Source organism: Megalops cyprinoides, chromosome 10 (assembly GCF_013368585.1).
Source record: "Megalops cyprinoides isolate fMegCyp1 chromosome 10, fMegCyp1.pri, whole genome shotgun sequence".
Taxonomy (NCBI): Eukaryota; Metazoa; Chordata; class Actinopteri; order Elopiformes; family Megalopidae; genus Megalops; species Megalops cyprinoides.
In genome coordinates, this window is record NC_050592.1 from 11347472 (window position 1) to 11484527 (window position 137056).

At 42.9% G+C, this 137056-nt stretch overlaps 9 protein-coding genes across 20 annotated transcripts in view; 3 read left to right on the forward strand and 6 right to left on the reverse strand.

Annotated features, from left to right (window-relative positions):
* The window catches only part of them4 (thioesterase superfamily member 4), a 3536-nt gene extending 2588 nt beyond the window's left edge, over positions 1-948 (reverse strand). For both annotated transcript variants that reach the window (XM_036539435.1, XM_036539434.1), the window contains exon 1: positions 296-948. In XM_036539435.1, the coding sequence (XP_036395328.1) occupies positions 296-451 (156 nt within the window). In that variant the 5' untranslated portion in view covers positions 452-948. The remainder of the gene's footprint in view (positions 1-295) is intronic.
* Positions 949-4187: 3239 nt separating this feature from the next.
* si:dkey-87o1.2 (uncharacterized protein LOC796684 homolog) lies at positions 4188-6575 on the reverse strand. The gene is made up of 4 exons (XM_036539859.1): positions 6096-6575; positions 5138-5192; positions 4391-4508; positions 4188-4295 (listed from the first exon to the last, which is right to left on the reverse strand). Exons 1-4 carry the CDS (start codon positions 6393-6395, stop codon positions 4262-4264), a joined length of 507 nt encoding a protein of 168 aa, XP_036395752.1. The 5' UTR covers positions 6396-6575; the 3' UTR covers positions 4188-4261.
* A 1061-nt stretch (positions 6576-7636) lies between these two features.
* Positions 7637-13426, forward strand: zgc:174935 (uncharacterized protein LOC796019 homolog). Its single transcript, XM_036539638.1, has 5 exons — positions 7637-8268; positions 8802-8856; positions 9413-9527; positions 9905-10096; positions 12556-13426. Exons 1-4 carry the CDS (start codon positions 7972-7974, stop codon positions 10068-10070), a joined length of 633 nt encoding a protein of 210 aa, XP_036395531.1. The 5' UTR covers positions 7637-7971; the 3' UTR covers positions 10071-10096; positions 12556-13426.
* Positions 13427-20540: 7114 nt separating this feature from the next.
* Positions 20541-21860, forward strand: LOC118784442 (prostate-associated microseminoprotein-like). The gene is made up of 3 exons (XM_036538677.1): positions 20541-20655; positions 21165-21273; positions 21686-21860. The coding sequence occupies exons 1-3, from the start codon at positions 20541-20543 to the stop codon at positions 21858-21860; spliced, it is 399 nt and encodes a 132-aa protein (XP_036394570.1).
* Positions 21861-22847: 987 nt separating this feature from the next.
* On the forward strand, positions 22848-26311 carry pmvk (phosphomevalonate kinase). The gene is made up of 5 exons (XM_036539607.1): positions 22848-23269; positions 23412-23475; positions 23868-24020; positions 24201-24330; positions 25405-26311. Exons 1-5 carry the CDS (start codon positions 23172-23174, stop codon positions 25554-25556), a joined length of 597 nt encoding a protein of 198 aa, XP_036395500.1. The 5' UTR covers positions 22848-23171; the 3' UTR covers positions 25557-26311.
* Positions 26312-26972: 661 nt separating this feature from the next.
* Positions 26973-51034, reverse strand: LOC118784677 (tropomyosin alpha-3 chain-like). Of its 8 annotated transcripts, XM_036539042.1 has the most exons (10): positions 50833-51034; positions 48799-48924; positions 40786-40919; positions 39614-39731; positions 39456-39526; positions 36744-36819; positions 32794-32856; positions 32429-32498; positions 32194-32272; positions 30847-31296 (listed from the first exon to the last, which is right to left on the reverse strand). In XM_036539042.1, the coding sequence occupies exons 1-10, from the start codon at positions 50944-50946 to the stop codon at positions 31293-31295; spliced, it is 855 nt and encodes a 284-aa protein (XP_036394935.1). In that variant the 5' UTR covers positions 50947-51034; the 3' UTR covers positions 30847-31292. The 8 variants fall into 8 exon arrangements, with proteins under 8 accessions (XP_036394933.1, XP_036394936.1, XP_036394938.1 ...); XM_036539040.1 differs by lacking the exons at positions 30847-31296; positions 32194-32272 and adding an exon at positions 26973-27431; XM_036539043.1 differs by lacking the exons at positions 30847-31296; positions 32194-32272; positions 36744-36819 and adding exons at positions 26973-27431; positions 38145-38220.
* Positions 51035-53072: 2038 nt separating this feature from the next.
* LOC118784752 (annexin A2-like) lies at positions 53073-60001 on the reverse strand. The gene is made up of 13 exons (XM_036539154.1): positions 59814-60001; positions 58134-58192; positions 57811-57907; positions 57392-57480; positions 57039-57152; positions 56642-56732; positions 56401-56480; positions 55887-55946; positions 55290-55380; positions 54182-54277; positions 53971-54029; positions 53659-53769; positions 53073-53183 (listed from the first exon to the last, which is right to left on the reverse strand). The coding sequence occupies exons 2-13, from the start codon at positions 58176-58178 to the stop codon at positions 53121-53123; spliced, it is 996 nt and encodes a 331-aa protein (XP_036395047.1). The 5' UTR covers positions 58179-58192; positions 59814-60001; the 3' UTR covers positions 53073-53120.
* Positions 60002-61521: 1520 nt separating this feature from the next.
* Positions 61522-119118, reverse strand: LOC118784883 (rho guanine nucleotide exchange factor 2-like). 4 transcript variants are annotated; one of them, XM_036539347.1, is made up of 28 exons: positions 118841-119118; positions 113361-113452; positions 112957-113213; positions 111173-111356; positions 110150-110267; positions 109058-109097; positions 108609-108762; positions 84390-84552; positions 75451-75518; positions 74699-74762; positions 73874-74006; positions 72014-72123; positions 71599-71742; positions 70961-71211; positions 70724-70849; positions 69994-70111; positions 69418-69666; positions 68673-68749; positions 68390-68562; positions 67240-67307; positions 66328-66516; positions 66131-66229; positions 65931-65986; positions 65643-65684; positions 65192-65242; positions 64738-65085; positions 63048-63216; positions 61522-62144 (listed from the first exon to the last, which is right to left on the reverse strand). In XM_036539347.1, exons 2-28 carry the CDS (start codon positions 113394-113396, stop codon positions 62065-62067), a joined length of 3567 nt encoding a protein of 1188 aa, XP_036395240.1. In that variant the 5' UTR covers positions 113397-113452; positions 118841-119118; the 3' UTR covers positions 61522-62064. The 4 variants fall into 4 exon arrangements, with proteins under 4 accessions (XP_036395240.1, XP_036395237.1, XP_036395238.1 ...); XM_036539344.1 differs by lacking the exons at positions 111173-111356; positions 112957-113213; positions 113361-113452; positions 118841-119118 and having other exon boundaries at positions 74699-74756; positions 110150-110256; XM_036539345.1 differs by lacking the exons at positions 111173-111356; positions 112957-113213; positions 113361-113452; positions 118841-119118 and having other exon boundaries at positions 72014-72087; positions 110150-110256.
* A 1716-nt stretch (positions 119119-120834) lies between these two features.
* On the reverse strand, positions 120835-128636 carry LOC118784577 (death-associated protein kinase 2-like). Its single transcript, XM_036538882.1, has 11 exons — positions 128488-128636; positions 127762-127983; positions 126442-126580; positions 125299-125428; positions 124673-124721; positions 124251-124277; positions 123999-124151; positions 123607-123652; positions 123362-123451; positions 122523-122609; positions 120835-122328 (listed from the first exon to the last, which is right to left on the reverse strand). Exons 1-11 carry the CDS (start codon positions 128547-128549, stop codon positions 122248-122250), a joined length of 1086 nt encoding a protein of 361 aa, XP_036394775.1. The 5' UTR covers positions 128550-128636; the 3' UTR covers positions 120835-122247.
* Positions 128637-137056: the final 8420 nt, after the last annotated feature.

The window sequence follows — 137056 nt, forward strand, 5'->3', positions numbered from 1 at the left end:
CATTACATAATTGGAGCCTAGTCGAAAATTGAAAAAATAGACATCGCTAGTGACATCATCAGACTTCAATTAAAACAGGGAGAGAAACGTGGGGAATACTGTGATGCACATAACGATGCACAGGCATAGAGCAGCATAGGTGGACACGGACATGAGCAAAGTCAATGAGTCAACAGGAAGAGGGGAAAAATACCATAGAGCTAGCTGACAGATGAAATGTTTCCAGTCATTTCATCAGTTTCCACACAGGAAAAAAACTGCAATACGTCCGCATCTGCGCAGACAACTGCCTTACCGTAACTGCCCGAATATTCCGGAGGGGGGACCAAGCGTGTCCTGTAGCATTGATTGGAAGCAGATGCTTCATGATGTTTCTGTGAAGACCGACTGAGAATTTATGACTCACTAATTGACAAAGTCCCCTCGCCATTTGTAAACCGTGTCGCAGCATGATTACAAAGTAACGGTACTTCTCCACTCGATAAATGTTTCCAGTTGCCTAAAACTCCAACAAAACGAATAAACTATATTTTTAAAAAGTACTTAAGCTTTATAACTGGCTAGCCTGGTGCTTTAGTTCTTGGTAGAGTTAATCAGCGATCATACGTATCATACATCAATACTTTCAATAAGGGCGCTAGCCAGCCCATTAAAGTTAATATTCCCTAATGATTAAGAAAATGTGTAGCTAACCCAAGATTTGTTATTGGCTGGGAAGCTATTCCAGCTATCTTACCACGCGCCCTCTCTCTGAAAGTTAGCTTAATAACAAAATGTCTTTTAATGGATTCCCGCCTATCCGAGTACATTCAAACAATACAAATTGTCCATTCATATAGATTAAATACGAGATAACAGAAATATGTTGATATAAGACACAGCTAGCTAGCTATAACCCACACGACTGTGCGCTTCGCCGGTACAATCAATGACTTTCACAACGGACGGGCATGGTGTCGTCACCCATCATCAAGACGCCTATTTCCTGGAGGAGGGACGAAAACGTGTTGGTTTAGTCATGTGATAAGCATTCTTAGTAAGGTTATTGGTGCAAGCCGTTGTCAATCTTTACGCCACTTCACGAAAAATTATATACTGTACGACGCACACGAGACACCATGCGTAACCACTGTGTCGTAACTACGTTGCTACTGTATGCATACCGTTGGTGTACATTCCTGGCGTACGTGACTCGTACGCTGCGTGAATTCACTGATGTGTATTTCATCTGGATGGGACGTGGTGTAGCCCTCCACAGTATTATATCTGTACACAGAGTATAAAGATCAAAGGAAGTCCGCAGCAATTGTTCAGCTTCGATCTCATCAACGTTCTTTTTGTCACGTGTTAAGAGTAACGTGCATTTGTTGTATTGTTGTCATGTCAACGCAATCGCTGGTCAAGGCCAAAGGCAACATTCTTTCGGTCGAAAATTTCTTTAAAGTTTTTGTAGTTTTTTTTTTTAAACACAAGTATTGTTTAAACTCAGATACAAAAAAAGATTATGTTTACCTCTCGAAAATATTAAAAAAAAAGTTTGATTCTGTATGAACCATACGGATAATGTACCGTTGAACAAACCTGTACAAAGAGAGTGGAACAGTATGGAGGTAAGACGTCGGCGCTGATAAGACTTACACTCATTGTGTCAATACTTTTTGCCAGTTGTCCCTACCTGTAAACGCTGCTGAATGATCGTAAATACCTCCACCTGTCGTCATTTACCAGGGGACAAATAGTTTCGACATTTTGAAGTAGCAGTTTTAAACTAGCCAGGTTGGTTGGTCTAGATAACTGTCGTGTCTATGCTAATGAAACAGCTAAAACTACAAATGTATACAGTACAAGTACCATTAATCTAGTGTCTTAACCTCAAGTTTTTCCTTCCTGTTTTATAGACAGGTTCCCTCACTGCAGCAGAAGCGGACAGGTGTGGAACTTAATCTGTTTATTTGAGCCTGTAAATTATTTGCAACTAAAGTATTACCAACTCCCCTGGCCAAATGGTGTAAAGAATAACGACACATAATATAATTAAAATAGACCCCTTTTGAAAGGCCCACCCCTCTTCCATCTGCATGCCTTGGACCTCCTCTCTGCATTTACCTCTTACATCTCTCTTACATCAATTGGACAGAACTGGTTTGCCAAACTAGCCATCAGCCAATTAACTGTGCAGCTAAGATTTCAGTGTCCAACATGGTTGCATTCTTCTTGTCTGTCCATTGCAAGGACTGTAATGCAGATGGCTGAGCTTAGGAGATGGGCTCAGGGAGACTCATCGCTTTCGAACAGACACAGACAACTGACACTGGAGAGGGAGGCTGCTCTGGGGCGCACGGCACTGATCCTGGTAAATGGTTGGGTGTGTGAGCGATTGAGTATGGGAGTAAGTGACAGAAAGACTGGCAGGGCCTGGCAGAAAAGAAACTGAGACTGGGTAATAAGAAGCTATTTAACACGTGCTGCACAAGGAAGGTGTGGAAAAATGTCCGTGGATTCAGTTTGTCTGCAGTTGTATACTTTCAGTCAGCACTGGGTTACCCAATAATATGGTCTTCCATGCGGTGAGTTCAAAAAGCAAATGATCTAGTAGAGGCAGCTAGTCCATAGCTCAAGTCCACAGTCAGAGGTTGTTTTGCTTTGTCTACCCAGCAAACAGATACATAGTATATGATGCTTGCTGGGCATGTGTTGCCAGTGGGGCAGGCTGTGTTTGGTCTTTTGGGACCAGCTCTGGTCTTATTTTTCCGTCAGCACCTTGTGAAAGTTTGCTTGAGGTTTTATCCATTGAACTGTAGTAAGTTGATACAAGTTGCATTTTGTTGTACTTTGATTATGGAATCAGTTTTAGTGCATTGAATCAATGTGGTATGTCGTTTTGTAATTACCAGAATGCAAGCCTCAGAGTTTCAATATTACCCTATATGAAATTCCAGTTTCGTTACGGTGAGCCCTACATTGCTGAACAATCATACTCTCTCTCATACTCAGTTTAATTGACAATGTACATGTCTTTGTCCCTACAGGTGCGCAGAGCAGCTTTGCAAAACCTCCTGGAACAGGAGAGGCAGCAGTATACAGTGGAACTGAACCTGATTGGAAAGGCCTTTTATAAAGAAAGGATATAGACCACAAAGTGTTATTCCCCCTGAAGCAAAATTCCTGTTTTGTTCCTTGGATAAAAGAAGGTTTGGGGTGGGGCACAAAGCAGAAAAACTAGCCAGTGTGATCACCATATTGTAAAACTGATTAAAATGTGAATGTCATAAATCTCTCTAATAAAGAATGACAAACGATGACATTTGACTCTTTGGGAGTTTATTAATGAGAGTTAATGAAACTGTTCTGTTTTAGACTGACTAGGGAAAGAACCAGAAGGAGGAATATGTCGCAAAGTATTGTTGTGACAAGGTAACTGAAAATGAATATCTAGGTGCAGGGAACCCTCAATTGCTTCAATAAATATTTAGCTGTGTAAATGGATAGGATGTCAGCTGTGTACTGTAGGTCACCCTTAATAATGGTGTCTGCTGAGAAAAAAACTAGCACCATAAACCTAGTCAATAGCAAACCATGTCACAAAATAATATATTACCATTGGTATTGCTGACACACCCCTTATGAAAGTCAGCCAATAAAGTTGCAAGTTTTACTTTCTCGTATTTACGCCAACCTAATAAGCTCATCTTTAACTTATTTGTAATATAGTAGCACACAGAGGGCATAGTGTAGTGTTAAATTATGTGTATCAGCATGGATTGATGAGGAAATGAGATCGGGGAATGTCAGTGTTACAGAATGCAAACAGACTAGTTTGGCAGCAGTAGACGGTCTTCATCCTCCAAATGTCCGGGTAAACTGGTTCAACTGCAATGCTTACCTGCCAGTCTAAAAACAATGAATACACTGCCCTGACTATGACACTCATGCACATGCACTGTACAGTTTATTGCTATGCACACTGCTGGCAATGTTCAAAAGTCTTCACAAACACTGAAACTGCTCAGGAAGTGAAGTGCTTACTACAAACAATGCATTGTACAATTTAGTGCTATAAAAACTGTTTTTATTTTCAATGCAAAACATGAGAGTGTGTGTATGCATGTGTGCATTGTGGTGGTTGTGTGTGTATGTGTTTGTGTGTGTGTGTGTGTGTGTGTGTGTGTGTGTTTATGTATGGGGGTGGGGGGGGGGCTGGGGGCTGCGAAGTGTCCTAATTTGGTGGTGGTGGTGGTGGTGGGGGTCACTGCTGAAGGTCTTATTTTGGGGCCTCAAAAACTCCACACAGCTTCCTGTAAAAAAAGGTACACAGTATGAGGGGACACAGGGTCTCTGTGATGACACATGACACATGGCTTCATGGAATAGAAACGCTCCCTATACTTACTTTCCTTCCTCCAGATTCATGTCCACAAATTCACACAACTTCTTATCCCGATCTAGAATCTGCTGTTTCAGGCCTTTTATTTCCTCTTCTGCTTTCTTTTTCTCTGCTTCCTGCTCATCTGTAGAGAGAGGAGAGAGAACAATCAATAAATACCAATACCATAAACCATGAACACCTCACAGTATTCAGGACCAGACTGGTGGAGTTTAGTGAGTAGGGATTATGGTTTAAAATGCTGTTCATGCATGTTCACATTTTGGCACACACAAAACAGCATTCATAGATTCATTAAAACGTGTTGGTCTACATTCCTGTTTCATTTTAAGTAAGATGGGTTTGGCTTGTTTGATTAATGATTGTCAGTGCCAGATTATTGGCCGAGCCCTTCACAAATTCCTCAGACAGCCTCCATAATTGTTTGATTTGACTTTATCAACAGAAAATTGTGGACGTAAACTAAATAAACAAAATGAAATAAATGTTGGATGTCACAGTTAATGGTTTGTAAAGTACACACAAAATTGTAAGGGGTGCAGATGGGTTATGGGTTGCAACAGGAGCACAGACACTTAGATTAATTTAAGGACTTCATGAATAAAGGACACATTAAGTATACAGGTATACACAGGGGGCTGGTTAGGACCAAATGGACAGAGGAGTGGCAGGTTAGAAATGTTGGGGATGGGCAATTAAAGTACCATAATAAAAAACAATAGTGTATCCCTGCAACAAAATAAGTAGCCTTACCTTTCAGTTTTTTGAGAGATTCACTTACAGCAGTCCTTTTTTTCTCTGCCTCTGTCTTGGGTGTGAAAGGAAAAAGAAAAGAAGGAAATATGGGCAGGGAGACAGAAGAATTGGGTGAATAGGTGAGACAATTGGAGATACAGGGTAAAGGTCATGCAAAGGGGAGGGAGATTAAAGTCAGTGCAGTAAACAAGTGATTGTTAATTTAAATATGCAGCCAGGACTGCAATAAAACCAGTTTTTATTTGCACGGCATTAAAACATTAGCAATCTGTCAGCTATGTTTGGCAGTTAAACACATGTTTGGCAGTCAAACATCACTCCAATGTCATCTGTTTCATTATTGTATGATCATCACTGTTAGTATCTTGAAGTCACTTCATGTGAGCATATTAACAGAATGATGTAAATAACACATTAGAGTTGTCTTCATACCTGCAGTATACTGTATCATTGTGAGAAACTGGACATCATATTTCTACTACATTACCCTTACTACACAGGGTCCTAAAATTGCAATGAAAAGGAGCTATATTACCAGCCCTGTGTAGTCAAGGAGACAACAATAAAGCAGGTGCTAGGAAACAGGCACAGGTGTATCGTTTTTTAAAAAGTAACTTAGCTCGTTTACATTATTTGATTTTTGTCCATTATTTGTTAAACATTAACACACTATTCGGGCAGGGTGACCAAGATGCTACAAAGTCTAGCTTGCACCAATGTCTTGATATCACTCAGAGGGACACCTACTATGCATAGCCTTAGTTTATTCTTTAGTTTTTCTCAAAATGTGACATTCTCAGTCTCCTCACATTGATTAGCAGTTTCTACTGCTGTTAGATTGTCACCGTACTTCCTTAATAAGAATACACATTAAACACATAAACTGTTTAAAACTCTGTTCTAGTTCACGTTATTCTACATCAGCAGGATAACCTTGCAGAAAATTATTCTGTACCTTTTCAGCATTGCACTCCTCCACAGTCTTCTGAACCTTTCCGTTGGCAGCATTCATCTCCTGCTTCTTCTTTGTCAGGTCATCTTTCCTCAGGACAATAGGAGAGAGAAGGGCATTGATCTCCTGGATCTTCAGCTTTGCCTGGATGATCTCCTCCTCCCCTTTGCGCACCTGGTTTGAGGCAGTTTGCATCCGGGCCTTGATGTCTCGCATGGACATCTCTTGCTGGAAGGTCTGGTACATCAGGACCCCCATAATGCCGAGGCAGACGACGACCAGCGCGGTTGCCGCCCGCATCATTCTGCTGAGACAGGGGTCCACAGGGGAGCCGAGAGGAAAAAGGAATGGTGTGAGGACGTGTTTACGTGTACCTGTCTGCCTAACCACTTCTCTCAGTTTTGGATCATAACCTGTCTGTCCGTCCCTTCCTCTTCCCTCTGCTCAAACACCTCTGTCCCTCCCTATACACACTACTTCTGGTCGAGTGACTTTTAACCAGCTCTTCCTGTTTGATAGGACCAGAGGGCGGGTGAGACACGCAGTAAAAAAAGAAGAAAGAGAAAGAAAGTATGGGGCTGGAACACAAGGAACCAGGCTCTGTCATTGTTTTCTCCTCTTAGTTATTTCAGAAAAATTGCCCATATTGGATTGCATTTTGACCACACCTTTCTTATTACTGTTTGTTTTAGCGTTAAGCTGTGCTACACAGACTTTGTAAAACCACTTCAAACTGACATTTGAAGCAGCAGGTGACTGTCTCCGTAGTGCATACTGTCATGCGGGAAAAAGCGGTTAGACAAGATAAACCAGGGTACAAATAATTTCCCTACAGTTGCTCTCGCCTGCTTATCTATACCCCTCCCCCATCTTGCCACTATAAGCAACAAATGAACACCATTAGGAAAAATGCATTAAAGAATGGCCAACCTTGGATCCAAATCAGAATAAGTTTAATGTTCACAAGTTTTGTAATTTATGAAGTGACTATATTATGTTGAGCATATTCATTTGTGCATTTAATTTACTTCCTTCTTATGTTTAAAAACTGTGGGGTGACATCTATTTCTGACATTAATTTCATTTAACTTTGATGTCTACATTTCTAAGGGGGAACTTGCGATAGAATTTTAACCTCCATCCATTCGTATGTTTCAAATATTAATCCTCCACCCAAAAGGTAATTATTCACATGTACATGTATTTATGAACATGTACATGTATTTATAAACGATTTTACAAATGTAATCTTCCCAATAATTTTGGAACAAAACACCTGCTTATAACGTATATCGTTGTAATAGTTAGTCATCGGAGTTTAAAACGACTCCGAATTTCAGTTGCTTGTCCTATAGTGAGTACTCTCGTGTATATTAACAGCTGTTCCGTTTTTGTATCTGAGAGAATTAATTTTACGTACTTTACAGTATCTTCTGCGGGCTATTTTTCTTATTTAGACACCTAAGGGGGCGGAGACAGCAACAGGTTGGTTGAGAAAACACACCCCTCTTCGTTCTTTCAATATTTCCTCTGTCAATCTGAAGAAAAGAAGTGCTGAGATCTTGTCTACTGCTGAGTGGAGAACTGGCAGCTCGCGGGCGTGAGAGGCGTAGTAAGATTAAAGGAAGGAGAAAGCGATCGAACAACAAAATAGAAAATAATAACACTCAAAGAGCGATCCTTGTCTTTCGGAGAGTATACATTGGAGGCGAGCGAACGAGAAAGAGAGAAAGAAACTTGCTGACATCACGTGAGACAGGATCTACCAAATATATGTTATAACCACTTAAATATACTCTGTCTCTCGCCCTCGCTCTGTCTTTCTTTGATAGACCAGATGCGCATTCGCTTGCCTGCATACAAAACCGTCTAGATCATCATGAAGTTGCCTATCCTGGTTATGGTCGCTTCTTTGCTGACCAGTGCAGTGCTAGCCGTGTTCATTTTCATGAAGAAGAAAGAGATGATCCTCGTTTCCAAGAAGTCCTCCTTCCTGGACATAAAGGTCCGGGTGACTCAGGACGTGCTGGGAGAGTATCAAGCTGATGTGGACAAACTGCAGAAGCAGCTGGATGATAGCAGCAGTCTGGTAGCAGAGCTGAAAACGCAGCTGGGGGCCAATGAAGCAGAGGCTAAGAAGCTGAAGACTGCAGCCGAGGCCTGCCAGGGAGAGAAGGTGGGAAAGGGGGAGGGGGGGAGGGGGGTGCACAGATACAAAGGGGAGAGAGGGCAAAGGAAGGGATAGGACGGGTGTGGGATTAATGGGGAGACGATAAGGGCAAGAGAAAGCACGGAGAACAGAGGAACAATGTTGGAAAGGTGGAGGGAGGGAGGAGGCAGGGTGATAGCAGAAGGTGACAAAAAGTAAGGGCAGAATAAGAATTGCTAACACCACTGCGCACCACTTCAGATGCGCACCACTTCAGACACCCACTGTATGTGTTACAGGACTAACTCATTACATTACTAATACATGACAAAGAGGCAATACAGAGCTCAGTGTATCTGAACTCAAGAAGTTGGAGGAGAGGTGTATGGAAATAGGAGAGGTATAGGGAACAGGGAATATAAAAGGAGGTCCTGGGGAAATTATATGTAATTCTGTAGGTGCGTTTGTAAACGTGCATTTACAGGATGTTAAAAGGGATTTATGTTGCTCATCCATTTTCTTACTCTGTATTGCCCTCTTCCCTCTAATCAATTTTGTAGAAAAAGATGAATGATGAAATAACAAGCATTGATGGAGAGCAGAAAAATGTTAAGGGTAAGACGCTGTTCTTTTGCATTTCTTCAAATAAAATATGTAACATATGGGGAGGTTCAAAGTTCATGACCTTTTGTGGGAACATTGGTGATCTTTAACACCTGGCAGTTTAAAGTCACTGCAGATGTATAGTGTTCCCACAGTCAGAATAAATGTGATGTTTTGGGCTGTGTGTCTTCGTGATATCAGTGGAAACTATTTTGTTGATGGAAACAAAGAAACCTTCAGAAGCCATGGCCACTTTGAAAATGCTATATCTTCAAACACATTCTACCGTCAAAACTGTATTTTGGGGTTGGGGGAAGGTGTTTGGAACCCCAACATCAGAATATTTGCCTGTCCTGTTAAAACCTTCATTAAAATTCTCATTTCATCAGCATCAGTCTTCTCTACCCATGTCTCCAATGGCCAGGAGCAATCCCTTAGACAGACTCCAAGCCAACTAGAAGTACCGCAATAACCACATCAAACGCACATCACGCTTTGATCGTATGAAAATTCATATCTCCTGAAAATAATTTAGTGTTCAGAATTTAATATTTAAAACTTTGTGTAGCTCAGTTTGACAAGGAAAAGGAAGCCTGGACCAAGGAGACCGGTGACCTCAAGCAACAGATGGCACAGAAGAGCAAAGTGTGTGCCTTTGTGAAGAAAGATTCGCAAGAGGGCAAGTAAGTGGCCTCATTAGCTTGTGCACTGCAGTATGTAAAGTGGAGGGGGTCCACCTCCTTGGTTTCATCACATAGAGTTTATTAGAAGTTGTGAATATCCTTAGTTGTATTCATAAGTGTAACACAGACTAGGAGATATGAAGAAAACAAAAAAATAACCCTGAAATGTGAGGCAAGAAGGACGTTCAACTTGCTTTTACCAAAAGAGTGAATAAAACGTAGTGTGAAATAAAACCAGTTCAACATACAAGTGACCTTGTAATCATTCTGGAATGCTGTTTGCACATTTTAAAAACTGTTATAAAATGTTCTACATATTGTTTAAGGAAAATGTTGAAATGAGAAATTAGAAGAAAGTGGAATGCTGTTCCTTTTAGTAAACTGTGTGGGAATGAAATCCCGGAGGCCGAAAAGCCAGCGCCCGAAAAGCCTGCCCCCGAAAAGGCAGCCCCCGAAAAGGCAGAGGCGCCAAAGGCAGAGGCGCCAAAGGCAGAGGCCCCAAAGGCAGAGGCCCCAAAGGCAGAGGCAGGAAAACAGAAGTGAACACCCAGCTGCTTCAAAAAGCTCAGGTAGGACAAGGAATTATGTCACATGTGCTTCAGTACTTTTCCTGCTCTGGTGCTGCATGTTTTGGATGAAAGGATTTCACTGTGTGTGTGCGAGTGTGTGCGCGGTAGCACGCATATTCACGTGTTTCTTCAGCCTCGCATGTGTAAGCCCGGTCCTATGTGGCAGACAATGTATTCAATTGGACCTCTTTAAATGATGGACAGTGCCTTGCATTTGTTGAAGGAAAAAGGTAGAAAAAAGGAAGAGGAAAGAGAATACAGGAGAAACCCAACGCTGCCATGCATGGAAGAGAAAGAGAAGGAAGCAAGAAACAAAAGCTGCAGGAAATGACAGTGACTACAAGTACCTCTTTAACATCAAATTAAATTTAAAAAAAAAATGCCAAAAGAATTGTGGTAGAAGTGGAAAATCAGCTCGTGTTCTGGCACTGTCAAAGCTTCGTTTCTTTAATTACTGCAATTAATGGCTCTCAAGGTTGAGAGAAGAAAAGCTGTGCGCCTCCAACAAGACTGGTCTAGCAGCATTCTGACCCACTCAGTCACACACCCTCTCTTTCTCTCTTTCACTCACACACACACACACACACACACACACACAACAACGTGTTTGAAGTTACACTATATGGCCAAAAGTATGTGGACACCTGACCATCACACCTATACGAGCTTATTGGACATCCCATTCCAAACCCATTGGCATTAATATGGAGTTGCCCCCCCCCTTTTGCAGCTATAACAGCCTCCACTCTTCTGGGAAGGCTTTCCACCAGATTTTGGAGTTTGTCAGTGGGAATTTGTGCCCATTCAGCCAAAAGAGCATTTGTGAGGTCAGGCACTGATGTTGGATGAACGAGAAGGCCTGGCTCGCAATTGGCGTTCTAATTCATCCCAAAGGTGTTCAGTGGGGCTGAGATCAGGGCTTTGCAGGCCACTGGAGTTCCTCGACACCAAACTTGTCAAACTATGTCTTTATGGACGTTGCTTTGGGCACAGGGGCACAGTCATGCTGGAACAGGAAAGGGCCTTCCCCAAACTGTTGCCACAAAATTGGAAGCATACAATTGTCTAAAATGTCTTTCTATTCTAATTGTCTAATGTTACCCTTCACTGGAACTAGGGGGCCTAGCCCAAACCCTGAAAAACAGCCCCAGACCATTATCCCTCCTCCACCAAAGTTTACAGAAGGCACTGTGCATTCCGGTAGGTAGCGCTCTCCTGGCATCTGCCAAACCCAGATTTGTCAGCCCTCAGCGGCCTCGCTCTGTAAGTTTGCGTGGTCTACCGCCTCATGGCTGAGCTGTTGTTGCCCCTAGACGCTTCCACTTGACAGTAATAGCACTTACAGTTGACCATGGCAGATCTAGCAGGGCAGAAATTTCGCGAACTGACTTGTGGCAAAGATGGCATCCTATGACAGTGCCACGTTTAAAGTCACTGAGCTCTCCAGTATGACCCATTCTACTTCCAAGGTCTGTCTATGGAGATTGCATGGCTATGTGCTTGATTTTATGCACCTGTTAACAACTGGTACGGCTGAAACGTGAACTCAATAATTGGGAGGGGTGTCCACATACCTTTGGCCATATAGTGTATGTGCCCATTGTGCAAACATTTTATCTGTTGGTCAGTCAATAAGGAAGGTGAGAAAGTGTGCACAATATATCCCGTCACACAAAATAATGATTCGGTGATGAACTGTTGCATTAAAAATACCTGTAGTAAATAACAGTTTGGGCTTCCACCAATGAAAACACACCAGTGCCCCCTGCAGTCTGTTTTCACCAATGGTAGATTTAAGTACACTATAACCCAGATCTGGAGTGGCTGTTTCAATGCTGATGACTCAACAAGCTCTGTAGATTTCTACCTATCTCTTCCTCTTAAAGAAAAGCAAACACACTTTTTATCACTGCAACTTCTACTTTTAGGCTGTCTCATACTGTAGGTGTTGTCTGTCCATTTCACTTTCCTCTTACTTGTGTTCCCCATGTTCCGCTTTATCTGTGAGTCAAACCTTTTGAATAATATTGCAGTTGTCCTGTCTAACACAGCATTTTATATGAAAAAACTGTTTGTATTGACACAGTGAAGGGGCGCTCTTAATTCTTTTTTTTTTCCAGTTTTGAACAGTGTATGATCTGTTCAATATCATTTTCTGTTTGACCTGAACTGTCCAGCTTTGTGAAGATCAATTACTTTAAAAGTCTTTTAAGGTGAAAACTTTAAGGCCAGACTCTCGCTTATCCCTTTTCCTCCTCTGATTCACTGCTTTTCTTGGAACACATCTATTCTCCCCTCATCTCTCACTGTTTGCAGAGGGAGGAACCAGTCTGCTTTTTGTCAAATAGACTGAGTGTCTTATTACTGTATGTTCACAGTTGTACAGATGCTGCACTATGCGGTTGAATGTTTATCCACTGTGCCAAGCTAACACAGGTGTATTTCTTTGTCTTTCCAAGGCAGAGAAAGAGATGGAGCAGGGAGAAAGCAAGACAAACCAAAGATAAAATGGATGAAGACCTGCAGCTGGTTCTTTGTATCTGTTTTATTTGTTCCAGCTGTGTTTCTCTTCACCACCATCTCTTCACCCCCCACCACCACTTTATGTTGATGGCTGCCCCAAAACTTAAGTTTTTTTTTATGGATTAAAGGCATTGAAAAGTGAAAAGTAAAACTTACAATTACAGTTACTATAGCTGTTGGTGATCACTGAATATTAATATTTTCAAAATGTGAAATATTCCCTTTAAGGATATCATTTCTATCTCGTACCTTCTCCCTTGCTTGTGTGTGTATTTCTGCATTTTGTGTGTATTTTTTTTTTTTTGGGGTATGTATGGATTGAAATTGAGTCCTGTCACCCTGTACCCCTCTCCTGTCATTAACCTTGCCTGGGACTGTGTGTATCTCTGACCCCCCCTTAGGGTCTGTCCCTGTAATACATCTGTGTATGTCTGTTCATTCGCATTGACCATTTGGAAATGCTGCATCCCATCGCTCCCCATCTCATCATCACAGGGTCACCTTGTGATGGGCGTTCCGTTGCCCTAGCAGCCATCCCGGAAACCACATGTCCAATCAAAAGCCTCTGACAAGAGACAGGAGACCCAATGAGCAGCTTAAACACAGAACTTGATTAAATAAACTTGGTTTCATAGGCCAGTTGTGTGATTACATGTATTTACAATTAACAGCATGCAAATACTTTTCTACAACTGACTAACTCATACGCTCAGTAATAGAAAGGCCAAAGGTCTTAATTAAAGACACAGAAATGACAATGACGATGATAGACAGCAATCATACATCTGTGCAGAAAATCAGATTTTATATATATATATATATATATATATATATATATATGTATATATATACACACTTGAATGTAAATTTCCCCAAGACATAAAATAACCCGTAGTGCAATATTGTATCACAAGCTGATGAGGATGTTCTCTCTGAAAACTAAACAGTCAGTTTTTCGATATCTTTGTGTTTGCTATTGTGATTCCTTTTTAGAAGAAAATAGCTTCAAATGTGCATTTTATTCTTGGAGAGAGATCTCTCTCAAAATAATGTCTAGTTTGGACATAAAAGAAAAAAAAATGTTACAGTTTTTGTTCTATCACCCGAGTAGTGTGTGAACAGAAGTATTGACTATGTCCACTCTTAACTCTCTCTCCCTCTCTCTCTCTCTCTCTCTCTCGCCCACTCTCTTTCGGTTCCATTCTTTCTCCAGAGAACACTGTCCCGAGGCTTACAATTAGGGAGGCAATTAGAGCACTGCCATTCCGCCCAACTGATTCCAGAAGGTCATTGTTTCTGTTTGGGGTAGTGGTGGGTACAGCTGTGATGGTAACAGAGGTTCAGATAGACAGAAGAAAACAGGATAGTGAAAAACGGAACTTCTCCCATCATAACGAAATGCAGCGTTCAATACAATAGTGTCTTTCACTATTAATGATTGTGATTATACAATCATATAGTATTGAATGGGGAATCATATATAAGAAAAGCAATAAACAAATAAACGATGTTATCATTTTCATTATTATTAAGTGTAATTACTACTGGTCATGGATGGTGAACAGTGCTGGGAAACTGTTCATAATGAGCGCAAAGCATTGAAAATCATTTGTCTTTTGTGTTCTGTTCTGTGAAAGAGCTTTCACAGGAGTGAGTACATCTTTAATTATACTCTTTGATCTTATTTGAATTGAGTCCACTGAAAAAAAAAGGAACTGGCTGATATGTCAGCAGGTGAAAACAACGCTGTGTTTGTTTAGTGAGACAGGATGTAAATTTTCACGGATATTGCAGCTAAGTTCATTTTATGTTTTTGCATAATGCAGAGAAACATCAAACAGTATCAGGTTATATCACACAGCCAATGCATTCACCTACAAATTTATAATGAGCAAACTTGGTAAAGGGCTGCCAAAATATCTTACAGGCCAAATTCCATGCACATCATTGCAATGAAGTGCAGTGAGTTTTGCATGCAACACTGAAATTCCAATTACATTTTTCAATGGATTTAATTTAGCACACCGACAGGGAAGCTTCTGTGTGAAAGCACCTTGGGTGCTTGGATCTCTAAAAGGAAAGAAAAAATGACATTGTTTCCTTAACATAAAATGTGTTACTTAAACATATGTCTAAAAAATGCATGTTTTACAGGAGATATATTCTAATTTTGAATATATTTTCAAATATATATACAGAAATACATAGTTTACATATTGTATAAATAAACATTTTTTAAATAATATTTTATACTGAGTGTTAAACAAGTGAAAAGTTTCTTAACTAGCTGTTGTTTACATCCCAGTTTCCAGACTTCTGCGTTGTCAGACTTCAGTGGCAGAAAACTTGTAACCCTGACATATGGCTGATGATATTAAATTGTGACCTTCACGGTCTGCAACAGGGAAATGAGATCAGTTAAGAGCGAAACATTGGGGGAATGAGCAGAAGGTTTTATTGATGGTCATGGGAGTGTGTGTGTGTGTGTGTGTGTGGGGGGGGGTGTATGGGGCTGAACTATGGGCTTCAGTGTTTTGGAGCCTGACTTGAACAGGCACAATTAATGTGTAAGCCTTTATGTGAAATCAACAATGCAACTGATGCCAAAATGGAAATTTGGGCATGAAATGCAAAATGCCACTGGAATTAGTAACACAACTAATTCAGGAAGTTTGTGGTGGTAAAAATCCATAATAGCACATGCAGAAAAAAAACAGTACTATAACTCCAACCAGTAAGCTCCTCCTGTGCAAGTCAAAGAAAAAAAAAAACTTTACAGGCATTTACATATTTCATGCACATACTTTACTGGCATTTACCCATTTCCCACTAACCTGGAGACCCTGTATGCATATATACTGTATTGGAGTATTTGAAAGTTCCTGACAGTGTGAGTTCACAGATGAATGGAAATCAGCCTTATTGATCCCATAATGCACAGGGAAGAGCTGCAGGGCTCACTAATCAATACACCATTAATTAGACAGAGAAAAAGTCCATGTGCTGAGGCACGTCCCAGTACTGGCCAGGGTATATAAACACTGTCCCACAGAGGACTCCAACCGCATACTGACACACGAGCCACTATACTGACACACCGCTTCGGAGACACACTCATCCTATGCCTACACACTCACCACCAACATTACCGCACACAACAGCAGGACACCTCCATACTGGCTGACAGCTTCTGCACACCGCCACAATGACCATTACACTAGCATGCACATGAAGACAGACTACCGCACACTCACTGCAGCATTATTACAGACAGGGCCATCCTAACATATTCATTACTACCTTGACTTACAGATAGTTTAGCACTAGGTGATGCACAGGACACAAGAGGAACACTCACCACAATACTGACAGACAGTTCATCACATCATATACATGTTACATAAAAATGGATCTTCACAATGATACATGCTGTAGTGTGCTCCACAAAGAGCCTGGGGGATGAGGAGAAGTACTTTACTAGCAAAGTATTAAACTGCCTTCTATCATTCCATCGCATAGAAGACAGGTTGCTAAACTTATTTCATTACACACATCGCAACTCCATAATGGTGATGCTTAATTGCAGAGGACTACCTGGCTAGACATCGTGATTGTGAGTACAGATGCGCAATATCTTATTCTGTGTTTACGTGTGCGAATCTCTCAGTCTGTCTATGTTTGAATGTGAGGACTCTGAGTGAGTACCAGTGTTTTAACTGATGTGTCTGTGTTGGTCTGCACTACTACTGTGTCAGTATACCCACATGTTCTCCCTAATGCACCTGTCTGAGTGTGGTTTGACATCAGACTTGCTTTGTCACACCATTTCTGGCCCTCTTTTCCTAATGTCTACCATCTTACCCTCAGTACTCTGTGTGCTAGCTAGCGCAGCTCCAATCCAACAATTTATTTCAAGTTTCCCATCTTTAAATTTCTCTCCATCCTTTAAAGTTCTCTCCATTAATGTCAAACTATCTTTTGCTATCCTTCATGGAGATTTTTTTTTTTCATTTCTCTCACCTGTTTGTTTCATCCTCAGGAAAAGGATGTGTTTTGCTTCAATTGCAGGTACACACGACAGACCAATGGGGCTTCTTCTAGACCAAGAGCTGTGTGATATGTTTGATATTCGGTTGTTCTCCAGGTTAACACGTCAACTAAATATCAGACATATTCCTACAGACCTTGGGCATGTTCTGCACTGATGGCAAAGCAACACCGACAGCTTTGAGCTACAGGAGTCATACTCTGTTATGATTGTGACATAACTCTCCTGCTACGAGAATAACAGCTATCTGTCATAACACATGTGTTTGATGACGTTGCACTGAATGTCCCAAAATAGAAGATGGCATAAAGTACGATTTTCTACTTCTCTGTATGTTTAATACTTGCTGCTGAAATATCTTGTTATTATCTCTGTGCCAGAGTGGCGTAAGTGATAAGTAACAATAAAAATATGCTTAGTTCTATCAACTGACCTACCATGTGAAGCCAAAAGGATATGGCTTCGACAACTATTTCTATTTATAAAACTGCATATGAATTAGTATTGCCTTAGTCATGCTTGATTAATATCAGGATTATAATAAAATTTTAAAAGATCCATATAATTGCCCCCTTTTGTAAGTCATTGTTTCATGGTGCTTGCTGGGTGACTATGTTAAGCTGTAGGTTTGTGTGTTCATAGTATTCACAGGACTATTCAGTTTTAATGTGCTGCAGAAGATCAGGTTCTGAGAACAGTGCTGTGACTAAAAAAGTCACATTATTTAAAAGAGAAATGCTCATTACTGCAAACCAGCATATCTGGTTAAGTTTATAATGCACTGGTGAATACACTTCGCTGAAAATCTGTACAGATGGAAGTGGCAGAAGCTCTGGCTCCAACTCCAGGTTTTTCAGCCACTCTCACATAAGGTGCATGTGGATAAGTGTAACTTACTCCCCGCCACCCTCAATGAAAGCCAAAAAACAGGTGCTGCTGCCATCAATTTCTGCCAAGCAAAATAGTACTGAAGATGCTGAAATAAAGCTGGGCTGTAAGAGGCTGCACATTGTGATGCTTCACAACCATAACTACTATGCTGCATTTCACTTTAACATAGCATACCCTGCCTATCACCTTTCATTGAAGTGTCACGCAAACCAATAAAAACATGGTTAAGCACATGAAAGAGAATTTAAATGCCAACCTTATGGTACTTAACCATGTTAGAAACCTTCAACCCTGTTTGCAGTTTCAACACTTAAGAATTGCTATCCCCAGTTTATATGCAAACACGTGCATGAACCACATGTGAAGCTGAGGGCACGCCACATCACCCTGTAGCACTATGACTTAATAACTCCTGATTACAAATTCATTTGAGAGAGCACAACCGGAGGACCAATATCTGGAGGCTGTATTACACATTTTTCAAAGAAATACACGTAATAATCTATTTTTGCGTTGGAGCGGCCTGTGCTTTTACATGACTGCTACACAGTACATCCAGTGATATACTTTTTGCAACTTTCAGCACTTATAAAAATGGACGTTGCTTATGCCAAAAGGATGCTCACATACATGTTAATTTTCATTTAATGTCAGTTTATACATTTTTCATTAAATTAAATGTAATCATTATGAAGGTGCTATGTTGACTAAATGTATTAACAGGTTTTTAATGAAATTGTCTCCAGGATCTTGAATAGGCCATGACAAAAGAAGTTACTCAACCTTAAAAGTTGATTTTCTTTGGATGTATATATACAGAAATCCTAATACATTATTACTTACAACCCATCCATTTCAGAAGAACAAGCTTGACCAATGGATACGTAATGATGACTCATTAAATAAATTAGCAGTTTAAACTGCTTCGGTAGACATGTATTAATACACTTTGAACACACAGATTTCACAAATGCATAAACTACAACATTTTACAAAAAGCTTTTTGGAAGGTCTGAATGAAAGTTTGATGAATATTATCCATTTGAATAGGCAAAACTGAAGGGTGGTGGATTTGTGCAGAAAAGGTGCATTCAGTGTTAGAGCCTTGACCAAGGCAATCAAACTGGACCGAGATGCAAAGGTGTTTAAATATGTCAAAGCATCCTGGACCAGTGATGGTAATTTCTTCTGGACCAAACTGCTACAATGGAAATATCCTCCTACAGTTGGTATGTTGTGTTATTTACCAACACCAGAGGGCGCTACAATCAATGGCTCTGGCCTTGAGCAGTAAAAAAGCACCTGCACTCTATACAATACGGCCTTGCTTTGTGAGTGTGTTTGGCCAGTTTATGGTGTTGTGTTTCTTTGAGCATCTCCCCATGCTTTATCAGCATGTACAGGACAGCACGTACAAACAAGCTTCTGTAGTGAAGAAAACCCCTGAGATAATCAACACTGCTCACCAAGATAAAGTGCGTGTCTGTGTACACACAGAAACCTAATTTTACCATTCAGAGACTTTAAGAGAAAGAAAATCAATATACGATTTCCAAGGCATGCCAAATGACATAAAATGTCATATTCCCTGAAACTGTTATGTGACCTTTGCATCATTAACCAATACTGACCATGTAACAGACAGAGCAGTAATGAGACAAGGTCACAGCCCTCCTTCAGGACTGACTCACTGACACTGTTCAGATGCTTAATCAAAGGTGTTTATGTATATAGATATACAGTATATACAGATATATTCATTTTTCATATTTACTATTGGTGATTTAGATGAGTTTGTTGAACACCAACTGATTTAGTGATAGAGAATTATTGCATGGGGATTATACACAATCAAACTGATTCACAATCTGTGGTTTCATAATAGATTTGGAACCCCCCAAAAGACATTTCAAAGACTGAATCAGGCCATGGCAAGCTATCCTGTAAAATAAATAATGAACAGAGCAATTGGCTGACAATGTATGCAACAGTGCTGTGGTTAAAATCTTATCTACACTGGCACACTGTATGTACAGCAACAATCACTACAAAAAGACATGATGAGGGTAAATATTGCTCTATGTGGGAGACCAAGAGATACTAATTCAGTTAATTCCATTAATACAATTTAGAAAGATTGAAAGGAGTGAAAAAGACAGACATACAATTCTTCCCCGCCCTCCAAGACAGAACAAGAGAGACTGATAGAGAAAGAAAGAGAGAGAGAGAGAGAGAGAGCATGTGTGAGAGAGGAAGATGAAGGTATAAATATCTGTGGTTGTACACGATGTCATAGCGCAAGTCAAAAGCTCCGAGTGAAGAGGAGAGAAACAGGGCAAGAAGTGGACACTGACGGGAAAGAGAACACAGACAGAGGTATGGAAGTAGGAAAAGAAGGGGAAAAAATCATCATGAGAAAGACTGGAAATGTGTACTTCATTAACTACTGTCCCAGTGTAGTGGAGTACTGGAGTGACGCAGTGTACTGAGAGTGTAGAGCAAGAGCAGAGAGACTTCAAACACTAACCCTCTAAATCACTACAGTTTCATATTGTTTGATGTATCTTAACCAATGTATGCTGGAATTTCTAGAACCAAAGATTTAGCTTTTATTTTGTCCTTATAAGGATGTCAATATGTAAAAACCTGTTGGTACTTTAGTTTTTATGGCTAAAGCAGAAAAATCAGCTAAGGTAGAACACATGGTACAGTAGAGAACAGCTAAGGAAGAATACATTAAAAGCCACAATCTGTACAGATTTGTTGCCTCAGGAAAAAAAGTTACATAAATACAACCTACTGTGATAGTTTATACAGATATAAAGACAACGAAGAACCAAGGGAAATTACAAGCAAGACTACAGGCAGAAAACAGGACAGAGATATGCACGCACACACACACTCACGCACGCACACACACACACATCCACGCACACATACACAGAACCTTAGAGAAGACTTCTCGTGGTCTTACAGGAAGACATGCGGAGGATGCGAGGAGAGAGTCTTGTGCTTGTGGCGGCATTCTACATGCTGAGCGCAGTCCTGCCCTGTCTCTCAGTCTACAGCAGTGGGGAATGCTACTTCGATGGAAAAGGTAGGAGCTGACCCAGCTGTCATTGTTCAGCAGTCTTTACAGAGCAATGCAGCATCTTCACATGCTCAGATGCTGGATATTCATATTTAATAGTTTTATTAGGAGGATAGCCTGTTGTGAAATATACTGTACTTGATATTACATTTTCAAAAAAAAAAAAAAAAACATTTTGACATGTATAGTGACTGTTCTATTGTAATCAAACAAGCTAAATGAAGGGGAGAAATTATGTCCAGATAATTGTTAAGTACTAGGAATGAGCATTGATTAAAAAAAGAAATTATTATCATTAGCTCATATTACATCATATTATGCATTATGGGCAGAAGCGTATGTATCCATCAGATGCAGTTCCACTTAATCCAAGGTCATGAATGGAGGTGTGGACAGTGAATATGTGTGTGTGTGTGTGTGTAAGTGAGCCTGCGTTTTTCTGCTTTGATTGACCTGCTATATTGTGCCTCATATTTCTCTGTATGACTGCATGTTGTATGGATTTGGCTGTGTAGCAAGCTGTGCGCACCAGGGCCAGGTGTTCGAGGTGGGGGAGAGCTGGCTGACTCGGGACTGCTATCAGTGCATCTGCATGGAACCATTCGGTGTGGGCTGCTGCGAGCTGTGAGTCTGTCAGTCGCACACTAGCACTATCACGAGTTGCACGCTAACAACGTGCCACTCAGTCCCACACCTTGTAATGTCTTTCCCACCTCTTCTTTTCCCTCTGCGCTGCCTAACATGCTGCAATGTTCCACTTATGCAGGGGCCCCTCTCTGAGTTATACTTTCCTTCACTCTTGTTCTCCCCCTGTCACTCTCACTGTTTCTCTTATCAAATTTTACTTTCATTGCTCACTTTGAAAAGGCCTCTCTAAAGGCAGTAACAGGATGCCCTGACATGCACATCTGACCTGGTAGTATCAATCCTCTACCGCTCTGAAATTTCCCTGCATCTACACTAATAATCCACTAAACCATATACTCCTACCGGTATATTTGCATAACAGCTGCCCGTCTCTGACTTCCACCCCCAGTAACTCCCTGCCGGTAGATTATCCAGACTGGTGTGAAGTGGTGCGGAAGCCAGACTCCTGCAACGTCGTCGTGGTGATGCGGGCCAATCGAAAGCTTCCGTGTTTGTATGGAGGGCGGAGTCGACTACGACCAGGGGCAGGACAGACCCGGAAGTCTGACAACGACCTGTTCTGAACTCTCCCTCTGGCAAGAGTGTGAATATTCATGATGATACACAGAAAAACGTGTGTCATAAATAAAAATCATGCCAATATACAAATACAATTTAAAAAGCAAATCTTTCCTTCTCGTTTATCGTACAACACGAACAGTGATCCATGATTAGTTGAAAACCCAACAATGAAGTGGAATTCACTAAACCCAATTACACCGGAACTGCTGTACGTTAAACTGAGTTTAATTAACTTTGTGTAACTTTGTTGTAAGACAGTGTATTGATGTGTCTGCAGTATTGTGTATCTGTCCTGAACCTACACGTTCATTTTATGTCAACATCGTTTTGCTTAAGCAAAAAAAAAAAATGTATATTTTCATTGATTTGTAAAAATGAGAACTATTTTCAGCATCAGTCAATCGGTCAAATAAATACAATTCTGTCATGAAAATGTATATTGATGTTACATTAGTTCCATTCATAGCTTCTACACACGCGGGCCCCGAGTTCATTCACACCGCTTGGTGAGGAACCCTACATTACAAAATCGAGTCTGGTTTATCACAAAGGGGGGATTCTTTGCACATGTATTACAGCACTTAATTTTCTAGAGATTTATGAGCACACATAACCATTAAATAATTATACACATTACACACTTTATGTTCGATATCATAAATTATTTAACTTTTACCAGTATCACGTACCCTTATTTTTGGTAGTCTAACTGGACTCCCCCACATCCTTAGAAATCTTGGACGGGTTCATTTACACCTAAAGTAAAGGGATATTTGTTATATTTGAACCAGTGCATTGGGGGAGTAATTGTAATTTAGTTTGTTATGTAACACTAAATATGATATTTTCGTACCATTAAAGGTTTAAAGTATGAGTTTTATGCCATTTATTGTGGTGTTTTCGCTTATTATAATGTATACTTTGGAACCTTAGAAAAACTCCCCCCCTATATTCACATTCGGCTACTGAAGTCCATGGCATGACGATCTTCCGATGTCGCCGTATAACCTGGTAGATAGTGGTTAGGGAAACTGTCAACTTTAGTGTCATATTCTTCACCACGAATGTGCAAATTACATTATCCACAATTACAGAATTTGAGCGTGACACGTTATTAATTTAAATGTAAATACATTTGTTTCTTTTCTAGGCGCAGCAAGGCCAAAACATGCTCAATAGACGTATGTGGCAATACGTACTGTGCGTTTTACGGTAAATCCAGTATGCGTGGTGTGATTCGGCGTTGCAATGTTGCGATATTATGTTTCCTATCAGTTTAAAACTTGAATGAGGTTTAGCTGAAACGATAGCAGATGGCAGCGATGGTGACGGATACGCCAAAACTCATACTTTTATTCAGCGGGAAGCGGAAATCCGGGAAAGATTACATTACAGACCTGATTCACAAAAGGTGAGAGAGATGTACACGACTGAGAACTTCTATAGCTAGTCTAGCTGTGCTAGGTACCTCGGTAGCTATACAGCCACAGTACATAATGGAAAGTATTGGCTTGTTTTTAAGACGTACCATGTCCATTGCATCTATTCGTCAGGCTGGGTTCTGAAGTATGTTGCGTCCTGCGTCTGTCTGCCCCGCTCAAGGAGCAGTATGCACGGGTGAGTAAGCAGAGATTCTGTATATTCGCAATAAATCCAATGGGTTGTCAGTTCTGTGTAAGTAGTAGCAGTGCCTAAAGTTTTTCAAGATATGATCTACTTTGCTAGCTAAAATGTTTCGAGGAGCAAGCGACTACGGAAGCCGATAACACCGCATTTGGGACACGGGCATTTACCTAGGCAGACCCCATTAATTCTGCTAGACTGGTGTCATCACATCCTTTTACCTTCAGACTGATATAGCTCAGCTGTAGCATCCTTCCTCTCACGTTTAACCAGTCACGTGCCTCTTTACCACTTCCACTGGATCAAACAGATTCAAACCCTTCCCCAGTCCCATTACGAATCAAATGAGGCTGCTCGTTCTGTAGTGACTGTAGTTCTCATCTCAGGAACGGGGGCTGGATTATGAAGAGCTGCTGGGCTCGGGCCAGTATAAGGAACAGTACCGGGCAGACATGATTGCGTGGGGTGAGAGACGGAGGACGCAGGACCCTGGGTTCTTCTGCCGCCTGGTGACCAGCGGTGCTACACACCCGGTGTGGGTGAGTAAGCAAGGCCTTATTCCTTGTGGTTCCTAAATTCAGTTACTGTAGGTTGATCCATTTCAGTCACTCACTTCTCTCAGCTGTACTTCTCTTGTGCTGGAAGTCACTCTGGATAAGAGCATCTGCTAAATGAATGTGATGTAATGTAATGTACATCTGTCTGTCTGTGTGGGCCAGATTGTGAGTGACGCTCGACGTCTGTCAGACCTGCAGTGGTTTTGGAGGGAGTATCCAAGCCAGAGCCGCTGTGTTCGGGTTGAAGCATCAGAGGACACCAGGAGAGACAGAGGCTGGGAATTTACACCAGGTATGTGGCATACAGAATGTGTTGCACAGCGTGCACGCCCGCTCGCTCACACGCGTGTGCGCACACCAGTACACTGAGCATCTATGCCCTCCCATTTTCACTCTTCCTCTTTTATCTGTTTTTCACCTTTGCCTAACCCAGAGGTTCTTAACCTTTCTGAGTCACAGACCTCTCTGAGAATGTGATGAAAACTGTGGGACTCTCTCCTTGGAAAAATGCACATACACACATACACACAAATACTGTAATGTAATTTGTATGGAAAGCAGTAACTAATGCACAAAAATGGAATTAATAAGCTTAGGCCAGCTATCTGTATGAAATGTATCTGTGGCATGGTTTTCATTAAATCTGTGGGTTTGTGAAATCAGCTACTGGTCACATAATAACTTTGATTTCTTTATATTTCACTGTAAATACATTGTTTCCTCATGCTTATCTAACATCAAACATCCACAAGTATTAATGGAATGAAAAGTTACAATAAACACTTGAAAAGACTTAATTTATGTTAAAATTCATTGTGACCTGACGAAGAGGTATGCTTTCTTTAATAGCTATCACCTGGAAACTATTATACGCTAAAAAAGATTAATTTTTGTGCTGGGTACACGGACCCCCCTGAAGCCCATACAGGGATTTCTTGGGGGTCCATAGGCCAAAGGTTTAGAATCTCTGGTCTATGGATTTTTCTATTTCTTATCCCTGTCAGAGTTTACATGGATCAAAGGCGACACTACATTATGCAGAACAATGATACATTTTATTAGTTTTAAGGGATGCTCAGTCTGCCTGCAGACATACTGTGTATTTAATTTTTATTTTCATTGCACCATCCACACAGTAAAGTATCACAAAAGTACTTGCAGGCATAAAAATATGTTTTTCATTATGGTCAATGCTTGGAGCAGAATTCAGATCCTGGATGTATGAGGTTTGGAGTAGGGCAGGGAAAGCCAATGTATGATCTGTTGTTGGGAGAAGAAAGTGCCAAAACATCAACAGCAAGTCTTCTGTGGTGATGCATGGCTGAAAACAATAGATTTCACACTCGCCTTTCCTCCCTCTTTCTAGGAATAGATGATGCAGAGTCTGAGTGTGGGCTGGACCACGGAGTACATTTTGATTGGGTAATCCGTAACGACAGTGACGCATCACCATTGGAGGAGCAACTGCAAGGGCTTCTCTCCCTGGCACAGGATAAAGCAAGGGCAGGAGTGAGCTGAGAGTGTCTAATCTTCAAAGTGATCTATCAATTATATCAAGGTTAGAAAAAGCTGAAAATTTTACCGAAAGTTTACTCTAAATGTATAAAGATAATGGTCATCTATGCATGCATTACAACCGTGAGACATCTCAATATGAATTCAGACACTTGGTGGCAGTGGTGTAACTACAGCAAACTGTGGTGTGTTCAGTATTACAACACTGATGGATGTTGTAACAGCAGAGAACAAACTGATGTCATCATTTACCTTCCAAAAATGCATTTATCAAATCTAGACACACAATGTACAGTACTGTTCAGGTTGGTCTGGGAAACAGAAAAAAGGCAATTTCTTAATTTTTTGTATGAGGTGAGACTGGGCCACATGTTGTACAAGCTGAATGCCTAGTGAAAAATATTGTTGCACCAGTAGTCACAGCACTGTGTCAGCAATGTTTGGAGGACAATACTATGAAGTTGCACCTACCTTGTAGATGCCAAGCACTGTAAAGGGATGTAATGCATTACCAGTAAGGATACTCCACTGGATACGCCTGCATCATGCAAATTTGTCCAAGGCTACACATCTGTAGTGATTCACTGAATTACATTACTGTTCTCAATGGCCCAGTGTGTTTGTTCAGGGCTGATTACTACTGCATTATGGCACTGACTCACAGGGCCATAATGTAAACACTGACTGAATTGTGCATTTCTCTGTAGCACCTTTAACATACTGGAACTACCTGTCACAAAGACCTCCATTGCATCAATGCAATTGACTTTTAGACAATTTGTTTTCAGTGAAGACAGAAGTAATGGTGGTTGTGAACAGACAAATAAAGTGAGCTCAGTTTGGAATGTCAATGAGAATCTTGGTCCTTTTATTTAAAAATCATTTGTCCATAATTTTTCATCATCATGATTATTACAATGAAACTTTGACCGTAACAAAATGTTTACATCTTTAGCTCTGGTGAGTTTCCAGTTTAAAAGTTTTTTTTTTTTAATATTAACTTTATTTTTGTTTTGCATTTTATTTCACTTGTAAATTACTGTTACACTACACTGTTAGACGCGTGTACACAATACCCTTATTCTGTACCCATCTCCCGTCTCTCAGCTGGCCTCTCCTCATTTTGGCAGTGGAATTCTTTTTAACCATTAACCACCCCTCCCTCCACTTTTCCTGCTCTCATGCGACCAGATCCTAAAAACATTAGTTGGTACAGGGAAGACGAGGGCCGAGAAGGGCTATGACAATTTCCCAGTTTAGTCCCAATATCTGTAGACACATTGATCATTAGGCTATGCTTCAAACCCCCCCGCCCCCCACCGGCAACCCCCACTGACACTTTGCTGAAAATAAAGTGTGGAAAATGTTGGAAATAAAACCGTTCTAGGTTAGTACAGTATTTTGTGATAGTGGGTCCTTTTCTCAATATTGGTCAAATAATAATAAAAAAAAAAAATAAACTTCATGCAATTGAACTGAAGATCTCCCTTATAACAAAAAGAGGTGGTCCCCCCTGCATCCCTATAACAACGTAACATACACAACTAAGGTAACACGGTTATGGTCCCCAACTCTTGGCACAGTAATGTACACAGCTGTAATAGAAATAGTGCTAAATTAAAAGGGGGAGGGGGGGGGGCACAGAGTAAGGGCTCACAGGTGAGGTGAAGGGATAGGAAAGAGAAGCATTTGGGATGGTGGGTAGTGGGGGTAGACACGGGGGGACAGGGGCAGGGGGTAAGGGGGTGTAAAGGGGTAGTGAGAAGGCAAGGGAGGGGGGGCAGACCCCAGGGGCTCAGAAGCTGTTGAGGTCCTGCAGAGTCTGGTCCAGGGTGGCGTGGATCTTGATATTCTCCTCCTTGGCGGTAGCCAGCCTCTCTGGAAGAACAAGGCAAACACTAGTGAGATATGGAGGTGAAGATAAGCAGTGGCAGAGGTCTGATACACCAATTTGCTCAAATGTAGAACCCATGCATCTCTTGGTCCATGGGACGCATCTCTGGAGCACTGAGACATGCCAACCCACAGTGTCCCTTTGTGATGCCCGAAGGGAGCACATCCACAAAATCACCAACCACCTATGATCAAAACACCCTGATGCAGCACCTCAAACGTTCACAAAAGACAACTGTTGGATGACTGCAAATATGGCATGGTCAAATACAACATACATACTAGAGCAACCATTTATAAAATGTTACCGAATGTCAGTAATTTAAAGCCAGACAACCCAAAGTACAAAGTACATCTTTAAGACCTGCTATGCAAAGAGTGTCATTGGTTTTAGGTCAATTGTTCTGAACAAATCCTTGCCGTCATGATTTGTGACTGGTGTGACTGTAATTGACAAAATACAAAAAGAAAAAAAAAGGGCATATGTATTTAGCCTATAGAAAAAAATGGAATCATTCATACATTACAACTGTTAACTTGGTGCCTGTCATAAAATGGCAGTTTTATGCAGTTTTGTGTGCTTTAGTGGAAAATCTGTGCATTTTATAAATCAAACCATTTTAAGGCCAAACAGAAAACTGAAGGCCCGAGAAGGCAGCACAAATTAAGGGATGGGGTGGGTACTCTGATCACCCCTTGAGGACCAATTCTTGGACCTTGAGGACCTCATTTATTGATTTAATCAATCTAAAATTTAATTCTAAATGTGTGAATGCACATCAAGCTCCAATTTTCTGTGTTCAAAAGTTCACTTACCAATTGTGTACAACTGATACCAAAGGGTTTCATAGCAACATTGACATATCACAAAGTGTCCTACCATTGTGTATGTGATCACGCATTCAGCATAAACAGCAGCACTGCAAATTGTGCAAAAAATGCTGCTAGCCAAAACATTACCAATGCCATTAGGCCACTGACAGAACTCAATTCCTGAAAGATAAGTTTTAATTATAATGACTACACCTTACAATTAATCACATTGTGATTTGGTCACACTGACCATCACACACTGACACACTGCACTGACTTACGGCATGATTTAAGTCATGTAGCTACTATGTTAAACATTTGGTGTGCATTTCCTCAGATACTGTGATGAGAAATTAACGGAGCGTGACTGTAGAGTCAGGCACTGCGCTTGGCACTCTACTTAGATATATCTATTGTGTTCACCAAATGCGCGCTGTCAAATTTGGCAAAATTTGATGTGTGGCGTGTAATGTCCATATCTGACAATAAGGTACTGTCCAGCAAGCAGCTGTTCCTTCCTCACTAGATCTTAACTGGGTTGGTGATGGAGTACATGTGAGAATTGGTGTGTCTGCACAATTTTTCCCTTGATAAATCACATTATCAAGGCTATGCACTGACCTGTGGTTTTAAGACAGACATGGTAAGTGTATGCTCGTCTGAACCTCTCAACTGCACACCCTATAGCAACACCCTACATGCCACAAATTGCTGTCAATCTGTAGTGGAACTTGCTAGATTCATTATGGTGGACATAAAGAGTTAAAATCCCACTGCACTGGCCAAACTGTAAAAGTGCAAAGTTTTTAACCAACAGCAAATCCATACTGATACTGCAACTATCTGAAAATGTTAAAGTTTTTTTTTTGTTTAACATTTATTCATTTAGCAGACGCTTTTATCCAAAGCGACTTACACATAGGTTACAGTTCTTTACAATGTTATCCATTTATACAGCTGGATATTTTACTGAGGCAATTGTGGGTTAAGTACCTTGCCCAAGGGTACAGCAGCAGTGTCCTAGCGGGGATCAAACCGGCAACCTTTCGGTTACAAGTCCTGCTCCTTAACCACTATGCTACACTGCCACCCAACTTTTAACTTGGCATGCAAAAAACTGCTAGCCATCCAGCTAAAAAGAGAAAAATGTAGTACTTTTTGTGACTGCATACACTACAGGTCAGTAAGTACAGACCCAGTGGCAGAGCATTAAGCTAGAAATCTCTAAAATGACTAACTAGTTAACCTAAAATGGCTTTGAGATGCAATATTTATGTCTTTGTTTGCTGTCTGTTCTTATCAAATTGATTATATATCTGAACCTTAAAAGTCAGTGTCATGTTGTAAATGCATTATTAGTTGGATACATTTCTGTGTTCAGAGGTCTTACCTGCAGTAAAAATCTATCTGATGCTGTTCTAAAATTGTGATGCTATCCTAAAATTAACATTTGATGCTATGAACTCTGCAAATCTATGCTGGTTACTGCAGGGAACAGAATCCACTTCCTGTTTCCAGAAAAACGCATGCATCACTGAAAACGCATCGCCACACTTAACACAAAATTCTGTCCCTTCGTTGCCTGTAATGCTTATGTAATACTTATGAACATTCATTCTAAGTGAATGCAGCACATACAGCTCTACCTGCATCTGGTGTGTAGAAATTTAACCTGCAATCATCAAATCAAAACTGCTTTCATGCATGATAGCAAGGAGGGGTGTGAATTCAGAGGGCTGGGTCTCACAGAGACCACTGGCTTTGGAAAATTACACATCCTTGTTGGGCTAAACTTGTGAATTGATTTTTTTTTTTTGGTACAAGGGCAAAGTTAGATTAAAGCAAGTAGGGGTGTGAAATATGGATTGTACAGCTATTGGATGCATGGTTCCTACAAAGCCAATGTTCTTATTTCAGAAGCTCTTCAGCATTCACAGGTCTTCAATGACACCTCACATAGACATCAGTCAGTAGGTCAGCAGGGAAAAAAAAGAGTGCATCTGACTCACTAGGTAAGTTTCATAGCTGAGTCTCATTTTGTGCAAATCTAAACATTATGAATGAGAGTTGCTGGGGTCCCTTAAATGTAGATGAGTGGTGAGGTTTAGTTTTAGTGCACAAGAATAAATGGTGACCATGTCTTTATTATCTACGGTGTTCCAATGCATCTGCTAGGAGTGCACTCGTTCTGAACATGCAAAGATACCGTTTTTACCATGCTTTTGCACACATTTTACATGTCATTTGTGCTCATTTTAATGCAGGTGGAAGTCATTTATATTTCCTGTGTTTACTGAGTATAAACTGATGTTTTCCTGGATTACCTGAGGTAAACAAGACCCAATGCTATGAACCACATCTTATCCTTCCTGAGGATTATCAGCAGAAGCACAAGTGCCTACTTGTTATTCACGAGGACTTAGTCAGTGCAACAGCCTTCCAAGTGTGTACGGATTGCATGTGCTTGTACATCACAGCCCTTGGATGAGACAGCTGAAATGATCCATGATCCAAATGTGATTATGTGAAAAGTGGCAACAAAAGCAACCAGACAGACAGTGCACACAGTGAAAGCAAAATCTTTTTTTTTTTCTTCCCTTCTTTAGACTGTACAGGAGGAGAGTCACAGATACAGTATGTAGACAGTGCAGATACAGACCAGTGCAATAGAGAACACAAAGACTACAGTGACCCAGAAGCACAGCCGACCGGCTACTTCTGGGCCAGAGAGTCGGGGAATGACATGGATAGCAGGAAGGTGCAACAGCGAAAAGGAACAGATGGAGCATAAGAGGAATGAACAGGCCCTACTAGGTAGGAAGGTCAAAGAGGGAGACAAAGGAGAAAGCCTGGATACTAAGGACGAGGAATCACAGTATTAAGGAATGAACTGGAGTGGGAAAAAAGGAGGGAGAGAGACAGAGAGAGAACATGACTCGAGATGGAAGTTCACGTGGACCCAGAATTGAATTTGCAAGCCCACACCCACAGCCGCCGCACACAAAGGCTTGACAATACTTAGGTGTTCCACTGTTATCTGAAACAAAGAAGGCAGGGCGACAGCCTTTAAACATGGTCGTTCAACTCAACACCTAATAACAGCTGTTATTATTGGGAGTGAGAGGAACAAATCCACTGCAGATCTCAGTCCATGCACTAATGGCTACATCAAAAAACATAACCACTAAGTCATGCAGGAGCTGGAGTCAGGAAGTTATATTTATGGGGATGTTTATACCTCTCACTTTTTCAGTAACTTTTTTTGTGGCTTCATTTCCTATTACATCAACAGAGTATAAATGAACTGTGCGCCTTTTCTACAGTATGTCCACACCCCAGTGCATCTACTTCATACCAAAAAGCCGTGCGGATATGAATGCCTGTTGCTACGTCCACACTGTTCCTCTTTCCGAGCACCAACAGACCCCAGCGCCCATCCACATCTGAGTGGATCGGTATTTATCTCTATTATGCTGTTACCATGGTTACAAGAAGTGGCGGTTACTTTGGAGAAGTTAGTGTGGTGATGAAGAGGAAGCTCAAGGCCGCCAGAAAAGCTCCGTCTTCCGTTCCAGTTTGCTCATCAGTATCCTGTTCTGGTGTGTGTACATATCAATGGAGACTGCCTTGCACGTAATCCAGTGCTTGTCTGGTAAGAGTAAAAGCAACACCAGACTGCAGACTGTCTATTCTGTGATCCTTCTTACAAGCACAAAAAATAAGTGGCGTAGGCATGTGCACACAACAACTGTGTGTTAAACAGATGTGCTGTGCGTATACATAACCCATGAACACTAATCACCACTACAAAATCTACAAAGTCATAGCTGGGGCAAACTGTTGTGCGCAAGTTAGAGCACTCATGTCACAAAGTCCACTCCTTTCCATCCACACATCACACACAAGCAACACATCTAATCAAAAGTCACTTTACATGGAGGTCATGTCATTGAGGGCATGGTCCAGCTCCTCACTAATGGCCTTGTACTTCAGTTTCTGGGAGTACAGCTCATCTGGGGGCGTCCAGGAGGGAGCACAGAAGCACAGAGAGGTGAGACGACGGTGACGGACACGGACTGATGTCGAGAAGACATGGCACCAAACCAGACAACAGAGCCAAAGAGACAAACCCCAGACAAAGTAGAACACAAGGGTGAAGACGGCCCTACCTTCCAGGTCGTCGATGGTCTTCTCCAGCTTAGCCACTGACCTCTCCGCAAACTCGGCGCGGGTCTCGGCCTGAAAGACAGTTACACATCACCACAAGTGATCTACTGAAGGTTCACAAACCAAGAAGCCTTGCGTCAAAAAAAAAAAAAAATCACACTCCTTAGACCCTAATACAGCAGGCAGTCTAAGGACACCGATACCATACCTGGCCTAAACGAAAGCTCAAGGCAAAGTTCATCTATTACTGTAGACACAGTAGTAACTACTTTTCCTCCAGTTACTTCACTACTTTTGGTTTTAGTCCAAATTACTGACTTGAGTCACATGCGTCCTCAGTTTGAAATTATATGGAATAAAAGTTTACCTCTTTCAGCTTGTCAGTCAGAATCTTTATCTCCTCCTCATATTTGTCCTCTTTCTGGGAGTACTGTGAAAGAAAAGAGGGAGGCAATCAGAGAACCCTTTATTTGAACTGAGATCAGAGGCAGTGGAGCCAAGCCAAAACTACAACATTCAAGAGAGAGACAGAAAAAGAGAGCATAAAATCAAGGGAGGACTGAAAGGTAGTTGAGAAAAAGAACATAGAAAAGTGGCTTCTCTTCATGACCCAACCTATATCAATACCAGCTGAAGAGTCAGGGCCACTGCCTCAGTCTAATACAGCAATTCTGCTACACACTACACTGCAGTCACTACCATTTCTGTTATCCACCAGCCCCTGGCACACAAGACATTGCCTGGTTGAAAAAGAGGATTAAAAAGTGTTTGTGATGTGATGACAATGAGGAACAGAAAACCAGTTCTTTCAGAGGGACCTAAACTGTCTAAAACCATTCCCCCATACAATACAAAGACGACAAGGTAGCTCAACATTTCAGAGGAGCATTCCAGTATGAACATTTATGGTTTCTACTAGACCACATTTGGAAAGCCATTAAGACCCCTCTGCCATTCTAATAAGCCTGTACACATAAATACAGTCACATCTGCACTTTACAAATGGTTACTCTCACTCTTCTCATGCTATTTGACTTCATTCAGACTAGCAGGAAGGTCATTACATTGCAAAATGGTCTCCAGAAGCTTAACAATGAGATAACTGACTACACGTGTCAGAGGAGTGTTAAGGCTTTCTTTTAGTGACTACCCACTGCCTCACTACAGCGTACGAAGCTGAGAGGAGGAGAAAGAAAGAAAGACAAAGAAAGAAAAGGGAATAATTGTCAATCCATAGTGTGGTTACCCAAGCAAAACTTGAGACCAGGAATTGTAAGTAAAATTAAAAGTAAATTTCTACAATGGCTGGTTCTTATTACTAAAGTACATATTCTGACACTTGGGGCTGCAAGCGTCCGAAGAGCACTCTGAATGTTGCTCAGGGCAGCACATTTGCATAGTGGAAAAAGGCAACGGGCATGACTGAAACAGCCCTTTCTCCCCATGACTGAGTGGTGGTGTTGTTGAATGCGGTGTCGTCACCCGTGGGTGTGGGCCAGCATTCTTGCAGCTGCACAGGCAGGGTGTGGCTGCGCTGCCCCGAGCCTGCTGTGCAGTGGACTGGAAGACTGTTCCTCGCACGAGCTCGGTCACCCCATTCCTGTCTCCTGTGACGCGCTCTGGTATGAACGAGGCCCGGGTCTAGGCTCACTGCGGGGCTGATGAACAGGTTTGACAGGAGTTTTTCCTATATGTTCCCTTGTTCACACAGCTGTGAAATTGGTAACGGCTTTAAGTTTTCAAAAGCGCTGGTATGTCATTAGTTTTCTCAAAATTATGTGTGATGCTGATCAACATATTTCTTGTAGCGGAGTGTCCCAGCTCAACCGGTTTTCACAGCTGTGGGTAGAGCTGAGCCAAAGCTTCTCCATGGTCAAATACTATCATACCCCTTCTCTACCGTACCAAGTTCCATGTGGTTTACCATCATCTTTTCTCCTGAAGGGAATAAAAAATGCTGGCATCTTTTACAGTCAAAAAGACTGGGAGAGGAGACTGAAAACACTGCCAATACTCTGAAGTAAAGCCTACAATTAGTGAAAGACTGTGTCCACATCAATATGTTTGCCCTTAACAAACATGTATTCCTTTCCTCAAAAGCAATAAAGGTGTGCAATAGGTGTAGCCAGTCTATCAATAGATATAATAGGTGTACAGAAAGAACAGGCTGCTACACTCACTATTTACACAGGTCCAACAAGAATTAAGACAGAACAGTTAACATTTTTCATGTTCATCAGCAGAGAAAGTTTAGGGACTCTAAACCTATGTTATTATTCCTCTACTAGAGTGTTTAGGCAATACCTCACAAATTCTCTCAAATTTAAATTAGTGTGAAATATTTGTCTGGGTAATACAACTGAAACTCAGCACAGCCTTATCAATCAAACCCAGCCAAATTCCAACATGGCCTACTTCTACAAATCAGGTCATTCTGAAAAGTGGTATCAAAGTATTGAAGGGGTCTGAATTAATGTTTGTTTCCAGTGAGTTTATGGTTGACTAGCTGTCTGGTAACTCACGCAGGCTGTCTGTCAAACAGATCTCAACTTATGCACAAAAGGAATGTGCCAGAACAGATACAAACTGGTTCTGGTACAGGTTTTAAAGGAGCATCCTCTCTATGGCACAGCCCCCAACCACTTAAAAAGCAGAGGGACCAAACAGGGCCTAGACAACTGTGTCTAGCAAATACTGCAGCATTTAAGCAACTGAATACATTGGTGTTACATACTTTCATTCCACATGCCCTTAATTTACAATGTGACTGAAACAATGCCTTGTTAATAAAAATACTGATATGATATTTCATTTAACATTACAAGGTGTTCTCAAATATCTCAGAAATAAAGACTGCTGAATAAGAGGAAATAGAGTGAATGTCATTAATGACTAATACAATTTCTTGAGCACCGAAGGAGCTGTTTCTGAAAGGGTAAACAGAGTTTAGAAAAGAACAGTTTATACACTTTTACTTTTACACTTTTTAAAACCATTTACACATGCCCGTGAACACAATTTCTTAGCCATTATGATCACGCGGCCATTTAGTCACCTAGTGGAAACTTGACAGGCTACCAATTAGCATTTCAGGTCAATTAAGACTGACATATCTGACATTCCTAATGGCTCACCTCACTGCAAACAAGAACAAAACCATCACACTGGAACAAAAGGACTGATTTTTTTATGACTGCTTCTTTTCATTGTTGAGTAGTGAACTAAGACAAATGTGACATCCACTAATTCCAAAATGGCCTTCAATCTCTCACTAAGTACTATTCTGTCTGACTAACTTTTTGCACTGTGTTGTACATCACAGGGCTTTCTCCATCAACCGCAGCTACTCTTCTGCCTGAATACTGGTAGCTTCTCCACAAAACAATTGCTGAGCCACACCAAGGCACTGTTAAACAGAACCTCCCCATCCCCAAAGGTTCATTGGTACCCAAAGTATCCCTCTAATCTCCAACTGCCTCAAGGATGCCAACTTATCAAGAATGTTCAGAACTTTTCTATGAGATTATCGGCAAAACAGATCCCATCCTCTCTTGTTCAGCTCTAGTCACCCTATTACATGGACTAGTGTGGCTCCCGTGAACCCCATCCGAGAACAACTCTGCTTGACGTTACAGACCCTTCAGCTAGATTTCAACCATCACGAGAAAATTCAGGACTGATCTCGGCAACAGGCACTGAAAAAATTCTAAACAGGGACGTGAATACAATATTTCAACAAGAGAACCTTGGATGAGAAAAAAAATAAGTCACAACGAATCAAGACCAAAGAAATGCATGCATTGAGCACAATAAGAGTTCTAACTATGTAAAAAAAAAAAAATCAACACATCAGTGAGAAAGTTAAACAGGAGTGTGCTGGAGAGACACAGATTCCTATCCTTAGCACTAAAATAAACTGAGGGTCAAGTATCACAGACATCCTCAGAATCTATTCAAATGCAATCCGAGGCTTCCACCTTCAGATATATAAAGGCTTGTAACCAAACTAAAACAAACACTAAACCTCTGTAGGTACAGTGGTAAATTTAGTGATATTAACATTTTATGTGAACAGGACTGACAATACCAATCTTAAACTTTAACCACTTACACTTAAGCACATGCCTGAAAAGCTGATGGGATCAATAGGCATGGCTCTGTGCTCACCAGCTTTACTGACACTGTTAAGGCATATGGTCGGTTCAGGACGAAGGCTGTAGCTCTCCAGGACTTAAATTTGTCAGGGTCTGTTGTATTGCACACACACACACACATGCACACACACACACACACACACACAGCCTTTCTCCCTCCTACCTTCTCAGCTTGGGCCTCCAGGGATTTTAAGTTATTGGTGACATTTTTCAGTTCCTCCTCCAATTCGGCACATTTGCTGCAGTTTAAATTTTGTGTTTGGTTTTGTTTTTGCATGGAAACAGAGGGGGGGAGGGGAAGGGAAGAGGGGGGGTGATGATGGCACAGAGATGGCAGAAAGGGTTGAATGATTGAGAGGGGGAAAGGGTGAGAGGTCAGAGCAGAAGGTATGATTGAAAGGGGAAGAGAGATCAGAGGGCGAAAGAGAGACAAGGGGAGAGCAAAATTGAATGGGGACCAAGAGGGGGAGGGGCGGGGGGGGGATCAGAGACAAAAGAGACGGGAGAGATTTACAACGAGAAAAAACAGGAGAGAAAGGCATGAACTTAACCCCTGTTGACCGTTAAAGAATACGAACATTATATGGAACTGAGACTCATAATGGTTACCAGCAGTCTCCGCAAAACAACATTAAGTAAATGCAACATTGCTGTAATTTGCATTGCATTTGATTCAACATATTTTGTAGTTTTGCTACATGAACATGAGCCAAAACAAGAGATTTGAGGAATCTATGGTTCCAAAACAGGTGGCAGACGGGGGTAGGAGTCTGTGTAAATATGCAGAATGGGGAGAATGGGGGGGGGGGGGACCTGAAATGAGGGCAAAAAAAGTCCATTAAGGAAAGAATGAGAATGGGACACCGGTCAGAAGTGGAGACTGAATAAAAATATGGTTGAGGATCCTGCTTGCAAACATAAGCTATGCAGTCAGTATGATGTGTGCATTTCTGAGAGCACCCAGAAATGCAGGTTAACTCATGCAGGAGGTAGAGAGAGAGAGTTCCAAAGTGAGGTAGAGGAAAAGTGGAGGAAGGAGAAAGTGAGAGAGCGAGGGAAGCGGCAGCAGATCTCTATGAAAGCGAGGCAGCCAAGTCTATGGAGGGGCTCTGGGTTTTCAGACTGGAATCCAAGGACCCACAAAGGGGGGGGACTTCAAATCGGGGCTTCTGATATCCTTCTTCCTGCTGTCTACACATTTCTCAACTGTCGCACTCACACTCACAAACATAAGCGCTGTCTGTGACAGCAGGGGAAGCAGTTTGCCGTGTCACTTGTGCGGGTTGTCCATCTTCAGGTCTACATGGCTCTATCCATCTCAGACATAGAGGAGTACTGTTCTTGGTGTCAGCCCACCCCCCCGTCCCCTGTCTTCCTGTACTCCATATACATCATTTGTCTGATTGTCACCTTGTCCTGTATAGTACTCTCCTAGCTCATCTCTGACCCTCACTGCTGCTTCTACAGCAGGGGGGGATGGAACCAACAATCAGCATCGGAGAGGCCAAGTCCTGACACGCACCCAAAAGCATAACCCGTGAGAAAGGGACAGGGGGGGCGGTACCTTGTCCTCTGAGGCCTGCAGACTCTTCAGGGATTGGTCCAAACCCCTCAGCTGTTCCTCCAACATCCGGGCTTTGCTGTTAGTTGGGATGGGGGTGACGGGGCACATGACACAGAAGCGCATGCATAAAGGGATGGGGAGAGGGGTATGTATGATATTTAGGTGAATCCCATAAACATGCAGAGACATGGAGCAGACAGAGGGGGAGGACAGAGTTTGTAAAGTTATGATATGGCATACCCACTTTTATGCTGTCTTGACTTGATTGGGAACAAGGCTATGGCTTAATTACAGTTAAACGTTTATCTTCCATTTTGACGAACTGATGTTTCAGAGTGACTTAAGTACCTGTCATAAAGGTGGATGCCGGTTTATCTTCAAAGTAAGCAGGTAACAACATATCAGAATGACAGTGCTGACAAAGAGTACAATTACCTGCACCCCAGAGTAAGGGGTCTATATGAAACTCCATTCATTACGTGGTCCCTTTAAACACTGTACAATTAAGCAATTTCAGCATTTTCAGAAGAGATTTTCATATCAAGCCATCACAGCAGTCAATACGGGAGATTCTACCATAGAAGTGGGCTTGCGCAAGTTTCTACATGTCAGGAATGCAAAAGTTACATGCAAACAGGCAAAGCAGCCACCATGCGCTCAGTCTCCGCCTTGGTCTGACCACACAGCGCGGTGTGGTCCCCTCAGCAGGCGGGAAGGTCCACTCTAGCCCCTCAAATGCAGTGCGGTGCACTGGTAAGCATACAGAACCTCATCTCCATGATGTTGTGCAGTTGTGGTGTCTGTCCACTCTAATAATGAACACGGAGGTGCATGCTTCTGCATCACTGCATCACAGTGAATAAACGCCTAGAGTGTCAGTGGCTGTTTTCTCTGCAGCTGGAATGCGACCATACTAAGGTGTGTGTGTGTGTGTGTGTGTGTGTGTGTGTGTGTGTGTCTCAATTACTGACTTCCCAATCTTTCAGCATCAAGAGACTGTAGCAATGAGAGCAGTCTGAGGTGTGTGAAGCGGAGCCGCTGCTTCAAAGACTACAGAGCGAGACAGCCTGGCTCCATCTCTTGTGCTTTCATGTCTGCAGCTGAGCACGTGCAGCAGGCACAAAGTACAGCCAGCCGAGCTGTGAAATATTTTCGTTGGGTTTGGCCGTGTTCTCATTGTCAGTATAGGTGTATGTGCCTATTGTCATTAAGAATGAGAACGGCTCACGAATGTATGTTCAGCCTCTCTACAGCATATGTTTCAAGTGTATACAAGACGGTGGTGAATGCGTGGGTAAGAACACGACTCACGCCTCTGCCAGCTCCGCTCTCTCCTCCGTGCGCTCCAGGTCTCCCTCGATGATCACCAGTTTACGAGCCACCTGAACACGCACAGGAGACGCACGGCTTTGTTACTCCACCCAACGGGAGGCGGCGAGATCTGTCCCAGCATACCGTGCGGAGCTCACCTCCTCGTACTTGCGGTCGGCCTCCTCCGCGATGTGCTTGGCCTCCTTAAGCTGGATCTCCTGCATCTCCATCTTCTCCTCATCCTTCAGGGCCCTGTTCTCAATCACCTTCATGCCTCTGTGGGAGACAGTGAGAGGGAGGAAAGGGGCTCAATCAGGAGGCCTATTAACTGTCTGCCACTACCAGCATTCCTCATAATGTTCAAGTCCCAAGTATGTGAAAAGAGAACGCACCCAGGTTTCAGTGTGCAACTCAGCATCTGCAGCAGCCAAAGCCTGGCAGTGTGAAGCTGTAGCAATAAGATCACCAATGATTCTGGGCCACGCTCTGGGTGCTAGATCTGATTTGATGGGAAATCTAGGAACACGACTAATCATTTTTTCAGACATTTACTACGATCTTGGCCTAGTTTTGCATTCAGATTCCATTACGTCTAGTTCTCTAGAAAGCACAGGGATTCACAAGGACGCAGTGCTTTCTCAACAGAGTTCTGTTTCTCAAAGAAACTGAATTTGTCATGGGTCCATTTCTAACTTTTTCCACCTACAAACTGCCTATCACTCATAAGCCCTAAGGTTTTGCAGAGCCCCCTGAAATGTTTCTCAACACATGTTGCGAACAATAACCGCTGTCCTTATCCGAACTGCTCATTTCCCTTGTTTTATACATCCAAGAGTCAAGAGCCCATCAAACAACACTGGACCTATGTCAAACAGGAAACGGAGCCAACAGAAAACCTGCAATGATGAGCTATTGCAAATCAGGATGTGGGCCCAAGGGCGACCTCCATGAAAAGCTTTCCCAGCCAAAGTATGACTGGTGACGTCACAGAAGTTTCAGTTTACCGGAGCAATACTCAGAGAGAGGTGCACATCAAGGCTACGTTGTCTCCTTTAAGACGCCTCAAGGTTTATCACAATGTTCCTGTTATTGTGGAACGACTTCAACCCAGCTCTGACTCACAGAACCAGATCCAGATGTGGCCCACATCTGTCTCCTGAGAGCCTCCAGGGCGGCTCAGCCTTGTGCTTTCTGTTGCTGCCTGCACAGAAAGAGGCAGCACTTCTCACCGGACTTCATGACTTCACTAACGGAAGAGGGGGGGCTCCTCCACCCCTTGTGATTCACGCGCTCATAGGGGAGTTAACCACCAGCCCATAATCACACAGACCTCTCGCTCTCGTCTGCCGCCTTCTCGGCCTCTTCCAGCTTCTGCAGCGCGGTGGACAGCCGCTCCTGGGCCCGGTCCAGCTCCTCCTCCACCAGCTGGATGCGCCTGTTCAGGGAGGCCACCTCAGCCTCGGCCTGCGCAAGAGAGAAGGGGGACGTGAGATCACCGCACACACACACCGACTCCACCGAGAAACGGTGCATGGGAGAGAGGGGGGTGGACTTTCCAACACCCGTCGCCTTTCATACACATCACACTTAGCGCCGCGCAGGCCGCTGCCCACGGCGTTCACACTTGAGTGATGTGCTGGTATATTAGGGGGGCACGCCAATGGTCGCGTAGACCCAGACTGGCACTAACTGAAGACAATTGATGTGGCTGTTCCTGACCCTGAATCAGTAAATGCAGCTCTCCGCTGCACTCAGAGAGTGGAAGCAGTAAATGGACTGAGCGCGTGAGAGAGTGGAGTGTATGAATGTTTTAGTACGCTGGATGGAGCCGTCTCATTTTATTCACTCTACATGCCTTAGGAGGAGAGAGAAAATGTGTCAGAGGAGGACAGAGTCTGCAGTCAGAAAGAGTGGGAGACAGTGGACCAAAAAAAAAAAAAAAACACTGCAATCAAAGGAGACGAGACAGAACTAAAGGTGCAGATACAGACATGAGGTGACGCTACAATCTAATAACAGCAGGGCAACTAGCACGGCCCTGTAAACACTAATCTGCTACTAAACCAAACCATCCGGGCAATCGCTCAGCGCACACTTCAGGATGCAGGATTGATTCTCGTTGCCATGGTGCTGGTGTGCGAGAAAGTGTCTCTGTGCATGTGTGGCGGTCGGTATGAACGGTCCTCTCGCCAACGCAGTTCTACAACATTCATTTGTAAGCTATCGCCATAGAGATATGCAAATCTGTGCACCCCCAGCATCTCTTACACGCTCACAACAGATCCAGAACTCATCACATGTCTCTGATGGGTTACATATGTAGCTCTCAAACGCCGTCACAGCAGATGAGGGAATTTGGACAACAGTATCTGGCAAGTATGTGTCCTACGTTTGTTCATAGTGTCAATTCAAAGTCTAGTGTAAAGTGAAATTTGGAGCAAAAGATGGGAACTATCCTAAGTTCAGCCATTTTCAAACAGGAAAATGTACAGATGCCTCACCCAGGAGACCCAAGGCTTTACGATTTAAGCCCCACCCACCCCCCCCAAAAGGCCACATAAAGTATCCGGTCACATCAGTGATTTTATCTAAATGAGTCACTGAATAACTGCTGAAACCGTAAACTCAGACTCGACAAAACAGCACAACCTTTGCTCCTCATTCCTCTTTCCCCCTGTGCAAAGGAGTTGGGGGACTCATGGGGCGGACAGTGGAAAGGAGAACACTTGCGATATGCACCACACCGTTCTCTTCCTCATTTTTAAAACTAAGACAGCAGAACATGTCCTCCGCTGTCGTTTCCTCACTGGTCGCAGATAAAGGCTGAAAATAGGCCGCACAATCAGTTGGCAGGCACACTTCCTGTGCCACTAGAGCATGAGTCTGCAGGAGTCACAGCACTATCGCACAGCTCCTCAATGGCTGGGGTCCCGCTCTCAAAAGGCGCGTGTGTTCACACTACTCCGCTCGTTGTCACTCATTTCACAACCAAGCATGGTGCAAGGCAAAGCTCAGAAATTAATTTAATGAGCAGAAACACCCCTTAAGCCCTACCCGGGTTTATGCCCTTTGGTGCATTCCATATAACAGTTACCCATAGGATATTTAGAGGTATCGCAAAGATACTTTGGCTTGAGACTTGCCATTTCCCAACTTCACAATCATTCATTTTCCGTAGTTTCAAGTGTCACGTGTGCTCTTTGTAGCCTCTAAAAAAAACCCCCAAACCCTTCCCCCTGGTAGTGCATCTTCTCCTCTGGCCTCTTTGCAAAGATGAGCTTGGCACTAAATGCTCAAACTTGACAAAAAAGCTGCGTAATTCGTGCAACTGTCCACATTACTAATGTTCTGTTTGGTTTGTAAATATGCTGTGCAGAGTTTTATAACTATGTGCCTCCATTCCACTGCCGGCTTAAGCATATATATCATCAAGTAGTGAGCACGTGTATGTGAATATCAGCAAAGGCCATCTGCATTTCTATCACATGCATTTGCACTATTAACACATCAACACCAAACACTCATGAGTACAGTACTGGGCCAGCTTTAGGAGAACATAGCGATGTCAAACCGAAAACAAAGTCCAATGAACTAGCGGGTGACATTATGCATTCTATGCAAGTTATTGACCTGAGAGAAGGAATTTGTTGAATTGTTGTCGACAAACCCGTGGGGCAAAATTCTGGTATTCCAAAAATGAACTGCACGCCTGCATAGAGAGAGTTGTCATTTTCAAAGGCTCTTGACCTGATACGCTATTGTATCACATATTTAATGTGTGTAAAATATCGCAAATTAGACACCTAGCTATGTTAACCTTAGTATATCATCGACACAGTGTAGGTGTAGTCAGTTAGTAAAGAATCCAACTACTCAGCTGCAGGATATTTTGGCATAAAAGTGCCATTGGTTCAGTTTAAGGTGTAAGAATGTAATCACTGTAACTGAACAAAATTCGGATGGCCAGGTCATTTTCTAAGTATCTGACATTATAGCCATGTCAAGGTGTTGCAACTAGCAAGCTAACATAAGCCACGGATGAGTACTTGGCAAACTTGACTGAAATCAAAGCTAGTTAGCTATCTGAGTGAAATCACCTTAGGCATTTGTAACATTCATGAAACCTAGTGTCGGACTAAACGAAGGAATTAAGTTGAGCGTAATATAGCTGACAATCATTAACCATTTTCAAGTTATTACAGATCCAAGTCCGCCCGCCCCGCTTTGAGTCAAGCTGTTAGCTAGCAAGCTAACTGTTAACTACCATCTGGACGCACTCCAAGGAATCAAAATTAAGCTAGTCTACTTGGTTGTGTCGATGAACTTGCTATTCCCAACAGAAAAGTAAATTAAACTGGATCTCAGCCCTGCCTGATCACTAGGTTGTCTAGCGACAGACCAAACCAACCCAGGACCGTCGAAAAATGTAGCTATTTAATATTAGCTGCATTAGCTAAAGCAGCAGCCAGGATAGACTAACAGGTCAGATAAATCATCGACGTTCTTCGTACACTGATTCATAAGGCCAAATTCAGCCAAGGTGTGCGTAAAAGACAATGCATTTTTTTGTTAATTTACCTGCTCCCTGCACCGTTTCTCTTCTTCGACCTGCCTCTGCAAGATCTCGGCTCTCTCCTCCGCTTCGTCTGCCTGTTGCTGGAGAACTTTAATCTTTCGCTTCACCGCTTCGATGCTGTTCACTCCGGCCATTTTCTATGATTTTGTAGTTGGGTGTACTTGAAGAAAGAAAGCAGCCGCCAAAACTGTATGTTATTGTGCGTAAACCGTTGTTTGATTGTGATATATGTAGGAATGTAACTGCTTCACAATAGCGGAGTTTTAGCTAGCTTGTTCACCGAGACGCTTTACCAGCAAGACAGCAACGCCCCGCCAACGAGTCAAAACTGGAATATCCGAGACTCCGGTTCTACAAAGCACCGGCGTAGGAAACGAACTAACGTTGAGTAAGTTTCGCTTTGACTGATAGCAGGAATGTGGTTATAGGTCTTCTTTTGCCTTTCTTGATGTTATCCCTCAAGCGACTCAATTAGGAGGTGAGAACTCAACTTTTTGTTGCTCTAAATATCTTTAATATCTATGGTATCGCGATATCTAGCCAGCTAACCCGTTAACTACCGAAGTTGAGGCTGGACGCAACACTGCAGCTACGTAGAAGCAAAATAAATTTTCCTCTGAGGAAAAAATATCGAATGGTGTTTTAATGTAGTAACGTGTTATTCCGATGTAGCCAGCAGCTTGAAAAAATAATGCAAGCGACTTTGTGAAGACGGCAGCTCTTCCTCTCCCCTCTCAGTTGCCTGTCTCTTGTCTTCCTCCTTGTAATTTCCGGTTTACTACGCCCTTTTTCTCGAAGGGGAAGTGACGTACTTCCTCCCGCCGTATGTTCGAGCCGGGGCGGTTTTTGGTATTAGTAACCGGACGGCCTCAACCACCGACTGACAGGATGAATGGTGATTTCTGAAAATGCTAAATATTTTAAATAAAAGCACCGTTCTGAAATTATGACAGAAAGAAACTGACCTGGAGCAGAGACATGACTTGACACCCTCTAAAGTTTAATATATATTCCAACATAGGTAGACTTATTTACTGCAGGGACTGCTTTTGAGAATTTTTTTTGTTGGTCAAGTTATTTTGCAAACTTCCATTCTCGGAGTGGGTTAGTTTATTTGAGTTACTGTATATATTTCTTACTAGGTACAACTTATCAGTTAGTTATTTGCAGACACATTTAGCTAACATAGTTACATTTTGACACAGCCATTTATATTAGGACATCCTGAAAAGTTTAAGGGAAGTTTATGTACGCCTCTCTGCTTCAGCACAAGTCTACGTTCTCTTGGTCTCTACAAGTGCATTATCATTGCCTAATCACATGGGTCTGCTCTTTTGGACAGCTGCCTTCGCCACACCATCTGTGCTCTGGGCATGAAAGCAAGCTGATGGAAGAGAAAATACTGCAATTTTCATGTGGACTGCATTTGGGCATGTTTGTCCTTGCATGACTATGGCCATCACCACATTAGACATTTTGACTTTGCTTAAACTCCCATAGGATAGGGAACACGATGACTTCTCTCTTACACAATAGTGCAGAATTCTGTCCCACTCAAATGAACAATCCTGAAGGAGCACACATACAAAATATTGTAGTGCAACATACAACATTGGCTATGGAAGTCGACATCATATATTCCCCTTTTCTCAGCCTTTTTCCCCCTAAAAGCATTTTCACAAGGTTGGCTCACATATAACAGAAACTGTAATATGCCCCTAATCACTAAATTAAACTGCCATCCAACCCCAGTCTCATAGTTGCTGTTGGATCAATCTCACCTTCTGCATAGATTTCCTAGAAATGGCAAAGGGACTTTTTGCAGTCCAATAATTTTCATATGTAATGTCAGTATATGACCAGTAGATGTCCTTGTGGTTAAAAGATTTCATTTTGCACTCAGAGCAAATTCATTTTCTTTTGAAAATTAATGGTGGTAAAAAGTGCTAATTGATAACTCTTATTAAGAGTAATGTCACACATCAGAAGTTGCATCATTAACTGAGTACATGTCATTCATAACTTCATAACTGCAAGCAACTTGAACTTGTTGCCTAAATATATGTATTATGCTGTATTTACACTTGCTCTGATTCACCCAAGGTTTGTTGTGTTTACATTAATGTTTACATCTAGTATGGCATCTGTCCATCACTTTCAGATATGATTTTCGATGAATTTTGGTTAGCCCAAAAATAATTTAAAAACCTTAATACACTGATTATAATAATAATAAACAACTGGATGACTAGTACAATATCATAGTTAAACCAGATCTGTTGTGATACAATCGGTGATTAAAATCTATGCACCAATGTGTTCACCTGGGTAAACCATGGTCTAATTTTACACACAATATTTGAGGTGGAGAAACATGGATTAATTTAGCCAGTTAAACTAGGGAATAATCAGTGGACCAGATGGAGAAAGCCACACTAGGACTTTGGGCAGGGCCCAGGGAACATCTCTGCCCTTTGCAATTACTACCATGTTGTCTGTCAATATGTTGCTTTAATGTCTCATTCGGAAGCCATCTTTTCCACCACTGCAGTAGCATTGCTATTTTGCTTGGTCACCAAGGCCTGATTGCTCAGTCACCTAGCCCCAGTTGGCCCGCTATATACACATTCAGCTAAGACATGGACTGGATTATGAGTGTAGTGTTGTTTAAGACTGTCATACGTTTCACATTGCTCAGTGAAAATGTGAGGCTATCAGAAAGGCCACCACAGAATGATGCCAGTAATAATAATAGCAATATCATCACTGCTAACATCACTAATCCCCTACTTTCGTATATGAGGAGCCAGTTGGCCTACCTGAGCCTGAATCAACTTAACCCTGGACTTTGGCAGAAAAGAGGGGCTTAGCTGGAAGCCTCTTGTGGCAGACACCATACATTGTTCTAGGAGTCTGAAAACACTTTACAGACATGGAGACTGTCGGCTGCAGTGTGAATCACCCTTTTTTAATTATCACCATGTAGGTGTCTTGGCTCTGCACTCTGTGGGCTTATGTAAGAGCAGAGGGGGGTATTAATAAAATTCTGATTTTGAAAAAGAGCTTTCCACCTGTGAAATACAAAATAGGGGCTAATAATTGGCAAGCTATACCTCCATTGTTCATACTATCAATTCAAGGAGGATGCCTCTCTGGCAACTCTTTTACAAGGAATTGGATGTGTACCACACCTGCCGTCCAGATGTGATGAGAAGGGAAATATTTATTTAAGCTACTTATAGTGGCCCTACTGCGTCCAGAGGATTTAAGGGAACTGGTGCTGTCCCAGTCATCTCTGGAATTTAATACTGGACTTGCCTCTCACATATTGAAACCCAGAGAAATGGAAGGGTATGCATTAAGTTCCTTTTTTACCCTCATCATAAAAATGATGAGGTTTGGGTTGCACAATATTTGACAAAATTTTCTGCTTCTTTGTTATATCTGTAATCTGACATTTAAGAGTGGAGGGGAGTGTTTACAGCGGCTAGCTCTACACGCAATGTTCTCTGTGTGAATGTATGCATGCTGCCCATCCCTCACCCCACCTCAGCCCCCCCCCCCCCCCCCCCCCCCCTCCAATCCTTAGTTAGCTTGTTATTAACCCTTCTGGTATGGCATGGCCAGCCCCTGCATGACTTCTCCATAACAAGGCAAACTGTTATTGCAACAGGTGTGCCTGCTATATACAGAGTGCACAGTCCAGACAAAACCATGTGATCACAGTCATGAAGGACTTGAGTTGAGAGGTGGCATAAGGGTCAAGATTCAATTTCCATCATAAATTTCTGCTCATTTCCTGTTCTCTGGTATGTGCACTCTCAAGAGGTGTTGCTAAACATTTTGAAATCAGTTATAAAAAGGAAAAAGCAGGATCTGATTTAATCATTAGAGGATCAAGTATACTAAAAGCATATCACACCAATATACTTGATCTGAATAATGCATTAACTCATTAAACAACATATGAACTGAATGGCCGGCTCATTTTCTGAATGTGTGTTAACGGTCTACAAAGAAAATTTAACATCCTTTGACTCACCGACGGACTGAAACCCTGATATAGAAGACATGCTGACTAGGATCTCAGAAAGGTTGGGAGTAAAGCGCACACTCTGGTTGGCTCCTCCTGTTGGTCTGAGATTTGGAAAATTAAGGTTTGTCCAAACAATGGACTTTGGGGGAAAGGGGATCTAGCCTGACAAGATGACATCATTGTCAGATGAGAAGGATCAGGGAGTAACAGCTGTGAGGGAGAAAGAACAAAGGGAATGAAGGGAACAAGAGGTGGAGCTATACCCTTGAGTGTATACACATACTTGTCTGCCTGCATGTGTGCATGTCTGGCTGGGTACACATATGTGTGAGTGTGTCTCTGTGCTGTTGCGTGCGCGTGCATGTGTGCATGTCAAAATCATGCCACGACAGCTGCAGCTGCATCAGGAATTGCAGCTACAGCTGAATTGTATGTGGTTTTGGATTTGTGTGCTGCAGCAACATGTCAGACTTGGTTAGTGTCTAGGGAGTGTTCATTTTTTTCTATACTGCTTCTGAAGTTGTAAAAGCACGACTGTCTGAGGTGTGGCTTGATGCAATGTTTTCAGCTGCCTTGTGGTGTTTTGAAAGTGTGTGTACCGTTGCACAGTTCTGAGGTGTGTTGCACTGTGCTGCAGCTATGTGCTGTTGTGACCAAGGTTCAGTGGTTGGATGCAGGGTCGCCGCATGTTCACATGTTGGGTGTTCCTGAGCAGTCGCGGTGGCACTCACGTCTGCGGCCTTCTTCTCCGCCAGCTCAAGCTTCTCCTGGGCGTCCTTCAGGGCCTCGGAGTACTTGTCCAGCTCGTCCTCAGTTCCTTTCAGCTTCTTCTGCATCGCTAAAAGTTCATCTTCATGCTGAGAGAGAGAAGCAGAGCGTCAGGGAGAAGAACAGGGCCATTGTCAAAGGGACCAGAAGGTGTGGGTTAGGGTTAGGGAGAGAGACACTGGGAACGAGGAAATAAATACAGGCTATGAGAGAGGGAGAAGAGGTAGAAAAACAGAGACAACTATAGATGCAGAGAACCTCCAGATGAGGGACAAAGCCACACACAGAGCGACAGTCCCAACTGGAGGATTTATTAAGTATTCCAGATTCTATAATCATATTTTATGTCTTAACATTGCGTTATTGTCATTTAGCAGACACTCTTATTCAGAGCGACTAACACAGGCTACAATTTTTCGATGTTATCCATTCATACTGCCAAATGTTTACGGAGGCAATTCTGGATTATGTATCTTGCCCAAGGGACAGCAACAGTGCCTCAGTGGGGTATTGCACCAACAACTTTTCGATTATGAGCCCTGCTCCTTACCGCTATGCTACACTGCCACCCTTCATAACTAAATGAGGCCTACAAAGCATGAACAACAGAGATAGCAAGGTTAAGCAATGGCGTTGAGTGTGGGGTGTGATTCAGATGATCATCAGAGATGATGATATTATCTGTACCCAAGAGAAGAGAAGCATCAAGAGGCATAGCATGTTTCCATGTCACAACCATGTGGGTATTAATACTCCCTCCAATGTCTCACCTTACACTCCTGCTATGTAAAATCATTCCTGCCTCCCTGTTGCTGTTTTTAGCCCTGTTAGAACACTACCTGTGAACAGCTGTCTCTGTGGAGAACTGAGCGCTCACTCCCACAATAGTTTTATGTAGGGTAGGCTTGACAGAAGTTTCAGCACAATTTCTGGGCAAAATACAGTTTTCAAACTGATGCCCAGCTAATGCTTTTAGTTTGATATACAACACAAAGAATACATTCAGCGCTGGTATATCAAACCAGACATATTCCGTGAGTTTTACAGTCTTCTGAAGCCACCACAATTGCCTTTCAAGTAATAATAATATGAAGTTCTTCACAATACATTTCCTAATTCTTTTAAAAGCTGGCAACACACCCATAGTACCTTTTTGAAAGTGGTTCCATTCTGTACTGTTTAACCTTTTTGAAAGGGGTTCCATTCTGTACTGTTTAATGCTTGAAATTGCCAGTTGCAAAGATACATGTTTATGTTCCTACATGTCAGTATGTTTTGTATATGTTTTTTGCAGTACTGAAATGAAGTCTGAAAGATGTATATTTTCCAGCTAAGCTAAATTCCCTAAACTGTACTGCTCTTGAACTGAAAGGTGCTCCCTGCTCCTTTGTTTCAGGACACACACTTCTTTAATATTTAAGCTTTCCCACCCTTCAAGTGAAAGTATTAAGCAGTCATTTATTAGCTTGAGTAAATAACATTTATGAAAATTGACTTCATCAGTGTTCAGCTCAGTGTCAAACATTCACTTAAGTACTAAGCTAATGTTGCTTTTTTTATCCTGAACCAGATTTTTATTATCATTTTATGGATGTAATTAATATTCAGGTTGACATTTGTCCTATCTGAAGATTCAATAAATGTCTAAATTGCCACAGTGGTGGAATTAGACAAAAAACATTACTTACTTTACTTACTTGAAGTTACTTTACTTTCTTCATTCCAAGAACAATGAGCTGAAAACATCACCACCCACATTTCTAATAAATCACAATGAAAATTATTGTACAACATTACACTTGTCCACAAAAGTGGCCTTTATCATAGTAAAAGAATTTTTCTAAGGCTACCCATCTCTGTTTTGTCCTTATCTCACACGTTGCCCCATATTTCACATAACTCAAATATTTGCATTATATATCTGAGTAATCGCCCTTCAGCTGACCTTACTGTCACAGTTTACCCTGTCTTAGTGGGTGGTCTCTGCACTGGCCCACCTGCTTGCTTCTCTCCTCGGCAGCCTTCTTGTCTGTTTCTGCCTGTTCGGCCTGGTCCAAAGCATTCTCCTTGTCCAACTTCAGCATCAGCATCTTCTTCTTAACGGCCTCCATCTTGACAACTTTTCACTGGGCCTGAGAGGAAAGAAAAGGACCCCAAACACAACAGGACAGAGAAAAAGAGTTGGAAAGGAAAGAGAGAACCCTGATAGGGTCCTATAGAAGGAGGGAGAGAGAGAGAGCACAAATGCCACACAAGCACTGAATAGGGTTTTCCTTTTTATATTTGAGGTGTGTGATTAGCTAGCCACTCCCATCTCTTTGTGCCTGCCCTTCTCCATATTTGTGTCAGCTGTTCTCATATGCCCTGCTCTCTCACTCCTTTGGTGTCCGTTAATCACTTTTGCCACTCTGTCATTGTCCCTGGCCTTCTTCCTCTATGTCCCACTCCGCTTCTTCCATTCTTCTTGCTATTTCTGTAAACTACTGTACACTCACATACTCCAGACTTTGTTTCCAGCTGAAAGCCTCAGGAATCAACAAACAATAATACTAAACCCAGCCATTGATGTCCTGTTTTAAAAGTCTGAGAGAGCAAGTCTGTCTTATCAATGACTGACCATTTGGTGACCTTAGAGTAAACCACACCATGTTAACCCAAGAACTGTTTTGTTCTGGGCCGCTGCATTTGCTGTGGTGGTTATGAAAACCATACTTGGATAGACAGAGGAAAACTACAAATAGCTGGTAAATCAGGGGAGAAATGTTAAAAGTAAAGTAACAAACAACCTCATCAATCATTCGTACACTCAGCTACTCTGAGCAATGGGAAGGGGAGGAACTTTAAGGAGGGAGGAGGAAAGAAGACATTAAGAGCAAAGAGAGAGAGACAGATGGATGATTAGAAACTGACAGAGGCATCTGATTGTGGAAGAGAACAATCATGGAGAAGGAATGTCCCTGACTAAATTAAATTATAACAGGTGAGGTGACATCTTTCAACAGAGTTCAAAGGGAGAATATAGGAGCTGGCGATACCATTCTAATCTAATATCCAGCCAGAAAATCATCACAAAGTCAGTAATAATTGAGATATAATAAAGTGTTTACTGATGCATAGCTATAAAGGCCTGTCAAATCTATGAGGTATACATCAAGAAGTCTAATATTCAAAATTAGTATGAAATTAAAGTTGAAATGAATCAGTGACCCAAATTCAGCAAAATAATTGCTTTATTGAGTTGAGTCTGGCTAGTACTCAAACAGTGTAATATGAGGATGAAATAATATTATATAAGATAAAACATTTAAATTCAACACAATAAATCATAATACAAATAACAATATAAATCATATGAATCACACCTTGATCTTTGTTGAGCAATTTGAGAGAAAAACTTCACACTGTCCCCTATTGACAAAAACACAGCCACTGCATCTATCGCCACCAAAATTCACACAATGACCAGGGAGAGTGGATTGATCTGGATGCATGGGTATCTTTATATAACTAAACCCCTGCAACCCATAGCATGAGAATCATTCTATTCCCACTGCCTGACAGGGTAATTCTATTCCCTCTCTCTCCAGCAGAGGGGAAGATGGATGAGTGGGGAAACATGTCAGCTATGTGCGGCTCTTGGGATATTAATACTCGTCTCTTGGCTGACATTGTCCTGGTCTTTGTGGCAGCAGAGGAAAGAGAGCCAAGGCATGGAGGATCCTATACACCTGCCTGGCCAGAATCTCTCAGGCTCTGAGCAAGGCAGAAGGGAGCAATGCTTAAACATACACTTGCAGTTGAAAGTTTTGCAAACACATTTTCAGATACATTTTGTGTGGAAGCTTTAAATCATTCAAAAGAGTATGTTCAATAAGTCTGACCCTAGAAGACATTTCTTTCAACGGCAGAATCAACAATATTAGTTATAGCGCATATAGCTCTCTAACAAGGCCTGGAGAGGCACAAACTATTTTGGAAGTAAGTGCTAGCTTTGCCATTAAGATAAACCACGAAACCATGGAAACAGCTTATCTCTGCTTTGCAACCTTGTACAGCAGCTGAATTATGGTGCTTACTAAACATGTCTGCTTATCTCAACATTATAATCCCATTTGGGCATCAGAGGGTCAATGTTAATGCTTTCCTGTGAGTGTCTGTGATTTTGGAATACATGGACGTGTGAATAAAACTACAGGCATGCTTCCATATGCATGTACATAGATAAATAACATAGTCTATATTTGGTATATTTGGAATTGTTTATTCTCTTTCTCTTCCCCTTTTTCTATAAGTCTTCAGCCCGACACATGGCCAGCAGTGCCATTTGAAGATCTCCCTTGAATTCCTTCTGCAAACAAAAGGAGATGAGAGAGAGAGAGAGAGAGAGAGAGAGAGAGGAGAAAGAGTGTTACACAAATACCTCAGAATGAAACTCACTGAAGAGCTGGACGCAAAGAATACATTCAAAAAATGTAAAAACTGGCTGACTGCTATGCCTGAAATCCATACAATTTTTTGATGATTCAAGTGACATAGAGCCAGCTAGAGCTGATCAGGAGTGAACAGGAATCAGCCCATACTGGACAGTGAAATACACTCTGAATTGACTGAATACTGAACCAAACAAAAAAAGAGACTTGTGACAGTGGCTTCTGAATACCCTCAGGAAAGAAAGAATTTTTCCTAGCAGACTGAGCTTGTAATTTAATATTCCTCTTATGTTCTATGACAGACAGAGAGGGAGGAGAGGGCAGAGGAGAGTCTGGGTGAGGCTGAGGCAGACAGTGAATGAGCAGCAGAGTGCTGACGTTAGTAAGCCTGACCTCTATGGTTGAGTAGAGCGAGGCCTGGGCCAGCCTTCGATACTCCACTCTCACACTGAGAAGATCCTCTTCACTGCGGGAGATGAGGATGCCACGCAACACACTGCCTTTCTACAAAACACACACACACACACACAGAACGGGGAAAAATTATTTACCACAGACACCCACAGAAAGACAAAAACAATTGCGAGACTATGAAGTGTGCATTAAAAAGGCAGATGCAAAGATACAGCAAGACAAGAGGCACCACGACAGACAAGGCATAATGACATGTGTCAGACATGCTTGCAGATACACAAAGCTGCTCACCCTCATGGATGCCTGCAGCCGCTGAGCCAGGTACAAAGGGGTGTTCTGGATGGAACGGACTACGGAGACATAAACAGCTGAGGAATAAGCCTGCTCATACATCACACGCACAAAAACACACACGCGCGCACACACAGCCCCATGCACACACAAGAACATGTATACACACACACAAACACACACACACACACACCCCAAACAACCGTCTCACCCAGTACTCGTAGCCCCAGTTTCAGGTCCCCAGAAAAGTGGCTTTGTAGTGCTTTGTCCACCGTCTCCCCCCTCACACTCTCCCACTTGGACAAGACTGAACAAAAAAGAATGCAGAAAGAGAAAATGCAAGACAGAATGAGAGAGGGAGAGGATAACGTTACTCTGGGCAGCATTACCCTCAAGCATACTACCAACCACATGGTACCTGGGTCTGACTTTCAGAGCCTCTGGGAAGTTTGATTTGGGAATGAATACATTTCAGCCTCTTGTTGAAGGCACCCAGGGCTTAAACAAGAGGCTGTACATTTTAAACATTTAAAATCTGGGAAAACATTTTTTAAATGTCTTTCCACCAATTACAATGGCTGCCAAGTGTGGAGTCCTATCACAAACCCAGATTACACAAAATGGCTCAAAACACCCCACTGTACCCCTCCACATAACATTCTGCAAAAACTTTTTAACCACTTAACAACATACAGAAAAGGCACTGAAATTTTGCACTCATTTGAAACACAATGGTCACAACTCACAGCCCTGCAATAGTGAGAGCTGACTCAAGAAATGAATCCCCTCAGCCAGTTGGTCATGACGCTCGCTGCACAAACCCGCACTAACAGCAACATTAAAATACAAAGACGTAGAGGAAACCATATTAAAACAACAAAACCAAGTCTACATCACCTATTGGGATACAGACTCAAAAGCACAACAAAGTTGTGAGAGCTATTAGACACTAAAATGAGAGTATACCATGGCAGATTACCTGACCATGGTGATTAACAGATAACAGAAAAATAGGTTGACAAGGCTCAGATTCAGTTAGTGCAGTCTGGCCATTGAGAATGAAGAGTGAAATCCATGTGTGTAAATATGTATGTAAATGTTTTACATTTACATACATATTTAATCATATCATATTTAATTAGATCATATTTAGATCATATTTAATTACGATCTGTTAATGCTTGGAAAATGTATACAGTGGTATTTCATGCAAATGAAATATTCTGATCTTGAACTTGAAAGAGAGAAAGGAGGCAATGTTATTGTCTCTATAAACTCCTTGCTCGGGACGGCAGGGGTGACAGAGAGACACGCTGTACCTCTGTTGAGATGGTCCGAATCCCGTGTGGTGAGTATCCTGATCCAGGGAGCCGAGTCGGCCTTCTTACCGCTGAGGGCTTCAGTCAGGCTCTGCACACAGCACCAGGAAGCATTAACGCTTCATTCAATACAGTAAACACTGGCTCCTTTTTTTCATTAGAGCCAGACAAGCCCTACATCAAGAAGGATAACATGATGTTTCCTAATTCGTCAGCTCATGGGAGTCAGAGAATTACTATAGGCTGTTGGTGACTGTGGGCGGGACAGGTGCATGGCGTCATGGGAGTAATTACCTACCCTTCTTTTTACAATCTTAGGAGCTAGACAGAGCATGAGTAATGATTCCAGCTGATTAACAGACAGCACCCTTTAAAAATCCATTGAGTAATCCAGTGTTCATCGGATTTATTTTCATCTCTTCTATGTCCCCTTGATAATCAATTAACAACAAACTGGGAAGAGATGTTTTAATATGAACAAAAAACACTTTCAAAAGTGTAGTTCATAAATATCATCAATAATTGTAGTGTAGTGCAAAAGCGTAGCTGCACACTCCATGTATGGGTCTTCATGAGCATTACTGTGAAGAGACTCACCTTGACATCTCGATCAATGAGTTGGTAATCAATCACTCCTTGCATGTTCTCCTGTTCCTTCTGTTGGCATGAAAGACCAGAATATTTCTCTGTGCTATCACAGTAAATACTTCTTGCAAAGAATCAAACTCTTAAAAAACACTTCAAAAGAGTGGAAGACTACTAGAGAAAGTGAAAGGCTAGATCTAAAATGTAAACCAGGATATAACCACGATCCTGATTTATCACTGAGTTACAGTACACATGAGTATTTCAATGTTAATTAAATGAGACAGCTCAGCTATATTGCACTTGCTTATTATCCATTTGTATTCTTCACTGTAACCGCCAATGTTTTTTGCAGTCAGTCACCCCGGATAAGGGCAGCGGCCAAGTAAACAGTGAATGATAAAGAGCGCAAAGCAAAGCGAGAATAACTGACAGTGATGAAGGGACACGGGCCAGTTATTGTGACAGGAGAGCTAGACTGGTGTGGGCTGAGCTCTTCTTGTCTCAGACAGGTTGCCTGCAGTACCTTGAGGATGGCTAGGAGTAGCTTGGTGAAGTCCTTGCTGGTCTCGCTGATCAAGTCGTTCTCCAGATATCGTCCAAACTCTGCAAAGCCAGAAAGCACACAGAATCCTCTTTGTGCGTTTGTGTGTGTGTGCGTGTGTGGTTATGTATGTGTGTAGATGTGTAAATATGCATATTTACAGTACAGAGCGACAACAGACCAGTAGTAAGATCAGCATGTATTAACTGCAGATCACCCTCACCCTGTTTGTAGGTAATAGTGATGTCCCTGAGCTGCTGTGCTGAACTGGTACACAGGACCTCTAACAAAGTCTCCTCATCTGTGCCCAGACCCTGTGCATACACAGGTAAAAGGTTCATGACGTAGAGGCACACTGACGGACACACATACAGACACACTGACAAACACATACGCAGGTTACACAAGTGATAAACAACAGTCAAATCTCCAACCTCCTGCCTGTCTGCAGTACTGCGTCTCAAGCTTCCACCTCACTTTCCATCCAAGTCTGTCCATCCACTTTTCTATCCACTTTCTGGCCAGTCTCTATGTCTTTCTAGCCATCTGCATTTGTCTGTCTGTTTGCGTCCACATCTCTTGTCCATCTGTACATTGGGCTGTGTCCTCCCTCTTCTTACCTCCATGGCTTGTCGGAGGCGGTGGGCGTCAAATTGTGCGGGGGTCATCATGAGACCCAGAAGGAGGTCCTGAAGCCCCCCTGACAGCACTTTCTTCAGGGCTGGACTCAGGTCCTGGGGCAAGGGGACAACAGACATTTAACTCCCTCTGTGGGAGAGTGTTTTAGGATTATTTGATTAACTATTTTTCAACTTTAATAGGCACAGTGGATATTCATGTAGTTAAAGCACAGCATATCACAACATGCTACATAGAATACTACACCTTCAGTGTTGTATGGGACCATATGTAGTGCAAAAGAATGAGATACTGAATGGCAATTTGTGTATGAGTAATTTGTATGCAGTGGTACCTTCTGTGTGAGCGTGTTGTAAGTCTGTGAGATGACCTGTCTCTGTGCATTGGTGCGGTTGGTCAGGATCCTCACCAGAGTATTCACATCTGTAAAAACATTCCCATCCGCTGCATTACAACACAACTGCGAACCGCAAGGTAGCACACATAGCGACACACATAGCAACATAGTCTCACCTCCAAAACAACAGACGGCAAAAACACAAAAAACAAGGACAGACATATTTTTAAACAGTAACGAGGGAAACGTATACATTTAACGGAGACACCGGGATCAAAATGAACTGCAGCTTTGGAGATAACCAACACAGAACTGTGGCATGACAAGATACGGCTGTGCTGCAACAAGGCCTGTTATTGAAATACACAGTGCACAGTGCAGTTCACAGGGACGGGAGGTTGAAACTAACACAGTACCTTTCTTCTCCAGTGCAGTTTGGATTTCTCGGGTGTCCTTCTCAGGTTTAAAGTTTGGGAAGGGGCGCACAGTGCCCAGGGTACCCCACCACATCTCCTACGAAAAAGAAACAAGGGGACTTTCTACAAGAATTACTATCAATTACCCCGACCATTATAGGCGGGGCTCTCATGTTATACATTATGTCCAGGAAAGGAAAAGAATGGAAAGGTTGAAATAAAAGACACATGTTATACATTCAGTAATACAGACAGGCAGGAAGGCAGGCAGGCAGACATACAGACTGAGAAAATCACAAATAAAGAAACATTTCCAAACTTACAGTCTCTATGACTGGCATTTCAACTGTCCTTAAAAGAATCTCCATGTCACTGATGGATCCTAGAGATGGTTAGGGAAAAAATGCTCTTTGGAATGGGACAAGAATATCAACAGTGTTACATTACAGTAACACGAGAACAGTAATCCTACTGTCAAGAATGCATCACACAAAGACCTAAAGTTTGCCACAATATAGTTTTTTTTTCCTGTTACTCATGTCCTGAGAAAAGAGAACAACAATTAGTCTACAAGCACTTACTGTCCAGACACAGTAGTTAAAATCCTGGTGTAAAGCACTTAGTGTCAAATTACAGCTCTGTTTATCCAAATAAGCTTCTAACATCCAAAACACCTGTTCATAGTGTCCATAGTGTAGTAATTATCAGAACAAGTGAGACTGAAACATACATACCTGGTATACTAATGTGTATATTGTGTCATGTCAACCAGGCCAATATGGATGAAACTTGGATGAATAAGGGCATAGGTTTAACAATGCACAACACATGCTGGAAGATATTGCTGGAAATTCTCAAAAGCAATGCCCAACATATGGCCAACAACATATATCTAAACACTAACAAGCTAACTCTATGCCAGACCTACTCTACTCAAACAAATACTCACCTTTCCTAGACAGGTAAATTTAGCTAATTTCACTAATCTTACCATTTTGGTGGGTGTCTAGGAGAGCCTATTTATCTCTATCTATCATCTCTATTTATCAGTGTTGCTGAATTACTATAATAAACCTACCTCACTAAAACTATAGAACACAGAAAAATTTTTTGGAGATGAAGACATCAACGTAAATGAAACATATAAACACAGTCTAGCTACATAAAACACCTGCTGGAATGCTACTCCATGTTATGAATGCTACCAGATGGTGAGGGGGCCAGTCCAAAAGCAGTGCTCCATAAAGTGGGTGTGTCTCATTCCTGGAATTCCAGGTGAACAACACTGACCCCCTAACACTACCACTCCCCTGAGGCACAATCAGGGGTGAACACTTGAGCTCTCTACTTGCAGGAAGGAAGTGTTACCCCTCTACTATCTGCAGTTATGTGGGTGTGGCTGTGATTCATGGGCTATAAAGGCTCGGTATTATCAAGGCAGAAGTTGCCTAGAAGTGCTGAGCTAGGACAAGATGCCCTTAACCATCCTTCCGACCTTAACCGTTTTAACCAAAACAGCAAAACTGTTCCTAGATCAGCACTTACGAGAAACTTCTGCCTGAAGCCTCCAGAACACGCCTGATTTTAAAATAACTGTACAGGAGGCTGCTCACATTCTGAGCCATTAAATAACGTATTCGGTGAATTTGGCAAGATTTGCCATATCTCACAAACAATTTTAAATCTTCAACGAATAAGGTATTTTCGAAGTAGCATATGGTTTAACCACATTCTTTACTAGGCAGTAACCACTGACAGCAAACAGTTGAACAAACTCCAACAATTACAAAATGCTGCATTTTCAACAAATGATATGCATTAATATTTATTTTTGTCGGTCAGCCAACTCTAAGAAACTTTTAAAACAATGTCTCTGCTGTGACAATGTACACCGATTTTTATTGCACAAAACACGCTCTCTTGAAACAGTTTTTCACTAATGTGGACATCTTATTGTCAGCCTGAACAACTATGCTTAAACAAATAAATAAACCAAAGCTTACCCGTTTTCACTGCTCCGGTGAGGCAACCCGGTATATCATCTGTGAACTAATGATTCCGCACACCACCTTACTGATGTCTAATTGCGCATTCACGCAGCTGAACTGCGACGCTCTGAATGGATCACGTGAGTAGCGGACTGACGCTCTGAGCACACAGTCGCTCCATAAATCTCCCCATGCGGGTGTGTCCTCTCCTCTGTAAAAATACTTTAGACTTCACTGATGAACAAGACCGCGTCCCCTGTCCCTACCACCCCCACACGACATTACATTTTAAGTACAAAGGGCAAACTGACGGGGAGGTGCACCAAAAGTCCGAGTGGATTTGAGCAATCTGTACCAGGTCATGGGCATTTGCCAAATTAACAAGTTGCAAGCTGCAATTGTTTTTTATTCTGCATGTTGTGCTGATTAAAGAATTGTTTTTTAACACCACCCTGCCTCATGTTTCAAGAAACCATTGAGCAACAAAATTTTCCACTCAGTCACTCTCTTTTAAAAAGCATAAAAATAATACTTACTTCAATGTAATATTATTATTATTATGTAGATGTTATGTCTAATCATACACATGAGATATGTTCATAGTATTGTATGATGAACATCACTGCTAAAAACAGACGGAAGTCCCACAGAAGAAAAAGTGAGAGTGAGTGTGTCTGGTGTGTAACATACTAAACTTAAGACATGTTCATTGCAGTGTTGAGAAATAATGAACCCAACCCTACCACCAGACAGAAAAAAAGACAACTGAAGACAGTATTGGTCATTTCTGCCAGATTTATGAACAGAACACAAACCAATCAAATAAGACAGAATGTCAGATAAAAACAAAAAATTAAAATAAAATTACAACATAGGTTTAAAAACTCAAAATTTTCTTTTTTTCAGCACAGAACAGATATCTATACACAAGAAATACATACTTTATATATATATAATATATAATATGATATAGAAAAAACACTACTGTAATTTCTTTTGTAATTAAAACAAGGAAAGACTATTAATCCAGTTTATCTACTTCATTTCTTTTTTCCATTATAGCTGTTCAGAATTGAGGGAAGTTACTTCAAACACACTTTGACTTCAAGTTCCAGTTGATTGCTTTAATAATTAGATAAGACCAAAACCTTTCAAGCCTTCAGTTATTTAACAAACCTCTGGAATGAATTGGTAAAACAATAAAAAAAACCTGCCCTTCCCCAAACGTAAAACTTAATCTGGGAGCTGACCAGACATGCCTGGACAATAAAGGGCAACCTGCTGCTAGTGTAGTGACATATTCAATATTATTCAATGTTATAGCTGTAAAAATCAATACTTAAATGTGAAAAGTGGAGATGGGACCCCCCCCCAATTAAATAACAGTTGCTGTTATGATTCACTTTCATCACAGCTCTAATGAAAGTTTAAAAATATATAATGACAATCAGCTTTGGTAATGTTTTTAACTAATGTCCCACACAATTCTGAACAGTTCATTAAAAGCCCCCCCCAAATAGAAACCTATTCCTAACAATCCGTCCCTCCTGAAAATACAAGTAAAAAAATTTTGGTTTTCCAAAAATACAGGAGAATTCAAGTGTTTGTGTTGAAAAGGGGGCGGTGGGTGAAAGCACATCATTACCCGCACAGCATTCTAAACATATTTATTTACAGTACATAGCGTCATGCTAACCCCACCCCCCCACCCTCCACGTGTTGCCCAACTTCCTCCTCCTCATGTGAACGCTGAGTTTCAGTCACTAAGATATCCAGGCCACAGACAACGCAAAAGTACTGAGGATACTGGATGAAATGAACAGCTAAAACAGGTTAGGTTGTTACTAATCATATTATGGTTTCCATCATATGAACAGGTCCCTGAATCTACCTTGGAATCTCATCACTGCTGCGGCTACTGTCCTAATTCCTTCTCCTCAAACACTCCCTTTTTGGCATTTCTTCCTTGTTTTAAGGAAGAAAAGGGATGGAGAGAAAAGAGGCAGGAGCCGGAGGGAAGAGTCACAGAACAGAAAACAGATTCCAAGGAGGATTCTAGAAGAGAGACATAATATGAAATAAAATAACAGTGAACCATGAATCTCGAACTGTAGCACAACATCTCATTGCAAGTTTATACCTTAAGATAATATGATATTTGCTCTATAGGTGGACTTATATGTACAGAATGAAAGGTGAGTTCAGGTCTGCGGTTCCTGTTGAGATGGGGTCCAGTTCTAGGTCCCGGGACCAGGTAGAGCTGTCGTTAGCTGTGCGTCTCAGAATCCGCCTCAGACTCCCGCGCTTCTGCTCCGCACTCACTCTCCTCCGGGATGTCCTGTAGGTCTACAGAGTTACACGTCATTAATCAAACTCATCTGTACTTCCCACACCAGCTTGGCGTTTTGGTTAAATATACACAGCAATGTAATGTCAATAAAGCTTAGCCTGAATTTGATTTAGAGGACTGTGAATCTAAAGCACATTTTGAAAACGCTGACAGACAAGGAGAGAGGGAGAAGAAAATAGATGGGAGTCAAACATTGGCACTACAGAGCTATCCACCCACACTGCAAACAGGGAAAGGGAGCCAGAGAGATAGGATATTACATTCTGACACACCTACACAAGCCACAGCGAGAGAGCTGGAGAGGCAGAAGGGGTGAAAGGGCACAGGGAGAAAAATGAGTGTTTGCGTGTGTGTGTGTGTGTGTGTGTGTGTGTGCGCCTCGTTATAAAATCAATTCACGTTACATAAAAATGTGTGTGGGCATGTAGTACAATCTACAAGTGTGGACAAAAGGTTAGAATCCCTCTTCTGAAATATGGTAAATTGGTTTTCTGTGGATGTAGGGGCTGCCCCAGAGGAGGAATTTTCCCCTTCAGAGGTTTGTTTGAAATTTTGAGGGGAGTATGATTTTTATTTTTTTATCAGTGACATCACTACACTTATTGTTCACTACCTACAGCAAATACAGCAGGGGGAAGTTACAATGCTTTGAGGTAGGCTGAAGACTGGTCTTTGGGATGACATAATATCATCTTTCAGACTTTCAAATTGTGTGTCAAAACTGTATGCCTGACCATGTATGCTTTGCCAGTTTCTCAATGCCAATGTATGCCACAAAGGAAAAGAGGCACATACTGTGCCTTGCATGCCGAACACGACAGAATGTGTCTCTGTTTGGATAATAATAAAATACTGACTGCAAATTTGTGTTCGGTCCAGCGCTTACATAACATACTAACCTCTGGGGCTGTCAGAGCGGGGTGAAATTCTCAAGTCTTCCTCGTCATCTGAGTTCTCCTCCAAGTCGCTGCCTTCCTGTAGGCCATCCAACTGGTCAACTAATTCTTGAGTGGCCAATGGCGCAACAGGGTCAGGATCTCCCTCACTTCCATTGCCTTCGTGAGGAGCCTGAGGGAGGGAAAGGTGAGAACTCAGGCTTCATGCTGCTATATTTAAAGGATTCTACACAAACCGACAGCAAATAACAGCCTCTTGTACACCAGCTTATAAGGAGTAAGCACTCCAATTTCCAGACTGATGACTCTGAATATACTTTGGAATGCCAAAAAGATGACTGTATCAGATCTATTTTAATATCTAAAAATCACCATACCATACGAGAGGGACATTTAGGATGGTTAACTAATAGAGGTATAGAACATATAAAACAGTAACCATGATTGCAGATGGTCTTCATCTCAGCAGCTATACTTAGACAATTAGACCACTGTGTATAATTAGACTGCTGTAACAGACAGATAGCTAGGTAGGTGAACAGATTGCTTGAAATTCTGCGAACTGAGCACATCTATTCACGCCTTTAAACTTCAGTCGGTCAATAGACCTGCTCAAAGCACAGCATAAAAAGCAACTGATGGCAGCTGTGTCAGTTTTACAGCAGCTACAGCTAGAGAATGCCAGCTCCTTCCCATCATGCAACAGCACCGTGTGTCTTTCACTCAGTTCTCCATCAGCACCACACAGACACGCACACCTGCAGAGTAGCTGTCCAAACTGGCACCTCCACCACTGCGGATGCAGCTAGTTTTTCAACAGCTCTATAAATTCTCACATGGCTGGTGAAGCCTTATTAACTCATCGATATGACTGAATTAATAAAAGATGCTGCTATCGTGTAAATAGTCTACACACGTCCCCTTGCTTTCACTGTTACTCGTGATCACGCAATGGAAAGACCTTTCTTTGCAGCACTGATTATTTAAGGGAGATGTATTCCATGGTGTGCCAATGGAAACATCCCGATCCTACATTCCCCATCCTACAACATCACAACAAGCCCTCCTACTGTTGCTTCTCCAACTTTTGGCCACTCTGAGTCTCATATTGGAAAGTAAAAAATAATGAATGCATGACCCAATGTCTTTATGAAAAACCTGATTCACTGCGCTACGCATAAATTATACTTAGACACCTGACACTGAGGATTAGACCTCCTGAACTCTATGCTCTGATCGGCATTATTGCCTTCTCTGGACTACATATTCATGGCCCTGAAGACAAGAACAGAATCCCTGCATCCTACCGCATCACTCTATAATGGACTGACTGTCACTTAATGACTCATATTATTGACTCATATACACGTAACATATCTTTTTTTACATATAATTTATCTCAGTTGGTTTTTGCAAGGAGACAGAGGCTGTTTTGTGTTGGGTTTTTTTTCTTTTTCTTCCCTCCAGAAATAGTGCTTTGTAAAGCACTCTGTGACAATCTGATTATAAAGGGTGCTATACAGAATAAAAGTTGATTGATTCATTGTCTTTAGCCCCCTGCCGGGCCAGGGTATACCTAGGGGCAATAAAAACAAAGCAGCCTCACTGCCTCACTGAGGTACAGCTGAATCTGGACCAATATAAACAAAGGGTTGGTAACTTTGCAACAAAAGTATCCAAGTTTGAACCATACCTGATCGGAACCTGTCATTCCCGCGGCATCCACTGGGGCGGCGCCACTGTTGGCGATCATGTCCTTCACCTGCTTCTCCAGCTGGAGGCGGGCCTTCTCGCTGTCCTTCAGCTTGCCCTCGGAGGCCCTCAGTCTCACCAGCTCCTCCTGCAGGAGGCTGTGCTGCCGCTGCAGCAGGGCCAGCTCCCCCAAGGCCGCCCCCGTGCTGGCGTCCAGGCCCGCGTCGCGTGACATGGAGCGGCACAGCTTGGCAGGGGTGGAGGACAGCGGGACGGGCGTCGTGGGTGTTGAGAGCGAGCCCTCCCGGACGCAGCGCTCGACGATGGAGTCCTGCGTGATCACGGCAGCCTGGGAGGAAGTGAGGGGGAGGCGCGTCAGGGTAAACACACGCTGAGGGCAGCGCTGAACAAATGCGGGATGAATGTGAAAATATCAGCATGGAGATGGTGCTAACCTGTAGTGCATGGAGCTGGGTACTGAGATTCACCAGCCTCTGACACACCTCCTGAAACACACACACATACAGACACGCACAGATTTATTATACATACATATGGTATATATACCAGAATTGCCACTACAAATGCCAATGCCACAACAAATTACAAATAATAAGCACACTAATATCCTAATTAGCTCAAAGGCCAATTACACTAAATGTACTGCTTTCCTAGATCATCTCTAGGGTTGACTCTAGTACCCCTAATGAAAACTCTGAAATGTCCCTGTCCCACCACTGCTTGAAGTAATTGCTTGACATGGATTCCAGTATAGCTTACATCAAAAGTTCTTGCAATGTTCCAAACATGCATATTGGCCAAGAATTAGGGGTTCTGGCGAAACCATCTCAACCTATCTCGATGTTTGAATGGGAACACTCAGGCTAATGTGTAAATTGAACGTACCTCATTCAGAGGCTTGTCTTGTAGTTGGTTACCATTCCTGTCCTGTAGGGTGGTGAAGGAAAACACAATTTAATAGCATTACAACAGCACTGCAGCTGTGATTTATAAAATATCAACAAATGTAACACCACAGTATATAGTTTTGCTTCTACTGCCCCTTTTCCTTGGTAATTAATTGTTTTCTGGCACTCCTGCACACCTCACTGTGTAACCAAATCTCTAAGATGAAAAACAGTACAATGGCCATGTCTTTGGCCCAAGCCCTTCCTGTGTCCACCTCTCCCTCACCTTCGATGTTGGGCTGTTCTGGTCGTGAGTTCCATTGACTGATATCTCCTCTCCATCTGTGCAAGAGGGAAAAAGAGAGGGACAAATAAGAAGCTTAGATTCAGGTACCTTTAGAGTGACATAGACTTGGGAGCAGAGACACGTTCGTTAACACTTAGGGACACTGTTCATGATGGAAAGAGACACAGGCAGACACTTACTGCTCACTGGCGCCTCCGTGTGGTTCTGATCGCTGTTGGAACTACATGACAGAGGCACTTCAATGTTGGAGCCAAGCAGCAGCTCGCTCAGCCTGTCCACTGAAAGGGAAAAGAGACAACGACAATCTCACATCACAGCGTAAGGCAGTAAGTCAGTGTCCAAGTCGCGCTGTGTCCCATCTCCGTCTCTCTCGTACCCTCAGCAATGGCATCATTGAGCAGCCTCTCCGCCTGGGGCGCGTGGGGGGTTTCGGCACGGAAGAGATTTCGTGTGTTGTGGTGCAAGGTGACCTCCTGGCCTGACGTCACCTCTGCCAGATCTGAGAACAGGGTGACCCTCTCCTGAAGGAGCTCCAGCACCTCCCGGTCCTTCTGCTGGATATCAGCTGAGACACAAAATATATATATATACATATATTTAATACAAGCTTTCACAGGGTGAAATGAACCAATGGCAGTTAGGTGATTGACAGGTGGTGATTTTATCAAGCAGATCTACCATTATCTTGCTATGCAAAATAAGATGTTCAAATATATTTGTCTGATGTGATAATCATTTGTTTGCCTACGGTCATCATCAACAGGAAGGGTGTTCTGTTCTTTACACAATTCATCCCTTGATAAGACAGCTGGCACAAGACATCATTAGAAACGGACTGATGCATGCACAACCATGTAGTGTACACCAATATGTATTAACATACTCAAGGTAATAGTGTTTGTGTGTGTGTGTGTGTGTGTGTGCGCGCGCGCGTGTGTGTGGGGAGATGAGGGGAAGAAGAATGGCAGCCCTACTACTGCCTGTAACTTCGGCTAAGAGAGAGACAAACTGAAAAGACAGATAGCTCAGACCGCATTGAGCTCTGCAGAACACCCCGTTCTGCTGAATACTTGTGATGCACCGAGTGGGAGGGAGAAGTTAACACACGGCCACATGGCAACAGTACACTGACACAGTTGGGGGCTGGTGAGAGAGAGACACTGTACAGGGATGGCAGCGAGAGAGGAGGCCCTTTTACACGGCAGAGAAAGAGAGAGGAGAGGAGAGAGGAGGAAGAGAGGGATGGAAAAGGAGAGATGCAGCGCGTGTGTGTGTGTCCTGTGCTGACCTCTGAGCCGGCGCAGCAGAGCCTTGTCTTCGGTCTCGATCAGCGGGAAGTCCTCTCTGGACGGACAGCTGGAGGGAGAGAGGAGAGCATGTGGGGTCACTCAGAGCACAGCCAGGCTCATAGATCCGGGCGTGCCTTAATTCTCACAGTAAGATCGGCCTCATCCATTGCTGGGAGCTGCACGTAGTACCCGTTCATCCATATGTGCCCTGTATTAGCCGTGTCTGAATCCTATGTGAGTGAACAGGCTGAGCAGGAGACAGTACTCAAGTGCTCAAATGCATGTCAACAGAAGATCAGGTTCCTGCCACAAGTGATTTCTGCTGACATTTCCCAGGGGAATCCACTCAATGCAGTGCATGACAAATTAGCCCCGCTACAGCTGACTGGAGGCATGCCAGTACACTAGAGATGTTCCAGCATGTTAAGAAAATGGTTACAGTTGAGTCTGTACCACCTGCTGTGCTTCACTGAATACATTGTAGTGAACAAAACTGAACCAATTCTTGATGAGATCAAAAAATAATATAAAATGGTTAGTAATTTTCCTTTGGTTTATTTGTTACCAACTAAACCTCGAGTGGATTTGTTCAGCCTTATTGTCTGAAAATGAAACGTGGGCAGTGCTGCACCTTTTTATGTACATTTCAAGAGCTTTAATAACATTTCAAATTTTATTACTGGCAAACAGCAGAAATTGATTCCCATGCTAAAAATTGCTTGGGACTTTCATATCTTGCTCACTGCTTGATCTAATTTGAAGTAGTGCACATATGTCTAGATGGTAAAGGCAGGTTGTGTCTCATATCTAAAGTTGCCAAGTTCGCAGAAGTGAGAAACCTCAGGTACGCACTTTCCCACAAATGGACACAGTATTTATTGAAGGACTGATGCGAATGTGTTTAGGCTAGCAAACCATCAGCGGTTGCATCCAGTGCCCCACCCAGACAGATGCACTTACAGTGATCAAGTGTATTAATTATTCAGTTACAGGTACAAACATTCAATGCCAATTCTTTGTGTGTGCTTGTGTGCCTGTGTGCGAGTGTATGTCCTTTCATGCACATGAGCATTTTGGTTCATGTCTGTGTGAATATATGCATGTGGCGCATACATGTGTGAGTGTTTGTGTGTGATGTCATTTCCTCACCAGCTGACAGTCTGCTGAATGAGTCTCATCCAGGTGTTCCTGTCATCCTTGGAGGCGGCGTGGATCTCGTACATCTCTGGGGGGGTGGAGTCACTGATGAGGAACATTCCGCGCTCTTGATTGGCTATGTCTCTGACTATGAGGTTCTTCAGGGAGAGAACAGCAGGCTTGTCCTGGAGAAGGGGCAGGGAAGGCTTGTTTATCTTATAGTGCTTAACTGGGTGTGAATATTGGATCATTAAAAGAGAGATAAGACACGAGAAGATTGAAGGCTGAAACTGACCAGGCAGGGGAAAATGAACTTCTGATCTTTTTCCTGCATGAACACCAGGATGTCTGTCATCAGCAGGACCTGTACATCTGTAAATAAACACGCGATCATATGAAGACACACTCTTACCACTGACTGCTCAGACCTGCTGCTAGTAAAAAGCAATGACTCTTAACCCAAAGGCCACTGTCCACACCATTTCACAGTAACATCTCCTGCGGGCACAGACAGACAGACACATACACACATACAGACAGACAGACGCACACACTCACTGTCTCTTTCTCACACACACACACACACACACACATATACACACAGTCTCACACACGCACATATACACACAGTCTCACACACATACACACACACACACACACACACACACACACACAGTCTCACACACACACGCACACACACACACAGTCTCACACACACACACACACACACACAGTCTCACTCTCTCACACACACACACACACACACACACACACACACACAGTCTCACACACACACACACACACACACACACACGCACACATACACACAGTCTCACTCTCACACACACACACACACACACACACACACAGTCTCACTCTCACACACACACACACACACACACACACACACACACACAGTCTCACTCACACACACACACACACACAGTCTCACTCTCACACACACACACACACACACACACACACACACACACACACACACACACACACACAGTCTCACTCTCACACACACACACACACACCTTTGAGTCTGGACGCAGTGGTCTTCCACAGCAGCGTTCCCTCGTGGATGAGCTGGCGCCTCAGCAGCTCCCCGCCGCGGAACACCCCTCCGCCCCGCACCTCCGTCTCCGCCCGCGGGTCCAGCCGGGCCTGGATCTCCTGCAGCCTCTGGGTGCGCTCCAGCTCCAGGACCTGCTGGTCCACCGAGCTGAGCAGCTCCCGGATCAGCACCAGCGCCTGGCTGACAGAAGAGGCCTCCTCCTCATTGCCTGTAAACGCGGAAAATGGGTCAGAGCCTCAGGTTAGAGCACTGTACCGTACGGTACTAGGTCCAAATGTGAAACTGTCATTACTAATCGCAACAGTCAAACAGAATTTAAAAGCTTTTATTGCTGATTTCCTGAATGTTCCTCTACTCTGCTCCGCTGCTGTGATATTGACGGGTATTGATGCAGCAGGAGTGGGAGTCCATAACTCTGAGACATTACTATCCTTCAACTGTCTTTAAGGGGAAAGGAAGGCAGAGTGCTGTGCTGTCACTGAAGAATAACTGAACAGCGCTCCACTCCAGCTGCTGTGCTGCTGTTTGGCCTCACCCTTGGTATTGTCCAGGATGCGCTGGATGAGGACGGGGTACTTGGTGATGCGCTGAGTGACCAACAGGATGCATTCCTGGATGCCATGGCGACGGAGCAGGGGGCCCCGGCTTACTCGCTGATAAGGAAGGGAGGGGAGAGGGATTTTCAATTACATATTACCCACACGACAGTCATCTGTGCGCGATGCAGCATTTGACCTCACACGGAAAGACATACGAGACAACAGAGACATTTTGGCTGTATGCAAACCTGTCCAAATAACCCCTTTGTTTGTTTTTGATCATTCTATATAACCTTTTCCCCCCTGTCTGAGCGAGCGGAATCTCTCGTATCCAGCCAGCTCTTCCTGGTACAGCTACATAAACACACTCCTGCTTGTACATTCCTCTGTCTCTCCTCCTCTATCCATCTCTCTGTCGCCCCCCCCCCCCCCCCCCCCCACACATCTCCCTTTCGCTCTCTTCCTCCCCCTCTCTGTTCAGTACACCCACCTTTCACTTACATGCAAAACAGAAGGCCTTACCCACAGAAACTTACAAAGCATGTATTTTAAGTGTCACAGATGTATAATGGCTGCTGTAATACGGTATAAGCATGTGGTCCACACGTGCAATGGTACATTTCTACACCAGATTCCAGCTTTGCACCCTCCAGGTCAGGGGTCCAGTTCCCACCCTTTCCCCCGCTTCAGACCCTCCAGTCCCCCACACCTCTCCCCCTCTCTCACCCGAATGAAGTACTGGAAGCGCTTGTCTCGGGCCAGCAGCTCCTTGTACAGTTTGACAGCCTTCAGGTGCCGACTGCAGAACTCGGCGTAGGCCTTCCTCATCTCGTCCGCGTTGTGGCCTGAGAACTGACACGAAAACGCACAGCACATTTAGACTGTTATAGACAGGAAACTGCTGAGCGGTGCATTAAGCCTGTGCCTCTGTGCCTCTGCGCCTCTCTGTCCCCCAGGTGTTACCTGCTCCTGCAGCACGTCGCCCAGCTGGTGGATGGTGAAGTTGTTGCTGCTGCCGGGCGCCAGGCTGTGGTTCTTCCTCAGCAGCAGCTGGGCCAGGAAGCGCGAGTGCAGCGCTAGCAGCCGGTCCAGGCAGGGGAAGACGGCGTGCACCACGCCCGGCTCCAGCCGCACCTCCTCCAGCATGCCCTGCCGGAACACCCCGTCCATGATCCGCAGCGTCCGCACGTGGTGCAGCTCTGTCTGGATCAGCTCTGAACGGTGCAGAGATAATGAAACCACATTATCAGTACAGGCAGTTGTGCTGTATACAGAGAGTGGGGTCATCCACAATGATCTGCACACAGACAGGGATAGATATATGGATAGGGGTGGCAGTGTAGCATAGTAGTTAAGGAGCAGGACTCATAACCAAAAGGTTGCCGCTTCAATTCCCCCCTGAGGAACTGCTGCTGTATCCTTGGGCAAGGTACTTAGCCTACAATTGCCTCAGTAAATATCCAGCTGTATAAATGGATAACATTGTAAATAACTGTAACTCATGTAAGTCACTCTGGATAAGAGCATCTGCTAAATGCCTAAAATGTAATGTAAAAAATAGAATAATAAGTGTACTGAGAAAATGGCCAGCCAGTCCTCACCGTAGATGACATCCTGCCTCTTGATGATGTCTTTACGGTGAGTCTGCAGGTAGGAGGAGTCCACCGCCAGGCTCCAGGAGTCCGCCTCAAAATCCCGGCCCTCCCGCTCCAGCTCCTCCAGTACGGAAGCGTAGTACACCTCCCCTGTGGATTTCAGCCGGAGAGGTGGGAGAAAAGGGGAGGAGAACGGGAGAGAGGCAGAGAGGGATAGGAGAGGGAGAGAGGTGGAGGGCAGGGAGGGAAGAGTAGAGAGGATAGAGAGAATTCGGATCAGCACAGATCCAGCTTCTTCTTGTCTCTTTCCCCATCACTCAAACACCCTGCACCTCTTTTCTCAGCCCCTTCCCTTCCATTGCTCCCCTATCTCACAACCCCCCTTTGCACCTCCTCCCCCTGCTCCTGTGCCTCTCCTCACCTTCATCGTTGAGGGACTCCATGGACATGGCCCGGTTGCGGAAGTTGAGAGAGTCTGTGGACTGGGACAGGATCCTGCGCAGCCCCAGGGGAGAGTCATCATTCAGGTTCCTACACACACACACACAGGCAAGCACAGAGAGGAACACACACACACACACACACACACACACACACACACACACACACACAGGCAAGCAGAGAGGGAAACACAAACACACACACACACACACACACACAGGCAAGCACAGAGAGGAACACACACACACACACACACACACACACACACACAGACATACAGGCAAGCAGAGAGGGAAACACAAACACACACACACACACAGGCAAGCACAGAGAGGAACACACATGCACAAATATACAGGAAAGCATACAGAGGTGCACACATTTGCACACAGATAGATGGCAAAGAAATAGGAGGGAGACAGGCACAGATATACGGAGGGAGACAGGCACAGATATACGGAGGGAGACAGGCACAGATATATGGAGGGAGACAGGCACAGATATATGGAGGCAGATATATGGAGGGAGACAGGCACAGATATACGGAGGGAGACAGGCACAGATATACGGAGGGAGACAGGCACAGATATATGGAGGGAGACAGGCACAGATATATGGAGGGAGACAGGCACAGATATGTGGAGGGAGACAGGCACAGATATATGGAGGGAGACAGGCACAGATATATGGAGGCAGATATATGGAGGGAGACAGGCACAGATATGTGGAGGGAGACAGGCACAGATATATGGAGGGAGACAGGCACAGATATATGGAGGCAGATATATGGAGGGAGACAGGCACAGATATATGGAGGGAGACAGGCACAGATATACGGAGGGAGACAGGCACAGATATATGGAGGGAGACAGGCACAGATATATGGAGGGAGACAGGCACAGATATGTGTAGGGAGACAGGCACAGATATATGGAGGGAGACAGGCACAGATATATGGAGGGAGACCAACAAACAGAGGGCCCCGTAGGAACAGATGGGGACCAACAGACACCATGACACAGACAGAAAGAGGAGACAAGGACAGAGAGAAAAAAAGAGACAAGCAGAGACAGGCAGAAGAAGCAGATACATGGAGTGATACAGACACAAGAACACACAAAAATAAAAACAAGACCAAGAGATGGACATGGAAACAGACATACAGACAAATACATACACGTGGCAAAGGACACAAAGCCACACACAGGCGGCAGAGCAGTATCGAAACACGAGAGGAGACAGGAAAACACATACAGACCCATGCACAGTTGAGCAGATTCACAGGAGACACGCACGGTAATGATAACAGAGGACATGGTGACAGAGGGAGAGGTGGAGGGGGGTGGGGACACAAAGAGACAAAAACACACAATGGTACAATTAAATACACTACATCAAAACCAACATGCTACAGTACAATGTAGAACAATATGGACTAATGCACTGACACAGACAGTAACACACAGCCAATGTAATGTAGTTTTACTACATAAGCAGGTATACACAGTGCTGAGTTGTGGATGACTGAATTATGCTGTATACATCACAAAATGTCAACACATTATTCTAAATATGGTTGGCATGGATGCAGTGAGAAGTCTTATGTTCACATAGAAATTCTACACTGTGTGTCCATAAATCCACATGGGGACCTCGTCCTGTTCCTCTGTGGGAGGGATTATTCCACAGAAATCAAAATGTTTTTGTCAACTTTAACCCTGGTTTCCCTTTAGAGATTCACTTGAAATACTATTGCCTCAAACTATCCACCCAAATTCTCTTTGTTCATTGGTCCCCAAAGAATCGTCTTCGGACCGACGAGCCCCTGCAGCCAGCTTACCCTGCTATGTTATTGGTGGAGACACTCTTGGAAAGAGAGAGTCCGGAGCGGCCGCGGCGGGAGCCCAGCAGAGTCTTGTGCAGGCTGTCAGAGGGGTAGATGGCCGAGTTGGGCCTCTCTTTCAGCATGGGGCCTGGAGGACAGAGAAGGAGACCGACGGAGGTTAGAAACTGGGAGGTGAGAGAAGACGAGAGGTAGACTATAAGGGCATGGCAACAAAGTGGGACAGAGAGTGATACATAGCTACATATTGTGCTGCACTGTTGCACTTAATTACACTTAATATTGTACATGACTGCAACGCTGCCACTTTGAAACGCTGCTTTGGTTTGTCCTGCCAATAAAGCGGCATTGAATAAATATACATAATAAATTTCACATTTGTATCACTGACAGAAAGTGAGCAGCCGGAGGAACTGGAATTGTTGATGACTGTCAGCGGAAACCCACAGTTACACAGTGAAGCATGTTATGATTAACCACATGATAATCACTCTGCGCTGTACTGCAGCTATGACCGGTACAGCCTGTTCCCCCGGCAACAGCAACAGCCTTTTCAGTGCAACAACCAACCAGGAAGTTGCGAACAGTCCAAGTAGTGCCCTGCAGTCCTGAGGTCTGACCAACAGGTGGCAGCACCACTCCATAGAGCACTGACGTACACGGTCATTGATACAGAATTTTAATGACAATGGAGGAAGAAGGAAAGAACAGCATAGAGGAGGAGAGTGAGGAAAGGATGGAATGTTACTGAAGTCAGGTTAAACAAGTGTGGTGGGGAAAAACAACAGAAGAAGAACCGCAACAACAACAACAAAAACTCACTTTTTGTGCGGAGAGCGACATTTTGCAGGGCTGAGCTATTCCTCACCAGAGCCAGCTTCTGTTGCTGAAAACCAGACTTGAGTTACATCTCAGCCATTGCACCATTTAAAATCAGTGACAGTACGTTTGAATTTGTACAAACTGATTTGAGAGGCTGACTAACATGAATATTTTTTCTTTCGATCCTTGCAGTGGTTAGGAAAATGAACACTTAATACTAATGTTACAGGGTGAGGCACTGCTGTTGTACCCCTGATCAAGGTACTTATCTGGTTCCTGTAAATACAAATGCATCTATACAAATGCAAATGCAAATGCAAATGCATCTATGGCAGTTGCCCTGGACACCACCATCTGCAAAGCAAATGAAGAATGTAATCTGACAGTGATTGATTTTAGCAGCTGACCTCCATTATCGGCAACACTGTCTTCATTCTTGAATGCATATTTTCCAAATATTTACTGATAACTATTCATTTATGTGATGAGTTGACATTACATTTGCTTAGCAAACACTCTTATCCAGGATGACTGACATAGCTTACAGTTTTTTTACATGTTATCAATTTATAAAGGTGGATATTAACTGAGGCAATTCTGATTCAGTACCTTGTGCGAGGCTACAACAGCAGTGGCCCACCTGGCAATTGAACAAGCAGCCACACTGCTGCATTTTAAAGCAGACTTTACTAAAACAGTTACACCATGCGCTGAAGCAGCACCCACACCCACTCCCTCGCTCACGGCCTTACCCTCTGTTTCATTTTGGCGCAGTTTGGCAGAGTGTCTCGGCAGCGGTTGTGGATGGTGACATTGCAGGCTGTAACACAACATACAGAAGCGATCAACATGCTATACACTCCTCCAACAGCAGACTCCAGTAACACCATGACACTCTCTCCATCACCGCACTTCATCCACACAACAAAGGAACCTTTCATGTGCCCAGCAATGCAAGCACTAGAATTCCACGCAACTTTACACTCATGTCCAAGTATTTCCAATATTAATTTATTTTATTAAAGCAATTACATAGGTTACAATAACACACAATGTTTTAAGCATGTATTTTTCGGAGAACGTCATGACAGTATGTGCACTGATTATGAACATATTACTGTCGATTTAGAGCTGTATCACCGCTTTGCCGAAACACAGTGAACGCAGTGAGTCTGCAGACACGGGCCGAGTCTGCAGTTCAGAGAAGTTGACAACTGTCTGGAATCTCATGTGACTCATGACTGAGTCACGGCTGCAGCAGCGGCCCCGTTGAGGGACTGCGGCCCTGCCGCTTCTACGGCAGGACCCTCCTCCGCTCGTTCTGCAGCGGAGCTGGGCATCAGTTACACCCCCCATACTTTCCCTCTGCACTTTTTCACCCTATTTATCCAGTTCCCCTTAACCCACTTTGCGACCATTGTTAAAAAAGGCTTCAGCTTCCTGTGTTGTGCAGACAGGAAGTCCTCTTTAAAAATGGCCGGGAGACACGAGGGAGGGCTTCTGGCAAGGGAACGACGCCTAAAAGGGTCGAGGAAAGTGAGGGGTCCATAAGGGGCTTTTAAGCTCAGAGGGAATCTCCCTTTTGTTATCATTAAAACAGCATCGAAGTGCATCTGTAGGCTTTCCAGTCTTGGTCTGCATTCACATGCCATGCGACCATCTCTCTGACTTTCTGTCTTTACACAGGCATGCAGGCACATACACACACACTCTAACACATGCACACACACACACACACACACACACACACACACACACACACACACACACACAGACACAGACACACACACTCTAACACGCGTGCACACACACACACACACACACACACACACTCTAACACACACACAGACACACGCACTCTAACACACGCACACACACATACAGACACACACACTCTAACGCACACACACACACACACATACACACACTACACACATAAGTGAGACATGAAGAAGCATATTCTCTCCATTTCATTGTAAATCCTGCACATCATTTTCATTGTACGCATTTACACGTTTGAGCAAAATCAAGAACCGTTGACAGAAATGCGGGGCTGCAATGTATGCAGTGTGAGCGGAGTGAAGGTCAGAGATGAAATGTTCAATGTAAAGCACCTTTGCGTCTGTCTGTTTCTGCTGGCTGGAAATTCCATTTTAGCAGCAAAGGGGCTTGAAAAAAAAAAGAAAAGATGAGAACTACAGCAAAGAGGCAAGAGATCAGGAGATGGTGAGCTCATTTCCTCACAAAATGATGCAGAGATAAGACACAGGGGTGGGGGTGGGGTGTATTGTTATGTTTGTCTAGACCTAGGTCAATGGGGGAGTGAAAACAGACAAAGTAAATATATAGCTGGAAAAGCCCAAAATAAAACCCAAGCACATCAACCATGAGTCTGTTTTTTAACAGTATAACAGTGCAACATTTTGTGTAGCATGGCCAGTTTGTCTTCAGGGCTCAATGGGCAGTAGGTCATAGTGACCAGGCCTTGTATTAAACGGTAAAATTGTACTGTGTATACGATAAACTAATCCCCCTACATCTGTGATCTGTTTGTACATCAAAGTGTGCACATTGATATCTCTATCTGTTGAATCTCAGTCAATCTATGTTTTGTGTGTGTGTGTGTGTGTGTGTGTGTGTGTGTGAGTGTGTGTGTCTGTGTGAGTGTGTGTGAGCAAATGTGTGCGTGTGTGTGAGACTGTTGCTGAGCTGGACAGGGCTGGCCTTGTTCTCTTAAACTGTGGCCCCAGGCCAGTACTTGTGAGCTCATACGCACACACAACCAGACACAGACGTTCATTTATACACAATGAAACACACACGCGCTCTTGCACCCGTACACACACACACACACACACACACACACACACACACACACGCACTCTTCCAAAATCTAATTTATGACACATCCACTCCGAGGACTCTCCAAATCCAGAAACTACACATCAATGACCCCAGCCACCCAATACTCACACACAGAGACCTCTGTGACACAGGCACTTTCCCTCAGTAACCAACAGCATTAAAAGGCACCTTGCTATAAATACGCACACACACACAGGGCGTAGAGGAGAAATATACAGTACATTTGATCCCATCCGTAAACACTCACAGACATACTTCTGTTAAAAGCTAAAGCCTTGAGAACACACAGACGCTCCCATTCACTTTGCTCACACTTTCTCCTGTTCCCAAATAATTAAAATCACAGACACACAGCACCCCATTCATCTCCCAGACTATGTCCTAGACACACTTACCCGCTCAGTCAGTCCCTCTCACACTAAATAAACAGGCCTGGTACTGCTTCACTGAACCAACAGGCCTGTGTTTATGCTAAAACAATCACTGCCTTTTTTAGGACTGAAATATGTTTGGAAATAAGTCAGCAGATAACTCTTAAACCGCTTCCCCTCCCTGTTCAAACTGTAACAGCCCAAAGCCCACTTCCCGGGATCGAATAATGCCCTCGGAAAACTGAATTTTGCCAGTCTGTGTAATAGATCGCACAGCTCAAAACTGCAATGCTACAGCCATTTACCTCTATACTGCACCACAGAGTACAGCTCTCTATCACATTTCTCTACACTTCACTGTACTGTACAAACTACATGGTTATGCCCTCGCTTGCTCAAGAGTATGTCTCCTCTACACATAACAATACATCCATATAGCCACGCACATCTGATTTAACACCAGTGGAAATGTAGGGAAAAAATGATTCTGAGAATAAATAAATCCTACAGGCTTCAAGTTAGGTGCCCACAGTCATCTAGTCATTGTTACTCAGAAATGATCCATATCCACCCCACTCCCATATATGTCGATACAATGTGAGTACAGAACACCAGCCCCTTACTATCTTACACTGGCATTCTGTCTTCAGATCTTTATCACTGCACTTGATTGACAGTCAAACAACTTACTCTTCTAAGTATGAACAAACTGCTTTTCTAGAGAAGAGAGGAATAGCCTGCTCCGGTGTACATTACTGCAACTTTATTCAACACAAGTCTGTACTGTACTTTGATATAGTAGACCCTCCTGGCATAATCTCCCTGTCTGTTGTAATCTCAGGATCTCAGATTAGGTCCCCAGGAGGCAAACAATAGGACTGGGCCAAGGCCCGTAATCCAGACAGTAATCAGGGTGCGCGGATAATCCCACACATACTGACACAGCGCTGCCTGATCACCTCCCTTTAATTCTCCCACACTCTTTGCTCCGCACCTCTGCTCAGAACAGCTCCACAATGGCACACATCCTCTCTGGTCAGATTAGACCTGCAGTGATGGAATTTCACCCCTGCTGTAACGTGCCTGGCAACCGATGTGTTCACACCTGACCCATAAGCGCACGCCCATTATTTTGCTTTCCCCTGGATCAAACCACTGCTGAATCAGACAGCTCCGAGGAACAAGAAAAAAAGATAACAGTCGGAAATGCATCTTTTGTACTATCGGTGCTTCCTGGGGTGTCATTTTCATAGTGCCAGTCATTTTGACTCATATTCATAGTTAAATTCTTGGCACAGTCCTGAAACATTACAGCTGTATTGCTCATCAAAACAGTAATTGTGACAAAAGAGTAATTCCAGTGCACCCACGGACCTTAATTAAGAACCTTACAAACCCTTACAATTCTCCCTTGACTCCCTTGTCAAGACTCCTATGTCATGACAACTACAACACAACCCGGCTTTGGTGCCTTATCCACAGAGGCCAGCCTGAATCATACAGAACTCTTCATGTCGTATCAAACCTGACCTCTCTCTGACATGCTAATACTCCTTTATGCTGTATCGATCATTATGCAGATTTTAAAAACCTTCGACCATTAAACCTTGAGAGGGTTTAAAGGGTTAAACCAGGTTAAACCTGGCCAATCTATGATTTGAATTTAAGAGCTGCAAATGGCAGGTATTTGAGAGCAAGAGTATGGGGGAAGGGGGGTGGGGGTGACAGACTGCCAGTTAATCGCTCACACTCCCATCTCAATCCCCACATACACTAATTCGGGATTATAACTGGGCCATCCCGGAGGGGAGGTTGGGTGGGGTGGGGGTACACAGGGGGGACGGCAATTGTGTGTCAGGAAGGGGGGAGACACAGATATGCAAACAAAGAGTGAGTTCAGTACAGACTGGACAACTTAATCCTGTCACCAATCTGCATACCGTTCACAGACACAAACAGGAACACTTCCAGGGTCTCAACGCTGGGAAGACTTTTCCATCAGTGTACTTTATATGGACACCGATGGACCTGGGCAAGAGCCAACACAAATACATGACATGACAAAAAAAGACTGGGACTCCACACACCACAAGGCATGTGTACTCTTTCTACCACTGTCCAGAGACCATTTTCTTTGTTGGACCATCTTTATTGACGAGGAGAGGAAATAATCGGGTGGTCATGAGAAACCTTAACTACACAGAACAAAAGAAACTAACAATGAAAGCAGACATGCTAAAGTGAAACTAGACACTCACAACTTGGCGGAGGAGTTGCTGGAAGAGCAATCACGCAATCTCCGAACAATGATGTCATCACCATGCACAAACTGCATGTTCAGATATTCAAAAGACAGGAGGATACATATTCAAAAAAATGTCTTCTACATTTTTGTTTGGGTCTACATGTGATCAGCTCTCTACCAATAACAGAGATGAAAAGATCTGATTAGTAGTAACGTCAACATTCCTTGCTGACTTAAGTCTATACCAGGGTTCAGAATGCTCAACCAGTTAACACTTTATATATAAAAACACATTAAATTTTACTTTTGACTGCAGTTTTCCTTTAAGCAGGCACCACATGCACAAGAAGCTATTGACATTCCAGGTGTAAAGACACATCCTTCTCTGTTTTGTACAAGCCAGACACATATGGAACAGTTCAGTGCATACACCACACCATATGACAAGGAACCCTACTGAACAGAAAAGTTCAGCCACAATGCAGTCAATACACACAGATACACAAAATACAGCCTAGTCCAGACACCCTCTGGGTTCCAATAATCACTACCCCTCCATCAATAAATGAAGGGCACCCACTCCTCTCTCCTCTCTCGCCCATTTCTCTTCACCCCTCCAGCACATTTCAACCCCTCTGCCCCCTCCCACAGTATCTACAATGGTAATGTATTCATGCCTCCTGTGGTAGAACACACTCCTGCTCTCACTTCCTTCCAAAATTTAATTATACCCCCGATCCTGAATCAATAACCCCCAACCTCCCCCTTGGGATGCAGCTGTGGTTTTAACTGCCCCCACTGCAATTTCTGCACCACCTCTCCCCTTTCCAAATTCCCAAACAAACACAAAGACACCCTCCCCCACTCCCTTTGGCTACAGACATGTGCAATTACTCCCCAACCCAAAAGGCTACCCCCTCCTGCTCCCTCTGTCCCCCCACTGTCTGCCTCTTTGAAATTCTACATCAAAACCCCTCCATGTCAAGGTGATAAGGTTAAATCAGACTCGATGGAAAAATGACAGCCGCCAATAACACGCATTCTGTGTGCTACAATACAGTTCATCGTGTACAAAATAAAAATAAAAATGCTCTTACAGAAACTGTTGACATGACACTTTATGCCAAATCAAGATAAGGGATGACAGTTAAGCAAATCTATAATGCTGCTGATATTCTCAGATAAGCTTCATTTCTTTCCTATCCTCCATTTATCCTCTTCTCTGTCCTTTCCGCCCCTTTCCTTTCTGTGTCCTGTCTGACCTTTGAGATGTTTCGTATCTCTCCTTTTGTCTCATTTTTGTGCTTGTCTGATCACATCCTCGGCTCTGGCCAGCGTGCCCCTGCTGGAGGTTCACCCGGGGAAACTGCGTGTCGCGTGTGGGATAGCACGGCATGCTCCCTGCTGGGCCGGGTCTCACAGATGCAGTCTGGGAGCAGACAGGAGCGGGGCCGGATGTGATGGCGAAGGGGGACACAGCCAAGCTGGAGCTGGGTTCTGATGACAAACTGATGAAAGATCAGAGCAGGTCGGGCGGGGCTGTGGATTGCCAAACATCCTTTGTGTGACATCATAATAAGCTCCTTCGCAAACCTCAAACAGCCCTCACACACCCAGCTCTCTGTGATTAGGAAGGCTCGCTACCTTCTGACTTATTTACTCATTTTTTTTTTTGCTTAGCAGACATCCAAAACATCCACACTGCTTATACTTAACTCGTAACTAATTTCAACGGATACATTATTTCATTAACTTGAATGGAGACACCTCTGTCCTCTTGTGCTTGAGGTTGCTCTGGATAAGAGCATGTGCTAAATGAATGTAATGAAATGTAATTTACAGATCAGGAGATGAAGTAGGGAAGTTTAAGAGCTTTGCTCAAGCAAACAATTCCAAGGCCAAAGTTGAACATAAACCCAATTACTCTCTGACCATGAGTCTAGACATCCCACCACATAGTCTGTCAAGTGCCCCTACTTTGTTTTCTGTCTGCAATGCATTCTGTGTCCCAGTTTGTCCTCTTTTCCCTGATCTTCACGCTCGTCCATCTTCACATTTGCTCCAAGTGAATAGGTTGTCTATGCGTTTCCATTTCCATACTTATCCACCACATTTCTCTCAGAATTTCTCTCTTTTTAACTGGCCTCCTCCTCCCATCTCTTTCTACCCCCTTCTTTATTTGTTTGCCCCTCGCCCTGTCTGTCTCCTCCCCCCCAGCTGTTCCCCCTCCCTGGTGAAGAGGGAGCCAGGCCGTCTGATCTGCGCAGCGCTCCCCACACACTGACACCATTGTCTGGGGTGGTGCAGGGGGGCGGGTGGGGGTGGTGCTGGAAGTCAGCAGCTGATTGATTTTCAAAAAAAAAAAAAAAGGGCGGGGGGTGCGAGGAAGCAGCGAGTGGACGAGGGAGGAATCGGTCCTGTTTGCTCCCTTGTTCCCTCTTTCTTTCTTTCTTTCTCTCTGTTTCCCTTCTATTCTTCTTTTGATGTCTTTTTATTCTTTCCCCCAATATTCTTCTGATCCAATGCCCCCCCCCAGCCCCCCCTTGCCAATTCCCTCCGCCTCGCCAGTGCACCGATCAAGCACTTCCACTCCACAGCAAAGCTGCTTTACGGGTGGGGTTTGATGATGACAAATCACACTGGCTTATGTGGTAAGCACCCATATGTGCAGAAAATATTATTCTTCCAGTGCGGGATGCCTGTGTGCATCCCTACAGAGCTGTATGGTGCATCTCCCTGGACTGGAGAACTATCAATGTACAGCGTGTCTGTGTCACAGCACTCTTCTGCCATTCATTCCTCCTTAATCATGTTTAATTAGTACTATGATGCTGCACAGTGTTTAATATTACATTACAGAGTAATACTGCGTTTCTGCGGGAGCACAGTACACGAACTGAAGTTAAGTAACGTGCCACAGAGCGCTACAACCACTTGACCTTAGTGTTCAGCAATCAAAGCAATGTTTCATTGCTTTGATTGCTTCCGTTTATTTAGCTCTTGTAGCTTTCTTTAGCTTCCACATCACATGGCATTTGACTGTGGGATCCTTTTGCTCTTTTTATATTTTAACAGAGAGATAAAGAATGCCAAAAACCATACACGGTCACACACAGTCATACTTCCTGTTCTCACATTGGATGTTGTGATAAAAAAGGCAGGACCCACAGTCAAATCAACTGTCAAAATAGGAACCAACACTGTAGCATCCCCCAGGGCCACCCGGGAAACTGCAAAACTGGGGAAATCCACGGCACCGACAGCGTTTGTGCACAACCAATTTAGCAGTGATGGGAAAGCAAGGCTTTGTGAACCCCATAATAAGCGGAGTCACCATGTGCTCTCAATCACTCGCTCATACCAATCAATCTGAAGACCGCTGACTTCACTGGATCAAATTAGTGACTGACTGATCGCACATCATGGCTTCACCAGCTTTGGGATTCAGGAACCGTCATTCTCCCGTCACAACAACTTAAGGAAAACAACATGCTTCACCGAGCGTTGACAGCACCAAATCTTTGAATGTCTTGAACATTAACATAAAGATTCAATAACACTACAGTATACAGTATATACACCTCTTGGCTTATGTTTGCCACATATATGTACCTGTGAAATCAAATAATTAAATAAATTACATTAATTTACCTGTGCAAGACACCATAACCATCACCATCACAACTTCATACTCATCATTTATCAAAATCAAAGCTTTAACCATATAAATCAGGGAATGTATTAAGACAATATATAACCATACAGTCACCCCCTGGGAAGCAGAATGCCTATGACATTAGTTATCCGAACATTCACTGTGGCAGATTTACGAGCATCACGGGCACAATAATGTTAATGAAGGTTATCTGGGATTCACTGGGGCAGCTGGGAGCCTCCTTCACAATAAGGCTTGCATTGCAGAAGAGCATCAGTAAATTTTTTAGTTTTACAGTAGACTAACACTGTGTACTGTGTATGGTTACTTGCTAAGGCAGCTCAGGGACCCCTCGACAATCATGCCTTTGTGAAAGTTGGGTATCAGTCTATGTCAGAGTTGTACAGCATGTTAAGACAGTACAGTGAATGGCACACAGTTACTCACTACAACAGATCGGGGCCTCCTTCAGGGTGATGCTTGCAGGACAGCTGAGTATCAGTCTATTTCAGAGCTGTACATTAAAACTACACAGTGTAGAGCAGTGTTACTCACTGGGGCAACTGAGGGCCTCCTTGGCAGTGATGCTCTTGTTGCAGGCGGAGCAGAGTGTCGTCCCAGACACGGTGAGGGAGGTGAAGAGGTGACCGTTGCTGTACCTCGCCTCCCTCTCTCTCGCCTCCTTCTCCCTCTCCTTCATCCGCTCCTTCTCTTTATTCTGCACGGAGGGAAAAGAACACAGAATATCATAGATTAATACGAAAATTCCACAGTAACTTGTGTTAACTGTTCTGTTTAATTGGATGGATGTCTTAGTAGTAGATACCTGACAATAATGGGTTCTCTTTCGTTGCCTTAATTTATTGAAGTGGTAATCATCCAATAATTTATCGAAAACTGTTATGCAACACAAACCGTAACGGGCAGGAAGCACTCCACTTGTGCTTGAAAGAGTATGATAGTGATGTCTGCTACTGCCATACTGACAACAGCAGAATGTGTTCATGTTCTTGCATGCTAACAATACCATGAAGCATACAAACTTCCCCCTTACAAATAGTAGGAAACAGAAAAATAAAACAATAAATAAATAAAACTCAGCTGTGTAATGGGTCAGCTTTGTGTATGTGAAGTAACAATGCCCACACTGTAATCAAAACATATCAATGTTCTCCCAAAAAGACCAACACTGTATCGTAGTAGTATCGCTGTTACTACTAAAAAACTGTCTCGGAAAAAAATAACAATCTTTGAGGGGTGTTCTGGATTACAACATCTGCAGATTTAAGAAATCATATATCTAATGTGAGGTAAAACCCAAACTTGACCTCTTCCCAAAGTATGAACTCAACCTAACAACAACGAACACAGTGGTTTGAGGTATATTGAGGGATATTGTTACATACTTCCTGCTAATTTTAGCAATCCTAAAACCCTTACAAAATAAAAAGTTTAAAAATGTGGGCTTGCACTTGCATGAATTGAAATTGTAGTGCACTGTAGTTATACTGAATCGAGGTGCACATCTCAAACATATACATCAAGCTATATAAAAGTTGTATGTAAAAGTCAAATATATATATAAAAAAAACCCTAAGAAATGACTATTTACTCATGCATACGCTTTGATGGACGGGTTTGTATGGAACAGATTACTTGCATTTCCACACCTACAAGGTTTCGTGACAATTTTTTAAAATGTGTTGCAGCTGATTTGTGCAACACACTCAAACTGAAGAAAGAACATTATTCACTTGGGGGGGATTTCGAAACGGGTTACTGAAACGAGGCTGTTAAAACATGAAGTCAGTGGATTTCTCCAGTGATTCTGTATGGCATAATAGGTCCTTGAATTTTAACGAGTGACACTTCAGCTATTGTACTGAGCACTGCAGCGTAACCACAGATCTGCTCCAACAGTACGCTTTGGCAGTGTATTAGCTTGTAGCAGGGATTTGAGCTGTGGCAAGAGCCGCGCTGGAGTGTCTCTACAGTTTTCTCAGCGTTTCAGCGTTGTCTTTGTCGAGCCCAGCTGTGACTGGTAAAAGGCCTTCTCTTATCCGACACATTTCAATTAGACATGGTGACAGACGAAGGATCCATGCAGTTAGATCCTTGCTGTGTTAAGTGAGCTGATGAAACAAAAGCAATCCAGTCACATGACTATTTTTATTCTTTGTTTAACTGTATCATGTGGCTTCTGACATATTAACAGGCCTTGCCATAGGGATGGTGAATTCCATCCTGGAGAATAAAGTTTTCAACTCATGTGATGTTAGGACTACATTTGCCCATTGACATGTCCCGGCCCCGGCTTCTCTCATGATAAAACATATTCATACATAATTTTTTACAATGATAAAACTGGTATGCTGTCAACCGGCCACATTTTTTAACAATGACAAATTAACCATTGTAGCTTTCTGCCAACATGGTCGGCCTGAAAAAGATACGTACCATTTTATCGCTGTGGCCATTTCATATCACTAAGCAGTACTACAGTGAATTTTCTTAGATTTCTTCATTGTTTACCCCTTTACAACTTTTCTTACTTTCACACATCTGTCAGTTTTGTGTATTCTGCCCCCTTAGCTCACCATGCTCAAAAAAACCCCACAGCTGTTCTTTGGAATCCAAGAAAAGCTTTTGTTTCGACTGATGTAGACCCATCTAACAAATAAAGTCTAAGTAAACATTTTTCTCATGTTTTTTTTATGCTTGCTGAGGAGGGTCAAAACCCAACACCGTTGAAAGCTACCCTATCCAACATGATTGGAAGTATGGTGGGAGGAACAAACTGGGTTTTCTTGCAAGGCCCCTTTTAAAAGTAAAGCAAAACCGTTACACCCCATCACTACGCACTGTGTTAATGAGGCGCGTCAAAAATGAAGAAAAAGGCATGACACATGCCAGAGGACATTTGAACCGGCCAACCATTCACTTTCACTGGGTTCCAGCCACCCGGTCTGAGAGGACTGTGTGACTTCACACTGTAACCTGCGGGTTCAGGAAGAACTCGTCACCAAGAGCACAGGGACCTAGAAGGCCCACATTGTCCCTAACCACACCTGGGCCAGTGATGGTGTCACTGTTGGTGGAGTCGGTTGGAAAACAGAGTAATCCATGCTGTCCAGCAATAGCGGAGGAGTTATTTGCTCTGGCAAAGCTATACCAGCTATACTCTTGCATGCATAGCGACAGCATGGAAGCAGGCTCATTAGGATAGATTTTATGAAACTGGCTCTCTCGCTTTCTGGCACAAAGACAAATGAAAACCCTCCGTTGCTCAGTCTCCCTCCTTCCCTCTCTGTCTGTCTCTCTCTCTCTCCCTCTCTCTCGCTTACTCATATGGCACCTCTACCTCAATCTTCCTCCCCCATTACTCTGAGGGTGAAAGAGCAAAGAAGGTTAAATATATGTGAAGCATGAGATGAATGCATGAATACATCTTTTACAACAAGGACCAAAAGTAAGCAGAAATTAGCAGGCAGAAAAAAGAGGTGACATTGTACATAACAGATCTGTAAACTGCTATAAGCGGGTGTCTCTGGGTTTTGATTCACTCTTGTGCAACATTAATCTTTTTGAAGGGGAGAGAAAAATTTGTAGTTAATGAGCAGGTCTTCAAAGTGTTCAGCACTTTTGTTCTCAGCTGCCTTTCAGCTACTGTGGTTGCCAGCTAGTAATGCAAAAAATCTGTCATCAGCTTGTTTATTGAACTGCTGAGCCCCCCTTAAAGCTATCTGAGCTTGCATCTGCAGCCAGTTAAACACATAATCATGTGCTAACTGCACTGAAGAAGGCATTCATAATCTCTCTCTCCCTCTTCACTTGGTCACAGAGACAAAGCTTCCTGAACAGACCTTATCAATCGACCCAAAGATGCCTGGTCACATATGCAACACACAAGAATATGCGTCAAGTTACATTGAAACTTAGACCCACCAAATTATCACAAAGTATAAAACATAAAGATAAGAGTAGAGGCAGGTCAGGTACTGTGGTACTGAGTTTTGGTCTGATTCCAAGCGGAGTTACAAGTTTCACTGATAGGTGAATAATTAAGTTATAAAACCAAACCTTACTCAAATTTATGGTCAGCGATCAGGGTAATGGCTAATGTTTGACACAAGGCAGTGAGTTACCAGAAGGATCTGGGATTTCAGCTGCATTAAGGAGCAGCAAGCCAGAGACTGGCTGAGGCAGCAGCCAGCACTGCCAGCAGGCCTGAGTCTCAGTGTTAAAATGGCTGTCTATGTTTGGTATCTTAGGCTGCAGTGTTCAGGAAGTTTCAGTTCCTCTTCAGAGGTCAACCTCAGCTGTTGTAGAGAATGAAGCAGAATATATTTTCAGACATTAAGTAGGCCATGGTTCTTTGCTTTGGTCCTCTGAATACTAAGATTGTAATATTCAGATCTATGGACTGCCCTTTCATACAACACCAACACTATCTGTACCCATAAGGTAACACATGCACTATATACAGGTGATATATATGCACACACCATGTGCTTGTCATTTAAAAATGCATTCTTAGAAAAAGGTTACACCTTATAAACAAATGTCTTTCCACAAGGACATATGAAAACCTCAAAGAACAGTCTACCCTGACCTCTACCATGTCATTCATATGGATTACTAAAAAGTATAGTCTGCCTAAGGTGAAAAAATGATTATAGGCCTAATTCACTTCAAGTAAGATGTTTCCAGGGTTGAGAAGGAACAGAGTTAATTTCTTTTCTGTGTTTGTCTAAGCGGGGGTTAATTTATTTTAATGGATTTTTTCCGCAGGGCCAATATTTTTGCCAGTGGCACTGCATCCTGCACAGGAAGTAAACTGAGCTGACTTCCTCTTTCAGGACTATAAGGGTGGAGCTTGAAGTTGTCATGGGAATGGGAAGGGCATTGCAACACTACAGATACTAACAGAGGAAGACAGCTACCAGCATTGCACAATACATAGCACAGAATCAAGCCATATTGCTTTTGAGTTGCCAGTGAATGAGAGCCCTGGATATTATAAGTATCACATTCAATGTCTGCAACCCTGCGATTAGCTCTAGTATCTAGCTACTTAGATCAGCCATTCAGAACGGACAGTGAATGCAGGAAGAAGCAAAATATTTCTCTTCCTTTTATATGATCTGTGCTTACCAGAATTTGTGGGTGTGTATGTGAATGTACATTCTGCTTGTCTTATAGTGCTAAACACAAGCACAGAATAGATGGGACGATAAGGATTCTAGTTAACTGAAGCCAGCAGAAGGTGTGTCCACATAACACATATAACTCTACTGCTTCTGTGAGAGAGGAAGCTGTGCATTCCACCTGAATCAGCTTGGTTCAGTGAACCGGAATCTTCTTATCTGGGCTCAATTCGTGTTTAAAGAACCCAGAAACAGCCTTGATAACAAGTAGTGTAGATTACCACCAATATTACAGTGATGAACCAGTGAATAGTTGGATCATTAGCTCACAAAATGCACATACAAACACAAACACATACACAGGAAATGAGCTGACAGACTTGAAACCATTCATCTTCAGGCATTCAGTTTGACTATTGCTGAGCTTGAAAACAGATCAGATGTAGGACATTTTATGATTATAAACATGCATTCATTTGCCTTTTACCTGACTCATTTTGGCACAATTCTCCATGGTACCTGTCTGACATTAAACTTTTACAGAAGCTCAGAAATTCAGGGTTTCAGGCAAAAATAATTCTCATGGCGATGGTGTTTATCACTCGGTGGTGACTGTTTTCGCTATACCTCATCTAAACTACAACACATAAGTGCTGAGTGATGATCATTACTGAAATAATAATTTTCCATAATTACTATCCCCCCACTGCACTGCACATTCACGTGGCTGTAACTGTCCAAGGACCACATTAAACAGCTCCAACTACGAGACTTTGCTCAGAAGGTGAAGGGGAACGGCAGGCGTGTATATTTTCACTCCTACTCCATAGAAATACATGAAAAATGTTTTTAACAATTTGTAGACTGGACTTGCGATTCTCTCTAGCTGTTTCGGCTGGCAAAATGGGTTTAAGCCAGTGCTACAGAGGGTATACAGTCACACGCTACAAAGGCCCTCACCCTCCTAGGCCCCACGCACACTCTCAGTCTGCCACATCAGCCAATCTCGGTAAACCCAGCCCCCTTCGTTAGGAGGGTTAGCCTTAATTGCTGGCACTCAGTTCTCTCGTGGGAGGCCCTGCCACAGAGGAATCTAATTATAGGCAGCTGGGTCTTTAAGTGTGTCTGTGTGCTGCTGTCATACTGCTCCGCTCCCCTGAGCGTGTGTGCAGAGGAGAGGGTGCGCGGTCATGCTCAACCACGCGGTCACCTGACAGAGCACCCGCCTCCAATCCGTCTGAATTTACTAAATCACTGACCTGCGGACACCGTTTTCTGAAGGATCGTTAAAGACGTGTCAGTCAAACTCAAGGAGAGAGACGTTTAAATACTTTGTGCCCATTGTTAATTGCCATCTTCCATGCAAAAGTCTAGACTAATTATCCTTCAGCGTCCTTCTGGAATCTAAAACAGACGACTAAGGGAACAAGAGGAACATGAAAAGTTCAAGATGATTCAGCAAATTGTGACAGGATCTAATCACTGAACAAACCCTCTCATATGTGGTCTATATTGAACATACCACAGAAAAACATGGAAAAAAACACACAGTCACATGTGTAATATCTGCTGCAGTTCAACTGAAGCACACACTGTAGACAGATAGCTCCTCGAGGACTTTATGTCCACATACAGAGGGCAATTCAACACTGAGGTGGCCTCTGCTTGAAGCACTCAGGGGGAGTTTTAGCATGATGGCTTCTGCTGCACCTTGACCCAGACTACAGAGCCATCCCACCGAGGGCTCCATAACAGGGCTTCTTACAGAAGACCCAGAGGCTGAGCTGACTGCAACTACACCGAGAGGGAAAGAGTAGGAGGGAGGGAGAGGGCAGTACAAAATGTGAAAACTACAGGGAGGCAATGGACACGACACCAACACTAAAATAACACAGATCAATCCACAGTTATCTATCCTGCTTGAAGAGGAACATGCATCCCACAATATGGGACAAAGCACTGTTCACACCACTCAAACACTTTATATAACTGTTTTAACTTTTTGCAAGTCTTTTTTTTTTGCTGATTATTCTAATGAATTATTTTGTTCATTTTTATTTTCTTTTGGTTTTTTTATCACTCTATTATTATTGCTATTCCTAATTGTATGACTATTATTGTATCTTTTTGTGCTGTTGTATTACAATCAATCCTTTTGCTTGCCATGCACATGCTTTGGTAAAAGAAATGTATGATTTTCATTCCAATCAAGAAAACTCAAAATGTACAGAGAGATAGAGACAGAGAGAGAGAGAGGGGGATGGAGTAGAGGTGGGGGGAGAGGAGGCAGACAGATGGAGAAACGGATACAGCAGAAAGAGGCCCCAAAGAGACCAACATGGTCAAAAAACAAAAGAGAGTGAGAGCACAGCGGACAAAGGGCTGGAGACTGGCAGGTAACTTGATTTCAGTGCGTGCTGATGGCCTAACAAAGAGAGCCTCAGACAAAGACAAGGAAAGAGTAGGATTCAGGAAGAAAGCATAGACAGAGATGTAACCAGAGAAGGTGGGCATCCACACTGGTTTCGATCACTGTGGTAACAGAATGTGAGAAACAATAACTGCACAAATGCTAATCTTACATAAGAGCTCAATTACACGCAGCATTTATTCTATGGCCCATTTCCCTCTGAATTGAGTGTAATGAACATGAATTAACCCACAATTACAGGAAACGGGAGGTTGCCACTCAGATCAACATAAACGTGTGTATTTGTTCTCATATGAAGCGCGTCTTTTTTAGTTCTGCGTGAATGTGTGTGATTCAGGGGTGGGGTATAACAAGTGCCAACAACTTGTCATTACGCAACTGCCAGCGCGTGGATGTGGAGACTGTCAGAGACAGATGGCGCCCAATGCAGTTTAGCACCCTTTGACCTCTGTGCATCAGAGGCCTACCACACAAAGGGCTTCCCCTGTGTTTGTTAACGAGGAGGAATTCATTACAGCCAGAGGAAGAAAACCCTACCGACAGCCCACCCCAGAGACTGCAATAGCAGCTAATTAATAAAATCAGTCGGCTGTTACAGAAAAAAATAATCACGGAGGAAATGGACACTAGACACAACTCTGCTGGTAAAACCTGGGCGTTTCTGTATTTCTGGGCCATGTATATGGCTGTCGTCTGAGTCAGCCTTTCAGTTACTTCAGATACCCTGCTACTCATCACTCCCATCCATTTCTCTCCCTCTTGCTCCATCCCTCCCTCTCTTTCATTCTGCCAGGTTGTCATAGTTTTCAAGCTTGGTGTTTATCTCTCTCTTAGATTTAGTTTTCTTTAGCCTGGCCGTGCCCAAGAGAAGCAGGAACACAGATGCATTCAAAGCAGTTCACCGAATAATCGCTAGAATAACAACCCATGAGCAGACCAGGGGAGGAGGGATAGGAACAATGGAGAACGGGTCTGAGAATTCACAGACGGTGTCTGCTTTAGGTATGCCTTGGTGTGGTCACTTCCTGTGACTGGGTCCTTAGTCTACGCTGTAGTCAGACTGATCTTTGCACCACCTCCACCAGAGTTTATAGACACTCTTTAAACACACAGGGCACAAAGCAGTGAGATAGGGAAGGTCTGAACACCACCACAGTGAACAAAAATTACCCACTGTAACAACTGAATGCTCCACAGGATACCATTTATATAGTTGTATAACCCTCCAAATATCCACAGAACTATGGAATACAGAAAATTATAATGGGGTTGCATTGGTACAGCAGTTATAACGCTAGGCTTGGGGCCTCAGTATTGTACAATTATTGACGTGCGTGTGAACATGGTGCTTTACCTCAGTAGCTCCACATATACAAATAGGTGACAGATGGTATAAGGTGTAGCAGTATACGTCACCCGGGATAAGAGCATCTGTTACGCAAATAAACAACATGATGCAATCAATAGTCATCTGGCCTAATCCTTCGGGATTACGTTGTGAATTGACCAATCCTACAGACCAATACAGCATATCCCAGAGGGCTGAGAAGTTATGCCTGTATTATCTACCTGTAACACGTAAGCGTAGTCTCGTTTATACATCAACCGGCAATACAGTTTACACACAACTTCTGTATGGTATCGATGTTCACTTTTAGCTCCATTTCATTTGTGCGTGCTGGTTGAGTACCTCACCTATGATCTTAAACAAACCTTATAAATAAACCATTATAATGCATCAACAAGAGGCTGCTGCTGTCTTCCATGGTCAGAATGGTAAGTTTCACTTTTATAAAATAAAGTCATTCCAAGGTAGGACTGATCCAGACATGATGATTTTTTACTACTTAGGTATCTTTACTTGATTCTTGTAGCCTTCATATTTCTTCCAAATCTAATTGTGAAGGACAGCCTCTCCATGTCCCCCAAAACTGAAATGTTTGTTATTCATGTTGCTCTGGCTGTGTCCTCAGGCTTGTCTGGTTTGTTGTGTTTCTAAAATAAATTATTTGATTTTTGTTAAATGTTACTTATGTTTTTATGTGAGAAACATTTTCCTCTACACAAAAACAAACCATATTTTTTCATAGTTTATATTTTTTTCAGTGTTGCATTTTAGCAAACAATTCTTCTCAATATTGAACATTTATTGCAACATAACATCATATTTTATATGACTTAGACATTATGACATTGTGCTTTCTATTCTATTCTGTCTGTTTCTGCAGCTGGTTTGGTATATCTGGGTTGATTTCTTAATCACCTTTACACATTCACACAGTTCAATGGACCGCAAAAAGCATACAGCTACTATACCAACCTTATTTCAGATACACAATCATGTAATGTGAGGCTACAAGCAGTGACAAAGTAAGTTTTAGACTTAGCCAGCACTACCTGCAAACTGTTTGGATTTTCACACACTTTTTCTGTCCAGCACTTTCAATCAATCTCCTCGCTCTCTCTGATCTCTCCCTTTCCCTTTCACTGCCTGTATACTCAGCTGCTTATGTTTGTCACACAAACGACTGATAACACCTGACAAAGGACAGCCATAAAATTCTACTTTTACACATACTGCAGACTGCCATAGAGAATGTGTGTGTGTGTGTGGTTTGGTGGTGGTGATATATTTTGTGACTATGTTTTTCTGAGTTTGAGTCTGTTTGAGTCTTGTTCCCTGTATTCAATCCATGCGTTTTTTCTTGAGAGCCTGCGCTTTAATCTATTTTACAAGAGACTGGGTGTGCTGTTTCTGTCCGCAGCCCCTATGTAACCAGACTCCGTCTCTCTCCACCCCTCTTTCTCTCCCTTTCACTCATTTTGTTTTCCCTGCTCTCAGGTTGCAGGCCTGAAAAGAAACACAGAGCAGGAGCAGGAGAGAGAAAGAGAGCGGGGAGACAGGTGTTTCAATCGAGCGGTTACAGGAAACTGTAACCAGACAAAGACCATTAATATCTCTCTCTAGCTCTATCTCTCTTACTCAATCAACATTTAAACATTTACACAGAGGTGGCCTGGGGGGGAAGGGGGAAGTTCCCTTTTTTAATGGCACTCTCTATGTGACACCTCATTGTGTAAAATAACCCCTCTCCAAAAGAGAGCACAAGGAGACAGCTGAAATCACACTTGTTTTGGGTATGTAGTGTATTTGGTAACTCAAGTCTCTCTTTTGAAGTCCATAAGAACCAGGTGGTTCCCACCAGGCAGTGGATCCCGCTGGATGTACAAAGTGATGTCTAAAGTGATTGGTCGGTGCTGAAGAAAATCTGCAGCGGTACACCGGATCACCGTCTTTCTGAAGACTATTAACAGGCTTTCACCTCAGGAGGAGACAACTGAAATAACACATCCTACACAACAGTTGTTGTGACGTGTTCCGCGATACCTGCTGAAGTCAGTGCTAAGCCTCAAATGCCACCGATCGATCATGCACCGCATTTAGAACGAAATTACATTTAACGGAAGCCTCATATTTGCTACGTTTCCAGTTTTAGTCATTTGCTCTGCGCAAGCCTGGTGCCACACACAAGGGTACTGTATAATCAATGTCAAAATGACATTTAACTTGTCAAGAATGCACTAGTCGTGACTCTTGGCTTCCGTCTACTCGAGCGTTACCTAACAATGCACAAAAATGCTGAAATATAAGATGTGATGGTGAATTTAGGAAATGACCTTCTCCCCCTTTGACAATAGCTAAGTATAATTATATGATTTTAGGGTAATGTGGACTGATTTCATTTAGCGACATAGGAGAATGATTTTCATTAGATTTACATTTTTATTCGTTTTTTTTCTCTGTGCCTTTTCTGCTTTCTTTCCCCCAATTTGGGGAACTGTGCTGTACTACTGAAAGCTTACCTCTTCGCACATACTTTATGCCCACAAAAGAGTACTGAAGTGAGACAAACGCATTTCTCCAACACACCTTCAGACAGCCAGTGGCTGTTTTTCAAACTACAAGTCCCACGGTGCACTACATCAAAGGAAATGCAGATCGGACATCAGATGCATCTCCTCTGATGTCACTGAGTGACTCACCAGAGGATGCAACAGCAGCGAGGCTAGTCAGGCCTTGTCAGACCCTGGCAGATGAAACCCGTTCTGCCCTGACAGAACGAAGCCAATTGTGGTCTGCTGCTACAGACTCCTGGTCATGGGTGGCGAATGACACATCTCAGCTGTAGGAGTCTTCCTCCATGGAACAAGTGTCTTAAATTGCTGAGCCACTCTTACACAGGGCTACAACACAGCTTTCATTTAGCGTATTATCCGCTGGATATTTACTGTAGCAATTCACATTAAGCACTGCAGAATGGTCAAGCTGTACGCCTCCTACTAGTATCAGAGTGAAAGAGCAGCACCCGCACAACACGGCAGCAGGGTGCGGCTGAGGCTTAGAGCAGAGTAGGAGATGAGTATCAGAACTCCGAGGAAAACACGGAAGCTGCTGCTTATGAGGAATTGTGCGTGGACTTGTTCGGAATTTACGGGTGAAGTTTTACAGCGCAATCTCTGTTCTGTGTGGATACAACAGCCTGAGTCATGTGACAGAGAACAGACACGCTACATGGGCTATCCGTAATTGTTTCAGACAGGTGACAACACTCCCCAGCTCACAATGAACATGCCACAGAGCCAGACTGACAAAATGCAAATACAAACATGCAATCACGCCTGCACACACAAACGCATGCACACTCACACACACACACGCGTACACATACGCACAAGGAGTTCATTCCACCGCACAAAGAAACTCACTGACTCATTACCTATTGCGCATCCAGACGCACTGACTCACAGACGCAAACACTGAACCACCTACACATACTTCAATCAGTCAGTAGGAACGACTCTGCTTAAAGATTTCAAGGCAAAATTTTATTTCTATTCATTTCATTACCAGTAATTGAAATGACTACGTAGACCAACTATAATGCTATAATTCTGGTAGACCAGAATTCACCACTTCGCTTGGCTCTAGAGACTCCAGCTGGATAGCATTTGAGCTACCTATGGGACTCAATTACTATTACCTTGTTAATATCTCTACTGGTAAAACTTAATTTAAATCACAGTGGGTAACAAGACAGTCGATTAATTATGTAAAACTAAAACCTGACACCCCCCCCCCCCCATCTCACAGAGGCAGACAGGGTTTGACTTGGGGGTACAAAAAATGATTAACCACGGGCTACAGAAGTGGACCAACAGCAAAAGATTTTCCCCTATGTAACAATGGAAGGACTGTTAGTGCCGGCTGCTGTTTACCTCTCCCCCCAGTCTCATGAACTCCTCCCCCCAACCCACGACACAATCCCATTCTGTCTGCTACTGCACCTAGCTGCCCCAGGCAGGGTTCATTGTGCTTAACGCCCTTGGGATGTGTTAACTGGGTTCACTGTCAGAATACACAAATCGGGGGAGTACAACTGTCCCTCTTTGTGGCATCGTGACAACGGCTCTGCTGAGGAGGTACGGAGAGGACAACGCAGCATCTGCTAAATGACATTATTGTCATTTAGCAGATGCTGTCATTCAGAGCGACTAGCATAGGTTACACAGTGTTTACATGTTATCCATTTATACAGCTGGATATTTACTGAGGCAATTCTGGGTAAGGTACCTTGCCTGTACAGCAGCAGTGCCCCAGCAGGGAATCAAACCAGCAACCTTTCGGTTGTCAGCCCTGCTCATTACCGCTACGCTACATTGCCGATACAAGTACAGACATACACCAGCTGTGTTCAACCAGCGTTTGTGAAGAGGTGCAGCTTTAACTGTGAGGCATCTGAAATGTTGCTAGGGGAAACCTTGTGACTGGACACAGAAAGAGAGGGATAGAGACAGTGAATGCAGAGAGAAAAGAAGGAAATATTTGTCTTCCTTCTACGCCCTTTGCTTACCAGCCTGCGTGTGCATATGTGGAACCAAGTACTCCAGCACTGCTGGAGTATGGGTGAGGGCATGTGCTGGTATGTGTGGACCTTGTGTCTTACTGTCAATGTGTTTGCATGTATGTATTAATGCATGTGTTGTAAACGCCAGCCTTAACGCTCTTCCACCAGCCATGTCTAATGGAAACCGTGAAGCTCTCTCTGTATGAGTGGTATGAACCTTTCCCTGCAAGTAGCCAAGTCAGAGTGTGCATTTGTGCTTATGTGTGTGTCTGTGCGGGAGTTTGTGAGTGTGTGCACGCACAGGTTTGCATGCATGTGTGTCTGCGAATGCGTGTATACCCTCAGGAGGGCCGGCCGGAGAGCTCCATTACCTTCGGCAAAGCTGACAGAAATCCCACTGTTACAGCACACTGAACTCTCTGCCCAAATTGAGTCACAGCCACTACCCACCAGCACTTCCTGTACTCCAAACCCTCTCTCTCTCTCTCTCTCTCTCTCTCACTGACACACATGCTGGTCACACACCCACACGCACACTCCCACACAGCCCAACACCAGAACCCGGTAAATACACTTCCATTGTCCTCCATCTCTCAGCCGCACTTCAATGTGGCTCTGCACTCGCGCAGATCCACTTAATTTTCTTCCATAAAACCAGCTTTCTGCTCTTCTCTTCAGAGCCCTGCTCTGTCCTGACCTCCTTTTCTTTCGAAGGTAAGATGTTTCGTGTTTTCACCTAAAGAGGTCACACTTCCCTCTCGTCACCTCTCTCTCACCCTGACTCCATGCTGGCCTGGATGTCACAGGACAGGTGGAGGCGGAACAGTCCGCCTCTTTGTGAGGGGATGCCATCTCCAAAGTAACTGCTGCAAAAAGCAAACCATAAATACGCATACAGTTGTGTTTCTATGGAAACGACAGCAAACACAGAGCACATATAATCAGATACTGATATGACACACACCAGCGCACTGTATGCCGTAGGTGTGAAACACAGAAATAGCATGATTGAGAGACAGGAAGGCAAGCTGTAGGTTGTTCTCATCAATGGGACATATACAGTAAGACGTAAAAGTGGGGAGGCAGACAAGGTTCAGAGAGACAGAGAGGGCAGGCAGCAAAAGAAAGGGAATGCGAGGATGTGCTGGTGACACTGCAAAAACAAGGAGGGATGAGAAGTAAAAACAGGAAACAGAAAGAAGAAGCCACTGTTTCTCAACACATGGGCAGACAATCATACGATCACACACACACACACACACACACACAAAGCTATTGTTATCCAGTCATATATACTAAGTATGAGGCTGATCAATGCTGTGGATAGTCAGGTCCTTAAAACCCCCTCTGGTGTACATACACAGGATGTTACAATGACAACTCGATGTTGCAAACAAAATAATTTTGTAACAATTCTATTACATACTAAAACGCAGTCGAAGAGAATGTCTTTTCCAGGAAGCTTTTGCACTCAGGCCCAGTGTAAAGATGGAAAAAGAGTAAAGGGCAAAGGCATCAATACAATAAATTCCTCTCCAATAAATCTTCACAAGGTCATACAAACAGATCGCTATCTGAAAAGAAGGTTGCCCTTGAAACACTTGAGAACCTACAAAAATCAGAATTTTAGGATATTAAGTTTCATCTTCTACATGTGAATGATTAGGTATCTCACACAAACAATGCAGATATTTGTATTTTCATTTTTTTATCCACTAGGCAATAATTGAACGGAATACATATGAAAATGATTATCATGGATCCCATAATGTCAAAATGTGCGTACATAAATGAACACGGTCTATCATTTTAGCAAGCCCTTTAAACAACCTCCATAGGGGCTGTAGAGACACACAGATGGAAGATTGTTATACCTGGCACACAGAAACACAGACAAATCATATTCAGCAGGCTATAACAAAAGGACAAAGGGCATGGTGCTGTGATACTCTGCGTACAAGCATCCAGAAACGTTCAAGACAGTTCATTACTGCAACGAAGCTCGATAAGTCACATGGTCTGAAGAGCTTGGAACACTTGACCACATGCTTCCAGCGCGTTACTTTGTACTGCTGTTGCTGACATATTGTAACGTATGTATAAACAACGGAAGTGCAAAAGAAACTGATATTCCACGAAAAGAGAAGCGGTCTCTACTCGGCTAAATATAATTAAGAGTGGACTGGTCCGACATCGCACCCCGGTACTCGTCCCTCGTTTATTCTATCACACACACACACACACATGCGCGCACCCCTCTCCCCCTCATCCCCCCACTCTTTCCTCCAAACCCCGGACAACGTGCTCGGGATCCGTAAGCGCTACTGTGCCACACAATGACTTCCACCTCTGCACGAACCACAGCCAGCTTCAGAACACGCTGTACCGACATGGTATGGCTCATAAATACAGGTTACATACATTCCCGACTCATCCTACCGCAAAGCACAAAACAACTAGAGAACGGCAGCATATACCATCTGTTCAGGAACTATCCAGATCAACCGGTACACATGGCACTGTAAAGCCCCTCTTTGCTCTCTAAAATGATACACCCGCGATGTGTAAAGGGGACTTCCCACTACAGTTCGAAATTCTAAACACATAGTTAGACTACTTTTAATGTTTCAGCAAATAGATCAAGGCAAACAACGTAACATCAATTAAATACAACATTAATGCGTTTGCGAAGGCTGCATAATATAAGACACAATGATATACAGTACTGCTGTAACTATACACTTCAAACGATTTAATTTTACTGATTTACCGGTCACTCACCCGCATATTTATTTCCTTCATTCTCTCTTGTCGCGTTTTTGGCAAAGGATCCGTAACACGGGACATAACGCGGTTTGGATCAATATTATATCACCAATCCTTTAAGCGAATAAAATTAGCTCGCTATTACGATCAATATATAGCTATTAAAAGGCGATATATATATAGTGTGCTGTTTTCAGTCTTCTTTCCGATATGTGCTATTCCAGTCTGTTGATTCCGCTGATGAATATGTTCGAGGAATTAAACACCGAATAATAACCCGTTAACTTTTTTGAACATGTCTTTATGAGTCTCCGTTCTCTGATGCTCTGGTGCGGGTGCTTCACTTTTTTCACACAGGAAACTCAGAGAAGGTATGTCTCACAGAAACGCTACTTGGTATAAAGCCACGCCTTTAGGGGAGGGTCACACGTTGCTTTCCATACTTTTGGCCAATAGTGTCAGAGCCCTCATTGCATGAACCGGCCCACCCAAATCACTAAGCTGGTTTAGGACCTATCAAAAGTCCGTCTCCTGTATTTTTTTTCATTACCCGCCTCCTGCTTTATACACTTAGAACGAGGTGTGGAGCTGCGGGGTGTTTCTCCTGGCGAGGTTATACGGTCAGGCCACGCCTTGTTTCTTTCATTTTAAGCACTCTAGTTGCGGTGAAGATCGCGGCTTGCTGTTCCCAGTGCAAGACCATTGGACAGGGCTGGACTTCACAGACGGAGAGTTCAGGTGGCGCCACTCTATCTACGTGGCAACACCCATGTGCTTTCCCTATGTCTCAAATACACAACAGTGGGGAATGTATGGGATTTTGGATCATACTCGCAGACTTCTACATTACATCTAACAGTGATGTAAATGCTCACAGCAATGGACAGCAAAATGCCAGAGTACAGGCAATGCTGCCAATCTGTGAGGCCAGTTAAGTGGACTGCCCGGGTGCTCCATTGCTTTTAAACAAGAAAACTAAGACAGGAGACAAAAGTGGTGTGAGAGAATCATGTCCAAAGGCACCGCGAAAGAATAAAGCTAGAACTGAGAAAAGCAGGGGAGGCGATGTAGGTAAGAGAGGGCAGAAACCAGTAAGAGCAGCCTGGTCTATATTTAGAGAGAGAGAGGGAGGGAACGCCCTGCACCACAACCACACACCACACCGACAGCCAAAACACTCGTCTCCCGTGCTGTTTTCTTCCCATTTGTGCACACACACCCTCCATAGGTTCCCCCACAGAACTCTCTCTCCACGCGCCCATGTGCACCCGCCAGAACAGGCAAACCCGCTGTCTCCAGCTCTTCCCTAGTCCTATCACATTTTCCCACCTGGCTTTCCAGCATATTACCAATAGTAATCGCTGAGCCTGGCCCTTTTTTAACCATGTTTAAAAAGTCTCTTAAAAATGTCTTTGTATATCTTTTTCTGTCTCTCTGTATGTTTTCTTTGCACTTACTTATTCCATCCTGTGATCACTTCCACTCTCTACTCTTATCTTCCACTTCACTTTGCTTCTCTGTTTATATCTATTGAAAGCCGATGCTCTCTGGTTTAGATCGCTTGTGTGCTGCTGGCAACGGTTCGTTTGATTTGTTACTCTCTCTCACAGGCAAAATGATACACCTGATACAAAGTCCTTTAAATTATCTAGACTGATAGTACAAAGTTTCTAACCCAAATAAAGAAGGCTTCAGAATGTTACAGTTATTTGAATATATTTATTACAGCTGGTAAATCTCTTACAATATGGCTTCTCTTATTCAAGTCTATCACACAATAGTACAAACACACACATGATCTGGATGTTTTTTTTTGCCATGTCTGTATCATGGTGCTGTTTGAAATGTGAAGTAGTCTATAATTCTTTTGAGATACCTCTACATACTTCACTTAACTTTATTCTAACACTTTACAACCTAGCGCTCACGCTAATGATCAACAGCAAATTTATCAAGCGTACATTGATACCAAAAATCTCTTTTCTCTCTCTTTCCCCTTTCCCTTCTTTCAAAAACTCCTTCTGCATCTCTCTTCACCCCCCCCCCCCCCCCCCCCACACACCCCCCGCTTCACCTCAGATAAATATAACCACCCATTAGAATAATAATGAAGACAAATTGTTCCGGGGGCGGAATTCCGCCCAGTAATTTAGCGTCTCTTCAGTCCCCCTCTCATCAGCGCACTCTTCCCCGCTCAGTTGCAGAGCTAATCTCTGTCACCATCCTCACATCAGCTAGCCTGCGCAGCCCACTGTCTTCCAAGTCGGAGCAACCTGCCCCGCTCTCCAGCCCTTTGGTGAGTCAGTTTCCAACCAGCCCCTGTAGGTCCGTGTGAGTCTCGCACTGTCTCACACGCCCACAGTTCTCTAGAGTCAGCATGACACTGATATTGTACAACGGGGGTGAACGTCGCCTGTCTCCTGGGGGGGCATGCCAGGTTCTGGGTTTCTCCCCCCCCTCTGGGGCTGCAAGTGGGCTTGAGACGCTCCAAGTAAAAACTCCAAAGTTTATACACAAAGCTGAAATGACGTGGCATTTGACCCACAGGTTCTTGGTAAGACCTTATATTAGACATTAAACTCATTCCTAAAGCACAACCCAACTGCTGCTCTATAGAGCCAATAACCAGGCCCATGGAATACCCTGCTGAATTTGGCTCATGAGGTTTGGTGATAACCTACTATACTGCCATGAGAAAAACACACAGTGGCTGTCAGTTATGGTTCTATTGGCATTTAGCAGACTCTCTTATCCAGAGCAACTTACAGATATGTTTGTTGGCCTTCTTTACAGCTGAGCCTCACTCAACTTGATTGCAGCTCCATCCATAACTGCTCAGACAGCTAAATAACTGTAAACTATTCCACCACTGAAAGATGTTTGGGTAAAGGCCTGGACACACACCGCCCATATTAAACCCATGTTTAAACCAGGAACAGAAGTGACAAACACCCAACAACTCATTTCAAGGCCTGTAAACCCACAAGACACAAGAAGGAAGTGCAAACATGACGTTTCTCACTCACCTTAAGTGACCAATGACATGAGACCTAATTAAGACTGATTATGGTCAATTCAAAATCATTAAAATGATGAAAATTACAGCACTTCCTGTTGTCTGTTGACATGAGTGATAGCAACCCGTTGCACAGCTGGCTTCAAAGGCCTTGGCAGATCTTTATATCAACCTTGGAGTTACACTTTAATAACCTACCTATTATTGGGACTCACACCCTAATCAAAGTTGTTTGTTGATGTTAATGAACCATTTTCTATTCGGCAGTGACATGGTTCTCATCATCATCACCATGATTTATAGTATGACAGACTACAGTGTACACACATTAACGTTCAGTCAGTATATTTCAGTCCACAGATACTGCAGTCCAGTCGTTTAACTCTACCGTCTTTCATAACACAGTTGCTATGGGTTACAGCTTAGCCGCAGTGCAGTGTCAATTCAGAGGTGTTCACCACATCTGAGGGTGGAGGTGTGTGGGATCTCGCTTTGCTCCAGTGAAATATAATGGCCAGGTGCTGGAGACTGCACAGACCTGCCACTGAGTACAGTCACTGACAGGCACTGTCACACACCCCCTCTATTTATAAAGAGCCATTGTGGGGAGGACAGCAGAGCAACACACAGAGATGGGAGTGAGAAGGGGGAGAGAGAGGGAGCGAGAGAAGTGCGTGGAGTGAGACAAATGAAGAGGACCAAGGAGAGAGATGTTGAGTTTGGGAAGAGGACAAAACTTAAAATAGCGGAAGAGAGAAATCACAGTTGTAGCAAAAGGAAGGAATGCTTTTTGGTGGGAGAGGAGCAGAGATATGGAAGAAGGGTGAGAGAAGGGAAATCCAAGTGTTTGGAGAGAAAAGGGGTTCAAAAGGAGACCAAGGGAAAAAGTGAAAGATTGAGTAGAGTCGTGGAGTCAGCAGGAAGTAAAGAGATATGGCAAGACTTTAATCAAGCTCGGTAAATTTGCTCAGTCAATATTGCACGACTGTCTACACACACCCCCTGGTAGACTTTATTACTCTTAATATCCGTTGCTCTGCGTGCCGCTTATTCTGAACGATATACAATTTGGTCAAACTCTCCGCCACTTCTTCATGGAAAATTTGAACAGGGGAGAAGGAAGGGGTGGGAAAAGAGGAGAGGGGAGGACAGAGAAGGAGGAGAGAGAGGCTGTTCCTGCTGATGCAATTCCACCACGCGACACAGAAACTCCCAGGCAGGGAAAGGAAAGAACGCAGAGGGACGGAGTGAGGAGGGGGAGGGGGGCCGGACACAAAACTTACACTAACACACTTACTGTGGACCAACGTTACAGACTGCATGGATCTAAGAAAGTGGATCTAAGAAAGCATGAGCACTCTCACAAACCACAGGATACAGGCACACTTTACAGATCAACGACACAAAAACCATCCACTCAATTCAATTTTTATAAAACACTGTAAGATATGTAGAACATTCACATCATATTTTTTTGACACACTCCAACATTCTTACTTAAATGTCAGTTTAAAGTTAACAGGTAAGTGTAAAACAGGTTCACGTTAAAAACACATATATAGTCTCAATGTAATGCATCTGTCTGCACTCATTAAACACAGCAAAATACACTTCACATACACACACAATTGCATGTAAGCACGTGCAAACACACAATCACACACACACACACACACACATACACACACACACACACACACACACACACACACAAACACACACACTTGCTCAACACTTGCACACATGCTGACCAGATGTTTCTATAATGAAAAAGTTCTGAACAAACTGTATTCAGTGTCGGTGAAGTGACTATATATTACTGTTACACAACCTACAGACTCTCACATATTGATGTAACTTACACACACAACTTGAACACATATTTAAACACTAACAATTAAAACACATGGTCACACACACACACACACACACACACACACACACAACATCCAGACTGCTGACTTCCTGCCAGATTCTCAGAAATTCTCAGAAAGTACCCAGTTGTTGTGTTTGCCAAGGACAGGGAAATGAGCTCAGTGTCTCTGTTGGCTCTACCTGGACTGCAACTATCTGGGTCTGAGTCTCAGACTACAAGCATGCATTACTACACAGTGGCTGTCTGTGTGGAATACTGTGGGGAAAACTGACCATAGGATTTAGTGAGACCTCTTCTTGTAAGTTAAACTGGTCTGCAGACAATGGAATGTGATCTCAGGAATGCTTATTTACATGCCTATAGGAAATTCTAGCTACAGGCAACCATTTTGTCTACATATTGACACAACAGTCACCACTGCTCTTGTGATAGGAGAGTCTCTTTGTTCTTGAACTGTTGATGGACCATCATCACTGGTCCTGTGAAGTATACAGGCACACACTCTCAAACCTTTCTTGGTGTTTGCTTTGCCTTGCAGTATTTGCTCTTCCTTATACTTGCACACCATGACCATCATTTACAGTCTTCAGTGAACCACACTTGAGTGGAACCTGTCTGAACCTGGAAATGGTTCAGTTGTATTGTCTCTATTATGCCAGTATATCTACACAGCACAAAATGTGTGAGGCTCAGCCAGTCCCATTACAGCACATGGGCACATGGAGAGGCAGAAGCACAGTGCAGTTGTGACCTTTACAATGCAGTACAGAAATACGCCAAAGGTGGCTGGCCTCGCACTAGAAGTATGTACAGAGAAAGACACCAGAAATAGCTAGCAATCTCTCCACCACAGACAACCAGCATAACACATCACTTCACATACTTCCTCACAGCCAAAGTACCTAAGGTGTCCTTGCTGTTCTCTCAGGGGATCAGCTGATGTGAGTTAAAACATCACTCATTAGTACATGTTACAGCGTTAGTATTTACATGCAAGAGTTTTACTCTGTGATGATCTGACAAATAACGCGCTATTCACAAACCAAGGGTTATTTGTTGTCCCCAGTTCAGTAATGAGTGAAAATATTATCATCAGATTTTGAACTTCTTGTATAGTTATACAGCAGTGTCATTTTGAGGGCTTTTTAAACGGCGTTTTCATTGGGCTTCTGCAGGCTTATCTGAACCTTGACCCATTACAACAACCTCTCATAAACTAATTAAAAAACAAGGAAACAGCAGCTAAAATGATTACACTACAACTGGAATACTGTGCAGCTTTTTTTTTTTTTTTTGTAAGCCACTGATATGTGACGAAGGCAGGGCTGTAACTTCCTTATCATGGCGAAAAAAAACTGTTTTTCTTTTTGTAATTTTCCACACAGTAAAACAAAAATCAAAGACCTTTCTTTGCTGCACTGTTTATTTTTTTAAGGCGTGTCTGAACAGAAACATCCTGATTTGTCATTCCCAGTCACATTAAACTTGCTTGGCCATGCTCGGTATCATATTAGACAATGAGGAGAGAGACACTGGTCTCTGTGCTTTCCTAGATGTATCTGTAATGTATGTTAATAAGACACAGAGGGTATAACTGAATGTGGACTGGAGAAATCAGCATGTAAGTTGCTCAGAGAGCAGAGCGATACGTTTCTGTTCCCGTGAGATCATTTATTGACTAATAACTAACATCTGAGCAAATATACTGATTACTCAAAATCTAATTCTATATGTCTATCCAACCGCGGTAACCACATCACGGCCTAGAGGGTTGCCGTGAGCTGGAGCTGAACCTAGCAGTCACTGGGTGTAAGGCAGGACCAGACCCTAGGTGGAATGCCGGTCCACCTTGGTGTACACCTGCAGCACTCTGGCTAGAGGATTGGGAGAAACACCTAAGTGTCAGCTGTGTTCAGGCCTCAGTCCTCAGTGTGATACTGCCTTTGTGTCTATGCTACAGTTAATGCCTCCAGTGGTATTAAGAGACAGTATGTACAAAAGCTCAACTATGTAGCTCAGCCTTGATGGGGACGTCTTCTGGGCAACAAAACATGTGGTAACACGCATACAAGGGCAATTTAATTAACCTAGCAAACCTGCCTCTGGACTCTGGGAAGACACCGCAGTGCTTTGTGGGTACAGGAGGAATGCTCCATCTCCATAAACACACAGTCAGAATCAAACCCAGGACCAGCTGCTTCATCCCTACTTCATACATGTTGCAAGGCACATTTTTATAAAAGCGAAATATGTCTTGGGTGTATGTATTTAGCGTCCGGCCTGGCTCCTGTTGTGTGCAGTATCTGCGGATACGCCATGAGTTGTCATCCATTAGACAGTGATGCAACACTGCTCTGGAGACTCCACAGGAAGGCTAACAGGGAGAGATTACTGAATTCCTGACTGGGAATCCATGTGCTAAACTGTCATACTGGCACTGTCGTTTTCCTGTGAACTTCAAGGATTTTCACAAGAAAATACAGAAAGATACGTCGCCCTCTGCTGGTATTTTTTAATAGTTGCACAAACTCAGAATGACTGGCACTTGAAACTTCAGCCTCCCGGATGAAAAATTCAGTCCTCTGCAACATCACGCAGCTTAGAATCAAAGCTTAGCATAAAATAAAAGAAGAGCACAGTCTTCTAAAAGTGACACCTAAAGAAATCAATCCATTTTTGTGCATTTGGCACACCTACTGAGTAATGGCGTCAAGATCATTTTTGCAATGAGTTATTGAGGTTGGCTAAGTTGTTTATTTGTACATTTTTAAAATACATTTTTGTCATTTCACAGATGCTCTTCTTGAGAGAGACATAAAAAGTACAAGGACAAAGTGCAATCCGCATGTCAGGTCCATTAATAAAAATGAAGTAAGATTTCATGCTACTTTCATACACCAAAGGCTATTATTGTTGTCATTTATGTCCCCCTTTATTCTGATGACGGTTATGGCACATGTCCAATAAGCTTCCCTTCAGGGCAATACCAGACTATATAAATGTAAAAGAGCTTTTTTCAATACATACAGAATTTTGTTTTCTTTAAACACAAGTTGCATTAAACTGCAATAAATGGCAAGGACAGATGAGTCACCAAAAGCAACCAATGTGATAAATGTTCCATGTATAAATAGTGGAAGTGTTCATTCAAGTACTCATCATCCACTATCAACAAACTGGCCAAACCAAGCTTTAGAATGTCTCTTACTGTTCTATTTTGTTCATTTTCTCTTCTTGCTCATATCCAGTGGGAAGGCCCATCAACACTGTGCCAGTGGACGCAATATATCCTTCCTGAATGAAACTAAAATGCTAATTTGTCTTGGCAAATGGACAGACTGCCATTGTAGTTAGGAGTCAGTTAGGCCTGATCCACAAGACCCTTAATAGAGCTAGTTAAACCAAGAAGCTCACTCTCACCTCAGGCATGCAACGTCACGATCCTCCACCACGATACAAAGTCCAGTGAGTCTCCTAACCATTGTCCTAACTAACTCTACAGTGCTGTGCAGCAAAAATGATGTTCTCCCCTCAACTCAACAGCAAATCAAACAACATCCTCTCTGTGCTGTGCTTCTAGCCACAGCCTAGCCCTCTTTCTCTTTCGTTCTCCCTCTCTCACCCACCCTTACCTTGCGGTTTCCAGCCATCTTGCGCAGGAAAGTGAGTGTACGCCCGAGCGGGCTGCCCGTCTTCTCCTCCCTCCCCTCTCTGTGGCCCTGCTTTCGCTCCGTCCTCTCCTCTCTCCCCCAGACCGCCGAGCCCAGATCGCTGCCTGCATCCACACTGAGCGAGAGAGGCAGACAGATACCCGCTTTACACTGCGTCTGATTCCATTACATACACGAGATACAAAACTCGGTTTAGTGTGGTGAGTCAACAAAAGCCCCGCAGAACATGCCCAGCATTTCACTTTTCCAAAAGGAAACAGAGTTCCCAAAGTGATCAAGTCAACATTAAAGCATGAAACTTGTGAACGCAGAACAATGGGTGAGATTGAGGGCGCTGATAATGTGATGGAGTCTCTCTGGTTGTGGCTGAGTGGAGAGGAAATGGAAACAGGAGAGAAAATTTCACTCACCTTTGTGTGGAGCCTCCAACCAAAGAGTACAGAGAGGTTTCTGAAAGAGAGAGGCTGGTTAATAAGTACATTAACAATAAAAATGCCTTCTGATGTTGCTACAACATAGCACCAATATTTCATGGTGAATAGAACAATCAGAACATGCAAACAATGGCATTTCTAAAAGCCAGTAAACAAATCAATTTAATAGCAAATAGGTCACCTAGTCACCGGACTCTTCACAGTTCAATGGCGGCAATCCAATCTTTAATAATAAAATTGCTAACAGGCAGACAGGTGGGTAGGCTTCTCAGTAAAAAAAAACAGATAGACAGATTTCCTAATGGAAATATGAACAAGGTAAGAAAGACAGTGTAGACACACACAGCCAGAAAGTGAAACAAAGAGCCAGGTTTATCCAGCAGAGTGAAATCAGTTTGTTTTCTGTCAAATCTGCAGCATGAAAGCTGTAATAGAAGCGTGCAAAGAAGAAGCAGAGAGGGAGACGTGGACGAGAGAAACAGCACGCAGCTCCTTCTTTTGTGCGCTAACGACGGACCCAGCTACAGCAGAACAAACACAGGAAGACCGCTTCCGCATTACTGCACACACCAAGAAGCAGTCACATCCACACACACTTGCACACACACAGGCACACTCACAGCAAGACACACACACACACACACACACACACACACACACTTGGGCACACTAGTGCGGGCATACACACACACACAAATGTATGTGTTTGTGACTCACAAACACACAGACGTCTGCATAGTGACACATACATGCATGTAACAGATAAACACAAGCTCACAGTTAAATATTCACACACTTATAGAACAGGAAGTGTGTAAAAAAAGAATGGCACACCCATTAACACAAACACCATGCTCTTGGTGAGAAACATATACGACCTAGATGCACACAGCCTTTGACACTAACAATCACTGACTCACTCTTGGCTGTCCTCTGCAGCCCAGCTGAGAGAGAACCAAAGACAGACACGAAAAGAGGAAACGCGGCAGCCCAGACAGTGACAGCGAGACGAGGTCAGAGCGAGAGGCGGTGCTCTGGTGACCCCGCGACCTCGCTTTGGGCGCTCACCGTGGCAGTGTGAGTGGGGCCGAGGGCGAGGGGCGACCCTCAGGGACTGCGCCTCAGTCGCCGGGTCGAACAGGGAGGGGGCCGAGGCGCTACAGCCATGCATCTGGCTGGACTGCTCCTGAAACGCAGCACACAGGCACTCAGACACACAGTGATGCGCAGCAACGGTTACACTGATACAGTGGTACACAGTAACACCCCGCAGAAAAGGCAGAACACAGTCATAACCATAACTGCCATGTAGTGAAGTCGGACTATACAGTATGGCTCTACTGATGCCCAGTATAGCACAGTGTACAAGCACAGCGATAAATACAGCACAGTGAAGCGCAATGAGTATATGAAACTGCTGAACTCTAACACCATAACAGAAACTGTTTACTGCAGTGATGGGAAATTCCCACTCTGCAGGGCTAGAGGGCTGTAGGTTTTGGTCTTATTTTTCAGTTTGAAATGCTTTTATGCCTGGCACACGATCAGGTGATTTCCCACTCAATCAATAACTAGAGAATAAGGAGAAGAACATGATGATTCTGTGGTATTCCATGACCACATCAGGATCTACACTCTACATGTATCTACAGTCCACCCACGCACAATTACTGTGGACCAGAACCAAATATATTAAACTTGAATCCATTCCGATACAATGTTGTTCATAATGCCACACAGTTTGTAAGCTAATGACAGTCACTGTACACCTCTGACACTCTGATTAAATTAGATTGCAGGCTGTTCTTCTTGATGTCATAGGATGCTCTTGACAAATCAATGAAACCAATCACTTTTCCCAAGTGTCCCATGTGTTTTTAAATAGGAACAAGGTTACATCTCACAAACTCCCAGTAATGACACTGTTTTGTATTGTAGTTTTCATTTCAACCTAAATGTCTCTTTTGCAAACTAGACTGGAGGAAAGCATGGCCATCTGCTTCGCACATTTCATCGTAAAAGTGTCTGTACGTCTGAACCCTGAATGACGGCCAGCAGATCCGGCCACACCTGTCTGGGCCAAAAGCTTACCTCCAGTAGTGAGAAGTGCTGTGGGTCAGAGTCCGTCTCCTCCTCTGTGAGTGACAGCAGGGACCCAAACTCGGGGCCGTAGTGAGTGATCGGAGCTCGCCGTGGGTCTCGCCCTCTCATTTCGCCCAGGGGCCCGCCCAGCATTTTCTCCATCTCCTCGGGGTCGAGGTCCTCCAGACTCACACTGAGAGACAGAAAGAGGGAGGATGGAGAGAGGGAGAGACAGAGAAGGTAGAGAAAGGGAAAAGGGGGCAGATAGGACAGGAGAGAGGAAAAGGGGGTACAGAGAGGGAGAAAATGGGGATAAATGAATGATAAATGAAAGAAAAGAAGGATGTGAGTGGGTGGAGAGGTAGATGGAGAGCAAAAGCAGAAAAGAAGAAGTGTGAATGATAAAAGGACTAAAACAACAAGATTGTCTTGGTAAATAATCAGTCTCTTCACCACATTGTAACTAACCATAACCATTTGCATACAAACACACATGGACGTTATTCCTGCTAAAACACACAGCTCCGCAGAAGGACTGCCAATGCTAATACAGTGGTCATGCTACAATTGCCACTGTAGGACAAACCTGAACAACACTGTCACAGCCATCACAACTGCCGATATCACTGCCAAAGCTGTCACCACAACTGATATTGCTATACAAGCGATGCCTACCACTATTCCTACTACTATTGCAACTCCTATAACAGCAACAGCTATCGCAACTCTCGCAAGTACTTTCCCCATCACAACTTCAAACAGCTTCTGAAGCTACTCCTTTGCATCTTGGTGCTACAACTACAATCATCGTGACCGTTAGCGCAATTGCTATGGCACCTACGGATGAGAACCGCAACAACAAAGTAACTACAACTGTCATGACAATCAACTGCAACTCGAGCTGCCACCCTCCTAAGTGCTACCCCTGCTACTGCCTCCTTGGATCTGCTCCTATTTCCTGCGGGGTGACTTCTTGGACCAGTGCTGCCGATACAATACCAGCACAGTGCTGTGCTGGACAATGCCACTCAATGTGGCGGAAAACAATGGAGCCGTGGGGCTGCCCTGTGTTCTTCTGGACACAATAGAGACACTGAGCAGTCTTCTTCCTCATAGCCTTTTACACACTGAGACACTTTCATACTGTTTCTCAGTGCCCTTTTAAGACGGGGCTGGAAACCCCTGATAACTGTGCATGACTTGTCACTGGAGAAACTCTCCAACATCTCATGCACATTTTAATTTTGATCCCACATATTAAAAGTTCAGCTGCAGAGAATATGTTGCTCACTCAGGGAGGTTTCTGCATAAGTAAAAAAGAAAACCTTATATCCATTCATCAGCTACGGAAATTAACTGATTATTATTACTATACATGTTCATCCAATAAAGTAAATGTATGAAATAATCAAATAAATAATGAGTTAAGCTAATAAAGTTTTGTTTTAAAAGGGCAAGAATTAGTCGCACATGTAAATCTATTGAGAAACAGGAGAGTAACAATGAAAAGAGAGTCAAGGCAGTTCAGTAAACTATAAATCAGGATGTGTCAGAACTAGAGGGAATCAGAGTGATTAGATTAAATCAGAAAGTACACAGTCATAGTAAAGCAATAAACTGTTATAAAATGATAAGAACTTAGCAAGGTGTTTCAGTGGCAGTGAATATTTACAGCTGTATAGCAGGTACACAAAGGAGATTCCACAAAAAGTATGTACATTTAAAATACTTTAAATGTACTCAGCAAGAGAGAGGGATAAAGCTGATGAGCGAGGCTCAGCAGTGCCCCCTACCTGCGGTGCTCATACTGTGCATAGCCCTGCATCACTGCCCCAGGCTGCCAGCTGTGTCTCCTCATGGAGTCCAGGTGTCCTAGGTGGTCGGAGGGAAGGGGCCGCAGGGTCACCCCCCCGGGGCTGGCACGCTTGTGTGGTGACATGGTGGGGGAGAGGCATGGGGAACAGGGCGGTGCAGCAGGACAGGGGGCGCAGTGGCTTGGGGGCATGGGAGAGCCAGGGAGAGGGGGGGAGGGGGGAGGCGTGGTGATCATCTGGAGGGAGAAGGTGTGTGTCAGTGCCATGCCACATTTCCCACAAACAGATGTAACTGACTTCGTGGCACGACTATGCATGATCACACATCACAGGATTTTGTTTTCAGTACTTTATCTGCTGTCATGCAAAGGAAGAACCAGTACCGTGTTAATCAGTGCAGAGTTCTTCTCAGGTCCCATTGGGAAGGGAGGGTCACAGCTCCCTCTAAAGGTAATTGGCCATCATCACCATTTAACTGAAAACAGAGCAGAACAGAATACGGCACAACTTCACTCGCCCTTTGGCAATTGTCTAGCACATGCAGAGCTTAAGGCAAGGTGATAGTAAACTATACTTTGTAAACCAGCATCAGCACATACTGTACAATTTTAGACATGCATATTTAAATTCATATTTAAATATTTATATTACAATAAAATTTTAATTATATGCAGATACACTGCAGATATATATGTACACATAAACACATACACACACGTGTGTGTGTGTGTGTGTGTGTGTGTGTGTGTGTGTGTGGTGTTAAAGACGTTCTTCCCCAACACTAAACTCTCCAATTCTAAATTTCCAAACTAGAAAACAGTATTAACATTCTTTCAATACGTCAAAGCTTTTGCGTACAAAATATAGTCCTCGTTGACCTTCCAGCCTGTATTTGTGTTCAGCTTCAGATTGCTGTCAATAGTGGTACCAAGATATTTGTCTTGTGTAACTACATCCTCACCGGTCCTGTTATCTGACACTGTCAGAAATTTTAAGTTCTAAAATCTACTGCGAGCCATTTTGAGGTTAATCCCAGTCTGTACACCACTGTGCTATAGTGTCAAACATTTCATCTCCTCTGTACTTTTTCTCTCTGAGTCCCAATTAGCACAGACTCCCTGAAACACATTTCCATCACCAGTCTTTATTGTGTAAATACATTGACAAAGGCACAATAACAGTAGAATCTTCGGAAGATTTAACCTATTCGTGTCAGAAATTCACGCTGGGCCTAAGACAAATTCGTCTGTATGTGACAGCTTTCCATGAGCCAAACTCCACTCTGAGAGAACTTTGTTACTGCTCAACTGCAAATGTAATCTGATTACTGCCATGCTGGGGGTTTGTGAAAGGAAAGGGTTAAGAATACTTAAATCTCCATCTGAATAGCACAAAATCAACCTTGATCAGCTCACGCAGACAAAAGTGGGAATTTCATGGGGTCATTTGTATCAGGCTGTAACTGGCTTTGGCCGGACATTTCGTAACGACTACATAAATATTTACTAAAACGTGAATTTGCAACGGTTCTACCTCATTCCAAAAATGTTCAGTGAGACACCACAACTGTGGTTGTATACAAAGGAACGCTTCAGACATAAAACTATATACAACATGAACCTTATTCCTATTTGCTTTCCATACCAGATGTGCCGATTTTAATCACAGCTGGTATCATGCTAGCTTTCCTCGATCTAAATAGTATTTTGCAACATAGCATTTTATCTAGTATCTAGTCCAATTTACAGGGAAAAATGCTGCCGTATACGAGCATAAACTTATCACACGAAAATGTATCTGAATAAACATTTTCTGTTCAAAGTTTTCATACACTTAAATTTCAAGGAAGCTAAAGTCAATACTCCTTGGAGTTATTAATATATCACTGCAGGAGTTTTTGGTTTTAAAGATTTTAAAGTATTTGACAGGTAAAGCCTTGGATGCAATAGAAGCCTTTCTTTCCATTCACATTGAATATAACAGAGATAAAATTCTCAATGATAGTTGGAAAGAGCCTGCACTCATGGGCCTGAGGTAACACGCTGACACAATCAAACCAAATAAAACAATACATGACCCGATGTGAGGAAATTTACATTTGTTTGCTGTTATGTGAAAATGCATCGCTATGGTGAATGTCAATAGTTCAACAGCTGGTTTTGTGATGTTTGTGTGTGTTTCCATGCACATGGGTCTGCGCACTACAACATGTTGTGAGAGCCCCATGCACTCACCCCGCTAGGTCAACAGCTCAGATAAAGCATATTCGTTCCAGCTATGGATGGCACCACACCCTATTACACACTCTCTCTACTGAGAAACATATGTTCGCTATCAGGCAAAATAGGGAGTTAACACCGTCCATGTGTTATTCCTTCTTCCTCCTCCACAATCCTTGGCTTTTCCAAGTTGATATATAACTGCTGTGGTATTTCCAATGTTGCTTTTTTATACTAAACTTTTATGCTTTCTCTCTTAGTTCTTTCACGAGTTATTAAAACAAAGCCATGAGTAATCATTGATCATCAAGTTCCCAGATGTACAAGGGAGTAGGGTTGTTAACCCTAATGCGATGGCTAAATTCCAAACTGAACTATCTTCAGATCACTGATTAATCCATAACAGTAAAAGTTTACAATCTGTAAAAATCTATTTTTCCCCAATGTTAACTCTCTGATTTCTCACTGCCACAAAAAGAAAACTAAGATCTAGCTAACCAACATGTACATGGTGAAAGATAAATACAATCTATGCTGTTTTATGGTGCTAATGAATGTTGTGTACACTTTTCTCTGCTACTTCTAAATCTAAGTTTGTGTGTGTGTGTGTGCATATACGTCAATGGGTGTGCATTAGCGACTGCTTATGTCCTTTTGTGTTTATATGGCCTTTCTCACAGTCACCCTCTAGCTGCACACACAAATGGTAAATCTTACTGGTGTGACATGACTAATTTCGGTTGGTGCTGACCAAGGCTGAGGTCTCCATAGGTCACCATGCTCCAACTCTTGTAAATACAGGTGACAGAACCCCAACCACATATGGTACCATTTTTTTGGGATCAGTAACAATCATGATTTTCATGAGAGCCTGCCAACTGATAACTGATGAACAAAGTGATGCATTATATTAATTTACATTAATATTTTGAAGGGGGAAAAGTGAAAAGAAGACATGAAATGCCTCTCATAAGAATGAAGACATTTATGGAACTGTCCACACGCCATATTAACATTATATATTTTCATGTAGTTTTCTAGTTACATAAAAACAGTTTCCTTAAATTTGTAAGATTACAGAAACGTCCTCTGTATTTTATGCCTGGATTATGTCTTATGATTATTTTTTTCTTATAACATTACTTGATCCTTCATTTGATCATATATATATATATATATATATATATATATTACACCAGCGTTTCCCAACCCTGCTCCTGAAGGCACACCGTCCTGCATATCTTCTATCTATCCCTGCTCTACCTACCTGACTGAACTCATCAGTGGCACTTTTGATTAGGTGAGCACACCTGATTTAGTCAAGCAGGAAGGATACATAGAAGATATGCAGGACAGTGTGCCTCCAGGAGCAGGGTTGGGAAACACGGTATTACACAACACAAACAACTGTCCAATAAGCAGTAAGACAAACAATAGTTATCAGCCATTATAGGCCAGTTTATCAGCTACATTTAGCTATCTTCTGATCTCATCAGAGAAATGGCGGATATGAATGTGGTGCAAAACAGAACTGCAGGTGTACTTCATGATGTATGACGTGTGTAACTGGATGCCTCTCCATGGACACATATGAGGGCCCCTAAGCTGACTTATTCACAGGTCCCAGTTCCATTAATCTTCACTCATTCTCTTTGGCCTGAACCAGCGCTGCATGAGGCTTGTGATATAATGTTAATAAAATCAATTCATTGACTCAAAATCATCAAAAAAAGTGGTGGCAGTGTAGCATAGTGGTAAGAAGCAGGGCTTGTAACCGAGAGGTTGCCAGTTTGATTCCCCGCTGGGGAACTGCTGTACCCTGTGCCAAGGTACTTAACCCACAATTGCCTCAGTAAATATCCAGCTGCACAAATTGATAACACTGGTTAAAACTGCGAACTATGTAAGTTGCTCTGGATAAGAGCATTGGGTAAATGACAGTAATGTAAATACAGGAATTTTCAAATCAAATGATTTTCAGTTAAGCAGGTGAATACATTCTCTCTCCTTTGTTGGGATATTGTAAGGTGGTTGGGCAGAGCGAAGGGGAAAAGTTTGAGGCAAATCATTTAAAAATAGGAATACTCCCTGCCTCACACACTCCTGTCACTCCTGCTGTTTGTCTCAGTTTCCCTATGGTCTTATCTTCCATATGCCTCCATCCCCCACCTGCTGTCACTCACCCACAGTAAACACGCCCTCCCCCTCTCCTTTGTCTTCACATTTCTTTTTTCCTTATTCATTCCGAGGCTGGGAACAGTTAAGAATATTTGACACAAACCATGGTATTTCAAAACATTAAACAGAAAAGACAATACAACAACTACTACTCGTCTTGCCACACTTCTCCGCACATCAGAAAAGGAGGACTTCAGAAATATGCAGGAGGCTAAGCACTCCACCAACTGACGGCCGTCTTTTTTCACTCCACTTACGGCTCATATCTCTCCCTCCCTCCCCCATCTCACATTCTTTACCACATACACATCCAACACCACTATGGGAGAGAATGTAAACACGGTGCAACAGAGAAGCAGGTACGCAACATAGTAGAGTACCTCCATTGCACATCTCAAGTCCCTCCTCTTTCCCTGCCATCTTATCACCCTTTGTCATCACCCTTTTTCTTCCCTCTATTTTCACTCTTGACAACAGTCCATTTTCAATCACACATCAAGTCTGACAACAGATAATACATGGTGGTTGCATCTCTCTCTCTCTCTCTCTCTCCTAGCGCTATTTAAAAAAGAAACAGGAATATCAAGATGGAACAGGCTTTTTATTTGTCTACTTTCCAGGACTAGATAAACTACACACCTTGCTCAAGAGAACAATACAACAAATTACCGACAAAGATATCAGTTAACTCTTGCTCCTTGTCACTTGCTTATGTTTTTCGATTCACTTCGATTTTCTCCTCTCTTAAAGTCCCCAACCGTTAATGGACAACCTCGTTAGCATGGAAACCTACCTCTTTCTTTCGCTCTCTCTCTCTCTCTCTCTCTCTCTCACACACACACACACACACTACACACACACACACACACACACAGAGACACCTTTATTTTAGTATCTATTTCACATACAGGGCTACCGCAACTCTGAAGCGCGCACACTCACTAAACCCGGTCTCATCTACACTATGCCTATGTGTTTTACGGGTTCATGGCTGTATAAACTGTTGAGTTATTTGCACTCGGATTGAGGAAACATCGAGTACATTATCGTCACAAGTTTAATGGCAGCAGGACGACGTTTATTACCTTGGGTTTATAACCTTGTTCCCAATTTCGTTTTTTCGATTTAGGTTGTGTGGGGTATAGGCATTAGACTGGAGGACATACGTTTTAAAGGTTGTTTTAGAGCTTGAGAGCAATACAACGTAGGCCTAAATGTAAAGATAAATGTTGAAACGCGTCATTTCTTCTCAGACAGTGAAGAATATACTTTAGAGTATATCAGAAGTTATTTACAACAATTCGCACTCTGTTCGAAACGTCAGCGCTATAGAGTACAATTTCAGTGACTCCTGAAGCATGACTAAATCAAATTCCTGTCACAAGTACGTATTTTTCTTTATTCTTTCTTGTTACAAAAGGTGAATATGTCTAGATATATTTAAAACATTTTAATGGGAGACTCACCTGTCAGCTCGCACTTTTATCGATATACTTCGTCTTCTTCATGGGTAAAATCTAGCAAAATGTAGGCTACCACATCCTGCGCCGCCTCAGTCACCACAGTTTCGGGTCATAGCATAGTCTCGTTTAACCGCCACAGACAAAACTTGAAACTGCAACTGAACCACTTATATTTCACGGCTTTCCCATGCCAGTATCCCCTGGGATTTCCCGTGTCTTGCATGTAAACTCCTCAACAGGTGAAATGTGTCACTTGACCCCAACACGGAAACAACTTTACCATTTTCGTTGTCTTTCTCTGTTTATGTCGCCACTCCCACTCGGCGAGCCGCTCTTGTTGCCTTGAGTACCTGTCCGTGTGCGTATCCTGTTGCAGTTTCGCCACAGTGTCTGCGCGGTGTGTCTCGGTTCGTTTATCTATCTCATCGGTCCAAGTATGCGTGTTGATTTTTTACGCGGTGGATTATCAACTGTGTACTATCCTGAAAGTAACCTAGTGTACCTGCGAATGTTTGTCATCGTGCTGCTGATGCGCATTGTGTGCGTTTTCATTTCTCTGATGCCTCCGTGTCAGCTGCTACATGGGGATCCGGTCCAAGGAGACACACACACACACACTTGCAGTCTATATTACACAAAGGTAACAGAAAGGGGAGAAAGGGAGGGAGATGGAGCACGGCAGAGCAGGGGCAGCGTTAGGAATGTACAGTGTAAGAGCTTTATTCTCTCCGCTCCCTCCTTCTCGCCCTTCAAGAATGCCAACTCCCTCTTGTTCGTGTTGCCGGCCTTGAGCCAATCTCTAGACTATTTCAACAGCTCAGCCTCCTCGAGAAATATTGCGTTGTCTTAACATCCCAATGATAGGCTAATAATGATAAAAATAATACAAGGTAGTGATGGTTGAATTGAGGTAGTGATGACTAGAAATGAGAAGCAGTAATTGCCTATTGGCATTCAACTCACACTAAACATGACTTTTAAAAAGTAACATTGCGAGGCAGCGAGCTTAATTGTGTTACAGTTGCTTTAGCAAAGTGTTCAGAAAAAGTGTATGAAACGTGATCAATACTTGTAAACATGATCTATGATCTTGTTCGTGTTGCCGGCCTTGAGCCAATCTCTAGACTATTTCAACAGCTCAGCCTCCTCGAGAAATATTGCGTTGTCTTAACATCCCAATGATAGGCTAATAATGATAAAAATAATACAAGGTAGTGATGGTTGAATTGAGGTAGTGATGGCTAGAAATGAGAAGCAGTAATTGCCTATTGGCATTCAACTCACACTAAACATGACTTTTAAAAAGTAACATTGCGAGGCAGCGAGCTTAATTGTGTTACAGTTGCTTTAGCAAAGTGTTCAGAAAAAGTGTATGAAACGTGATCAATACTTGTAAACATGATCTATGTCTGCATACCACAAAGCCACTAATAAGCCTGTTGCACTGGCATTCGGTTTCCAGTATTTCCACTTCTAATATTGTTGACTCTGGTTTTTTGCTTGTGTTGTATTGTACCTCACTTGTAAGTCGCTTTGGATAAAAGCGTCTGCCAAATGAATAAATGTAATGCAATGTAAAAGCACACGACTTGTTTTTATCCAGTATTAAAAATGACACACGAAGTGCCCTGTGGTTAGATTGAATATGGACCTGAGTAAATTTGTGAGGGTGGACTGATCTAAAAATAATGAAATACAAGATCATTTTTCTCACCAATTTTCAGACAACCAGTAGACAAGAAGTACTAAAACAAAAAGGGACTTAATAGAAATTGTTTATTAAAACTGACATAACTCACACATTAAAAAACAACTTCAGACTGGTTGCAACGAATACAGTCATTTTCACACCAATGCAATAATGTAAAAACCACACATAAAAAACTACATTTCTATTTAAAAAGAAATGAGGGAACTTTGGAAATGTCATTCTCTGAAAACATAAAATCCAAATCAACAAAGTAATTCTTCTCTCCTTGTATAACCTTGAAATCTTGTAATCAACCGCTTAAAAATATCTAAAAGCAAGGGTCACTGGCCTTTAATATCCTGTATTTAGAAATGGACCCCTTCACCATTTCCCTTCAGTCGAGTGAGTTATTAGCTTTATGTCATTATCTCCTTGGCACAGTGCTAGTTTGACTTCATGTTAAAGACTGGGTGAAGGCCTCACTCGGTATATGAGTTTAGAGACTAGAGGCACGTGAGGCTTGGATAGCTGGATAATGGCTGATCACCCAAGTTTGCGAGCTGGTTTTCCACATGGAGGAGTGTCCGTAAGCAAGGTACATCAACATTTCAGTTACTGAACTGTTTCAATCTGTATAGCTGCATGGATGGATAGTTTGTCAAATGTAAACTATGTATGTTTCCCTGTAGAAAGGCATCTGCAAGGCAAATAAATACTGTAATATGATCATCATTAAAGTAAAAACACAACACTGCTACACTGGGTTCCACTGAGATCCCCCCAACCCCACCTACACACACACACACAAGGGAGGAGGCTTAATACATTCAGTGATGAAATTATTGCTACTGATGGAACCGATCTCTATTTGACACTTAGATTTCAGACCTTTAATTAATTTACTCAACAAAAAACCCAGACTTCATTCAAAGCTATTTACCCTACTGCACAAACATTTCAAGTAACTTAATTTCAAGTAACTCAAAGCTTTAGAATAAAGTATCCCTTCATATTTAAACAGTGTTAAATATGCATTTCTGAGATACCGAAACACAGGGGTTGCACTGAGTAAGCCCTGGCACTGAATAAGTGCTGGGAGGTAAACATCTCTATCTTATTCCTCAGATGTTTTTGGCAATAATGAGAAGATCTCAGTGAACCCATGTTAATGTTTTAGGCAGCTCATTCATAAGTGTTCCTCTGTATTTGTCAGATGAAGGTCTTTTTGTTGTGGTTGCATCATTAAGGTGGAATTCAAGGAGGTAAAAAAGAAACATGAAATGCAAACTGCTCAGTTGTGACATCTTAAAGCTGTCTTTATAAAAACAGCAAAGGTCACACAAGATGAAAGGTTGAAGATGTTACACATCCCTGTCACAATACCATCACACATTTTTTTACTTTAATTGATGTTTGAGAATGCATATTTTTCCAAAGCAGTCACCAGCCACAGATTTTATTGACGGTGGCACTTTCAGAAACATTGCATTGTAGCAGGAGAATCTGGAGATGACTGTATATAATTTAAACTTTGAAATGTCACACCTCTAAGGGACAAAGCTAATCACCACATAATAGTGCATTAATGACAGAATAAACAGTTTTTTTCCATGTCTTTCAGGTAGTCTTTTCCCCATTCCAGACCAATGCAATGTTATGCACTGAGTCATACATCACTGACCAAGAGGAGTTCAGCTGGCGCTCCCCCTTGTGGTGATTTCTATGAATTGCTACTGAGTCTGCGGCGAATAAGGGAGGCTGGTTTTGTTTCAGTGTCTTCCTGGTCACTCTCACACTTTCTCTGAATGGGGAGACAAACACAGTGACAGTATTACATTAACGTTGAGCCTTGACGATCTCTTTCCAGTCATGCCCCTTTTCCCGATTTCATTCACAAACATAAGACATTTCAAGAGCATAACGCCCAAACCATCCTGAAATGTAAAAGACAGGCATCTCCTAACTAAAATTTCCTCCCTCCATCCCTGCTCTTACCAGTTCTTCGTCTTGCTTGGCACTGGTCTTGCACAGCAGTTTCAAGCGACATAGTCGATTACAGGCCCACACCATGTTATAGGACATCTACAGAATAAGAGAGAAAGAGAGAAAAAAATAAGGACAGTAAGGAAAAGATGACATAGCAGCAGACCTGTGAATGTGGATGTAATACAAGCACTGAGCAACAGAAGTCATTACATTACACTGCATCACATTACATTCATTTAGCAGACGCTCTTATCCAGAGAGTCTTCCAGCGCAATAGAACAGAAGTGCATCCATTCAAGCAGTGTCAGACCAGGCTAACAACAGTGCCAGTCCAGAGAGTGTGAGCATAACACTATTCAAGCCATACCACAGGTTAACTTGTGCAATCTGACTGGACAAGGGAAGCCAAGTATACTACCATACATCAGTCACTAGAACACAGAATCCAAAACACATCACAATACGACTTGTAAAATAAACAACATTATAACAAATAGCAGGTTTTAGGGAGCTGGGATTGAGGTGGAACCTAGATGCAGTCTGAGGAGGTGAGTCTTCAGTCTGTGTCGGATGATGGGCAATGATTCCACTGTTCTGACCCCTGAGGGAAGTTCATTCCATCACTGAGGGACCAGTACAGGCAGGAATCGTGTTCAAGAGGAACGACCCTGCCAGGACAGGACAGTGAGCTACCCCCACGGTTGCAGAACGCAGCGATCTTGGCGGAACATAGATCATGCTCACCACACAAGTCAGGCTGATAACAGCATGGTTCATCAACACAGCAGAACACACCGCATCTTCCTTTCTGTTTCCACACATTCTGTTGTGCAGGCATCTAGCCTCACCTTCCACTTCCTCTTGGCGTTGAACTTCTTGAAGTTCTTCATGTTGATCGATGAGCGGCTTCTGTTGGCTGCCTGTTTTCGTGTAAGGGGCTGAGATGGGAAATAAGGACGTGGTATGGTTTGTACAGTGACAAAATATCAGCACATATCAAAATACAATGAATGGCATTCCCAATTTCTTTCTCCCCTTTTTTTCTTATTTATCAATCGCTTTCTCTACCTCTCCCCCTCTCCCCATTCCTCACCTTGATCCAGGGATGTAGCAGACACTCTTCGGCTGTCATTCTCTCACTGGGCAGACAGACAAACAAGGGTGTGATGTATATAACTGAAGCTGATACTTATAGCTTTAATTGTTCCTGGTGACATCACACAAGACAATGTTTTGCATATGGCACAGCTGACAAAAAGCATTATAGAACTCATTTTCACAGCTTAACATTTGCTGTGCCACACAGTGACCTTAGGATCCAAAAGCAACCCTATTCTGCTTCCCTCTGGTCATCAATACTGTCCTATAAATATTACAATACACTTTTGCAATAGTATATGCTACACACTCTAAAATATCAGTCTATTTCATATTGTGTTCTTAGTTTCCAACATAAAACTGATAAATCACCAATGGACTAATTACTTTGGATCTTTCAGCAGAAGCTTCTGAATAAAATCTTTGGCCATGTCACTAGTCTGGCTAAAATACAGGTCTTCAAATTCGTAGTTCATCCCGACGATATTTCTTAGCGTCTCCTCATCTGTATCTCCTTGGAAGGGGGACATACCGCTCAGCCTGCAGAACAGTAGCACACAGTCAACATTTGACATATACAGACATCTCAAAAGTATCTCAAAAGCCACTCAAATTTGACTGATCAACCCAGATACTCACATGATGTAAGTGATAACACCTATACTCCTGAAGAGAGAGAGAAGAAAAACATAACAATCCCTGAATTTTCAAATTATTTTGTTAATTATTATACCAAACAGACGGGATAAAGGAATCAGGATATTCATTTACAGCATAATTATGGGAGAGGTTTTCAATCTTAATACAGAGTTGTACCTTTTTTGGTCCAAGACTGTGTCTCAAATGCCACTTGATGAAGTTTGTCCCCTTAGTGTTCTTATGATCTTTGATTATTTACCTAGTTCCCATGTACTCCCCTCCAATCCTTTTAAGTACCCCTGGGGAGTGGGGGAGTACATACACTCCTGGTTGAAAACCTCTAGGCCCTGGTATTGCCATTTAACTAAGGTGCAATATTAGGATTTGTTTATAATATTTCTTTAAATTGTAATAAAGCTCACCACATGTCTGCTGATATGCTCAGGGGCTCGTAGTTTATCACCTCAGGGGCTGGGGAGGTTAAGACATTTTTAAGAGTGAGTTCATCTACACACAGTCTGCTTGTTCACAGAATACCAACAGAGAAAGAAGAAGAGATAGGAGAAAGAGAAAAGGAGATTCACATCAATGTAACACATTTGGAGACAGGCAGAAGTTAATCAAGAACTGCAAGAAACTGGCGGGCTGGGTTCCACTGAGGAAAACTGAAGTGCGGACTGAGCTAACAAGTAACATTCCTTCAACGCTTCTGCAACGCTGTGAGAATGTATTAAGCCTTGCTGAGAAAGTCCGTCTCCGTGTCATGTGCAGTTAGAAGTCACACCCGGCTTGCTCAAGATCTTCCGGTTCGGACAGTGGAAACTTCACACTGTTGGCCAAACAGCCCTCTCACTACCTCTCTACTCCACCTCAGACTGCAAAGTCACTTCCTGAACCCAACCGCATCTCCTTTACCATCTCCATGGCAACCAAAGACCCTTCAAACCACTCTTTTACACTGATCTCCGTAAGTGTAGACACATAAAGCAACGTAATCCATATATATAATCCATACAGATTAATATCCATAGCCGACTGTACCACTCACCGATGTATTGGGGGGTGCCACACAGACTTCTGTATTCTTCCCCTGGTGTGAGGCACTGGGCCAGTCCAAAGTCAATGATCTTGATGTGTGGGTGTTCCACATGCTTGTCTGACAACATTATGTTCTCTGGCTGAATGCAGGAAAAAAGGGAACCGGACACCCAGTGAAAACTTTAATGCATACACAAAATGAAACATAATAACTGTGGTACCTCCCCTGCCATTTCATTCCCCATGAGAGCTCTTCTCTAGGATAACACTAACAATACTCATGACAAACGATAGCCATACAACCATGCCAGCGTAAAACTGACAGTGCAGAGGCAGAGAGATAATAAGTAAGTAATAAGTAAGGGGCACCCTGGTGACAGAGGCACATGGCAGAGGATGATACTTTGAAGGCTACTGGTTTTCATGAGAGCATAAGATGTCCACATGTGCGCCTCACGACCGCATGTGGTTATGAACTCACTGCTACCTAGTTTCAGTTTACATTTCCAGTTCCACGCACAAAACTGACATATAGTATGATGACGCATCTCTTGTAAGTCAAAGGGCACCTGCTCTCTCGATTGCACCTTGCTTCCAGATCTGTTATTGTTTCAGTAAAACAGCTGCACTATTAAACTGCATTTTTGGTATTTAGCAGACACTTTTATCCAGAGCAACTTACACAGGTTATAATTTTTACGTTACCCATTTATGCAGCTAGAGATTTACTGAAGCGATTCTGGGGTAAGTACCTTGCTCAATGGTACAATAGCAGCTCCCCTGTGGGGAATCAAACCGGCAACCTTTTGGTTACAAGTACTTGTCCTTACCACTGCTACGACACACTGCTACGACTATACTACCCTATTGCAGTCCCTATGACTGGATGTTACACTGACGGATGCCCATGAGGTGTAACATGCAGTAAGAGCCTGAAATAGGATTCACAGTTGATGACCTCCGATGTGGGTGTGTACAGTCAGGGAAGAATCAGGGGTCAAGGAGGGCCATGTTTGCAGACACGCTGTTTAGCTGTAAACAGCATGTAATACCTTCATCATGGGATAAAAGCGGCACACTGCAGCCTTCATATAAGACTTGGTGGACCGTGTGGCAGGGCAAAGCTCAATGCGACGCTGTGCAGAAAGTTTACCTTGAGGTCAAAGTGGGCGATGTGCTTGCTGTGCATGAAGCCCACCCCTTGCAGGATCTGCTTGATGAATTCAATGGCCTCATTCTCTGACAGATTCTCCTTCTCTGCGATGAAGTCAAACAGCTCCCCGCCACTGATACTGAGGGAGAGAGGGAAGAGAGAAAGTGAGAGAGGAAGGAAGTGAAAAAGCAGTGGGGGGGGGGGGGGGGGGGCACACACTGACAGAAAGTTTACCATAAAATTGGATCAGTTAAAATGAGACTAACTGAACTTGTTTTGGAAGGTTTAATTAATGGGAAAGTCAATAGTTCTGTCTGTGGCACTGCAGACCGATGCACAGAGAATCCATACTGGAGTATTGGCATCAGTGCAGACAAGTACACAACTGCCAGTACTGAGGCACACAATCAGTAGAAAAACAATACCCATACCACACAGCCAGTACAGAGAAGAAAAGGAAAGATGGTCCAAGGAGACTAAATGAACCAAGCTTTGAATCGCAGACAGCTGTGTTCAAAACTGTGAGAATTTCATTTAGCCTCATTGTTCGACAGCCCTCGGCATTAGCAGCTGGCTCAGCCACAAAGAGATCAGGTTCTAGGCTTTGTCTTTAAATAGCTGGCCCCCGTGTCTCTGGTTACACTGTCCTCTCTCTTTGTAACCTCGCTCCACAACAGATGTTTGCCCATGGAAATGTCACCCCGGAACAATTTACCTCCTGTTTGTTAGAGACGCTATCACAAGGAGCCAGGCCCCATTGACACCTAATCCCCCCCGATTAATTGGAACAACAGTACAATATTCTCATTCAGAAAGCAGCCATTAATGGCAGAGTTCAGGCCTTATAAATACTGAAAGACAAAAAAGGACCTAGCAAAACATGGCATTGATCAAATCTCTGGTCATCTTTTCACACCATCCTGCTCTCTCTAGAGGTTGAAGATGTTACACATCCCTATATATAACTCTTTCTACCAGCCCATAGTCCACTAAATATCCATGACCTTTGGCCCTCCAGTTGCTTGCTCAAAAGCTCCTGTCGAATGCTTCCTATTTTCAGTTTAATTACATAACAAGGGCTGATAAGTAAGATTTCTAAATTGTGGTTTTCATGCATTTCTAGGTTGTCAGGTTATATTTCTTTGCTATACATCCAAACTTTCCTCTTTGACTACAACATGTTCTCTGATCCATGCAAATGGAGAATTCTAGTAATATGAAATGAATGAAAAGAGTAATCCACAAATCAATCCTCATGTGATTGGATTACCAGCCTTTTCAGCACCATCCCCCTCCCCAATCCCCTCCCCCCTCACTCACAGCTCCACAATGAGCACCACCTCTGCCCTGCTCTCGAACACGTCTCGCAGGGCCATGATGTTGTGGTGCTGCAGGGCCTGCAGAATCTCCACCTCCCTCTCCACGCTCTTCCTCTCCAGCCCCAGCCGGCTGCTGGCGTTCTTCCGCAGCTTCAGAAACTTCCCAGCCCAGAGAATCCCCGTGGCCCGCTCACGCACCTCCCGCACCTGCCCAAAGTGACCACTAGGGCAGCGACAAAGAGTCAAAGAGTGGGTTGGCAGACTACCTCATTGAGATAAAAAAAACACCCCTGATTTTTGTACATTATATATTAACCATATACATAAACACACACACACACATATACAGTATATGTGCATAATATCATAATATTACAATGCATTATAATGTATATTATAATATTCTACTATTCATGCATACATTTACTATTAATTATTTATAAAAGAATTTATCATTTATATATCTGTAATTCATACAACAAAGATATACAACATAATAGACAGATACACACACACACACACACACACACACACACAGAAAGACATGAACATTCAACAGAGGCTCAACACATCTCCTCCCTTCTCTAAAATTACTTCACCTCTTGAGACTGACTAACTGAACTGTGAAGTAGTAAAAGCACTGGACTTTGCAAGCAAACTCTGGATGTGAAGGCTGGGAGCTGACTTGATGTATACTTCCGCAGAGATTCACCTGATCCTTCCTTACCTGCCCAGTAGGTCTCCTATCTCGTAGAGGTCTTCCACATTCTCTAGTTTGAAAAGGGCCATCTTGCGGTCACTCTCTCTCTCTCGCTCTCTCTCTCACTGGTTCCCTGGTAAGTTCAACAGCACACACCTGCTACCGCATGCTGCACCAGCCTGAAGTACAGGGCAAAGAGACACATAGGGGTCAGACCTGACTGACAGAGAGAGACACACATTGACAACAAAATGAATAGCTTTTACCCAGCTTCTTTCAAAGCTGCCATATAAATGCCAAATCTTGACAATCTTTTCACCAGGCCACAATTAAGCAGCATGCTTACATAATGTGACAGTTTAAATGTTATGAAAGTTTTTTTTTTTTAACTACCAACGGTTGTTCATTTTGTGCGCTGTCTGTATCAGTTACTCTTTATTACTAGAGGCCACAGAGGGTAGGAGTGATTAATACCAATGGCAGGTCACCTTTAGAGGAAAAAGCAGAGTGACAGATACTAAAATGCCACTGGAAAGAGATGAGAGGAGAAAGATGAGGACAGAAGACAGATACAGGAATGAAAAAAGCACACTGTCTTTATAAAGCCACAAGAGGAGAACTGCCAGAAGGGAATTTCAAATAGATGCTTTAAATCTGATAGCGCAGTTAACAAACCACATTTTGAGACTGTGATTTATAGTTAGAAAGAGATAGCGGCAGAGGAAGAGAGAGAGAAAAGAGAGGGAGTGGACTGTAAAAAAAGAGATAGACCTATGAGAGGTTGCTGTGTTCTGCAAAATTATCTCTTGAAGCGAATGTGAGTGTTGGGGATGGATGAAAAGAGTGGGGGAGGGAGCAAGCATGTGAGTGTAAGAGGAGATACGGAGAAAGTGTATGCAGACCTGTAACAAAATACAGAGTGCCACAGTGTTAGTAGTTATCAAGCAGTTATCAAGCTGTGCAGACATTATTGATCCTTTACGTATGTGTGCAATATCTCTCTCTCTCTCTCTCTCTCTCTCTCACACACACACACACACGCTGATGTCCTTAACCTCTTCGTATGTGACTTATTTTATGCTATGTAGCACGCGTGTTATGTATAGTTCATTATGTTTTCATTAGCATTACTAAGCTTCTCATAGTTCTCACTGCCGCATTTGCTATACTTTGTAACGTTAAATCACCGTTTCCTCAAAGCTAACGTTAGCTAGAATTTTTCCCATCTAGTGTTCTAATCACACTGGTTTGACCGTACATGCGAAAGGGCTAATCACAACAGTGTGACTGTATGTGTGAAAGGGTTAATCTTGATGTTCTATAAAAATTCATATATACACATTCATATATATACACAGCCCCTGCCCCTCATTCCACCCAGTTTGTCTCTGTTTTCCCTTTCTGTTTTTTTCTGTCCTCTTTCCTCTTTATCTCCCTGTCCATATGTCATTATGTTGATCCCTCTCACCACGTACAAAATCTCTCCCAGCTGTTGTTGATTCCTGTACAGTACGTAGCCTGAAGTCAAATCCACGCCATGTGGACACTGCCCAAAATGTTTGCGCTACCCCAAGCCTCCATCCTGTCACAGGATGCTGGTTTGACTGTGCCTGAAAAACTACAAGGGGAACCAAAACACCCCCACGCCTTTTTCCATATGGCCTCCTCCCCATATAAAGGACAAACAAAAGTTTCAGCCAAGGAAACTGTTTGATGTTAAAAGCTCCAGGCCTGATCCCGATAAACAATGAACTCCGTCTGACTGTGCCCTGGTCTCAAGCCAAACAGACAAACAATGTTACAGTAGTGTGCTTATCACAAAGAATTCACCCAGCAAAGTGAGTGCGAGAGATTGTGTAAGCACAGTATATTTAACCATAATCATTGGTGAAGTCAGAGTGTCCGTGCAATGTAAGGATGAATACAACACATCGGTATGTCTGTGTAGTATACCTGTATATCGCATATCAGTGTGTCTGTACAATGTACATCTTTACATAAAAAATGTGTATGTTACACTTCAACTCATATCAGCCCTGAACATCTACGTGGCTCATGGTGTCTTTTTTCAAATGTGCAACTGTGCGTGTCTGAGATCACCTCAGTAGGTGCTCACTCTTACTCTTTTCATCTCTATGTGAAGATCCATGGTTCCTGGATCTCCTGTTTATCACTGCCTGTGTCATTCTGGCAGCGTGCAAATGCATCAAAAACAGTAGGTGAGTGTTTGTCTGTGTGAACCGGTGGAGGGCAAAAGTATCAACATCCATCCCATTTAGATCTCTGTGGTTCCTATGACTCTCAGTAGGTACTGTATCTTTGTACATCTACCACGGCATGTTACATTACATCTGATGTATTCTAATACTCACAGAGGCTAAATTACTACTGTACAGTGTAGCGAAGGGCGAGAGCAGTCACCCCACCCGGCCTTGAACCCAGGTCTACGGGGTACCAAACATGCGACTTTGACCACGACACCAAAGAGCCAGGCTCGTTGGTATGGCAGTCAGAGCGCATACTCAACCGTAGTGACGGCACTCCGTCACATACAGCTTCAACAGAAAGTCATTATCTTCAGTGCACACACATTTAATTGTTAATCGATAATAAAATGGAAAAATTCCACTGTAAACACCAAATACACATCTGATCAGCATTGGAACTTAATTTTTAACAACTTAAGAGAAACATCAGCACTAAATACATCTTTCCCTCCCTGTGCTCTGTCTCTCTGTCCTTGCCTGGAAACATAGCACCCGTGTCTGGAAATGGACGTACTTACACAGGCTTGAGGACGCCCTACAGGAAAAATCATCATTTATCTGCAAATGCCCTAAAACATCAACTTCTGTGTGTACATGCGCGCACATATATGGACATTCACCAAGCTAATGAGTCCACAAATTATTTGTACACAAAATAGTACCAAACTAGGGCACAATGTGGTATAGATGAGGGGTTAGAAGGGTCAGTTATCTGCTAGTTAGCCATAAACGATCACTTGTTATTGCGCACAAGTTGAAGCCAATCGGTACAATAAATTTCATCAGCATGTGAGGTAAACTATCACTAGCTCAGCCTCCACCCCAAAGATCAATAGACTGGATACTAGTAAAACCATTCTATCTATATAGATAGATATGCATATTGCATATGACTATCCCAACCAACCAGTGTTCCTGAATGAATGTAGGCTACAGACAATTAATGGTTCCCTGACATTTTAAATCCACTGCAGTCTAAAGCAGAGGAAAAGATAAAGTATAGATAAATGATTGCATTTAAAAAAGAAAACTGGAAAAACAAACTCTTATGTACAAGACTATATATAACAGAATATATTTTCACATTGCATTTATCATGTAGAACTGTTCTAGCCATTCTATTTCTATTCAACTCTACCCATGCTCAGCATTTTCAAGTGTTTAGTACCATGAGGTTTAGAGACTTGGGTGAAGTGCATAATCAAATATTTCTTTTCAGTATACTAAATGGTCAGTGAAGGTTTCTTACTCATACTGCTGAATTATTCTTTCTGTGTTCATTCACAAAACAAAGATATTCCTGAAATGAAGAGTGGCTTTTCCTCTTTCTGTGGATCGCGTTTCTGTGAAATTACATTGTTCTACGGATTACACAATACGATACAATGTTATGTGCACATGTATTCAAATCATCCAGCTTAAACAAAACAGAGGTACTTTCCTGTTTGGCTGCCACTGATTTTAATACAGTAAAGAGGACTGCAACAAATTGTGTGTGTGTGTGTGTGTGTGTGTGTGTCCACGTGTAGGTATGGATCACATGGCATTCTGTATGTGTATCCAGACCATCAAACCCATGCAATGTGTGTGTGTGTGTGTGTGTGTGTGTGTGTGTGTGTGTAATGACCATGCATGCACGCTATTGTGCGTGACTGGACCAAATTGATTAATCAATGGGTTAAATATTATTCTTCTGAATGAAGCAGCTCCCACAAACTGTATTCAGACAGTTGTATTTTGTACTCTGCATGTGTACAATACGTAAAAGTAGTTTGACACTTAAGATGGCAAACATGTTCAAGGCCCAAGGACTGCACGGTTCCTTTCTGTAAATACTTCATTTTTGGGTAAAGAATATTACAAGCACACGTGAATACGTGAACTTTATATTCTGCGACAGAATTTTGCACAGAAGAGAAACATTTTTGCAAATGAACCTGCTGATATAGAGCTATGCAATACAAGTATGTGTGAATCTGTGTGTGTCTAAGCGCATCTGTTAGCTGTTCCCATAACCAGTCACTGAGCAAGGTTTCCTGCTCCCATCATTTTGCTGCCTACATTTGATTGTCTGTCTGTGCCCCAACACTGCTGACTACAAGCAACCATCATGGTGTTCCAATGGTACAGTAGCACAGAAGCACTTCAAATGTCAAGGACAGTCGCCCCTAAGGGAGAAACACATATAGCCCAGGAGATTAGGGCACAGATAGGATGTCAGTATAGGAGGGCACAGAGGTGGGAGGGATCTGGAGGGGGGGGGGGGGGGGGGGGATGAGATGAGGCTGATGGGTAAAGAAGCACCACCGAGAGATTAAACTCAGAGACTTGAATCCAGATGAGGGAGTGAACGGCAGGGAGATAGAGACTCGTGCCTTTGCACTGAGAGGGTATGGAGAAGGAATACAGTACTGAGATAATGAAATGAAGGACAAGCATGTGGATGAGCTGAGGAGAAGGAGGTGAGGACAGGGAAAAAAAATGAAGTACTTGCTGATAAAAAGAGAACATATGGAGAGTTGCAGTGTAGAGAGGAGAGGGAGGGACAGCGGGATACCATGAGAAGATGAGGGGGCAGAATAGCGCCACACGGCTAATCTGCCTCCTTTCAATGTGGATCTCATTATAAAAAATATAAAAGGTAAGTATTTTAAATGATAACATTAACAGACAGGTTAGGCGATTAAATAATGGAAGAGTTCGAGACATGACCAGCTCGATGAGTGTAATCACTTCAGTAAAACGTGTTCAATTTTAACATACAAACTGTTGGCAATGATAATAACGAAATAATAAAAACTCACCCAGATTACCACTGTCGAAACAACTGTAGGCTACTTGACAGCAGACAAATCAGAAATAAAGTATCATGCGGGGTATCGTTCCTTTTATTACCACTGGACCTGAACAGTAGATAGGCTAGATAATTGTCTAAATTCCACTCGGAACCGATTCCTGGTTGATGGACTTAGATCGCTCTGTTACTGGAATCAGCACTAGTAATCACTCGTCGCAACGTCGTACGAAAAAGTAGTTGTGTTCTGAGCTCCGACTTCACTAACTCTCCTTTCCCGGTTTCCGTGATGAAGTTGTAAGACTGGTCCGACCGCTCCCACAATCGGAGAACGCTCGGGGAATGCCAGAGGGGGCTAGAGTGAAATACCAGAGCGCAGATCTCACATGCCCGTCCCTCACAGCATCGTGTCGCCGAGGGCAAGAAAAGCAGACGGCTTCCGCTCTTGGATATGCGGACAGTCGCCCATTACATTGGTCAGAAACCGTAGTTACCCTGCATTACAAGTTAATATGTAAGTATTTGGACGCACTGTCATACCATAGAACAAGAAAGATCTAAACAGTGTGGAAAGATCCATAAACTAATCCGGTTCTATCGATACGAAATCATCTGGGTGTTCAAAATGAGAAAAATAGATACAAGTGTCAGTGTATTCTGTGAGTATCCTATAGATGATCTTAAAACATCACATAGTATTCGAAGTCTCAGAGAATTTTATTTTAAAGAGGTGGAATTCCAGGATCTATTTTGCATCACTGCTATGTTGGTACATCCTCGCACAACACAGTAAGTAAAACCCAAACTGTACATTCTTTCGGGAATAACAAACAATTCTGGGGGTGCGGCTCTGAAATTCCACAGGCTCGATGTTTCCCTTGCCCTGCGGGTTATCCTACACATGCATCACTTACGTCAGTGTCGAAACAAGCATAGAGGAACCAGTCCGTTTGAAAGCTCTGCGGAGAAAATAGCTGTCCTGTAGTTCGAGAGCAAAGCAGGTGTCGGTTTTCGGGATACATTGTTTCACTGCACCAAATAAGGCAGCAAGAGGAAGAAAAAGTAGTCTCACTTTCTCTCAAAGTGACGCAGAAAAAAAATCAAGAGACACGTGCAATTTATTCTGTTTTTTTAGAATATCTACTCCTCAGCCACAAACAATTTTATTTGATTTTGGGAGACGAAGGGCTCACCTGCTGAAGACAGGGCTATGTTGAGCGTTAATTGTCTTCTTATATCCACGCAAGCCACCGTACAATCTGCCTTCACTTGTTACCGTAAAGACAGACGTCAGATTTCATATGACAAGGGTCATAGTCGCAGTCGCACTATAAAATAACGGATTAGGCATAGCACTTTCTTCCAAATTATCATCATGATTCTTGCCGTTGCTGGGACGGTAGGTTGTATCAAAATCCCTAGATACAGCCCATGACAGCTTACGCACGTGCAGTGACTGCAGTTCAGGTATTAAAAGGATAGCATTTTAATCATATACATTACAGTTACAGAAAACGAGGAGGCGGGGCAGTAGCCTGCTATGTCGCTGTCCTTTGGCAATAGTGAAAGCTGTCGCAGAAATACTAAAGATTGGCCCATAGTCTGGTTTTGGTGACATCGACTGTTTTGCTTCCGTGAAAGTCACTTTATCCGCCTTGTAAAGCAAAAATAAATTCATACTTTGCGGCGAAGTTCAGCGAATTTTAAAAACGCCTCAAAAAGTCCTCAGTTGTAAATTCGCTTACATGTAAATGAAATGTCATTACACTTTTAGTTAAATTGCGTATATATTACCGCAGTATTAAAAAATCTAGTCACACCATCCAGTTGTGCAATCTCCGCTCCTAAAATATAAACCCTTGTTTGGACTATAAAAATGTGAAATTTCATTCCCGACAGTGCGAAGGAAACATTAGGCTGCTATCTATTTGAATTAATATCAAAACAGAGAGTCAGTTCCGTTTCGCCATGATAGCTGTATACTCATTGATCTTCACTTCTATCTTCAATTAATTTGCACGGCCAGTAGCCTACACACGCTTCTGCCTTAGCACATTAAATACAATGGTGATTATCGCCAGTAGCATCTCTGGTTATTAAATTAATATCTATTACGAATACCATACAAACGCATCGAGCTAACCGAACAGATCCCCCCATCACTTACCAGTGACTTGTATTTTGTCTGAGTTCATCGGAGTAAGTCCCATAGTTTTACAGTAAATAGCGAGTCGTACAGTGAACGAAACAGGTGGAGAGAAATGAGAAAAAACTTAGGTCCACTTGATGTTCATGAACTCCCTCTTACTTCTCAACCTGTCTGCCTACTAACCCTGTAATCTGAGGTCCAGAAGGGTTTCGTCGGTTTTCCCCTACAGCTCTTGCGACCCCTGTTGGGTTTGTAGCTGTACGGCTTCTAAACTAACATTTCAGACATCGGTTTTGTTATTTTATTTTTTTTAGTTGCATTGCCTGGTAATCCATTACTAATGCCATGTGCATTTAAATGTTCCATTTATCAGCAACATGTGAAATTCTGGGAAACGTTGCAGCGCGTGTCTAGTGCTGCGTTATTTCTTTTCATTACGGAACCTTTATAAATCTGTGATAGCTTTATTAAAACGTCGATGGTAGATACACCAAGACTGATATGATTATGGGTGATTTAAAATATTTTGTGCCGTCTGAGGAAGTACAGAACCTTAACAGGATTCACATTACCCAGTGGAGCACCATGATTTTTGTTAATTTTAAACATTTTGGTGGATGTCATAAAATGAATATCAGATCCTAAATGGATTGATTGCGTCCAGAGATGTATTTCACATTTACATTTATTAATTTAGCAGACGCTTTTATCCAAAGCGACGAACGACGTTAGTCAAGGGTAATTTTAAATGCCATTAATAGTAGACATATCACTTTGTCTATTTAGAGGTGAAAGAAGCAATTACTTATTTTTGATAGATGCTGAAACTTGACAATGATAAATAAATAAAATGATATTTCCTGAAAAAAATGGTAAATACACTTCAGAAGCTTATCTGTTTTAGAAAGTAAGATCTCCAATGTCCTTATTGATATTTCAACCTGTATTTATAATGCCAATGGCCAGATTTAACACAACTACGAAGCTTTTATCTTTACCTATAAATAACAAGTGTTGTAGTGTTGACTTGTCATTCCGAAAGAATTCAGGCCTACTTGATACTCGAAATTCTGATAAAAAAGAATAGAAAATGCGTTCCATCTGAAATTATATTTACCTTTGTTTCTGTATAGTAAGACTGGAGGAATCTGCACTCGTTGAGGGTCCTGGCAGGAATTCGGATTACGTGAAATGATCTTGCAATGCAAAACCGGTCAGATCAGCGATGTGATTCTACAGGTGGAAGCTGAACAAACAAGACATATATTCCACTTAAAGGTCCGCACCTGAATTTTATTTTTATAACATATCATAGTCAGGCTACATAATATACAACTTGTTGCTCAGTCTTCAGCTAAGACTTGATCAAACCTCATACTACACTTT

Excerpts from the sequence above, each read along its gene's own strand:
- si:dkey-87o1.2 (XM_036539859.1), bottom strand. The coding sequence starts at position 6,395 with ATGATGCGGGCGGCAACCGCGCTGGTCGTCGTCTGCCTCGGCATTATG. Across the intron at positions 5,193-6,095 it reads AGGAGTGCAATGCTGAAAAG|ACAGAGGCAGAGAAAAAAAG; the intron begins GTACAGAATAAT and ends TTCACACCCAAG. Across the intron at positions 4,509-5,137 it reads ATCTCTCAAAAAACTGAAAG|ATGAGCAGGAAGCAGAGAAA; the intron begins GTAAGGCTACTT and ends CTCTCTCTACAG.
- zgc:174935 (XM_036539638.1), top strand. The coding sequence starts at position 7,972 with ATGAAGTTGCCTATCCTGGTTATGGTCGCTTCTTTGCTGACCAGTGCA. Across the intron at positions 8,269-8,801 it reads AGGCCTGCCAGGGAGAGAAG|AAAAAGATGAATGATGAAAT; the intron begins GTGGGAAAGGGG and ends TCAATTTTGTAG. Across the intron at positions 9,528-9,904 it reads AAAGATTCGCAAGAGGGCAA|TAAACTGTGTGGGAATGAAA; the intron begins GTAAGTGGCCTC and ends TGTTCCTTTTAG.
- LOC118784442 (XM_036538677.1), top strand. The coding sequence starts at position 20,541 with ATGCGGAGGATGCGAGGAGAGAGTCTTGTGCTTGTGGCGGCATTCTAC. Across the intron at positions 20,656-21,164 it reads ATGCTACTTCGATGGAAAAG|CAAGCTGTGCGCACCAGGGC; the intron begins GTAGGAGCTGAC and ends TTGGCTGTGTAG. Across the intron at positions 21,274-21,685 it reads GGTGTGGGCTGCTGCGAGCT|TAACTCCCTGCCGGTAGATT; the intron begins GTGAGTCTGTCA and ends TTCCACCCCCAG.
- pmvk (XM_036539607.1), top strand. The coding sequence starts at position 23,172 with ATGGCAGCGATGGTGACGGATACGCCAAAACTCATACTTTTATTCAGC. Across the intron at positions 23,270-23,411 it reads ACAGACCTGATTCACAAAAG|GCTGGGTTCTGAAGTATGTT; the intron begins GTGAGAGAGATG and ends TCTATTCGTCAG. Across the intron at positions 24,021-24,200 it reads GTGCTACACACCCGGTGTGG|ATTGTGAGTGACGCTCGACG; the intron begins GTGAGTAAGCAA and ends TGTGTGGGCCAG.
- LOC118784677 (XM_036539040.1), bottom strand. The coding sequence starts at position 50,946 with ATGGAGGCCGTTAAGAAGAAGATGCTGATGCTGAAGTTGGACAAGGAG. Across the intron at positions 36,820-39,455 it reads AGAGCGGAGCTGGCAGAGGC|CAAATGTGCCGAATTGGAGG; the intron begins GTGAGTCGTGTT and ends TTTAAACTGCAG. Across the intron at positions 32,857-36,743 it reads TGGAGGCCCAAGCTGAGAAG|TACTCCCAGAAAGAGGACAA; the intron begins GTAGGAGGGAGA and ends TTTCTTTCACAG.
- LOC118784752 (XM_036539154.1), bottom strand. The coding sequence starts at position 58,178 with ATGGAGATTCTTTTAAGGACAGTTGAAATGCCAGTCATAGAGACT. Across the intron at positions 57,908-58,133 it reads AAATGCCAGTCATAGAGACT|GAGATGTGGTGGGGTACCCT; the intron begins GTAAGTTTGGAA and ends TCTTTTTCGTAG. Across the intron at positions 53,770-53,970 it reads GGCTGCAGGCATCCATGAGG|AAAGGCAGTGTGTTGCGTGG; the intron begins GTGAGCAGCTTT and ends TGTGTTTTGTAG.
- LOC118784883 (XM_036539347.1), bottom strand. The coding sequence starts at position 113,396 with ATGGGACCTGAGAAGAACTCTGCACTGATTAACACG. Across the intron at positions 72,124-73,873 it reads TCCACCAATAACATAGCAGG|GAACCTGAATGATGACTCTC; the intron begins GTAAGCTGGCTG and ends GTGTGTGTGTAG. Across the intron at positions 65,685-65,930 it reads AGAACAGCCCAACATCGAAG|GACAGGAATGGTAACCAACT; the intron begins GTGAGGGAGAGG and ends ACCACCCTACAG.
- LOC118784577 (XM_036538882.1), bottom strand. The coding sequence starts at position 128,549 with ATGGCCCTTTTCAAACTAGAGAATGTGGAAGACCTCTACGAGATAGGA. Across the intron at positions 125,429-126,441 it reads TCGCCCACTTTGACCTCAAG|CCAGAGAACATAATGTTGTC; the intron begins GTAAACTTTCTG and ends TCCTGCATTCAG. Across the intron at positions 123,653-123,998 it reads CTTCTGCTGAAAGATCCAAA|TGAGAGAATGACAGCCGAAG; the intron begins GTAATTAGTCCA and ends CTGTCTGCCCAG.